General features: G+C 43.2%; 1 protein-coding gene across 6 annotated transcripts; it reads left to right on the forward strand.

Annotated features, from left to right (window-relative positions):
* The first annotated feature begins 1,620 nt into the window (after positions 1–1,620).
* Positions 1,621–53,722, forward strand: FGF1 (fibroblast growth factor 1). Of its 6 annotated transcripts, none has more exons than XM_079968016.1 (5): positions 1,621–1,711; positions 7,297–7,469; positions 40,363–40,564; positions 49,820–49,923; positions 51,448–53,722. In XM_079968016.1, exons 3-5 carry the CDS (start codon positions 40,396–40,398, stop codon positions 51,640–51,642), a joined length of 468 nt encoding a protein of 155 aa, XP_079824142.1. In that variant the 5' UTR covers positions 1,621–1,711; positions 7,297–7,469; positions 40,363–40,395; the 3' UTR covers positions 51,643–53,722. The 6 variants fall into 6 exon arrangements, with proteins under 6 accessions (XP_079824142.1, XP_079824143.1, XP_079824145.1 ...); XM_079968017.1 differs by having other exon boundaries at positions 1,652–1,715; positions 7,315–7,469; XM_079968019.1 differs by lacking the exon at positions 1,621–1,711 and adding an exon at positions 14,201–14,258 and having other exon boundaries at positions 7,008–7,469; positions 40,349–40,564.
* The last annotated feature ends 51,434 nt before the right edge of the window (positions 53,723–105,156 follow it).

Genomic DNA, 105,156 nt, shown 5'->3' on the forward strand with positions numbered 1-105,156 from the left:
GGTCCACCAAAGGTGGAAGAAGGTACCTTCAGTCTCTTTACATTTCCAACATTTATTATTGGGCAGATGATAAATCTTCGCAAGCTTGACTGGAGTCATGTACCACCTGTAAATCATTTTCATAATGTTTTCTCTTAAGGCATTGCATGCCGTAAATTTAATACCTGTGGTCCATAACTGCTCCCAGTCAGCAAACATAATGTCATGACCTATGTCTTGTGCCCGGGATTTACTGACCTTTGGGACCTGGACCTGGGTCAGGAGGAGATTGGAGTTGTGGGGACTTTCAGATTTGGAGGGATTTTGAAACACGTCCTGAAATATCTTTTGGATTTTAGTTTTAATTACGGAGATTTGGCTGACCTGTCGAGAAGGAATAAAAACATTGCTAGGTCGGAGCTTCCCCGAGATCTACTCTTCAGCATCAAAGGAAGGAAATTAAGAACAAGATCAGCAGAAGACAAAGTAAAGTGCATGTATAAATATGAAGAAGACCTGCAGAAGGGACTTGGAAAAGAGTTAAGAGCCTCGGACAGAAGATCACCAGGTTGATGAACTATATGGAATTAACGGAAATGACTGGCAGAATCCGAGACCAGGGAGAAGAGACGGTGGAAGAAGACTGGAAAAAGTTTAAAGTTTATTTATAGAAATACTGTAAAATTAATGAGTGTCAGAAAAATGTTGGAATGAAATTATAAGGCTTTAGTAGAAATGTTATAAGGAGTTAAGCATAAATAAGTATTATAGTATTAATGGAAAATAAGGTTAAAATAAGTTAAGATAATTATATGACAGAAAATATAGAAAGATGGAAAGGAATTGCTGAAACAATTAATAGAAGTGGAATACAAAAAGAGAGGTGAGAGGAGGTCGATGAAACAAGGGAATGAAAGATAAGGCATTGAAATGGTATGATGTATGTTTTTAAATTGTTTTTGCTTTGTTTTGTTTAGTCTAATGTGTTAATGTTGCATTGTGTACTGTTTATATATTGTATCGTATTGTTTTTTTCTTTCTTTTGCTTCTTTTTTCCCTTTCTTTTTCTTCTTTATTGTAAGGTTTAAAAGTAATAAATATTATTTTTTTAAAAAATGTAATAGTAATCCCTGAGTCTAAATTTGCCTGACTGTACCACTGGTTCTTTCACAGCATAGCATGGTTAGTTATTATGTGTTCAGCTGCACTTCTTCCATGTAAACAAGAGGGAGTGTGCACAACAAAATGCTCTGTGACTGACAAGGCTGGATGGCTTGCCTCTCTTACTCTAATGTTGTGAGAACGGCAAAAGTTCAAAATGAAACCTCTAACTTCAGCAAGGCATTTTGGACAGAGGGATTTTATGGTCCACTGGTAGATAATGAAGAGGAATGGAATCTGTAAAAGGCTGGGCCACACTTATTAGGGAAGCCTTGTCTCAAGCTTTTTCAGCTACATATCCAAAGACAGGCATTTATCACTCTCAAGAACTCCTTGTGTATATGTGAAGGAGGCAAACCAGATGAAATCTTTGTCCTTTCACCTGGGCTTCAGGCCAGCCTTAAAATATCTCTTGTACCACATCCAAAAACAAGGGGGGGGGGAATAGAAATGCCAATGATTGCTCTTATTTTCTTAGCTCGTTGAAAGTGGATGTCATTGCAGTGACTTGTGCTTTCAGAAAGACGTTTGTTTCAAGGTCTCCATCTCATCCTGCAAACTTTTGATCCTGGTAAGTGATGCTGAATTTTTACTAGGGCTTCTATTCTATTTAATGTGTTAAATTTATTATTTATTAGATTTAAATCATGTAGAAAGTTGGGGGGGGGAATCTGCCCTACTTCCCATTCTATTTTCCATAGTCTCTCTTATTTCTAACTGCACCAATATGTGAAAAGAGGAATGAACCACACATACAACCCTCAACAAATTAATTCCCTGTTTAGCAGTTTGAAGCAAGTCCCTTCCTTCAGGAGCGCCATCTCAGTTTCTGAACTTCTAGCATCCTTTCTTGCATAGACTAGCCAGCCCCCAAATTCCTCAGAGTTTAAAATAATGAGGAACTTTTGCACTTCTCTATTCTTCACTGTGGTCTTTCAAATTTTGCAGAATACTTCTAATTTTTCCTCTTGACTTCCTGCAGTTGAAGGAAGCCTCATAGTGGCTTTTCCATTTGTTTTCCCCACCTCCATCTCAAACAATCTGCAATATGTCTGTGGTTATTAAAGATCACAGCATGGTATACAGATTCAGTTTGGGTGTGTTTGGCAGCCTTCTCTCTCTAACCCATGTGCGTCAAGCTTTGAAGCAGACTTCCTCCAGCAAAATGAGGGGGCAACCTAATCTTTATAAGGCAATAGCTCTGCTTCATATTGGATTATTTGATACCAGATGGAATTTAACTTAATTACACTGTCTGAGCAATGAGAACACAGAACTTTGTGAGTCCCTTTTTGAAAGCTGTGAGAACTGGACTTCAGGCCTTTTATTATTATATATATATCTTCTTTTTTTCTCATTTGGGATGTAAATTAGAGTTGGGGAGAAGAGCAGACTCTCCAGGTGTCCCTACCTTCCAGGGATGTCCCTGATTTAGAGAAGCCATCCCGGTTTCTGATTTGATCCCAGAATGTCCCACTTTACCTTAGGATGTCCGTATTTTCATTGGAGAAATGTTGGAAGGTATGGAGTTATCCGATCCCTAAGCCGTCTGAAGGCAATCCTGTATAGGGAAGTTTTAAAATGTTTAATGTTTATTATTATATTATATATATATTGGAAGTTGCCCAGAGTGGCTGGGGCAACCCAGTAAGATGTGTGTGGTATAAATAGCAAAATTATCATTATGGAATGGGACATCCGTAATTTCATCAGGGAAATGTTGGAGGGTACAGGAGAGAAGGGATTCACAGAATTCTGTGAGAATCTCACAAAGGTTTGGCAGCAAAACTAAAAGCTCAGGTTCTTTGACTGATTTTGTCTCCTACGATTTGAGCAAAGAGAAAATTTATCTTCTCTCAAAATGAAGTCACCATTCCAAAGCAAAAAAGATTTCATGGGACTTGAATCCCAAGACCCTGTTCTCCTTCCTTTAGCCTCCTTGCCTCTCTGTAGCTCACATTCCTATTCCACATGGTTTCCACAAGATGAAAAGTGATGGCTTGTTCCCCCTCACCAATCAAAGTCCTTATTCTTTCCAAAGCCACTGACACAATGAAGGGCATTTCGACGCCTATACAGGGATATCTACTGTAGCTTCACAATCACAGCTTTTTCTTCACAGGAGAGCACCTACAAGCTCCTTGTGATGCTGGGAAAATATTTACACTGGAACCTACTTGTGAGTCAGACAGAAGGGGGCGTCAAACCGCACCCAGATTTTTAGCAACTCATCAATAGACACAACAGCTACTAATCCTCCCTGGGCTTTAATTTTTACCTTGAGAATAGCTTACGGAGCAGTATGATGAACAAAAAGTATTATGTGGGAGAAACCCTGTGACTCTTAAGAAGGGAAGATGGTAGTAAAAGTGCTGAGAGCAGAAGCCAGCGAACTACTGGGTGGTGAGATGCATATATAGGATGTATTAATCCTCGTAAGCACATTAGCCTGGAAGTGGGTTAAACCACAGAGCCCAGGACTTGCTGATCAGAAGGTCGGCGGTTTGAATTCCTGTGACGGGGTGCGCTCCTGTTGCTCAGTCCCTGCTCCTGCCAACCTAGCAGTTGGAAAGTATGTCAAAGTGCAAGTAGAGAAATAGGTACCGCTCTGGCAGGAAGGTAAACAGCGTTTCCGTGTGCTGCTCTGGTTCGCCAGAAGCGGCTTAGTCATGCTGGCCACATGACCCGGAAGCTGTATGCCGGTTCCCTTGGCCAAAAAAGCGAGATGAACGCTGCAACCCCAGAGTCGGCCATGACTGGACCTAATGGTCAGGGGTCCCTTTACCTTTAGTTCCCACTGAAGTCAGTGGGGCTTATTTCTGAGTAGATATGCATGAGGTCACATTACTACTCATCATGTAGTAATAGTGAGCTCCAAAATGCAGCAGGGTTGGATTATCACATTTTGAAGTAAACAAAGAGCAACCCCGCCCAATAAGACCATTAAATCCAGAGTCTGCCCTCTTAACAGCAAACTAGAATAACCTTTTTAAAAAAAAAAATTGGGGAAATTTTGAACTAGGCTCATTTGCATTGGAAAATTTTCAGTTTTCATCAAAGAAAAATTCTCATATGCTAGAGAGTATGGTTATTTTACTTGCATTTAATAAGTGTTAGAAAGTTAAAAACTTCCCAAGCTTTACCAATAATGCATTTGTGCTAGGCCTTCTTTCACTGTTATCAATGAACTTATGATGTGGAAATATTTCCATGGAAAAATAAAGCCCTAGTAAAACCTACCACCCCATATCAGTGATGCATGCTCACGCACAATCTTGGATTTTTCCGCCTCCTCCCCAATCCCATTCCTAACACTTACAGCAGCCTTCTCCAATTTGTTGCCTCTCAGATCTTTGGGGCTACAACTCCCATCAGCCATGCTGGCTGAGGCTAATGGGAGTTGTAGTCCAAAACATGAATACAGCACCAGGTTAGCAAAGGCTAACTTACTGTGAGGACCCTGATGAATGGAATAGAGAACATTCATTTGGAAAGCATTGAAGTAGCATTTCTGCTTTGCCCACCTTATTTCTGATTGCTAGCTGCTTTTTGCAAGTCTGTTCAGCATGTTCTCCACTCCCGAAGTGCTGTACACCACTGCCAATGTACTGGGAAGCAACAGCCCATGTTTTCTGCTCTGTGGGCAAGCACTGCATTTAAGGAAGATAGGGAAAAAAGCTAGCTCTTTATATCGCATACTGGCAAAAGATATCCATGCTACTGAATAAATGGAAAATGTATTCCAGGACAGATTCAAAAACCTAAAATCTTATTTTTCATCAGGCCATTTGAGGACCAGAAAAAACAGATTGTTTCTGGACCTAGGGTTTTTCATTTGCTAACCTGAAAACATTCCTGTGGCTTCTCCCTGATAAAGAGGCAGAATGGGGTTATGAACTGTGGAGTTGAAAGGAAACCAGGACAAGGAGAGGGAGATCCTGGGACACAAGTTCAGTGGAATCTTCTTGGAATGGCGTTTCATCTTGAGGGAAGCTTCATTCTAGATTCAAAATGGTGCCCAACTGTATCCAAACAGATAAAAACCTCAGAAACCATTGTACCATTTTGGGTAACTTCAGTAAAGTTTTGAAGGATTCAGTCCACCATCTTGATTCAAAATGTCACCCAGTTGTATCCAAACATGGACAAAAAGCTGCTCTTTGCCATCAGTAATTATAATGCAAAATCTGGTTATGGTACGTTAAAGGGTGTTCAATTGCATGGCAGAAAAACAACTTTCCAAAATATATAGAAGAAGATACTGGCAGTCTCAAATCACCATATCCTTTCTAACAAGATTTCCATTCATTCTCAGCAACCACTCCCAGTCCCTGCCACCACTGCTCCTTCAGTTCTTTTTCTTTCCCCTCTACTCCTGGCTGGGTTTGCTGCTTCGTCCCTCCACCCAACCCATAATCCCTGGCGATTCCAGATGTGGCCTACAGCCTTGGGGCTGTTAGGCAGCAATGGCCACTGCACAAAATCATTATTCTAATCCATTTCTTTTCCTTGAAATATGTTTTCTCCAAACTTCCAATTTAGTACCATAGGTGCTCAAGATGACCCATTTATGGAGCATTCATTCTGATTTTCTTGCACAAAACATATGTGGTGGTTAGACTAAGTCCGCTCTTTATTGAGCATTTGTTTTGATTTGTTTATGGTGCACTTATAGGACAATAAGCACTGTGGTTTTTGGGAGGCTCTTCCTTTTAACAGACACCATAAATAGTTAGTGTTTCCAGGACAGCATTTCATGTTAATTCCTACATCAAATTCTGCTCTGACTACTCCCCCCCCCCAATATATTCTGCATGCATTTCTTTTTCCTTTTCTTCTGTTGTACCTTGTCTCTCACTCTTTCGTAAGCTGCTTGTGAGCACATAGCTCTGAAAAGTAGCTTTCAATATTTTGAAAAGGCAAATAAACTGGATGAGACAGCTGAAAAACCTGCCTGTTATAAATGAGGATCTGCTCCAATCATGGGCAGGTTCCATTTTAACAGGGCCAAATCAGCATCACCAGGTACCTGCCAAAGTCCAAAACCTCTTCAGGGCCCCCACTTCCAGCCCCACAGAACCCATTGGCCTTGCTGCAGCTTTCATTTGTCAATGTCTTCTTGTAACCCTCTGTGGCCCTGGGGCCCAGAGGGAAGGGAAGTGAAAGGCCAGGCTTTCTCTCTATGTGGAGATCGGGATTGGGATGTGAGGGAAAGACTGACTGAGTGAAAGGGGTTGTTGAGGTGGAGAGGGAGTCACTGAGGGCATTTTCTCCCAAGGGGTTCCCCAGAAACTGAAGCCAGTAATGTTACTTTTTCCTCAGCTGAGTATATCAGCACCTGGTGGGCAAAATGAGGTGGGGAGTGTCTTCAAGAGAAGGAAGGGCAGCAGGTGGCAAGGGGTATCCGGTGTGCCCCCACCATCAAACAACCCTTTTCAAAACCAGCCACCACACCAATGCTCCACTTTACATGAGCGTGTCCAGCCTTGGGTGTTTTAAAGAGATGGGTCTGTCACCATCATGTCCAGTTTTGCCTTTATGCCATGAAAAGTAAAGAAGAAGAAGAAGAAGAAGAAGAAGAAGAAGAAGAAGAAGAAGAAGGGGAAATATTTGCCTTCCGCTTGCAAATTTTTACGATCCCACTCTAGTGCAGTCCACCCTTTCCTTAGCAATGGAAGACTCAAAATAAATACAGATCTCTCTCCGGCTCAGTCGAGTGGGTCCATCTAGTTTAATCATCTGTCTAGAGAGGAAACCCATTAGAAGCATGATTTACTTAAGGGCTGTGTTGTTGCTGCTGCTGCCGCTGCTGCTGCTGCAGTGCCTCCTGCCCGCCAATGACTGTGCTAGCGGATCAGATGAGCCTGTTGTTCTTCTTTACCGGTCCTGCTTTCTGTCAGACGATTGTCTTGGGTTTCCTCCACCCTCCCTCTTCTCCTGCCAGTGTCAACTTGTGGCTTTAGATTTAAGGGGTTTGTCTGCCACCACTCCATCAAACAAGGTCTCTGAGGCAGCTGGAGAGAGCCGGACAGCAGCCAGCACTGAACAGAGCTTTCCCCCCTCTCTGGTAGCAGCACCCTGTTCTGGACGCTGTTTTTGGAAGGCTTGCAATGACCTGATCTGCATGCTGTGACCTGTCACTTCTGTTCTCTGCAGTCACCGAAGGAAGAGGAGGAAAGCTATATAGCACCCAAGAGAAACTGTACAGGAATCCTGTGGGAGACGAAAACCCGCAGGCATACTGAGCTGGCACACCTCCCTCCCTGTTGTCCAGATTGCTACAGGCAAGGATTCTGCTTCCTGGCAAAAGCTCCCACAGCCGTCAGCAGGTAAGAGGAAAACCATCCGGTGTGAACCTGGGATAAGGATACAAGCCAAGAAGGGACTGAGTGAGAGAGGGAAGATAAACGAGGGGAAGCAGCAACTCCAGAAGGAGTTTGTGGTTCTTGCAATGCAGAGGATGCTTCCTGGCTCTAGAAAAGACAGCAGTTGCCAAGATTGTCCTGCATGTTGACATTAAGGCAGTGAATTGGGGCTCTTGGCTGAGCAAGACTTTTATGTGCAAATAGCATGGCCCACAGGTTGGAGGGTGTCAGGGAGTAAGAGTCTTCGGAGGCCAGGAAGTAAAGGCTCCCCTTCCCGTAGCATCAGTTGCGGCAGTGGAAATGATAGGAACTGTACGCTGTATATTTGCCTAAGAAAAAGAGGGCTTGCTGGATGAGTTTGGCTTGGATGCTAATTGTCTGCTTAGTGCTTTCCATCGTAGCAGCAGTAGCAATGTAGTTCCCTAGTTGTGTATTTATTTAATTTATTTGAGTAATGCATTTAATAAATATACATTGTTTATTTAGTTCCCTTTGCCCCCATATCACTCTAACTTTTAAGGATACAGATTCTTCCAAGGTAGCTTACAAGTGAAATCAAAACACATTTTTTAAAATGAGCAGACAATACCAAAACATAAAAATCCATCCGGCTTCTTCCCACAGGGCAGTTGGTGTCAGTTGGCCCTATGGAGAATGGAGATGGGGTGGGGATGGGGAATCATCCAGCAGAAGCAGGAGAAGACTTGTAACATTACCTTAGCCTGGTCCTCTTTTTCCCATGGGTCAGTTGGTGGTAGGTGGCCCTGTGGGATAGAAGCAACAGTTTAGCTGAAGGAGGCTGGGATGTCTTCACCACCTGCCTCCCACCATCATTCATGCCTCTTCTTTCCTTTCTGCTTGTGACATGCCACTATCTGAGAGTGCTTCCAGACAGGTGTTTATTGTGGGATTGGTGCTGCCCATACATGCAATTTTTTTAAGCACCCAGAAAGCATCATTGGCAGCCTATATCCTCCCTTAACCATTGATTTACCCTTTCTGTGAAAAATCTGGTAAGTTAAAAAGCAAACGAACCTGTTGCCAGTGACCCATTTCTGATATCTGTTTGACCCTTTTGCAATATTAAGCCCTGGTCTGGAAGCACCCTGAGAGATGGGGCTCTAAAGGAGCCTTACGTGTGCTGTTTATGTACTCAGCATATCTCCTAAAGCATTGTCTATTTATTTACTTACACAATTTATATAGCACTTAACTACAATAATCTCTACAGGGACGCGGGTGGCCCTGTGGGTTAAACCACAGAGCCTAGGACTTGCCGATCAGAAGGTCGGCGGTTTGAATCCCCGCGACGAGGTGAGCTCCCGTTGCTCGGTCCCTGCTCTTGCTAACCTAGCAGTTCGAAAGCACGTCAAAGTGCAAGTAGATAAATACCTTCCAGCGGGAAGGTAAACGGCGTTTCCGTGTGCTGCTCTGGTTTGCCAGAAGCGGCTTAGTCATACTGGCCACATGACCCGGAAGCTGTACGCCGGCTCCCTTAGCCAATAAAGCGAGATGAGCACCGCAACCCCAGAGTCGGCCACGACTGGACCTAATGGTCAGGGGTCCCTTTACCTTTACCTTACAATCATCTCTAGTGCTGTACAAGAAATATTGGATGAGGTGAAGAATTGGGGGGGGGGGTTGTTGTTACCACACTATTTATTGCAGATTCTGGAGTGATTTTATCTGGTCCCCGGTGGCTCTCCATGTTTTAATTGCTGTGTGGTAAAATGTTCGCTCACAGCTTTACACATATATATAAAAGAGAATGATCTTTCTGGTGTTGTGTGTTTGTGAAGGAAGACCCAACATTTTAATGTTAACTCTCAGTTGGCATTTTTAAAACCAAGACTTACAGCTGTTTGGAGGGTGACGGTGGTGGTGATACCACCTAACGTATGTGCTTCCAAACTGTAAAGCTCTTTACTTCAGAAATGTGCCTATTTTATTATAGTGCCTGTCGTCTCATTAGCTTGTTGGCTTGAAAAGCAAAGTGCAATTCTGTCCCCAAGACCATTGCCTGGAAAACATTGCCACTCTGTTGCATCTGACCACATGAGATACAAATGGCTATAGGACCGGGATGTGGAAGCAGATATTTGCCTGACTGCCTGTCTCTCCATCTGCTTGTTTGCTTTGCTTGTTTGAGATATGATAGCTCCATGATGTGAATTTCCCACATTCACACACACTTGGGGTGGGAGTGGGGAGGATAGATAACTACCATTCCAACCTACAGAGTACTATACTGTTACAGTCATGATCTTTGATAGACCTTTCTTGCCTTCATATTGCAATCCCGTCACATGCCTATTGTGATGCTCCCCACACTTCACCAACAGAGAGGAGCTCTAAGGGTGTGGTGCTTTGGTTTCCTTTGGAAGGAGGACACTGAAGGCCTATTGGCATTGTGTAATATTTGCACTTCTTTACAAACACACAGGTCAAGCATAGGTGGAGGCTTGTGTTAAAAATTTCAGCAGGCAGCCAAGGTCCATTGCTCCACAGAGGCGGCCAGCACCCTGAGATGTTTACGGAGACCAAACTCAGCTCTCTCTGGGTGCTTCCAGATGATCTCTTTTTAAAAAGAGATTAACCCTCTTCTGAGCAAATATCCAATTTTACAACAATAAACTTTCACTCAGATTTATGGTGCTATAGCAGAGACGAACTGCTGCAGGTTTTGCTAGTGCGTTTTCACACATTAACGTATTTCAGACACATCATGCAAATCCAGAGATCAAGTACCCGAATTTGGAACTTCCCTGCTTAGATATTGAAGTGAAAGCTATCTGAAATGGAATGCTGTTTAATATGCCATTGGTAGGCCAAAACTAATATTTGATTAAATTGAAATTGACACACCAAGCAGTACTATTGAGTTCAAGGTAAAGGAGCACAGTACGGTCTCTAAAATCTTCTGCCACTATACACCTCAACGTTTTGTAGTTTATTAAAATAACACCTGTTGAGCTAGTGACTTATAGGTAGGCAAACATGTTCTACTTGAGGAGGTCTACAAATGTTTCAGATTTCACACTGATCCAGTAAAAATGGTCACATGTACAGCAAGATTTAAAGTGCTGAATATGGACATGTCTCCTCTTTTTATTCCAATTTTTGAACAACCATACCATATATTGCTTTGCTATTTTGGTAAAAACCACTGATATGCTTGATTCAGGCTTATCAGGGAAAGCAATCATTCATTGGCCTGGTGAGGTTCTGAACATGTGGACGGAAGAACTGAAAACTGCCCTGTGCTCTCTTGATGAAAACTGAAAACTGCCCTGTGCTCTCTTGATGAAGGGCAATAAAAAAAATTTAATTCATAATAATAACTACAGCCTGCGGGAATAAGACTTGGCCTTATATTAGTTTCTCCTAACTCGTTCTCCGAAGTAACAGCGCTATGTGAAGGGGGATAATTTTCAGTGCCATTGTGATGGCATTCTCCTGGGCCTTTTGGTTGTCAGTGATGTATTCTCATGGCAAATTGCTCTATGAATTAGTTATCACTGAGAGAAGAATTGGCATAGTTCCTACTAGGAAGTGTTTGGGAGCCCCCAACAGGGTCTTCCAAGCCCCCTCTAGGTGACTGTCTGACTCATGAAGATACTTAAGTTTGGACATATTGAGGTAAATGGTTATTTGGTGCTTGACATCATTCGTGTCTTAATGTCTAGTAAACTTAGTTGAAGGACTGGGTGGTTTTTCCTGAACTTTGGCCCTGTTGTAGTTCTAGTTGTTTCTGCTGAATGGATCTAGTTGCCGGGTGTATGGATGGAGGCTCACTCACAATGGCAGATGCATCTATCAATTTTAGTAGAGTCCAAATATGTGATATAAACACGCAATAGAAAACAAGCTCAGAAACTACTGACACAATAAATATTTTTTTGCCATTGAAAGCACTATTTTTAAAGGATTAGATCAGTTGTCACTAATGGTATTTGTCAGTGTGAAAGAGGGTGTATTTATCGCCCTGCCATCTGACTACATTTGTATCTTTGTTTGAAATCCCTGGGAGTTAAACTGCTTGCTGAAGTAATGCGGTAATGTTTTGGGTGTCTCAATGCAGCTAAAACCAAGTCCTCTTTCCAGCTCTGCTGAAATCACATTGCTAAAGCCCCCATGGGCATTGCTGCGCTTCCAGTAATGAGTATCATTAGGTAACACGTCAAGGTGCTTGATTACAGGATATGATCCATCCTATCTGGGAGCTGCCAGACACTGCATACACACTAGATCTTTAAACTGTATCCTTCAAAGCATAGTCCTCTCTTATAGAATCCTGGGGAACTGTAGTTTGTTGAGGGTGCTGAGAATTGTAGCTCAGTGGGGGTTAAGCTACAGTTCGTAGGATTCTTTGGTGAGGAGGAGAAATGTGCTTGTGTTCACAGTGAAGAAGTGCGCTTTGATACATGTGTCAGGCAGGACAACAGGAACTGAAAAGCGCAGTCATAATAGATGTAGTGTGATAGACATGTATACACTTCCTTCACTCTTTTTCTTAGAGGAAAAGCAATTTCAGCTGCAACCAGGAGCAGAGAAACAGTGGAAGGACCAGCTGCGAAAACCTTTCTTCTCCATCTGCTTTCCTGCTCAAAATCAAGCTCTCTCTTCCACCTCCTGGGGGAAATGGGTGGATTGTTTTTGTGTGGGTGGAGAAGCAACTGGGAAGCCATTTTGAGTGTGTGTGATTGGGAAGGAATAGTCGCAGGGGACTTAAGCAGCTTCTCCCCCTGCTGCCATTTCTTCACTCCCCATTGTAGCCTTTAGGGCTGTTGTTGTTTAGTCGTGTCCGACTCTTCGTGACCCCATGGACCAGAGCACGCCTTTAGGGCTACTTATAGTTTAATACAACAACTGTGAAACTGTTATATGTGTCTACCTTCTAACACCCAGTTTGGCCCTGAGTGGTTCTGTGACTTGTGATAGGGTGGAGGCAAGGCCTCTCCTCTTCCAGGAGGGGAGGGGTTGTGAGTGGGAGCAGCTTCCTGCAGCAGCAGGGAGGTGTATTCGGCTCCCTGCTTCTGATTTGCCCCGCTGCCGCGACCAAGCCCTTCAGCCGTCCAATAGGGCTGGCTGGTGGGCAGGGTTATCTGCATTTAAGTAGCTGTGGCAGCGCTGTGAACTGATGGGAACTATATCTCAAAATAGCTAGAGGTACCAGGCTGGCAAAAGCTGCTTCAGGCACACACACACATCCTGATATTCAAGGTACCTTCCTCATCACCTTTTGTGTTTCCAGAGCCCATTTTGAGCAGTCTGATGATTTCTCCAGAAGGCTTCCAGGTGCAGACTCACGCACGAGATTGCTTTGTCCCTTCTGTGAATGGGGGCAAGCTCAGAAAAGTACAGGGGAGATCACATTTGAGTTGTTTGCTTCCACATTACTCGGCTCACGAGAGTAGAAAGTTCATGTGAGTAATTATTTCTGGATGCGAGCAGCTGGCTGATTATTAACATAGACTCACAGAGAAATGTCCGTGCTACCATTCATGCATTATGAGGTAATGCTGCACCCCTCTGACACATAGATTAGTCTTCATTTGAGGTAAGGCAGGATGGGGGGGGGGGAGAACACATGAGAAGTGACCATGTATGGATATGTAGATTCCATATGTTGATCTAATGAACAGATTGCCTAAATTTGGAGGAGTATTCAGGACATGGGGTATATAGAAGTGAGCCAATATTGGCTGAATCATGAAAGGAAAAGTAATAAGAATCTCAGGTGATTGAAAAGTTGTTTGTATTACAGCATGGAATTAATTTGCAAACTTGAAATCTATGGTATATGTATGTAAGTGTAGTCTTGGGGAAAGGTTTCCTCATTTTACGTGCATGGCTCATTATATTTCCCCAAGATTCTTCCAGGGAGTGTGGTTGAGGAGCTGCAAGATGTTGTGGACCTTTCTCTCCATGGACAGAGGGGGAGTTCTTGGGGTAGAGCCTAGGCCTCAATAGTACTGTACAGTGCCAGAAACCTCCATGGCTAGTGCAGCAGGGGCAGAAATGAGGCATGTTGGGGGCAGATGTCCTGATGTAGCCCAGGAGAAGATAAAAAAACCAGCCAGCCCTGGTCATCTAATCCAAACCCCTCCAGTGCAGGAATCATTTGCTCAACGTGAGGCTCAAACAGCCCATGAGCCTGAGATTAAAAGTCTCATGCTCTACCAACTGAGCCATCTGCCTGCTAGCTTCTAAAACATTATCTGTATGTGTCTCACATGGAGACCAGAACACTGGGCCTGCCCAGTCTCCTGTTCATTCAACCAGTCCAAATACTGAGCTCTAAGTACAGATTGGAGCACATTATTGCCTTCAATAATATGTGTGAAGGAATGATGCTTCTTGTATGTGTGTGGCATTCACCTAGGTGTGTCATTTCATAGATGCTTAGTTAGTAAGTAACAATGCAAACAATTTTGGATTGACGTGACTCATAATTTTTCCAACATAAAATAATAGGTGATTTATATACTGGTTTTCTTAAGACATTGGTTGGTTTACTAATCTCATGAGACTCTGCTAATCTTATTTTGTGAATAACCAATGTTATATGATCACAGACTCACTGAGTGAATAAGTGCAGTTTAAAAAATTGTGGAAAAACTAACTGTTCATGTCCCTGCTTTATTATAAGCATCTTATTTTTTAGCTTAAATAGTAAAATTCATTCTTTACAGCTGAACCCATTGTTTGATCTGATCTCTTTGCAAGCCGGGAATTAGCTACATTGAAAGGGTAGGTATTAGTCTTTTTTGTACTTCATGACAATTCAAGCAATTTCCCCTTAAGTACCTTGTATTTGTGAGCTTGAATCTGGCCCAACATGCTTCATGTTGAATGCCTTGCCTACTTGCAGGTGTTAAAGTGGAACTGCTCTTAATGATAGCTTAGAGGTTTCGGCCAGCAACGAATGCGTCAGCCTGCCTCCCCATAGGAGTGAGTCACTGGAAGCTTATTATGTCAGTACTTCATCATCTGCATTGTCTCCTATTGTCTTCCTGGCACAATTCAAAGTTTGAAAAAGAAGGAGGAGGAAAGCCATAGATCCCTTAAAGCCTTTGATCCAAAATATCTAAGGGACCACCAACTCTCCATGATGGTCTGGAAAGAGCCATTTTGAACTGGCCATTCACATGGTAGGGCCAGATCGCATCTCTGTGCATTATTCCCGATGCCATGCCCCAACTGCAGGCCCACATGCTGCCTTCCTATAGCACCTCCTGTCTTTTGTACATGTATTGTCCAAGTGGCCCTAATCATGGTTCAGCATTCCAGTGGCACCCATCTAAACAATGGCTAACACTAGCCAGAGTTTTATGTTTTAAGGTTAGAGCTAACCATGGTTAAGATGAATGCCAGTGAAAATGGTACCCAATTTTAAAAGGCAGGGAGAGTGTGAGGGAAATTTGTGTGCAAGAACAGAGAAACTTTGAGGAGGGAATGTACATAGGGCATGTACACACTGCATGATAGCGTGCATTCAGTGCTGAAGGCAGGTGCCTTTTTGTGGTGCTCTAAACATGATGTCACCCCCATCCCACACTATCTGTCAATCTAAAAATGCATCCTTCTGAAAAGTTTAATGTGTACACAGAGGGCACTTTTTCAGGTCACTTCCCATTGGGCAGACCTTCTGACATTGCAGGGCTGTTGTGCTCTGCCTCGCCATGTTTAAATGGTTTATGAATAAAATAGGCAAAATAGGAGGTGACTGAGCTGCCTCTGTGTACTGATTTACAGTGGTACCTCGGGTTAAGTACTTAATTCGTTCTGGAGGTCTGTTCTTAACCTGAAACTGTTTTTAACCTGAAGCACCACGTTAGCTAATGGGGCCTCCTGCTGCCGCTGCACCGCCACCACACAATTTCTGTTCTCATCCTGAAGCAAAGTTCTTAACCCGAGGTAATATTTCTGGGTTAGTAGAGTCTGTAACCTGAAGCGTATGTAACCTGAAGCGTATGTAACCCGAGGTACCACTGTATATCCTCTGTACACCAGTATATCCACACACTCATTTCAAGCCCCTCTTTTGAAAGACTACAGTTTTTAAAAAGACCTGTGGAAACACTAGTTGAGGGGAAGGGAACAGAAAAGACGACTGTGTACTAGTCTGAAATTTTGCCCACCTGTGTATACAGACAACAGGGATAGCAGTTGCAACTTTAAATGACATCATCATGAGAAGGAGTGTACAATTGCAAACTGCTATGTACAAAGTGCACTGTGGAAAAAATGGCTCCATGTGTACAAGCATAGTCTGTTCCCGATACCGTAATAATTGTTAAAATGTTTTTCAGAGAATTAAATCTGCCCAGGCCCTCAATAGCAGTAGCATAAGTATAGAACCTCCTTCCCATGTGGCAGAGATAGCCACTGTGTTGCTCTCCAGAGGTTTGACTACATTGCCCATCATCCCTGAGGGCTGATGGGACTTGTAGTCCAACATGTGGAAGGCCGCAGGTTCCCCACCTTGCACTACAGAGTGTGTAGATGGCTTTAAAATTAATTTCTTCTATACAGTACACACACATATACAGTGCCTTAATGAACAGTAACCTTGATGCAAATCTCAAAGCAGAGCATTTTTCTTTTAGGATGTAAGCAATCCAATTGCACGTCTCCTCAAATGGACATGTTGGTGCAAGCTCACTCTACTCACCAGAAGAGATGCTTCATTCAGAATAGTTTCCTACAAGGAAATAACTTTCTTAGGATGTCATATACTCATCACTCGAGGCAGTGCAAACGTAGTTTTCCAACAGTATAAAAAAGTGATGTTCCTACATAAAATGATATTCTTGTAAGAAATATAAATGTGTGCTGTCGCCCCACGGTTCAAATTTTGACACAAGCTGAAGCTCTCCTTATGCTGGTTGATAAAGTGCCTGTACACCACTTGTCTGTTGTACGCCTTTTGACCAGCATCTGGAAGTCCAAACTGACTTCGCTTAAAAGCATTGGGTTTAAGGTGTGAGGAGAAATACCTGCCATGGCCCATTCATACGTAGAAGGCATCAACTGGCTTGCAGTTATCAAGGGACGAATAAGTAGGGGGTTGTTCCTGGCCTTAGCTATTGCTAAGCATGATGAAAGGTGCACTTTTCCCTCTCTTTTATGCAATCATCTGGACACACATAGTACAAGCAGAATCCAAATACTGGTCGTTTTGTTCATTTTCATGGTGCTTCTCCTGACTAAGTTGTGGGTTCTCTTTTGCAAATAGAAGAGGAAGGGCAAAACAGCAAAGAAGTTGTTCTTACCCTGTTTATAGTCTGGCTAGAAATAGCAGGTATCTTGTTTGAGAGTCTGCCCTACATTTATTTACATTCTCTATCCAGCAGTGAAAAATGGCGCCACATCTATTTACATCACTTAAGGGTCTCACTCTCTGGAGCAGCAGATTGTTTGAGTCTCTCTTTTAGGCGCTTTTCAGAAGTCCAATAAGCTGAATGAGTTTGGTATTTCACTGGTTCAAGTTTAGGCAAGGGCACGAAGAAAAAAATGTGTTCTGCATGGTTAGGAAAATTCTACAAATATGTCTTTTCCACTGGATTTTCAACCACTTGAGGTAAAACACCGACACCTTGACTTTCTAGTCTACTGCAAGACCTCCAGATCCAAGTGATAATCAACCAGCCAAAAACACCCTGGGTCTGAAGTAATTTGGGTGTACAATATTGCAATGATAATACAGTATAGAAACAGGAAACTTCCAAGAAGGTCAACACCCATCACTACTTCAGGCCCAGATTCGAAATGTGAACAAGCTGTGCACCTAACTGCAGGAAAGACCATGGGGCATCTCTTCTTCCTCACCTTCCAGAGATTGTCCTAGGTAATTGTTAGTTAAACCAGTGACAATAAATAATGAAGTCTACTGACAACTGGTCCTGCATAGGTCCTCTTGAAATGAATTCCAAAGGTAGGAGTTTTGTGAATTGCACCTATGTAATAAGAAGAACACTCTAGATCAAACTTCCTAATGTTTAGTCGGAATCTCCTTTCTTGTAATTTGAATCCATTGGTTCAGGTCCTAGCCTCTGAAGCAGAAATAAAAAAGCTTGTTCCATCTTCCATGTGACAGCCCTTCAGATATCTGAAGATGGCTATCATTAGCGTTGGAATAATAGGCATGCATTTCAAGCAAATATAGACTCTTCTTTAGCATTGCTTCATAAGGCCTGTTTTTGTACTTTTCATATACTACTTACCTCTTCATATACTACTTACCTAAGTCCTAAGAGCATCATCAGAGGCCCTTCTCTGAGCTTCCCAGCAAGCTGTGATGCAGCAGGTGGTCAAATGAGAAAGGACCTTCTTTGTACTGGCCCTTGGTTGTTGAATGCTCTATCCAGAGAGGCTTGCCTGGCACCTACTTTATTATTATTATTATTATTATTATTATTATTATTATTATTATTTTGCACCAAAGATCTTTGATCTGCTCAGGCCTTTTAAACTCTGTACTTGTCTTATGTTGTATTATGTTGTGGTCATTATAATTCTGTGGAGTTCATAAGTTTTTTTTGTTTTGTTTTTTTGTATATTTTAGAGATTGCTATGATTTTTAGACTCCCTGATTTAAAAATAATTGTATTTCCTTTTACCATGTTTTAAGTGCTGTTGTGGAGAATTTTCTTTCTCTGGAATTTGCATTATTTTTATATGCCACCCAGAGAATAGTTGTTATTGGGCAACTAAGAAATAGAATAAACACAACAGGCTACAGCACACACATGCTGCTGAGCCAAAATGCTGGTTCACACAGTCCGGCTCAATCTACTCTGACTGCAGCAGCGACATTAGCAGCATTCCAGGGCAAAAGTCCTACCCCAACTCTGCTACGGGAAATTATGTTAACTGGGAATGGAATGGAATGAGATTGAATCATGCAAAAAATGTAGGGTGTATAATTGAGTTTGGGCCCCTCCCAAAAAGGTGCAGTCCTCTTTTCCTTGGTTTCTCATACTCACTGTGCAAATTTATTTTTTATGGCTTCCTTCTTCATTTCCCTATATGTGAGTCAGTCCTGGGAAAGAATCAGCTTTTTTCTCACATGCATCTTAAAGGGAGAAGCAGTCAAATGCACATGCATGGCACATTTTTGACATAGCACATAAATTTACAAAAACAAACAACACCAGGTGACATCAGGTGTGGGGCAGGTAGAGGGGCAGCTACCAATGCATGATGGGATGCCCTAAAGTCAGTTTGCCCAGTCATCTGATGTCACTGGGACTTCGGGTGAAGTTGGCCCACAAGACTACTGATAATGATCTGGCACACAGAGCCAAAAGGGCTTTCCACCCACATTCATTAGGGTAACGTACTATAACAAATGGGAGGTGGGACATAATTAAATAAATCAATTTAAACTGCAAAAAGGTGTGGAAAGGGCTAAAATGGTGTGAAAAGAGCGGGAAATCAGCTAGCAATCCTGGGAGCCTTTGCAACAACCTTTGAGGAATGTGGAGAGCTGGACTGAGAGCCTCCATCGCCACTATTCATGCCAGTCTGGTAAGTGCTGCTGGCTTTTTTAAAGGTTTTTTTAAAGGTTTTAGAGGGTGTTGACAGGCTTTTTAGCTGGTGTTCCCCAGTAAATGCAATTTCACATATACGCTCGGGACCCGGGAAATAACTGCCCTTCACCTGAGGATTACACAGCGGTTTACGGTATAAAAACACAAAAATACATAATGTAATAACAAACAAAACAATACCCTACCACAGCTGAAAAGACCATAGATTTTTTTAATTAGCTGAAGACCTGGGAGAAGAGGAATGTTTTTGCCTGGTGCCTGCATATATGCAACGAAGGCACCAGGTGAGCCTCCCTGGGGAGAGCATTCTGCAAATGGGAAGCCACCACACAGAAAAGGCACCTGTAATGTTTAATAAAAGAAACACATAATGTGACATCATCGGATCCACCATTTTCCTACCCTCACTCAGATTCATTGAATGCACGCTTGCAGGGAGAGAAGTGCTGACTACAATCATGCTGTGCGGTGCCATTTCTGTTATAGCCCAACACCCTAATATGAACTACAGTGGTACCTCGGGTTAAGTACTTAATTCGTTCCGGAGGTCCGTTCTTAACCTTAAACTGTTCTTAACCTGAAGCACCACTTTAGCTAATGGGGCCTCCCGCTGCTGCCATGCCACCAGAGCACGATTTCTGTTCTCATCCTGAAGCAAAGTTCTTAACCCGAGGTACTATTTCTGGGTTAGCGGAGTCTGTAACCTGAAGTGTATGTATCCCGAGGTACCCCTGTACATCAGAGATATGTCATGAAGATGTGTGTACTCATATATTGAACGTGCTAAGGAGACGGGGGAGTGGTGAGGATCAGCGGCTTCCACCATATGTCTCTATACATGAAGGCCCCTTTAGAAAGATTGTCCTATCTGGTGAAACTTCAGTTGTTTTGGACTACAACTGCCTTCTGCCCCTGTTGCAGCCCCAAACATCTGGAGGGCACCAGGATGGCGGAGGCTACTGTAGAGCCTACAAAATCACAATATCAAACAAATCATTACTTAGAAAATGTAATTTTTATGTGGAAGAAATTCACAGAGAACATACATGTTGTAGCAGCTGTGATGACAGTATACTTTCCACTGGGTGGGAAGCAAGCATATCAAGAGGGGAAAAACATCTCCTGGGTCTGTTGTTTCTCTGGCCTGCTATACGTTGTGATATCTTAGGGGTGCTGGAAAGGGTTTTCAGAGAGTGTCCATTTATACCAGATGTAACCACTCCTTAAAGAGACATAAATAGATGAGATATACACCCCGAGGCCTGACTCTTTCATCACACATTATAGGGCAGATGGGTGTTAGTTCATTGAGAGTTCTGGCTTGTAGCATAGATTTGTTTAGTTACCATTTTTGACCTCTGCACCATCACTGGAACAAATGGCTTTCTGTAGGCTGATTCTCATGTTACTCCTTAAAGATATTAGCATAGTGTCATAGACTCAGAGGGCACACTCCGGTGTGAAGGTATGTGAGAACCAAGAGTGAGAAGTGCCAAGAGGCAAGCCTGTCTCTGACAGCTGTTGCAAGCATTAATACTTTGGGCTTACTGGACATTTAATTATTCGCACAAGTGGTCTGTTCAGGTCTGTTCACATGAACAGGGGAATATGTTATAGCAGGGGCGCCAGGGTGGTGCTGTCTGTATGGACCCTAATCAGCTGCAGCCAGCATGGTCAATATTCAGGGATGGTGAGATGCTTACTCCTAGGTAAGTGTGTACAATGGGTTGCACAATCGCCATCCTTGAAGACAAAAGCTGCATGCCTGTGTATACTTAAGCTCTGTTAGACTTAAGAACAAACATTTAAAGGATTAAGCTCTTAGGAACCAAAGGAAGTTGTTTTGCATCAAGTTAGATCATTGCTTGATTGAGCTCAGTATTGCCTACACTGACTGACAGAAGCTCCTTCTGGTTTCAGGCCGTGGTCTTTCCCTGTCCTACCAGAAGGGCCAGGGATTGATCCTGGGGTCTTCTGAATGCGCAAAGTGTTCTCTGCCACTGATCTACTGTTCTGCAAGCAGTTGTGAGAAGTTCCCACATAGAGAGAGAACCACAGGCTATGCTAAATGCTCCTTAAATGCATATCTCCTTGGTAGTAAGCTACCATAATAACTATCCCTACATAGAAATGATTATCTTAGGGCAATTTGTGTTTACTTGGAACCTTCTTCCTTTAGATATAGGAACATATAGGAAAGGGTTCGTCAACTGGTGGCCTGGAGATAGACAGTTCCAATTGCACGGCATAAAGCGTCTCCTTCTGAATGTCAGAAGGAGCGACATTTGAGACTTCATTAGTTTCCTTCATTGGTATGTCCTGCGCCTGATAATTAGGGCTGAAGATCTGAACCTCCCCTGGCAGCCTTGGAGAAGTTGCTTGGGAACAGCAGCTTACCGGAAAGCAACATAAGCCTTCCAATATATAAATAGCTTGGGGGCAGCCCTTCTCTGACACACTGTTGACCCGATTCTGCCAACTGTTTTCTCATCTCGGAGAAATTGCTGATTTACGTTATTAAACCAGTTCTCTGGATGCCTCTATCTGCATACTCATCTAGGACTATTGTAGGTTATGGGTTTTAACGGACATTTTTATTTTGATAACCTTGTGGTCAGTGTTATTCATCATCTATGCATTCAGCATAGAATCTGTTTCTGGAATCTTAAAAATCTAGGTGAGCCTTATCAAAATAATTCCTTCTAACCCTCCCTGGCCCTTAGGACTAGCCAGCACTTTCTGTAATAAACATAAGTAAATAAAAAAACAACCCCATGTGTTCTTAGCCTTGCCAGCTTTCCCAAATGTTTATAACTGGAATAGATAATGCAGGTCAAACATTTGTGCCTATTTTTTTATTTACATGATTTATTCCAAGCACAGAATTTGGAGTTCCCAAGCAGGCATTTGATTTGCTTATTTCCACCTACCCCACCGCATTGTTCAAGCCAGTTTAAATGTGATGAAAGACTGAATTTGGAGACTCACTTCTGCTGAGTTGGCATCATTAGACACCTGCTGAGTCCCATGCCTCAGTAGGGGCCCACTGCCAATCCTGGGTGTCTCCTGTCCCCATGGTCCTCCCTACTTGCTGCTGTCACCTTGTCCATCTACTCCCTCCAAGGGAACAGAGAGAGGAACAAAAAGAAGCATCACTCACCTCATTCTGCCCTGTCCTCTCCCTTTGGGAGGTGTTGCCTGTGAAGCTCAGAGAAAGGCAAGTGAATGGGCACAGGCAAATTGCAATGGTGGCCTAGCATGGGTTGCCAGCACCCGGAGTTAAACAGAGGGGTGGGTGGGAGAGAAACAGAGAGAGTACACATGTACATTCAATTGCCTAACAGCGTCCAGGTCACCCAGGAGATTGCAGCCGCAAAGATAAGAAAAGAAGAGTCCTTCTGTTGTCTGGAGAGGTCACTTTCTGGTTCGCATGGAGAAGCAGTTTTCAATGGAACCCAGCAACAGAAGCTGTATTAAGGCAGTACTGGGTGCTGAAATTTTGCACCTGGGGCAACCTGCTCTGTGGTCCCCATGCTACGCCACTCAATGGTGGCAAGAAGATGGAGGAGGGGGTCCCATTCAGGAAGCGGGGGGAGGGGACGATTAAGAGCCCCTCACCCAAAAAGCCTCCTGTTTCCAAATCTGCTAGTTGTTTCTACGCACTTGTTCTTTTATGTGTTCTGGTGAAAAAGCTAGTGTTGGGAAATTGGCCATACTGCTCTTGGAGTCTTTACATGAGACAACTGGGCACAAAAGTAGATGCATGGGCTTTGGTAGACTTGCTTACTTTTGTGAGGGGGTTGGGGTGGGGTGGAATCCAGCACTGACTGTGAGCCAGAGTCTTAAGATCTGACTTTTACTACTGGGAAAGTGAAAGATTCATGAAGGGTAAGTGGTTACACGCAAAGTAGTCATGTTCTTGCCTCAAGTGAGCTAGAGGTGGGCAGGAAAATACAGGAGGCAGAGAGAAAGTGAATCACAGTGCTTACTTATCCCGGGTGGAAATAGAATGGATGCTCTGAAGCCAAGCCTTTGGAGTTTCTTCTGCAACTGGCAGGTGCACTGTCATGACTAGGTTTAGAGGCAGCGCTCCCTACCCCCATACATTTTGCAACCTGAGGTAAAGGACAAGAAGGTTACGTCCACCAATTGGACATACAAATGCCAACCAGTCAGATACTTGACTCTTACTTGTGCCTTCCACAGTACCTGAGAGCTACCTTAGAGAGGACAAGGTGGACCACGTGGCACACATAGCTCTGTTTGCTCTGTCTCGTTCCCCGTCCCACCCAGTATCTATCTGCTGTCTGAAAATGTCAGGCAAGCCATAAAGGTGACTTTGGAGCAGTAACTCTTTCAGCCAAGCTTACCTCACAGGGTTGTTATAAGGACAAAATGCAGGCACAGGAACCATATATGTATGATGTCTTGAGCTTTATTGGAGGAAAGGTGGCTTATGCATTCAGTAACAAATTGAAACAAAATAAGAATCCAAAGAACTGAAGGGTTTACCAAGAAAGATATGAAGAAAACTCTGATTTAAGAGCTGATACTATTTAACACAGTAACTCCTCATACCAGGCAGACTGTGCCAAAGTCAGTAAATTCCAGCAATATCAAGTGAATGCTATAGCCGTTCCTCATCCTTTCTTCCCATGGTGCCTAAACACGGTGAAAAGCTGGGTGGATTCTTATCAGTGCAGCTGGGTATTTGGAATTGTTATACCAACAAACCTTTCCTTCAGCTTCACCTCGAGCACCCTCTGCTGGAGAGCTGTTCATTTTCTGTCAATCAACCGAAGCCCATGCTTCTTTTTGGAATGATACAGTCTCAGCATTCTGTCTTCCTCCACTTCTCAGCTGGCCTATGTGCATAGAAACATTATTTCACTAAAGCTGTTTGTTGTGTCTGTTTAGCTCAGTGCCTATCCAACCTTTTCTGATCCACAAACAATGTGATGCAGTGGCGTAGCGTGGGTTGTCAGCACCCGGGGCAAGGCAAGTAATTTGCACCCCCTAACCCGTGGATTTGCGCCCCCTAACCCTAACCCCCAGATGTTGCGGCCGGTGCGGCCGGCCCCCCCTGCACCCCCCACGCTACGCCACTGATGTGATGTCAAGCTGGCTATGCATATGGTGGGAATACCATGCTGTGTATATGAAGTGAAATAAAGAACTCATTCAGATATGCATGTCTATTGCTTGAAGAATGCAATATTGAGTGATGACCTGCATGTGTGAATGAGCAATCACGGATCAGACAAAGCTGTTGTATCACCTGACCTCATTCAAATGGCCAATAGCCAGGTGCAAAATGTGAATTTCAAATGCCATAATCAGGATGAATGCTCAATAAGCAGGTCATCTAGAAGTGCCATGTATTGTTGTTTTAAGCACTGATCATAAGGGAAGAAACTCTTAGGGCCAGTTTTCCGTGTTTACTAACATCAGGTGCAAAATGTACTCAAATTAACATATCAAACCACATACAAACACAAATTGAAGTGGCGGAAAATCATGAAACACATACATTTTAAATAGATGGGCAGGTTTCACTGCAAAACACACAGGAGCAGCAATCAAGTTTAATTTCCATGTGAAATCCAGCCATTTAAATGTTCATGGTGCTCACTGTGCATATATATCTTACCAGTTAAAAATGGGTCCCTTTTACATTTGAAGTGTGACTTGTCCCTTAAATGCTGTGGGAAGGGCAGGGGTATGAGTCAAGTCAGATAGGGATGGGGAGACCCAGCTTTCAGAAATACATATAGGCAATTTTAGTCACCAGGAGTTTGCCACATCATTTGGTATATCTGGCTTCTTGACAAAACCCTCTTGATTGTGACCTTTTGCTGGGATTAAGATAAGTAGGCATGGCACACTGGAGCAGTGTAATATTTTGAGTCTACTTTATATATATATATGAAATAGCTTGAGTTTGGCACATACAGACATTTCCGTTGCTATAGTATACTGAAGGAAGAACATACTGGGTTACTTAGTTAAATTGATAGTCAACTCTGAAACATAGCTGTCAATGTTTCCCTTTTTTTAAGGGAAATTTCCTTATTCCGAACAGGATTCCTCTCAAGAAAAGGGAAAAGTTGACAGCTATGCTCTGAAATATCCCTGATGAGTCTCCCAGGATCCAGTTTTACAAGCTCTCAAATGTTCCAGATTCCCCTCAAATAATCTAAAGGCTCATGGAGACAATTCTACAATTGTACAATGCAAGGTTCGGGAGAACTTGGATTTCTTTAGGAAGAGGGCATATTGCACTGGAGAGAGAGAGAAGGGCAATTGAATGTGATCATATTGGCCACCGTAAAAGAAGACGTGGTGGTCTGTGGTTTTAAGTTCACATAGCTTCACACATGTAGCTTAACATGTATCTTTCTTTCCACTAGTAAGTAGAAACTTATGGCCTTGCTGCATATTCCATGAAAACATAAATAGATCCCCTTTTAAAAGGGGAAAAACACTTTGAGGGAATATTCTAAACAGAAAAAGGGCACAGAAAGAGTACTTAATATTTTCCTTACTAACTATTTCTGTTTTCGTTTTTATCATTATGACACCCCTCTGTGTGTTTGTGCAGGATAGCTTGAGTATGAGGGAATATAGCACTGTATGTAGTCATGGGACCAGATTTCTATTCCCAGTAAAGTTTCTTTCACAACAGAAAAAGTGCATCTATTCACAGGTTTCAATTACAAAAGCACCCAGACTACTTTTTTATTTTTATTTTATTTTTTGCAGAAAGGCCTGGGCTAAAAGTACTGGCGACTCAAGCTTATAATTTTGTCCGGTGTTATAGCACTGAAAACCCTTCATTTACTCCTTTGCTTTTTTGTGAGAATTTTTTGTGCTTTGTTTTGTTTTTGTCAAGAGGATCAGGGAAGACCAAGAGGGTCACTTAGGCGTCTAGAGGGGGGAAGCAAAACCACCAGCAGAGTGGTTTCAAGCAGAGTGGCTCTCAGGTGCTGTGGAGGATATAAGTGAGATTCAACTATGTGTCCAATTGCCTTCTGTATGTAGAATTGTGTGTGTGTGTATACAGTCTTGTCCTTTGCCTCAAACAGCAAAATGTCTTGGGTTGGCCCTGCCTCTAAGCCTGGCCCTAGCCATTAGGTGCACCTGCTGGTTACAGTGAAAACCAGCACATTTTTAATGGGGGTATTCAAGGGTATGCAGTACCAGGACCCCCTTTTTTTTCTAAATCTGTGTCAGAAATGGACTCCAGGGCTGGATGCTGCATTAGTTTGACTTTGCCTCTCATGGTAGTGTTCAAGGGAAACCAATTGTTTTCAGTTGCCTAAATCTGGACTATTACACAAATAGCGTCATCTCTCAGGTTGTTTTTATGGTGGCTTTATGCTGCTTTTTGTGCTGGTCTGTTTCTGTTTTTCTCTTTGTTCTTCTTTTTTGGAATCGATTGGTTTTTGTGGCATTAATGCCATAAACTGACATAGTGGACTTTATGATAAAGAAATGCCATAAATAAACGAAACATAACGCCTTCTCCTTGGATGGAGCCTATATGTGCACGCATGACAGCAAAATCCACAAGATGGAGCATGTCCCATATTACGTCAACTCCTGGGGTCAGCGGATAGGGCCTAGCTGTGAGTGGCCGGCCTGCTGACCACAAACAACTGGCCATTTATATTTTCGGACCCCAAAGACACAAATAAAGAGACAGAGGAAAAGGGATAGAATGGTGTCTATAAATGGCATGGTGAAATAAACGTATTAAAGGCCTCGCCTTAGTCCAGGGGAGATTGCTCTGTTTTTCTGAAATACAGAGGAGGAAATGGCTAACTACCTCTGTAGGAGGTGGTTCAGGACAGGATCTTTCTGCTAAGGAAGCCACACCTGCAGCAAGACACCAAACAAACCTCAGCAGTATTGTTTTTGTGGTCTGACATTTAGGCCTGTGTCATACAGAAAAAAGAATGAGGAGGTGGAGAAGGGGAAGGTGGGGTGAATATCTGGCCCCATTTAACCTCACAAGGTTGTCAATAAGGAATAAAGTATTTTGTTTTTCTACAATGGTTTTTATTCAAAAATATCAACCTTTCTCAATGGTTAAACCTGGATCTCAAAATGTATCCAAATCACTTTAACACAGCTTCCGTGTGACATTTGCTGTATCATTTAAAAAAAAAAAACTAGCAAGAGAAGGTTATTATGCATTATTCTGCTACCAAAGTAGTAAAGAGAAGAAGAAGAGGAGGAGAAGGAGTTTGGATTTGATATCCCGCTTTATCACTACCCAAAGGAGTCTCAAAGCGGCTAACATTCTCCTTTTCCTTCCTCCCCCACAACAAACACTCTGTGAGGTGAGTGGGGCTGAGAGACTTCAGAGAAGTGTGACTGGCCCAAGGTCACCCAGCAGCGCGAACCTGGTTCCCCAGATTACGAGTCTACCGCTCTTAACCACTACACCACATTGGCTGGGAAGATCAGTGAATCTCAACACAAACAGCTGAAGTCCTAGCCAAACTCTTTTCAGTGATGTGAGGCAACTTGAGGCTGCATTCTGTAAACTGATATTACCACACCTCAGCAGCCGCAATCCCCTCAGATGAATTCATAGGATAAGCAAGACACGTTAATTATTTTTACATTGATTGGGGTTGAGTGGGATCATTTTGCGACTGTGGTTGAAGATACCCTGGACACTTTACAGGGGAGATACAATACAAGGGTACCACATTGCAAAGACTGGAGAGGCACAGAAGTGGCATGGAGAACAAGGGATGAATGTGAGCACATAATACAGCCATGCATACTTGGGTCTTGTTTCAGTAGTGGTTGGTTGAGGTTGTGGGATGGTTGAAACCAATTATTTGGTTTCTTCCCCACCCTTTCTCCAAAGAACTCAACATGGCATATATTGTGTGTCTCCTCACAACAACCCTGCAAGTCTAAGGGATAGTGATGAGCCTAAGGTTACAGTCACCCACTTTTCTTTCTCCTCAATTTAAGTCCAGCCTTCTAAGCACTATCTCTTTGAGCTGGCTTAAGCTGGCTCCTTTGAGTGTCAACATTTCTGAATTTTCTTTGGAACGATCAAAACTGATCAATAACAATCCAAGTGACACCTTCTTCATGTTCTCAGGTGCAGAAGCTGTAGTGTGTGTGTTTGTGTGTATTTGTGGGTGGGTGTGTTAGAAGAATGGGGTGATTACTTTTGTTGTGGTGTATGGCCTCTGCCTGCATGCTTGATGCCTTCTGTTGACCACGATGACTAATGACACTTTCCATTTTAAACCAAAGAGACTCAAGCAAAGATTATATTGTTTGATGTGGACACAAGATTACTCAGAAAACAGTGAAATGAAGCCAACATTCTTTTGCCTCTGCTTAATAAGCCGTAATTTATTTTTCTTCTGGAGTCTACAGATAATGTAAACTTCTCTCCACTAGAACTACTAAATGTTCCCAGTTACTGTATCATGATTAAGTTACTCACCAAACACGAACACCACAGAGACCAGTCGGCCTGCCTTAGGATTTCTTTTTGTTGTCCACGTAGAAGGAAATGGTCAGGCAGCCTTAAGGTTACGCCCCACTGATACATACAGACAGAACTCTGAAGCAAAAGGTGCACATGGGTCTGATGTTTTCTCTTGATCAACAAATGAATCAATGGATTCATATGACGGTTGCTAGTTCAGCAGGTTGATTGTGAGAGCCTTACCTGTAAAATGCTAAACTCCAGCAGAGAATTTCTTTCTGGGAGACCATTGTCACCAGGTGAGCAAATATTTTTTCATGATTTGTGGGATAGATTCTTTGGTTTGATTCCACAGAAGGAGTTCATAGTGGATTAAATACTCATAGCATGTTTTCACCTAACAAAGGCTAAGAACATTTTAGTTAACTCCTAATACAGAAGCTAGTTCTCAATGATCATTAACACAGCATGAATTACCTGTACAGATTTGCATCTTTTTATAGCAGAGAGGAAGAGAAGCACATGGAATTAACTGCTCTCTTGACTGCACTCTCTTAAGGTAGCATTAGGAACAAAGGAAGGAATAAGCTAGGGATATATGAATTATTCCTGAAGCATACAGATGTGCAAACTGTTTCAAAGTACTTTTGCTTAGCTCTAAATCAGGGATGGCTAACCTGTGGATTTCGACTTTCATCAGCCCTAGTCAGCATGGCTAATGGCCAGGGATTATGGGAGTTGTAGTTAAACAATATCTGGAGGGACACAGATCCATCAATTCCTGTTCTAAATAGGCAGGGCAATATATATATATATATATATATATATATATATATGTATATGTATATGTATATGTATATGTATATGTATATATATATATATATATACAGTGGTACCTCAGGTTAAGTACTAAATTCGTTCCGGAGGTCCGTTCTTAATCTGAAACTGTTCTTAACCTGAAGCACCACTTCAGCTAATGGGGCCTCCTGCTGCCGCCGCTCCACCGCCACGCGATTTCTGTTCTCATCCTGAAGCAAAGTTCTTAACCTGAGGTAATATTTCTGGTTTAGCGGAGTGTGTAACCTGAAGCGTATGTAACCTGAAGTGTATGTAACCCGAGATACCTGTGTGTGTGTGTGTGTGTGTGTGTGTGTCTCACACACATACATACACGGGGCACGGGGATCAGTCTGGATGATACGTATGGATCCCTTCCAAACCTGTGATCCTGTATATGTGAGGCTAGAGTCCCTGAGAGAAAGCTTGCTGAACCGGTCAGACTAGCCTTTCTGTTAAGGTAATGGCCTCAGCTGTTCAATTAAGTACCTCCATTTACATGCCCAAAGAGATTTCCATAGAGACAAATGGGTGGGCCTTTTACTGCCTCACCTCGCTAGATGCCACCTCATCCTAGGATGGTGAACAATAGGCCAAGAAAGGAGCTGTGTGAGAGAGTGAAGTTTGGCTGATGTTGGAAGCTGGAGGACAAAGGCATCTCTGCTCTGACCTGGTCCCAAGTCTGTGACTTGGGGCTTCCCTGGAACCCTAATGGGGAAGCAAGGTCTGTTGGGATGGTGATGCTTTGAGGCTCTACATGATCTGTTCAAGTTGTATAGAAGTGTAAATAATGTGCATGCACTCTTATTTTCCAATATAGATGGATTTTAGGACAGGAGCAGCAGATATTCTGAAACTCCTGTCTACCATAGCAGTAAAATGTCTCTTTCTCATTTTTGCAATCTTGTTTATCTTCCATGGGATAAAATCCTAACAATATAAAAATTTATAATGTTTTATTTAAGACTGATACAATGTTAGGCTTCAAGGGTGGAAACACTTTTCCTTTCCTCCCTTTTATTTATTTCCAGTATGCTATGCTGGTTCCAATAATAGAGAATACATTTTAGGCAACAATTCCTTTGTAATCTTAAAGCTTCTGTGATTGTTTTAAACTTAGATACTTTTTTAAAGGAGTGTTTCTTAAGATGGTTATTATAAAAATCCCTTCACTGGAAATACATTGGTCATTTTTTTATTTTTATGTCTTAGATTATTCAGACCTAAACACTATTCACCTCGCATCACTTCTTTGCATCCCTTTATGCCATAAGTAATCCAGTAATCTACAGTATTTTGATTTTACACATAAAGGAAGTGAGCAAGGACACTGCAGAACTTAAGGGCCTTCTTAGTTTATCATAGACAGTTAATGCCAACATATTATAGCCAAAATCTTAAAGCAAGCAGAGGGGTCTTTAGGAAGCTGTAAGGAGCAGTGCCAAGGAAGTTACCTTCAGATTGTCAGTATTCTGTGTCAGGACTTCAGATGCTTATTGGAAAATTACATTTGCACAATTAAAGTGGATTAAAGCACTCTGTGACAGAGGACGAGATGGTTGGACGGTGTTCTCGAAGCTACAAACATGAGTTTGACCAAACTGCGGGAGACAGTGGAAGACAGGAGTGCCTGGCGTGCTCTGGTCCATGGGGTCACGAAGAGTCGGACGCGACTAAACGACTAAACAACAACAAAGCACTCTGTTGCCTTAGTGCAACAATTTCACCTAAAAAGGGAAAGATTTTTAATTTTCAAAACTTTATTGAAAAGTTAAATGCTTAATAAACCTGAATAAAAGATCCAGGAGTTAATATACAGTCACTGCTATGAAAATGTGGCTTGGGGGGCAATTTAATTTGCATCACTTGATATAAGGTTTAAGATTGGTCCGGGGGGGGGGGGGGAGAAGCCTTTACATGCTTGAAATACAAGTAAATTTTTAACTTGTTGAGTATTGGCACTACAATAAAGAGCAAGCAACATTAATGCAGATGTTTTAGAATTGCTCTGTATTTGGCAAAAGGTACCATAAGTATTGTGATTTCCTTTTGAGTATAATTCAAACATAGTTTGAATACGGATTGGTTTGCATTTTTGCCTCTAATCATGAGAGTCTTTCTAGCCGTTTGGGGATTAATCAGAGAACAGTAATTGTAGTTAGATCACACATTTTTAATTGCAAAAAAGAAATATTTCATATCCTCTTCTATGAATAAAATAGATTATGGCATGAGACTCTTAATCTCAGGGTCAGGGTTCGAGCCTCACCTTGGGAAAAGATTCCTGCATTGTAGGGGGCTGTGCTAGATAAACCTCGTAGTCCCTTCCAGCTCTGCAAGTCTATGATTCTATGTTGGCAATGCTAGAAAAGCAGCTTGCCTTAGGCAGAGAAAACAAGAAGTATGTTTTTAATGCAAAACATTTCTCCTCTGTATAGATGTCAGAACTGTCTCTCTGCAATGAACAATTTTCTTACTTGAATATGAATGCAAAAGTAATTCAGAACATAAGGAGAACCCGGCTGGATCAGGCCACAAGCCCATCTCATCCAGCACCCTGTGCCTGTGGGACATAGCTGTCAACCTTCCCTTTTTTGTGGTAAATTCCCTTATTCCAGCGCCGTTTCCCGCTGCTTCCTGCTGCTATCCCAGATTGTTAGATATCCCGTAGACTGTCCCTGGGACAGGTGAGGCTGCTGATCCCTTATTTTTGAGGCTGCTGATCTCTTATTTTCAAATCTGAAAGTTGACAGCTATGCTGTGGGAAACCTGAAAGCTGGACATGGGTGCAGCAGCACTCGGCCTACCTGTGATTCCCAGCAAATGATATTCAGACGCTTGATGACTCTGACAGTGGAGGTAGACCATAGGCATTGTGACTATTAATAAAAATAATAATGTAATAATAATAAAAAATTGTTATTTCTACCGTGCCCATCTGGCTGGATTTCCCAGCCACTCTGGGCGGCTTTCAACAGAACATTAAAAACAGAATAAAACATCAAACATTAAAAACTTCCCTAAACAGGGCTGCCTTCAGATGTCTTCTAAAAGTTGGATAGTTGTTTATTTCCTTGACATCTGATGGGAGGGCATTCCACAGGGCAGGCGCCACTACCAAGAAGGACCTCTGCCTGATTCCCTGTAGCTTCACTTCTCGCAGTGAGGGAACCACAAGTAGCCACTGATAGTCTTATTCTCCATGAATTTGTCTCATCCTCTTTTAAAGCCATCCTGATGTGGAGCTTTATCCCCCTCCCCACACTTCTTCCTGATGTAGCTCTTCCCTCATCCCTTCCTTCCTGACTGAGGGAGGATGTCATTTTGTGGTTTGCCTCAGGCGCCGAAATGTCTTTGGTCAGCCTTGCCCATTGGGGAGTGAGGGGATGGGACTTCAACTCACTAGTGGGAGGGGCTGAGCAGGCAGAGGAGGGGTCAAAGGGGCAGGACCCAGGCTCATCACCAGGAGCCAGGTGTCACCTCTGTAGGTGGGATCAGACACACCTACCCAGGCAGAGTGCACATTTGAATACGTAGCGATCTTGGATGTTGAGAGAATCTCATGGCAGCTCATCTTTAAAAGCTTGGGAGCGGGGGCCGTTGGGACATCTCTGATGCTTGCACTCAATCCTGCATCTCTTGCAGAGGAGCCAACTCCTAGGGGCCATGGGGGCTTGGTCCCCCACAATAAGATATTTGAGGTGGCCGGGACCCCACAAAGTTGATGGGCATTCCTATTCAAATGGTGTGTGCGCATTGCGTCATGTGATTGATTATGTGGGGCGGGGCTTACCTGGGCCCCCACAACATTTTATTCAAGTTGGTACCCCTGATCTCTTGCCTTGCTCATGTACTGAGCCCATGCTGTTATGAGCCTGAATAAAGTTCTCTTCCTTACTTGCAATTCATAGTGTTTTGGGGCAGAAGTGCGACAGGTTGCTGAAACACGGCTTTCTCTTCTAAGTTCACAAAGAGGAGATTTTATATATATAATATAGTGTGTGAAAAAGGTAAAGGTAAAGGGACCCCTGACCATTAGGTCCAGTGGTGGCTGACTCTGGGGTTGCAGCGCTCATCTCGCTGTACTGGCCGAGGGAGCCGGCGTACAGCTTCCGGGTCATGTGGCCAGCATGACTAAACAGGTTCTGGTGAACCAGAGCAGTGCACAGAAACTCCGTTTACCTTCCCGCTGGAGTGGTACCTATTTATCTACCTGCACTTTGAAGTGCTTTCGAACTGCTAGGTTGGCAGGAGCAGGGACCGAGCAGCGGGAGCTTACCCCGTTGAAGGGATTCGTACCGCCAACCTTCTGATCGGCAAGTCCTAGGCTCCGTGGTTTAATCCACAGTGCCACCCGCGTCCCAATATAGTGTGTTATGATGCACTTAATTTAGTTTGCTGTTGTGAACAGATGTGGAATTATAAATAGGTAACAGGATGCTTCTGGTACTGGGATTTTGCATTTGCAATGGTTTGATATTTGTGATAGCTGTGAGATATACCGTAAATGATATCCATTGTTATCCAAGTCACAGTCAGAGCAGAGCTGTTAAAATCAATGAACTGGAGTTGCTTATGTCCACAGATTTCAAAGGGTCACGTGCTATGTAAAGAAATACTTTCTTATGTCTGTCCAGAATCTTTCAAAATTCAGCTTCGTCGACTTTTCATATTATGAGGGGGCGGGTAATCCCTCTCTACCAGCTTTCTCCGTATCTTGCATAATTTCAAACACCTCTATCATGCCCTTTCTTTCTTGCCTTTCTTTGTAAACGAAAAAGCCTCAAATATTGTCACTTTTCCTCTGAGGGGAGATGCTCCAGCCCTTGAAAAAGTTGCACTTTTCCTCAAATTGCATCTGAGATGATAATAAATAGTAGAAGACACTGCAATGAAGTTTTTAATTCCCATCCCCCCCAAAAATATAACTTTGATATTTTGTTAAATCCAAGTGGTGCAATGATGAGCTTGCTCATCCTTTTTTTTTTTTTTTTTTTTGGTCTTCAAAGCCAGATGTGGCAAAATCAAAATTTAACTCCAAGGCCTATGACACTTTTGTTCAATAGGGAGGGCATGGCCTCAACACAGGGATAGGGAACTTGTGACCCTCCAGACATTGCTATACTACACCTCCGATCACCCCTGGACATGGGTCAAACTGGCTCCTGGGGTTGATATTGAGTCCTGCAATATCTGAAGGGCGGCACTTAACTAAGTACAGTAGGAGGTTTTTTCAAGGGAAGAGAGTGAAGCCACACCAAACATATCCACCAGGTGTCACTCTTGCAAGCCAATTTTCAGTTGTATTCAAGGGACATGCCAAAACTAAGCGAACCAGTTGTTGATAAAACAAAATAAAAAAATTCCTTCCAGTAGCACCTTAAAGACCAACTAAGTTAGTTCTTGGTATGAGCTTTCGTGTGCATGCACACTTCTTCAGATACACTGAAACAGAAGTCACCAGGAATTTTTTTATTTTGTTTTGACTATGGCAGACCAACACGGCTACCTATCTGTAACCAGTTGTTGATAAATACAGTGAAGCTGAATTCAAATAACACATGGAACTGGCTCCTCAAATTGTTGCAATGACATCACCAAACAGGCAGAAAGCCCATTTATTTTTCAATTATACTTAGGTTCATTTTTGTTGCCCCTAACTCCACTCCAAGAGGGGCTAAACATCACAACATAAACTAAACAGGCACAAAGATAAAAAGCTCAGTTTTCAGCTGGAAGGTGAAGGTGGTTTTAAGTTCTTACTGTCAACTATTTTACTACAAAGGAAGCCATTGGTTGTGTAGCTGGGCACTATAGAGAGATGTTGTGATAGGGTAATTCCATGTCAGGTGATCCAGGGACTTTTATCTTACTATTTTATATTGCTTTCATCTTCAGTGTAAGAGAAGGTCCCAAATCTCAGCTTTTAATTTTTTATCTCATCCAGTTTTTGAGTTATGAAGGTTTGAAATTTCAAAAAATTGACAATTTTGCCCTTGACTACACAAAAACCTTAAAAGCTCAGACCAGAATTAATATATTTCAGAACTAAAAAACCCCCAATCTCTTCAGAACTTCATGGGCTCTAATATGATATGGCACATGATAGACTTACTTTAAATCTTAAAGTTAATTTGCATTTTTTAAAAAAAAAAATATTAAGTGATTAAAAAAAACTAAAATGCTTTAAAAATTCAAAAAAAAATGTATTGATTATTTTATATTTCTAAGAGCTTCCTGCAATTTTTCATCTTGGGATCTCAATGGGATCACTTAAAAAAATTGTACATACATGTTAACCTTATTGGGTTCTATTTAGGATGAATGGGTCTTCCTGGAGTAAAATATAACAGAATAAACAAGACTTCAAACCATAATATCAGTTACTTCAAGTGTTTCCTCAAAATTAAAGGGTTTCTGAAAAACTAGTTGGGCTTTCCTTTTAAGCCAGTAGTAGTGCCACTACTGGTTGCAGCTGCTATTTACATTTTCTAAAAGTGTTTAATTCACTTCACATCTGGTTTGGGCCCAAGGCAAGGGAGAAGAGTTAACTTGGACTCTCTAGCGGCCAACCATATATTTTGTACAAATTATACAAAATATAAATAAAACATGTTTTATTTACAAACAAAACACTTACCATAAATAGCTACCTTTCTACAGGTAGGACGGTGCGGGGGGGGGGGAGCATGGACGTAGCCAGGATTTTTGTTAGGGGGTAGAACCTCTGATTTGTATTGATTTTTACTTATGGAGGGCAGCTGCCCCCCCTGCCCCCCCAACTACACCTATGAGCAGGGCCACAGGAAGGAAACGAGGTCAGAAGGGGGCCACAGTTCGAAAAAGGTTGGGAAACACTGATCTAGAAGAAGCAAGTTAGGTGGAAGGAGAGGAAAGGAATAGACAAATATGAAATATGAAATAATTTGCTATTAAAGCATATAGACAAAATTTTCTCCCCGCCCCTAGCTTGTTCTTCCAGCCCACTAGATTTACAATGTACTTTTCATTTCTTTCCGATGTGTTCTCTTGATGCAGAATGAGATGAGTATAAAGAAATCCATCAGATTTTATGATCCCTTTGTATTAAATATTGATAACCTGACAGAATGTCTGAGGCAGCTCTCTGCTTGGCAAGAGGAATCGCTCAGCCACATAAACCAAGGAGTCTGTACATAAGCAATTACTTAAATGTTACTGTAATGGGCAGGATAGACACAAAAGTATTGTTTTTACAAGACAACTGAAAGTGGGGGAGAGTGAGGGGGTGGTGTTGTTTTTAAGGAAGAACAAGAAAAATATTTCTTTAAAAGTTCCCTCAGGTTTATACCTCACCCCCCCCCCCAAAAGAAGATTTAAAACAGATGAAGAGTGAAATTCAGTGTAGATAAATATGAGGAAACAAGTCTCAGTGGTTTTTAAAATACTATTTATTTAACTAACAAACAAGAAAAACACATATTTAAATCCACAGTACAGTGATACCTCAGGTTAAGAACTTAATCCGTTCTGGAGGTCCATTCTTAACCTGAAACTGTTTTTAACCTGAAGCACCACTTTAGCTAATGGGGCCTCCTGCCGCTGCTGCTGCGCCGCAGGAGCACGATTTCTGTTCTCATCTTGAAGCAAAGTTCTTAACCTGAAGCAATATTTCTGGGTTAGCGGAGTCTGTAACCTGAAGCGTAAGCAACCTGAAGCATATGTAACTTAAGGTATCACTGTATTTGATTATTTAAATTACACGAATATAATTTATTATACAAGTGGATTATTTGTAACCATCTCTACATGCTGTACAGTGGTACCTTGGGTTACATACGCTTCAGGTTACATACGCTTCAGGTAACAGACTCTGCTAACCCAGAAATAGTACCTCAGGTTAAGAACTTTGCTTTAGGATCAGAACAGAAATCGTGCTCCGGCGGTGCAGCAGCAGCAGAAGGCCCCATTAGCTAAAGTGGTGCTTCAGGTTAAGAACAGTTTCAGGTTAAGAACGGACCTCCGGAATGAATTAAGTACTTAACCTGAGGTACCACTGTAACAAAGGACTGAAATTAAATTTGGGGTCAGATCCAAAGTATGCTGTTTGCTCTGATTGAGTACTAAAGAGCGGTTCTCTCCAGTGTGGAGAAGCCCTAAGTTTGCACATTAATTCAGCTATGCCTTCTGCAAGGGGTCTTCTTTGTAATCTGACAAGTTCTGCCTAGAGGTTCAAGCTTATTCAGCTAGCCACAGCCAGGGCCAGAACCCTCCAATAAAGTCTGAAAATAGAAAGAGCTCTCCTTGTGGGAATTGACTAGGGCTTTCCTGCAAAGGTCCTGAATAACCTGAAAGAAAGAGAGAGAGAATCAGAAGCAGGGAAATGAGAACAGGAGTCAACGGTACAGGGACCAGCTCAGAAAAAAGATGTCCTACTCTAATCTGTATCCAGGGGGGAGAGGCAAACTTTGAAATAAGTTATGTGGATCAGGCTGGAGAGTGTCAGACCCAAGAGAATGAACATTTTGGGGACAGGTGCCTAGTTATAGGAAGGAGACTTTCTGACTGGCCTGGGCTCAGAAACAAAGGATTATCATGTGAAGGACATTTATCATGTGAAGGATTATCACGTGAAAGACATTGCCATGGAAGGCAATGATTAGTCAGTCAGGAAAAGGTGGAGGACTTTTGCAGGAAATGTAAATTTCGGTTTAATCTAATTACCTGGGGTTGATAGAAGTTGTTGCTTGATAGAAACTGCTCCTTGATAACTGTCAAGAATTAATTAATGCTAAATAAGGATTTCTATTTGCACTAGATATGGCAGAGATTCCAGGGGACTAGGCCTGTATTTAAATAGTTCATTATGCATATCAGTCACCATGGGGAAATTCTCCTATCTTTTTGGCTGGAAGACCTCAGCTTCTCTTGATGGGGGTGTACCCAAGTCTGATTACCTCTAAATACACAGTATTGACTCCTGTGCAAAGGCATCACACTCATTGTTTGAAGCAAAGAGAAAACAAGCGCATCATTTCAGGGCATGTAGAGAGTTCCCCAAAGGCACACCCTTCCATTGTCTCCCAAGACAAAGGGATGCCAACCAACCAAGGAGAGTTCCAGTGGAACTGAGCTACTGAAGGCTACTGAGCTCAGTGCAAATTATTTCCAGGTAAACATTGTGCTGAATGCCTACCTACAAATGAGACAGTCCACAATGGTTCATTGATGTCTGTTTTTAAACTTTTTATATGGCTTTATGGCATATTTTATGCATTATTGCTGTGAAGCCCTTGGATGGTTTTTCTTTTTTTCTTTTAATGATATAACAGTATGTAATTATTTTTCAAACAAATAAATAAAACTGAAGCTGGGTGCAAGTGACTAAAATCAGTAGACAAAACTCCTTCCCAAATTGCCTGAGATGCCTACGCTTTTATGCTGCCATTCATTACTTCCCTGGCCAAGCCAAGGCCAAAAGCCTTTCCTTACAGGGTGTCTTAGTCTGGACTATTCCCCCTTTGCTGCAAAGTGCTGAAGGGAGATGTCATCTTGGATGAAGCCTCCTGGCCCTCTCCAAGCTTTTTAATCATTAAGCGGGTTAGGCCTCTAACCAGAAAAATCAGGCCCCTTATGTTGTCTTTGGTTTGCCTCCTCTCCCTCTTGCGTGCGCGCGCACACACACACACTTTCATTCCCGTAAAACCCAACCTCTCCCTGCCAAAAGTATAATAGCGAGCCCATGAGGAGAGCTGTGTGCAGAATACCAACGACACGGTCATAAAAGTATGAGAACAGCGTTCACGTCTAGCACAGCGGGACAATGGGGGTGGAAAATAGTATTCATTCAACTTCTCTTGTGGAGTCAAAGGCTGCTGGCAAGCAAGGATGGGTTCTAAAAATAGTGCCGAATCTTAAAAGGAGAGAAGCAACGTGGAATTAACTAAATCATTTCCAAATGTCTCATAGAGCTGTTCTGCTAGAACAATCTGGAGAAGCACTTGGGTCCTTAGACCACTGTATATACAGGAAGGAAGCATCATGGTCAAGCCCTCCTTGTTTTAACAAATAAAACAAATGGGTCTGAGCTGGTTTTCTATTTTATTTGTACTAGACGATGGCATATTAGAAAAGAAGCTGCAAGGAGCTTCTAGGTTATCTTCTATGACCTGCAATCAGTAGACCATCTGCTTTGACACAAGAGTTTAAATGGGTCATACAAGAGCTGGAACTGGACCTGTCAATATCTGTCCTACTTTTTGTTTTATATTTTTGTGTCCATTCAGCAGAGGTCCCTAAGATCAGGCAGTTCGGGACAGAAAGAAAATAAATAAAAAGAAACTAAACAGTTTTGCTACTCAGTTGAATTGTGGGCTTTCGGCTGGATAGCTGCCTCCAGCCCAGCAGTATAAGAGGGTATCTCATCCACTGGGTGAGAAGGAGACTCAAACCCAGTGTTGGCTGCAGCGCTGGCTACTGCTCTTCCATGTGCCCCCCCCAAAAAAAAAAATCAGAGAAGTTTTTCAGCAGCACTTGGCTTGAGGAACACCCTCTGGGTTGCCTCAAGCTGTTCATTTCCTATACCTTGAAAGTAGAACTTCTGTTTAGAAACAGCTTTGTGTCTAACCCAGATCATTCTTCAGAGATGAAAAGGATTCCCGTCCCTCACTTTCTTTTAACCATCCCCTTGATTTGTGATTGCTTTGGCAGTAGGTGCTGCTATTCAAAAACCTCATCAAAAACAGCAGGCAGCAGAGCACACACACACACACACCCGGCCACTGTTTGTTTTGCAGGAGTATCTCAGAAGCAGCAATGAAAACATTTCCCCGTATCCCCTCTGCTTCTGGTATCTTCTCATAAGGCAGTGGTGGGCAACCTGTGACCCTTGGTCTCTCATTTCATGCAGGTGAGAAAGGTGGGTGGAAGCAATAGAGGAATGTTGAGAGGGTGAGGGAGAAAATGGGGGGGAGGGACAATTGCTATTATCTATGGGCCTGTAGAAATTCTCTTTCAGGACTGAAACCCAGACACCCAGACGGTTCAAGAAATGGCTGAAGGGGAAATCACGACATTCACAGCTCTGACAGAGAAGTTTGATCTCCCGATGGGGAATTACAAGAAGCCCAAACTCCTTTACTGCAGCAACGGGGGGCATTTCTTGAGGATACTTCCTGATGGCAAAGTGGATGGTACAATGGATCGAAATGACCAACACAGTAAGCTTTTACTTGCTTTTTATCAGTGGGTCTCAAACTGAAAGAAACCCTTATTGTGGTGGCCTATTAGGGTGGTCTTTGGTAATATGGTGCCCTGAGCGAGGCCCGCAAATGTATCTTCTCAATTATGAATCTTCTCTGTTTTGCACCCCCTGGACTTTGTTCTCTGTGCAGGGGAACCACTCACACCACCCTATATCCAGCACTGGACCTCTCCACTATGGAACCTTTGATCATTTGCCATGGAACTTGACTGTTTGGCAAAGGATCCTGGTGGCACATTCTAGAGTGCACTGTTGTGGGGGCTTTCTGCTTGACCAATGAGAGCTGAGTGTAGCCTAGGACATGCCGAACACCAAATCTCTTTCTCCTCTGCATGACAATGTAGCAAGCACTGATGTTTAAAGCATGCCAAAGGCTTCCCACACATATGCGTGTGTTTTTAATGTTTGTGTCTGTGATAATTCAACATTAAATATGTACCGATGTGTAAGTTAAACCATTAAATATAAACCACCACCCCTAAAACACAAATCATAGCCGCAACCACAGACACAGGTAGCTGAAAACCAAAAAGAACTGCAAGCCAGGAGATAATGGTTCGATTTGTGTGATCAACGGACATGTGTGCAGGACGTCTGAACAGAGTCCCTGCAATGCGCAGAATGATCCTTCCAGGCGACAGGGAATCTTACACTTGGAGATAGAGGCCGCTGGGGGTCCAGCCAGAGGCTTCATCCTGCTGCATTTCCCTTACGTGTGTTCACTGATCCCACAGCCTGAATGCCTGAGATTCAACAAGATAAAGACTGCAGCTGGTTAGGAGGATGTCTGCATTGTGCATCACACTCTGTAGGGCATCCCCTGGCTCTTTCCATAGACCTCAGTCAGAAGCTAGTGTCCTGCATGTTGCTCTGTAACAACCATTCAACATCTCTCCCCTCCATTCTCCCAGACAGTATCTAGTCAGAGAAATGTGTGGAGTGAGATCTCCTTGTACAGCATTTCCCAACCCACTGCAAGTGGAGAAATTTTGACGGGATACTGTTACACTGAACATGCCTTTTACAAGAAATTTTACTAGGCGAGGTGCAGATCTATGGCAGCGATATGTCCCTTATAAAGTCGAGCTCAGCCCTTAGCATGCTTCAGCCAGCAGCATTACCATAGCAATCTCCTGCATGTACTGTTGGTCTTGATTGTATAGCGTTATCCCTGCTCATTTTAATCAAACCTATTGAATAATTGCCCTCATTGGCCCTGTGTATGTTATTACATATAAATTCCAAAGCACAGGGAACATGGTGCTCTAAACCTCGGAAAAAATGATGCCCTGTATCCCAGAACACCGAGGAAATCAGGCTCAAAATCATTAATTAGCATGAGTGATGGAATATGTTTTTTTTTTTAAAAAAATAATTTTTATTAGTTTTCCAATTTTAAAACAAAACAACCACAACAACATAAAAACATCGACAAATACAAACAAACACACAAATATAAGTTCTTAACTTCATTTTCATAAGCCTCCTTTCTCGGGCTTCCCCATACCTCACCCTTTTTACATCCTTGTTTTACAATTTTTCAGCAACCATTTTAGCCAATTAAATTTAAATTTGTTATCTTTCTCAATTTCACCTTAAATCATCAAACATTTTCGGCTGTAATTCTGCATCTTCCTTCCCCTTGACATTTTAACACTCATCAATATTGTAACAGTTCTTAAGATAAGCTTTGAATTTCTTCCAATCTTCCTCCACCGTCTCTTTCTCTTGGTCGCGGATTCTGCCAGTCATTTCTGCCATGAGTGATGGAATATGGGAAAGAATAAATAAAAGTGTCTCTGATCATGTACAGACTGCCTTCAACGCGTTCTCCCCCAGCCCCCAAAACTAAATATATACACTCTTAGAATTACAGAGGAGTACTTTAGAGTCGTTCACGACTGGACGTAACTGTCAGGGGTCCTTTACCTTTACCTTTTACTTTACGCATAGAAGCCAGCACCCTTGCCCAGTTTTCAGCTGACTGGCTTTGCAAGAGGTTCAATTACGTGACTCCGTGTGATCCCTTCCAACTCTACAATTCTATGATTTGATGACCTTCAGGATGGGTCAAGCACAGTGATGAAAAGCAGCAGTCCTGGCACTGGTGCCAACAATATTATAAAACACTTAAATCCTACCTGCCCATATTTCCTACTTGACCATATCAATTAACTTTCCATGTTTGGGGACCGTATGCAGTACCCTACAGTAACTGAAGGTCCTATGGATAAGGAATGTGTTTTATCGCTGTTTTGTATAGGATGTGTTCTCAACACAAGATCCATTTTCCTCTCCCCCTACACAGCACTTCATAATGGATTCCTGAGGGAACAGAATCTGCTGAAATGCTTATTCTGTGCTTTAACATGATGGAGAGAGGAAGTGGGAAGGACGAAGAATGCATGGGAGCCAATAGTTTCCTCCTTAGCACAAGAACACTTTATTCCCTTACTGGGATTCAGTGCTTGCTCCTTGCGTTGTGTGTTCTGAAGAATGTCCTAAACTGACTAAACGGGGCTTTAAGAGAGACTTTATCCTTGATCAGTTAAGAGCAGCAGTTTCCCAAACTTTTGCCTTTCATGCATGTCTAAACTACAATGTTAGGAGCAAATGCATTGCTTCCAGTTTCATCGTGGACGGTGTCACATGACTATTTCATAAAGTACTTGTTTCCTACCCATAACACTGCAAAGCAGGAAAAAAATGGGTCTTGCCAGTGCTTTTTTTCTGGGGGTACTCAAGGGTACACAGTGCCAGCACCATTTTTTTCCTAGAAGAAAAGCACTGGGTGTTGCCCTGTAATGTGAATCAGTTTTCCCATGCTGCCTGATGAATATGGCCTAGTGTTTAGCATCCTTCCTCAGCATCAGGGGTCAGCAAACTTACTGCGCCTCGGACCAGTTTCTCCAGCACCAATTGCACGGTGGGCCAGAGGGCAGGGGAGCGTGTGCCCATACGCGTGCGCACACACTATTTCTGGTGCACTTCCGGGTTGGAGGAGCACCAGGAATAGCTTGTGTGCATGTGCACAGGCCTCCTCTGACCCGGATGTGCACCGGAAATAACACTTGCGCATGCGCGCAAGCTATTTCCAGTGCTCCTCCAACCCGGAAGTGGGCAGCCGCGCAGCGCAGCGCAGTGGGAGGCAGCACAGGCCAGATACAGTGGTGCCTCGCAAGACGAAATTAATTCGTTCCGCAAGTTTTTTCTTCTTGCGAGTTTTTCGTCTTGCGAAGCACAGTTTCCCATAGGAATACATTGAAAATCAATTAATGCATTCCTATGGAGACCGCTTGCCAGGCTGGCGGTGCGGAGAAGGGCTTTTCTCCCCACCGCAAGCCTTCAGGACAGGTACGTGAACAGAGGGGAAGGCGCGCAGCGCTTCTCCTCTGTTCCCGGGGCTTGCGGTGGGAGGATGGTTTTTCCTCCCCACGCCAACATTCAGAACAGCATTCTGAAAGTTGGCGGTGGGAAGGAAAACCCTCCTCCCACCGCAAGTCTTCAGGACAGCCATCCGAAGGCTGGCGCAGAGAGCAGGTCTCTCCGCCCCACCACCAGCCTTCGGAGCAGCCATCCCAAGGCTGGCGGCGGGAGGAGGTCTCTCCGCCCTACTGCCAGCCTTCGGAGGAGGTCCGGGGACAGTGGGGAAGACGCGCTGCGCTTCCCCGCTGTCCCGGAGATTTCCCTATGGGCTTTCGTCTTGCGAAGGAAGCCCATAGGGAAATTCGTTTTGCGAAGCGCCTCCAAAATGGAAAACCCTTTCGTCTAGCGGGTTTTCCATCTTGCGAGGCGTTCGTCTTGCGGGGCACCACTGTAAACGAGTCCCTCGGGCCTTATCCAGCCCGCGGGCCTTAGTTGGGCACCCCTGCTCAACATGATGCCTTTCAGATCTTTTGACCTACAACGCCCTTCAGACGTGTGTCTGTCATGGTGAAGATGCTGGACTAGGACCTGCCAGACCGGGATTCAAATCCTTCCAGAGTCACTGGGTGACCTTGGGACAGTCACAGTCTCTCAGCTTAAGCTACTTCACAGGGTTGTTGTGAGGATAAAAACTGGGGAGGGGTGAGAACTGTGTACATCATCTTGTGCTGCTCAGAGGAGAAATGGGATAGAAATGTAATAAATGAATGAATAAAACTGCCAACCACTCACTGTGCTGGTTGGGACTGATGGAAGTTGTAGTCCAAATCATCTGGCAGATGCCAGGTTGGGGAAGAGGTGTGTGTGGGTAGCTCAGAGTGTGATTTGCAGGTACAATCCCTGTATGGGACAGCTGCATATTCCTGCATTGTAGGGGGTTGGACTAGATCAGTGGTTCCCAACCTTTTTTTGGCCATGCCCCACCTAAGCATCTCTAAAATCCTGATGCCCCACCCCACTCTGTGACATATAACTCCTATTACTCAAAAAGTGAAATCCTTTTCACGTGGAGGAAGCCTAAAAGGTCTGACTCATTCCCGAATTGCCCCCCTTAAAAATCAAATTGCCCTCCTGTGGGGCGTGTGCCCCACATTGGGAACCACGGGACTAGATGACCCTCAGGGTCCCTTCCAACTCTACAATTCTACGATCTAAGGCAGCTGTGGAACTCTACCTGTATCTATGTCATTAAGAAATGGCTCTTTTCTTTACAAAATCATACATACAGATGTATGGCTTACGGCTCCACCCATGCGAATCTGCGTTTTGAAGTTCCAACGCTATTACAGTCACAAAATGCTTGGGAGGCTTGTTGAACTCCTTTGTCCCAGGAAGCTGGCGGCTGAGATTGGCAGCTTGATACTGGAAGATGAGACAGGACAATAAGCTCAACTGTTGTGATGGTCCAGCAGCTCTGACATGCATCGTGCTCCACTGTGCACTGGAACACACACTTGCAACGCACTGATTTCACAGGAGGAGCCTCTTCCTGCCCTGTGTGTGTACTCTGTGCTGCTGTGCACTTACTGGAATACAGCTGGGCTCCCTGCTGCAGGATGTGCTGACAGGAGGCAGTCAGACGCGCTCTCCAAATTCTAAGAAAAGCACCTTCTTCTTTTTTAAAGGAAAGCCACAGGAATATGTGGTTTCCCTCCCCTGCCCCAACTTTGCTCTCTGGTTTGTTTCTGAAGTCAGTTTATGGCAGAGGTTTAATTATAAATGCCATTTACACACTCACACTCTCACACACACGCTCAACAGTGGACTGAGCGAAGATGATCTCACCCTGAATAAACATAGCAAAGGACAGACGGGAAGTCTCTAACCCAGAGTAAACTGGCATGCAACCTTTCAGAAACCCTGTTCAAGCAATGGAGGTAGGAAAGCAAACAAGGAGGGAAATCTGCAGAAGGCACACAAGCCTGCCTGCAGTTTGCAAGGAACAAGCTGGGCAAGATGCAGGAGGAGAGACATGCTCTGAAACACAGAGGCCCACCCCTCCCGACAAGTGTATTTGCTAACACCTCTCTCTTCTGTAATACATAGGCAGCACCAGCTCTAGAGCTATGTTTTTTGGGAGGGGGCGTCAGGCAAGATGCCCTTTCTGAGTGGCCCCACTGCACTGCCATCATCACTGAACGGCCCCTGCCTGATGTCCACTGATGTTGACCTTTGGTGTCAGCCCTGTGTAGCTAGCTCAGCATGCAGTATGGGGTCTGGGCTTGCACTGTTTGAAAAGAGAGCCCCCTCATCCCACAGGGAATCCTTAAGGTCAACCAGTTCCAACTCCCTGCTCAGAACATGGTCTTCATAAGGGCATAACGTCTTCCAAACTTAGCACTCAGAAGCAGTTACATGGCACAGGGGAAATATGTTTTGTTGTTCAAAGTAAAGCCATCAGTCAGTCCCACTGCCTTCAGGGAGTTCTGTGGACCTCAGAAAAGGTTTGCTTTTCACAGCAGAACATAAAGAATCTGGCAGGAACTCCTCTACCATTAATTGCAGAGATATCAAGAACAGGCTCCAGAGGGGATGCAGTGCTAGTCAAATTTCTTATGTTGAGAGCTCAATACATCAGATGCATTGAATGCCATCCTGAGTTGGCAAGTATACACACATAGATAGATAAATATTTTAAGCTGAGATCTTCCCCACTTCACAACAATATTGTTTTTATGCACTGGAACACACACTCATAATGCATTGATTTCACAGATTGGTGTGTGTGTAGAGACATTGTTCAGAACAAAGAAAATCAGAATCCACTCCAGGCTTATGTGTTTTACAAGAACTCCAAGAGTTGCTGTGGAAGCAGGTGCAAAAGACCTGTACTTAGATTTTAAGAACATGGTGCTGACAATATTCTGTCCCAGTGAGTAGTACAGCCACCGCATTTTCCACTAGCTGCAGCTTCCTGACCTACCACAAGGGCAGCCACACATGGAGTGCATTGCAGTAGTCCAATTAGCTACCAGCCCATAGTCAGTCTACTGTGGTCCAGAAATGGCTTTACCTATCTTATGTACCCTAGCTGGTAGAATGCATTCCTAGCCACTGAGATCACTTGGGTCTCTAGCAACAAAGATGGATATAGAGGCACCCCCAGTCAACAAACATTGTTTTTCAGAGGAAATACAACCCTATGAAAAGCAAGCAATTGATAAATTATCTGGACTTGGGAACCACCCACCCACAGTGCCTCTGTCTTGCCAAGATTCAGAGTCAGTTTATTGGTCCTCATCTAGCACACCGCCAAGACTAAATTGTGCACAGCCTCTCCTGATTCAGATGTTAAAGAGAAGGAGAGTTGGGTATCATCAGCATACTCCTAACACCTTGCTCTAAATCTCCTGATGACTGTTCCCAACTTCATATAGATGTTAAACAGCATTGGGGACCAGATGATACCCTATGATACCCCACAGCACAACTGCCAGTGGGCCAAAAGTCAACCACCCAATGCTGTTCTCTGAAACTGACCCTGAAGATAGAGTCAGCTGGCAGTGTTTATTTTTCTCTTGCTTTCTATTATATTGGCAAATATTTTTTTTAAAAAAAAATGGAGTGGGGAGAAAAGTGGGGCCTTATTCTATTACAGTGGTGAGAAACTTGTGGTCCTACAGATGTTGTTCAGCTCCAATCAGCTCTGACCATTGGCCATGCTGGCTGGGGCTGATGGAAGCTGGAGTCCCGCAACATCTGGAGGGCCAAAGGTTCCCTGCTCTATTGTGTATTCTGATCATCTGGTATTGAGGGGGATGCTGCTTATGTACACAGATGTCCCATTTAGCCACCACCACCAGATGCTGGAGGTCCTCTCCTCCATGAATTTGTCTAATCCTTTTGAAAAGGCCATATAACACAGTAGCCATTGCTTCATTTTTGTGGTAGCAAAAGATTTTCCAGGCCTTCCCAGTGTCCAGCTGTGTTGTAACAAGGATGGATTCCTACTCCCTAATAGGTCAGCAAGCTGTAAGAGGAAGAACAGCTATGAGCTAGGAAAAGCATTAGCTCCATGTGAAAACACACACACACACACACACACACACACACACACCCCTCCCTCCATGCATCACTGGCGCACTATAGTCTTCTCAATGATTTCTCCCCCCCCCTCGGAAAAATGTTGCGTGTAGCCAGTGTTGCTTTCTAAAGGGTGTATGTTTGCTAGCCTGTGCCAGAAATGAGCTTAGCGTAAATGAGCTATTAAACTTGGACATCCTGATGAAAAAATATTTACAGAGGAAACTCCTTAAACGGGTATGTGCCAGCGGAATAACCCTAGTTACAGAGGACAAGTCTTGGGCTGACGACGTAAGTAAACTTGGGTGGTGCCCTCACTTTCCACAACCTATTGAACTAATCTTTGTAATGACATTTGTACAGGGCCAGAGCCCTGACTCTGTTGAAGTGAACAGAGCCCATTTACATGGAAGGATGTGTACAAACAGAAATCTCCTTTCTTTTAGTGATAAGCAATCCATCCTCTCACTCACACCACAAAACAGCCACAAAAGTAGGAAGAGGTCTTCTTTAATTAGGCATGGGTTGCTTCTAGGGGAAATATAATCTTCTCTTTCACCCCTTCCTCTCATGCACTCTCTCTCTCTCCCTCTGTATGTCTGTGTTTGCACACATGCAAATCCTGAACACACTTGCCTCAGAAAAAGTCAGGCTGAATTGAATGGGCAGACATGAACAGGGCTGCTGTACAGGGTGGTGGATTGGGACCAGTGGCACCACTGCCAGATTGTTGCTAAGTGTCCCTTCAAAAGCAAAGTAAAGAAAAAATGAGAGACAGAGAAAGGAAGTAAGAAGATCATGGGAGACAGAGAGAGAAGGTGGCAAATGGATATCCAAGGCAAAAAAAGCCACACCTCATTGTTACTGACCCCAAATTACCCACTGGAGTTTATTATATAAAATAAAGGATTGGTTTAACAATTGTAATATAAATAAAGTCAGTTTTCCCCTGGCTATATTATGTAATTTCCTCTCTCTTTCTCTGTTTGGTGTTTGTTATGAGTTGTCCATGAGCAGCCAACTTTTTCTCAAAGACAAAGTCATTAGAGGATTCAGCACCATCTTTTATCTTGCAAGATCACATTTCTTAAAACAACAACAGCAACATGAATATGAATTAAGAATCGTTGCCCCAACCTCCCATAGGAAGCAGTTCTTGTTTTCATAAATGGCTGTTGGCTGCAATTTTCACATCTACTTGTAGCTGTGCATTCAGAGCTACTGCAGAGCCCAAGTGATCCTGGAGGGTTGTCAAGTTCTCCTTCAGCAGGGAATGGTTCATCTGATTGAGTCATCTGAATGTGACTTAACAAAATAATTCCCTGCCACTGGAAGAACCTCTGGCATGGGTGCATATTCCCCTTCATAACTTTTGTCCTGGCACACTGGGCTAGTCATTCTAATTTACTTTTTTCTGTGAGATGGTTCATATTTAAGGGGAGGCATTAAATGCTGATGACTGGTCCAGAAAGGTGAAAGGAGTCATACCAAAAGACTAAATGATCCCCTCAGATTTGGATTTTATGCAACCATGGAGAAGAAGGAAACAGAGATATTTGTAATGAATGACTTTACAAAAGACTGGAAAGCTGAGCAAGGAACAGCCCACACACCACAATATTTTGCTGCAGGTCTCAATTGCTACACCCATGCCACATTTTTTCCCTCCAAAGAGCTTAGAGAAGCTAGCACATCCTTTCCTACATCTCTGGCCACTGCTTTACCTTCCTGCTGCTGTTCTTACTATTATTTTCTATTGCAGTTCAACTGCTGCTAAGCGCAGAAAATTTGGGTGAGGTGTACATAAAGAGCACAGAGTCTGGGCACTACTTGGCCATGGATGCCAATGGCCGTTTATATGGCTCGGTAAGTATGAGGTTTCTGTGGGACTGGGACTGGGGGAGGTTTTGAGGTTTGCAGATATATTGTAGCCCACAAGCAGCAAATAGACATTGTTTGTTGTTTTTGCAGCTGGGTTGCCACATTTTGCCCAGCTTTATTTCTGGAAAAATAAATAAAATAATGAGAAGCGATGTTCCAAAATACTTCCAGATACTGGATTTCGTATTTGGAAGGAGCAATGCTGCTTCTTCCTCCAGCTGCCAAATCACAGAGGGTGATGCCATTAGGGACACTGAGCCAAATTTAACCCTAGGATAAACAAGCGTCAGAGATGTTGTATGTGCTGTTCACTCAGCAGGCTGGAGTGGTGGAAGGATAGAGAAGGGCTGAAAAGAAACAACCCTGCAGAACAACAGATAGGTGGAGCCAAAAAGTTAGTGCTGCCTTCTTGGCTGTTGCTCAGTGGCAGAGCATCATAGTGGCAGGCAGAAGGTTCAAAGTTCAATCTCAGCATCTCCAGTTAGGGCTAGGCTGACAAAATCCTGGAGCACCACTGCAAGACAGCCTAGATGGACCAACACTGAGCTAGATGGACCAATGGTCTGATTTCCTATAAGGCAGCTTCCTATGTTCCATCGAGGTTTCCCAAACACATGGATCAACACAAAATCACAGAATTGTAGAGTTGGAAGGGACCCTGAGGGTCATCTAGTCCAGCCCCCTGCAATGCAGGAATCTCAGCTAAAGCATCCATGACAGATGGCCATCCAATCTATGCTTAGAAACCTCAAAGGAAGGAGAGTCCGCAACATTCTGAGGGAGTCTGTCCTGCTGTTGGACAGCTCTTACCATCAGAAAGTTTAGTTGGAATCTCCTTTCTTGCAACTTGAAGTGACTGGTTTGGATGCTACCCTCTGGAGCAGGAGAAAACAAGCTTGTTCCCTCTTCCATATGACAACCCGTTAGATATCTGAATATGGCTGTCATGCCTCCTCTCAGTCTCCTCTTTTCCAGGAGAAACATTCCCAGCTCCTTCAAGCTCTCCTCATAAGGCTTAGTTTCCAGACCCTTGGTCATCTTGGTTGCCCTCCTCTATACACATTCCAGCTTGTCAACTTCCTTATTAAATTGCAGCGCCCAGAACTGGACACAGTATTCCAGGTGTGATCTGACCAAGACAGAATAGAGCAGTACTATTACTTCCCTTGATTAGGACACTATACTTCTGTTGATGCAGCCTAGAATAGCATTAGCTTCTTTTGCTGCTGCACCACACTGTTGACTCAGAAGGGCACTTCCAGACTCTCACTATCTCTGGGTGGGATTCAGTCACACTGCAGCAAATGTAGGCTGCACAATTAACACACCTGTTTCCCCCAAAGACCAGACTTTTCCCAATGAAAAAAGTGATGGGGAAATGCACCAAAAAGTGTGAGATAGCACTTGCTTGATACAGAAGCCAACACCATCCTTCATTGCTGACGGAGAACTCAGCTGCTTCATTTGCTTCCCATTATGAATGCACCTCTCTCTTTCTCTTTTCTTCAGCAGTTGCCAACGGAAGAGTGTTTGTTCCTGGAGAGAATGGAAGAAAACCATTACAATACCTACACATCAAAGATGCACGCAGATAAAAACTGGTTTGTTGGCTTGAAGAAGAATGGGAAAAGCAAACTGGGACCGCGGACTCATTATGGCCAAAAGGCAATCCTCTTCCTCCCCCTGCCAGTTTCACCCGATTAGATAGTTTCCCCACGTAGCAAAATATGTTCCTTAGAACGAAGCAGCCAGTAGACTTTTCCCTTTCCTTTCCTTTCCTTCGATTCTCCCTCCTGCTGGGGAACATGAAAAAGATGTGGGAGATGGGGGAAAATGCAAAGCAATTCCATAAAACATGCATGTATACAAGCAGAGTGCACAGGCATCTCAGACGCACTGCCTCCAAAATGAACCAGGTCACTTAATAGTCATACAACAGAACGTACCTTGGTGTTCAGCTTCTACGGTCATACATGTAGCAAAGCGCCCCTTTTTCTGAAACCCGCATTTAAACAATATGATCTAACTTCCAGACAGCTTTTTCATAATCCTTGTGTATCACATGGAATCATAACCAACAATGCTGAAGCTATCCTATTATTTAAAACAAATTTAACTGTGTGCTTATAGTACCAGGATCCTTGCTTCTTAAAAAGTAACATTGCTCTGGTTCTTGGTAATATTTCTGTAATATATATTTATTTATTAATAAGACTGTATACAATCTACATTGTTAGGCCATTTTAACTGTAGACAATCAATATTGTGTATATTACATAAGACCAGTGCTTTTTTTCTGGGAGGGACGCAGGGGTACGCATACCCCTAAACATTTTGTGAATCTAAGTTTGGCCTCGTTGAGGGGCAGTATTTCAATATGAGCAGGAAAATGAAAGTACCCCTAAACGTTTTTTTTAGAAAAAAAGCACTGCATAAGACAAGATCTTGAATACTTTGGGCAAGGAAAATGAGAAAACACAGAACAAATATAAAAAACACAGTGGATCATTTATATACAAATGTAACTCCAGTTGGAAGCAATGAAAGTTTAACCATCAGCCAAAATCCTGCTGATTTCAATGTGGCATTAAAGATGTGGTCTGCACTGTGCTGATGGTGACACTTAACCCCACCTCTCAAGACCAGCGGAGTCTGTTGAGCCCCAGAAAACCCCAGGCAAACCAGAGATCTGGAGCTGGCAAGGCCCACAGGCCATGTGATAAAGGCCAGCACTGCTTATGGGTAGGTGCAGCCATCATAACAGCGCCCAGTTAGGACGAGTGTTGCAGCTAGGTTTGGTGCTCCAGGCTGATGGGGCTTTATTCCACCAGTCACCTATGATGATCAGCTATGTCAGAACCAATGAACCACGTGCTCTCTGGTTGCCTGATGTTTTGGGGGAGTGGTGGGGGCAAGGAGCTCTGGTAGAAAGCAGATTTCCCTAGGGAACAGACTTAGAGAAGTGTGATAGGAATTCATTGTTCATCTGTAATAATATTTTGCCACATATTTCATATTTCATTTACTTGCCGCAGACATAAAAACAACCAGCTTAACTGTATACCATGACTGTGTGGTTAAATAATCGAATTTCCAACGACCTTCGAAGAGAACTTGTACTTTTCTCTATCCTTGCAAGATACATGGAACCTTGTTGTGATTTGCAGGTCATATCCCAGGTTTCTCAACCTCTTTAAATTCCATTGATTTCCATGATTTTGAAGGAGGATGGGCCTGTTTGCGTGCCATTACTCTAGAATCTAGATCATTATAGGGGCTGCAGAGATGCTGCATTCAATGTTGACTAAACACACAAAAGTGGGAGCAAATAACGCACTTTGGCCCTGACCTAACCTCCCCCCCCCCTCCACCATCCCCAGCTACATGCATTCAGCATCATTTCTCAAAAGAGCCTATTTATCTGCCTACAATACAGGCATAAGCTCTATGCTGAAGGAGAGGACAAGACTAATAGACATAACATCTGAATGTAACATCTGCACATTCTAGAGTGGTTTGGGGATACAATTGCAAATTGACCAGTTGCAAAATGACAGATGAATCACTTTCTTCCCTAGGTATTAGTAATCTGTATTATTTTACTGAATTTCAAAAGCTGCTTGATCAGCCATATATTTGGCATGCCACAGTTTTTAGTTCCAAGGGAGGCAAACTATTCTATCTTGCTGTTCTTATTTCCGGATTTCCCAGTGTGTTTTCCACAGCAGCAAAGCATGCAGATTAACTTCTGATTAAACATTCTGCCTTTCCTGAGTTTTATTTTTATCATTACTAATTACATTAATTGTCGCTTACTACAAATATGTCTCAAAGTGGCATGCAGTTATAAAAGCATACAATAGAAAATTTAAAGTGCATCAAAAAACAAAAATCAATTGGCTAAAAGTGCTCAAATCAAAGCTTTTGTGATACACTAATTTGCTGGCAATCTGTTTTCTGTTGTACCTCAACATATCTGGCACTACCAAAGGACACCTTCAGTCCTTCCCCACTGTCAGTTCCTACATCTCACACCAGTAAGGGTTGTTCATGTTATTACTTGAGTGTTTCCAAAAAGTCACACTTGGTTCCAGAACAAACCCAAACATAGGACACTCTGTGTTACCCATTGGACCATCTGCTCCTAAACCATCACTGCAGGTTTCTGAAATCCTTTAGGCCCACTTGCTAATAACATTCCTCAATAGATGAAATAGTGGCCTTTTTGCAGGGATGCGTTCTTGTGTCTCATTATTTTCTTGCTTTGGTTTGGGACAGGCCTGGGATCCTATAACAACCATAGGTGCAAGGGGTGGAGAGAGATAGCCAGATTTGGCTTAGACAAATGCATAGAGGGCAGGTCTATCCCTCAGCCGCTTGTTGTTGTTTAGTCGTTTAGTCGTGTCCGACTCTTTGTGACCCCATGGACCAGAGCACGCCAGGCACTCCTGTCTTCCACTGCCTCCCGCAGTTTGGTCAAACTCATGCTGGTAGCTTCAAGAACACCATCTCGTCCTCTGTCGTCCCCTTCTCCTTGTGCCCTCAGAGGTACCACAACATTCAGTGCCAAGGTGCTGGAGAAAAAAACAGAGAACCGTCTTCCATTGCAATACTCACATTTTTAATGGGAGGAAAGTGACAGCCACCTGTGCCAATAAGCCCACCCAAAACAACTTAGAATCATTGCCCCAGTCCTGGGTCCCTCGCATTCCAAGCACTGGCTCCAGGTGTCGCAAGGCTAAGCTGCATGCGACAAGGAAAAGCTTCCCAGCATCACTAGCCTGGTATTTGTGAACAGGAAGGATTTCAGATCAGACTATGGTGATCATAGTCTGGGCCATGGCTCAGTGGTGATCTGCTCTGCATGCAGAAAGTCCCAGGCTCAATCCCCAGGCAGGGCTGGGAGAGATTTCCTGCCCAAAACCCTGGAGAGCTTCTGCCAATCTGGTTCTCAACCTGTGGGTCCCCAGGTGTTGTTGGACTACAACTCCCATCATCCCTGAGCTCTGGCCTTGCTAGCTAGGGGTGATGGGAGTTGTACTTTAACAACATCTGGGGACCCACAGGTTGAGGAAGGCTGGTTTAGACAGCCCTGAACAAGATGGGTCAGGGGTCTGACTGAGCATAAGGCAGTTCCCTGTGTTCCTATCCTGAGCTTGAGCAAAGCCTACCCACCAAGTATTTCCAAAAGGGGAAAAAACAAAACGTGTCAGGGTGCAAGTCCAGTTTACCTAACATCCTGTCTCTAGTCCTAGCATGTGGGAGGTATTTCCAGGATAGGAAGGGTATGTTGTTATTTCTTGGACAGAGGACAATTCAGGAAATCCGTTCCTGTCCCAAGATAGAAACTTTTCCTCAGCAAAGGAACAGAGTTCCACAGAACCAGAGTCTGCAAGAAATATGCCTCTGATTCACAAGGCGCTTTTCTTATTTGCTGGAAACGTCTTTTCTCCAGTGTGTGTTTGCAGGGTTTTCTTTCTTTTCTATAAGATACAATTCAACAGTACTACATTGCAGCAAGCACTTCGTTTGTCAAATGAGATCAGTGTTTCTTTCCCACCATTCTGTTTTTCTTCTGTTTGTAAACTCCTGCCAAATTTTCTTCTCGCTTACTCCTTCTCTATAAGACCCCCTCCCTGTTCCCAGTCATCATCCTCTCCGGGGATTAAGCGTTTCTGTTGAAATGCCCAGCTGTCTTTTCTATTTATGTGCATTTGCTCCACCTGGCCTGTTGGAGACTCTCATCTGATGTAATCCAACCAAGAGGAGCTTCCCTGCTCTGTTTATGCTCCTCCATACAGTCTTATACAAACTGCTGGGACAGGAACTGACCATGAGCTTGTCCGTGTTTCCACTTGTGGACTGCCTAGAAAACGCGGATCCGAGCAATTTTCTCCTTGTCCTGCTCCTTTCCGAGGGAAAACCTGCTCTTTTGCGATAGATTGGAACAAATGGCAACCCCAAATCAACAGTGTTGTACTATAATTATGCAATAAAACAGTGTTGTACTATAATTATACAAAAAAATTATACAATATTTATACAATAAAAGGATGGGGAACCTCTGGCTACAGATGAAAACTTCCCTATGACAATACATCCTTAAACAAAGAAAATGGTTTGTCAGGAGAAGGCTAGATAAGAACCCTTGCCCCTGACCTCTACTTTTCTGTATGCCCATTTTTGCTTTGTTTATGTAGAGGAATAGTCAATAAAACCCATGGTTTGAAATGGTGCAGAATGCATCCTACAACCTGATCTGTGCCTTCCATGAGCTGAGACTTTATTCTGAGTAGATCAAAGCAATACATGTATGCAGACTGTAGGCATGTTTTGAAAATGCTTAAGCAGCAAAACCATGGATCACGTCATTCAACAGTGCAGGTTTTTTTTGGCTAGAAGACTTACATCAGGACACTTGTGATTGTATGAATATGCACCTGTCAGTTCTGCAGTGCAGTTAGAAAGCAGGTATCCAAATATCTTAGCCCTCTTGGATATGAGCCATCCTTCACATAAATGACTTAGCATTTAACTCCATAATTCATTCACCTTGATAAGGTTCATGTCCATTAACCTGATGCCGGAACAGCTTAATTTTGATGGATAATAGCTGGAAGCCCTGGGATTAAAAGAAGTGCAAGGACACAGCGGCAGCAACTTTCGCAAAGGACCAAAACTGTGCACTAAAATGCAAATGGAACTCTTGGTGCCACAGGGAAAAGGCAAAGGAAAGTGCAAGGAAGTCTTTATGAAAGGAAGATACAGTAGTAGTACAGAGGTTAACAGATTTGGAACACGGCACGAGAAACTTCTAGAACTAGTTTATGGGCCATCTACAGCTAACCAGCATATATAGTCAGGTTTTGCTACCATCACACACACACACACACACACACCTCTTTCAAAGAACCAGGTTGCCAATTGGGTGCAAACAGAAATGTCTGTGTGCACAGGTGATTGGAACTTCTAATTAAATCCGAAAGCTGGAAAACGGTAATATCGGATTTAGTTCTGCTGTTTCCCAGCACCTCATTAACCTCAGGGCATTCCTTTCGTTAGACATCTGAAGCCTGGCTATTGCTAACCTCACGTGTATACTTGACACCCAACTGGGGGGAAATGTCAACACTCCTGCCTGAAAAATAATCCCCAGTAATTGCTCCAGATGGATGAACAGGAGAGAACAGCACTGCCAGCTAAAGCTATAGGCCACAAATTATCCAAAACGGACTTAAGCCTGCCTAAGCCCATCAATTTCAATGGGTTTAAGGCTGCTTAAATCTGCGCTGGAATATGGCCATACACGGTTTTAAGGAGTTTATCCCTCCTCCAGCTCAGATGAAGAGATGAAAGATGACAAAACCTTCCTTTTAAAAAATTGATTTAATAGATTATCGGAACTAAATATCTTAACGATGGAAAATGGGGGTGTGGGGGGCAGGATAGTTCTCAAGCTGCTGGGCTGAAGGGGAAGGTAAGAAAGTGAGTATATTTTGTATGAATGGGGCACAGGAGGAGGGTGTTGGAGGGTAGAGGATCTTCAAGCACCTGAAGGGAAAAAACTGAACAGGACTGCAGCAGCACAGGATGTTTGGAATGTAAAAGCTCTTGCAGAGAGGTTAACACATCCTCCCACAGCCCCAGGATAGAGAGGGCCCCTTGGTGTAATAAAGAAAAAGCTGGCTGGACGTATAAATTGCAGCTCTAAAGCCCATGACAAGCTGGTAACTGAATAATGAGGATGAAGAAACAATCTGTAGAAAAGGAACACAGAGACAGAATTACTGGGTCCTATACACAGAGAACTTCAAGCAGATTGGCATGCCCTGCATAGAGGGGGGGAGGGGGGATTTCTTACAGGTCAGCTTTCTGCAGTTGGATGCACACAAAACATCCACATAAATGGAGCTGGTCCAGATATCTGTTCAGCCTATATATGGGACGCTATCTAGGGGCAATTAAAAAAGAGGCCTCTTTTTCTCCAACTAAGCCTTAGGAGTTACATTAACCCTAAGCTTGGAATGGGTGTGTTTCCCTTACCTGCCCTTGAGGTAAGGTTACCAGACATCCCCGTTTCCTGGGCACAGTCCTCAGATTTACAAATCAGTCCACTGACAAAATCATATCATTCCAACTTATTTCAATGACGTGTTCCCAGATTAATTGAAAGAAATCTGGTAATCTTACCTTGAGGACCAGTTGCAATGAAAGATACGGGTTGCTGACTTTTTTCTTTCAGGGCTCCCATGCCTTTAGCAGCTGCTTGGCAAACAGAAAACCAGTACCTGAACCCCCCCTCCTCCCCCCACTGGAAACTGTAGCAGCTGAATTGTTCTGTGTCTCGTGTACCTGTTAAAGGCACAGGAGCCATTTTAGAAAACAGCTGGCAACTCACAGGACTACTCAGTGAATGTGCACATAGGAAAACTGAATTACCTTCACATGCTATGCCTAGGTAGCCAAGTGTTTGAACTCATGTGGATGTGTAATGAGTCGTCCTGCTCTTGTGAAAGTGCCTAACATGTGTACATGCATAGGTTCCTTTTCGCAAGAGTAAAAAAGCATGAATGGGTGGGTGCATTCATTCTGAAGGGGCAATCCATGAATGTACTTGTCCCTTACATGTGTAAACATATATTGAACTAATCATGGTTTCACAAGCAAGTTACCAACTAATTTATGCCTTTAAGCACATATTTTGCCACGATAAAGTACAATAATAATAGTTGCATCTCAACCGATGACAGCATTAATTATTTCCTACGTTGAAAAATTCCACGTTACCTTTTCATTCTTAGCAAATCAGACCTTCAAATAGTCCACAAATAATTCCGGTGGTCTGTCAAGAGAAAATTTTGTCAGGTGATGTATGCCAGCTAATAGACAAGCAGGTGAAGAGAAAATGTATTTTAAGCTTCCCGATAAAACGTTTTGAGGGTGGGAAAGAGATATGACTGATCATTACTGGTGACAACACCTCCACCTACAAGGTGATTCTCAGTTCAAGGAAGACACAATCTGAGGTATGGTGGTCCACATATTACAGTCGCTACACTGAGATGCTGCCTGCACAGTGGCTATTCCATTACAGTGGGTTACATACGCTTCAGGATACATACGCTTCAGGTTACAGACTCCACTAACCCAGAAATAGTACCTCGGGTTAAGAACTTTGCTTCAGGATGAGAACAGAAATTGTGCGGCGGCACGGCAGCAGCGGCAGGCCCCATTAGCTAAAGTGGTGCTTCAGGTTAATAACAGTTTCAGGTTAAGAACGGACCTCCGGAACAAATTAAGTATGTAACCAGAGGTACCACCGTATGTGGAAAGCATCAAGCAGTGCATGCAACAACTGTAACACCCAGGTCAGTTCCAGGAGGAACTAGAAGGGGCTCCCTCTACTTTCCCTAGAGAAGCCCTCTATGGTTTTTTTGGGGAAATGAAGGGGAGTTCCTCATTCAATTCCAAAGCTTCTGTTTTCTGTCACACACAATAGAAAGCTGAGGAGCTAGCAAGAGTCCACTCCCACCCACTTCATCACACCTTTTTACATTCACAGCCTACTGCCTCCCCAAAGCAGGAAGCAAGAATCTCCACATTTCTTTTTCAAGTCTTCCAGGTTATAAGCAGACTTTGGAAGGGATGGAAACCAGTATACAGTCTCAGCTGTCAGGAGGAAAGAAAATTAAACAGGCCCAAAGACCACATGCAGAAAATCTTGGGAGGAGACAGAGTGTTGGGTCAGTGCTTGCATTCATTTTTCCTTCACACACATTTCCTGTGGCTTGTAATATTCCCCTAATGCTACTTCTACCAGCCCAGCAATCTCCTACCACAATCTCCCAGGTTTCCTCTCATAATATCCACACTCTCCTCCCAGTACTTTTCTCAATGCCTGTCAACCTTATCCCTCCAATCTGTCTTTTCTACCTGGACTCCCATGAGCTTCTTTCACTCCATCCTTCCCAACCCATCTCGTTTCCCCCCAGCCTCCCTTCTCCTCGGGGGCCTTTGCCTAAGATCCTGTTGCTCTTGCATCTGTTGATAGTCAGACCTTTATTTTCAGCCTTCCCTTCTCCATATCCATGCCTCTCCAGTGGGAACAGGCTGCAATCTGATAAAGGTAAAGGTAAAGGTACCCCTGCCCGTACGGGCCAGTCTTGACAGACTCTGGGGTTGTGCGCCCATCTCACTTAAGAGGCCAGGGGCCAGCGCTGTCCGGAGACACTTCCGGGTCACGTGGCCAGCGTGACATCGCTGCTCTGGCGAGCCAGAGCCGCACACGGAAACGCCGTTTACCTTCCCGCCGGTAAGCGGTCCCTATTTATCTACTTGCACCCGGAGGTGCTTTCGAACTGCTAGGTTGGCAGGCGCTGGGACCGAGCAGCGGGAGCGCACCCCGCCGCAGGGATTCGAACCGCCGACCTTTCGATCGGCAAGCCCTAGGCGCTGAGGCTTTAATCCACAGCGCCACCTGCGTCCCCTAGCAATCTGATAAGCAACACCCAAATTGTTTCAATGTAGGGTACCACACCACCAGAAAAACAGAAAGTATCTTCCAGATCTGAAAATAAAAGCAGTGATGAGCTTCGGGTTAGAGCAATGGAGGCTGGCTGGAGGGCTATGCATCAAATACACAAAATGTAATTCCCCACATCAAATAAGGACCTATGGTTCTTTTCTAATATTTCTTGATTTCTTGATTTTAGTTTTATTGTTGTTATTGTTATTTGGATGCTCTGCCACTAAGCTACAGCTCTTCTCCTGCTAGTATAGAATCCTCTCTCTCTCTCTCTCTCTCTCGCTCTCTAAAGATCACAATTCCTCTCCCAGTCTTTGCTGAAGGTGGTCCAGTCACCATTCCACTTGCAGGACAGATAGATTCATAAGAATATGGTGAAGGCAAGCATTACATTAATCAAACAAACATGTTGTGACCCCTTTTTATATACCAAATCTAAACAAGGAGCCTAACATAGAAAGAGGTTTTTAAGACAGCTATAGGATTTCAGTTCTTTGGAGAACTAAATCTATGTTGCTGGATTGAGTTAGTTGATCATCTAGGAGCAGAGGCTGACTTGGGCATTATGGTACCCTGTGTGATCCCAAAACTTGGCATGCGCCCCCCAGTCCCAGCTCTTGCACTGCCTTCCCTGAAGGCAGGTAAGGAGGCCCCTGGCTTCGGGAAGGAGATATGAGGGCTCTAGGACCCTGTCAGAGCTCCTTCCCAAAGCCCAGCACCCTCTGCTCAGTGCCCAGTGCATGCACACCTATCACACAGCCCTAAATCTGTCCCTACTAGGAGGATGGCCATGTTTTCTACTTTACAGAGGACAGTCCTCTGTTTGAAGTTGTCCCCTATCTGAAGGTCTGCTCTATTTAAGGAAGCCTTCTATTTTAAGGACTGTCTGCTTCAGTTTAAAGATAAAGAACCACAAGAAAGGAGGGCAGCAGCCTTGACGTTGCTCACCCAGTTAGCAACTGGGCAGGTGACTAAACAGCCACACAAGTCATCTCTACTCTTACCCACTATGGTGAGATGTATTGTATTTCTGTTTAAATTATAGGAATTATTTCTCTTGTTTGGTGAGACATTTCCTCTCTTTTTTTGCAATGTGTAATTGACCAGCTGTCCTCTGATCTGAGGAAGAACACACAACTTATTCCCCTCTCCCACCCTAATCATGAAGAACTTTTCATTGTGTTTGTGTGTGTGTGTGTGTGTACATATGAGTGTTTGTGTACATATAACACTCTCCAATATGTGTATGTGTGTGTGTATGTGCGCATGTGTTTTTACACAAATGCTGCCGCTAGTTAGAGAAGAATGTAAATTTGGAGATAATAGCTTCCATGTGCCCATGTTACCGATATACAGGGAATGACATGTTGAATAGTAGACTGCAGATCAACTTCTTTGGATTCACAGCTTTTGCCATGACATGGTTTCTGCAAAGGGAGCGATCCCTGGATGCCACAACGTTGCTCTAACAAATGCATCCCTTGTTGTGGGTAGATGAAGGTCTCTCAGGATTCGACCTACAAAACTGAACTGATAGATTTTGCAGTCCCTCCATATTAGCTTCTCTGTGCTGCATGGAAAGTGGTCAGGGGAGTGTTGCGGACATAATCATCATCATAATTTTATTATTTGTACCCCGCCCATCTGACTGGGTTGCCCCAGCCACTCTTGGTTGATGCTGATGATTTCATTATGGCAAGTAAAAAAAGCTATGAAATTTAGCAACCTGTAACCACCCACCAACTCTCTCTTCTCTCTCTCTCTCTCTCTCTCTCTCTCTCTCTCTGTGTGTGTGTGTGTGTGTGTGTGTGTGTGAGAGTGCCTGAAGCAGCTTCTTTGATTCTTACTGGGGTGGGGGGAGCTGAAACACAGACCCATCACAGCATTAAAACTGGACTGGCGTCCGCTGGCAAAAGGACTCCATGCAACAACAATAACAACAACACAGAGACACATTCAAATCCCTCATCACCATAAACTCCCTAACAAAACATAAGACCCTTGTCAAAAGCAAAGCAAATGTTGCAAGGAGCTGGTGGCAAGTGGGGGGAGGGGGGAGGAAAGGAAAGTAGTTTGTTCAGCAGATAAAATAGTATGATTGTCTCTGGACTGGGTTTATTTGACCTTCTAACTTTCAGCCAAACAACATTTTCCTATTAAAGCCTTCCTGCTCAGCAGGATTAGGGGGCCCTGAAGCCCACCCTCAGTGCCAGGGCTTGAAATCAATTCAAAGTGATTTAGGAAGCTGCTGCTGCTGCCTGAGGCTGCCATCAGGGGCAGGAAAGGGCCTATTAAGCGCAAGGGAGGTAAGAATTGCTTCCTCTCAAATGAGAACACTGAGAGGCAGGGCAGGAATGCAAGCAGGATGCTACTTAACAAAGCCAGCTGATGGGCCTGTGTCAGTCTGACAAGGGCATGGGAGTGACACCGCTCCTTCCTATTGCAGAGGAAGAAGCCTGTGATCCTGCAATTGATTATCTCAAATGGTTCCGGCAAACCAAAGCAGGAAGCTGCCTTTCTCTTTCTAGTCATTATGCTTTATTCACGGCTCTCCTTGCTGGGAATCCCATACGCAGCAATGGGGGGCAAAGGGAGATCTAAATCTTAAACAGATCAAGCTAGAGTAGACCAAGCTGTGTGTTGCTTGTGTGCATGTGTTGTATGTTCTTTTGCTTTGTAGTTCAGAATATTAGGAAATATAGGAATCCTAGGAAGCTACCTTGTACCACAGTTAACACCTTGGTCCATCTAGCTCAGAATTGTCTGCTCTGACTTGGCAGCTGCTCTCCAGGATTTGAGAAAGGGGTTTCTTCCTAGTCCTGCCTGGAGACACCAGAGATTGAACCTTCTGCATGCAAAGCAGATGCTCTACCTCTGAGCTATGCCTCCCCCTGCCCCCCGCCGTCTGCCTCTATACTTCCAGAAAGACTGTGATAAACAGGTAATAAACTCTCTGACCAGATTAGGGAGAAAATTGGTTTGTAGGCAGCTCAGAAAGAAGGTTTCCGAAAAGCTGAGGAGAAAGGAGTTTTGGACCTCCCCAAGGGAAGAAGAAACAGAAGACTCTAAGGTTGCCATGTGTTCTGTACAGTGGTACCTTGGGATGCAAAAATGGGATCTGTTCTGGAGCCCCGTTTGCATCCAGAAGCAAACGCAACCCATGTCTGTGCGTGTGTGCGTGCACAGGTTACGATTCGGCGCTTCGGCGCATGACGTCATTTTGACCGTCTGTGCATGCACAAGTGGCGAAACCCGGAAGTAATGTGCTCTGTTACTTCCGGGTTGCTGCAGCACACAACCCAAAAACACTTATCCCGAAGCTACTTCAACCCGAGGTATGACTGTATAATGCAGGATTGTCCCGTATTTCAATGTCAAGTGCTACATCCTGTATGGATAACAGTTTTGTCCTGGCTTTCAGGTCTTCTCTCTCCCCCTCCCCAGTTAGGGACACCCTGTTAGGCTGCAATAGATTGTAATGGATTGCTTTGAAGTCACTTCGGCACCAGATGAAGAAGAGGAAAATCTGGTATTAGTACTGGTGTGGCTTTTCTTGTGAGATCTTACCCTTCTCTCACAGTTTGCATAACTGGAGTGATGTGGGATGCCTAGCACCATCTCCCATGAGCATGAGAAATGAAATGGGATGTTAACAGCATACTCATGGTACCTTAGCCCAAATCCCCATGACCTCATCCAGCAGTTTCAAGGGAAGAAAATAGGACCCTGCGCAAACTCCATGGCACAAAGGTTAAGACGCAGAGCGGCAGTCCCTAAGCAGGACCTTTTGGGGCCAGCTGCCAGAGCACAGTGCCTCCAGTTCCCATTCCAGGCCAGTGGCCCAGAAGGATGGTCAGTAGTGAAGAAAGGCGCTGAGAGACACAGGGGAATTAGCAGGATTGCACTCCCTCCTATCCTTCTCCTAGTTAGAGTGACCAAGGTGGTTTCAGTGACGGACTCAGACATAAAGCCAGATTAAAACTAATCCAGATACCAATGCCAGTTAAGAATGTCTGGACTTGTATTTATTTATTTATTTATTTATTTATTTATTTTGTCCAGTAGCACCTTAGAGACCAACTAAGTTTGTTCTGGGTATAAGCTTTCGTGTGCATGCACCCTTCAATCGCTCACTTGAACACCGGCTCAACAACAGAAGATTTCCAAAAGATAAGATGGCAAAACGAGTCTCCAACACACATCCAGAGTCAGTTTGCAAATGCAAACAACTTTTCTGAATGAAACGAAGCTGGTTGTGTTTGACCATGTAGTTCTAGCTGTGTATATTTCATAATGCAACATAATATCATTGATTGAGATAGTGTTAACATCCATTAATATTTGATATGCTCTCTTTGTGAGGACTCTATTTTCGATAGTATTATTATCACTTTACAAGAGGCCTGCAGTCAAATGCATGCATTTTGTGCATTAGCAACATCATCATCATTGCATATTATATTTTACTAGAGTCCCACAGAAGAAACCAGCTTATTTCAGCTCAGCATGTGACTATCCCATCTCAACTCTGCCATTCCTAACTCTATATGCCCTTCTTGCACTTTTCCTCCCCCTCTCAGACATCTAACTCTTGACCTTCATTTCTCCCTTTCATTCTTCTGATCAAGTTCTTTTCCTTCCCACACTTCCCACTTTCCCTGGCCTACTAACTTCTTAGAATGGTGAGTCCCGTCCCCCAATTCTCAAGTCTGAATGGGTTTGTAGCAAAACCCTGGCAGACCCACAATTCACAATCCAGGACCCTGTGAGCTGCAGAGCATTTTGATGTGCCACAATCCAATGATGTAGCATTGCTCTGAGGTAGGCATAGCCAAAGCAGTGTTCTCTGGGTGTGGATGGACTCCAACTCCCATCAGCCCCAGCCAGCATGGCCAATGTCCAGGGATGATAGGAAGTGTGCTCCAATGGCATCTGGAGGACACTACTTTGACTATCCCTGCTCTGGTGCTTTTTTGGGAATGCCAGAATTGCAGCTTCCTACCTAACCACGGAAAGGGACGCAGGTGGCGCTGTGGGTTAAAGCCTCAGCGCCTAGGGCTTGCCGATCGAAAGGTCGGCGGTTCGAATCCCTGCGGCGGGGTGCGCTCCCGCTGCTCGATCCCAGCGCCTGCCAACCTAGCAGTTCGAAAGCACCTCCGGGTGCAAGTAGATAAATAGGGACCGCTTACCAGCGGGAAGGTAAACGGTGTTTCCGTGTGCGGCTCTGGCTCTGGCTCTGGCTCTGGCCAGAGCAGCGATGTCACGCTGGCCACGTGACCCGGAAGTGTCTCCGGACAGCGCTGGCCCCTGGCCTCTTAAGTGAGATGGGCGCACAACCCCAGAGTCTGTCAAGACTGGCCCGTACGGGCAGGGGTACCTTTACCTTTACCTTTACCTAACCACGGAGGGACGTGGGTGGCGCTGTGGGTTAAACCACAGAGCCTAGGACTTGCTGATCAGAAGGTCCGCGGTTCAAATCCCTGCGACGGGGTGATCTCCCGTTGCTCAGTCCCTGCTCCTACCAACCTAGCAGTTCGAAAGCACGTCAAAGTGCAAGTAGATAAATAGGTACCACAATGGCGGAAAGGTAAACGGCATTTCCGTGCTCTGCTCTGGTTCGCCAGAAGCGGCTTATTCATGCTGGCCACATGACCCGGAAGCTGTAGGCCGGCTCCCTTGGCCAATAAAGCGAGATGAGCACCGCAACCCCAGAGTCGGTCATGACTGGACCTAATGGTCAGGGGTCCCTTTACCCTTTACCTTTTACCTAACCACGGTAGCTGTTCCTCAGTTTATTTGAGCCATGGACACCGGCTGCTGCAGTTCCTTTCCTGGTGGGATGGGGACGGGTTCATTATTGATGTCCTCTTTTTCTTTTGAAAGTACTATTTTGCTATTGCTGGAGTTAAATTTTGCCATTAAAACGGGGGGGGGGGGGAGAGAGAACAAACAATGAAGCTAAAGTCAGTAGTTAAAGCTTCCCCCCACCCACTCAGCAACACAGGAAGAGAAAATGACACGGGGCAATTTAGAGAGGCCATTCAAGGGCCAAACTGGGGTGGGGAATTCATCACTATTTCCCCAGCTGGATCCACACAAAAAAGAAGAAAGTACTAAGCAGCAGCTGGATTTATAAACAGGAGGCTTGGCATTAAGAAGGACATTGGCTGAACTGGACTTACGTATGAGTAGACCTTACTGAAAGACGCACCCATGGGGGAAGGACATTGCGGTGTGCTATTAAGTCATGTGCAGGACATCCACTTTTTTCATTCCGCTTCCAGCTAAATGGAGAAAAGCAATGTCTCAGCAGCACTAAATGGATTCTGCCCTGGAATTGCCCTAGGGCAACATAGCCAGAGGCTCAATTACTACCATTAGGATGAATTCCCACAGTACATTGATGCATAAGCCCTTTTTTGGGCAATGGGAACTGCTCCCAACTTCGAGTGCATCCAAATAATATATCTGTAAGCCTAGGGCTTGCCGATCAGAAGGTCGGCAGTTCGAATCCCTGCGACGGGGTGAGTTCCCATTGTACGGTCCCAGTTCCTGCCAACCTAGCAGTTCAAAAGCACGCCAAACTGCAAGTAGATAAATAGGTGGGAAGGTAAACGGCGTTTCCGTGCACTGCTCTGGTTCACCAGAAGCGGCTTAGTCATGCTGGTCACATGACCCGGAAGCTGTACGCCGGCTCCCTTGGCCAATAAAGCGAGATGAGCGCCGCAACCCAAGAGTTGTCCGCAACTGGACCTAACAGTCAGGGGTCCCTTTACCTTTACCTTTAAGCACACATCAATAATGGTGGTAATGTACATTTTTACATGTACACATGAAACATTTTAAAGGCCTACCTTTATGTTGTAAGGTGCAAAGGGACACAGAGTCACAGTAGCTTCCTAGCATTTGCTGGAGTGGAAAATAATTTATATTTTTGAAGTAAAGCAAGGATGAAGATCCAGAAGGGGGCAGTACAGAGGCAGTCACCAGCCTTGAAAAAGACATTTAGATTTTTTAAATATATATATATTTTTGGTACTGTCATGCTTAACATCTCAGTAAGTCAGAAGCCTTTGGATTAAGCCCAGAAGAGGGTGCTGCCGACCTCTAAGATGTTACAGCAGGGGAAAATTTATACGCTGTAAGGTTTACCACCTGCAGTACAGCTAGCTGGTACATAAATAGAAAGCTTCCTTCTCAACACCCTTTCTAAAGGAAATGCTCCACGCCCCCAGGCAAACAGCAAATCCACTAAGCAAATCTCACCAGCAAGGAAGCTAAACAGTTCTCCCATCCGATTTGGACGGCAAAGACGCAGCCCGGGAGAACTGGAAGAGGAAATGACACATGTACTTACATTTGCTGTGACAGCTTTTGCTGTAGCCTGGATGCAAACAAATCACAAGAAAAGCCACGTTTAAAAATAGCCAGCATGGGATGCCATCGCAATCAAAAGATGCTAGGTGACAGTTACTGGAAATGGACAAATAAAGCAGATGGGGGACACCTAAGCGGGGGGGGGGGGAGTGGAAAACAGAAGTGGGAGTCAGTGCCAGTGGAAGACAGAGTAGAAAAACTCTACCCATAATTCTGAGTTAGGGGCAACCATGAGACTGAGGAGGAGGAGGAAGAAGAAAACTCTAAGTAAGAAGCAGGTAGGTGGGGGCTGATAATATTGATAATATCGATCAATGATATTATGTTGCATTATGAAATATACACAGCTAGAACTACATGGTCAAACACAACCAGCTTCGTTTCATTCAGAAAAGTTGTTTGCATTTGCAAACTGACTCTGGATGTGTGTTGGAGACTCGTTTTGCCATCTTATCTTTTGGAAATCTTCTGTTGTTGAGCCGGTGTTCAAGTGAGCGAATGGTCAGGAACCACAAGACATTTCCAAGACAGGGATGAGAAGGATGAAAAGCCGGTAGCCTTGCAGAGAACAGAGTTTCCTCTCTGCCACCGGCAGCAAATCAATACACTGGAGAAAATCAAAGGCATGTTGCACACTATTTCAAAAACAGCATGTTCTCCCGTTTCCCAAACGATGAGCCACACATGACTGTAGCTTTATACTTCAGTAAAGGTAAAAGGTAAAGGTACCCCTGCCCGTACGGGCCAGTCTTGACAGACTCTGGGGTTGTGCGCCCATCTCACTTAAGAGGCCAGGGGCCAGCGCTGTCCGGAGACACTTCCGGGTCACGTGGCCAGCGTGACATCGCTGCTCTGGCGAGCCAGAGCCGCACACGGAAACGACGTTTACCTTCCCGCTGGTAAGCGGTCCCTATTTATCTACTTGCACCCGGAGGTGCTTTCGAGCTGCTTTATACTTCAGTAGTCCCAGTCAAATCTGCCCCTTCTTCCCAGTCCACTGTGCTTCTGTAACGATAAGGGCAATGGCAAGAAGCATACCCTTCTCTGACACAGCAGAAACCTCATTTCTCTGGGACTTTTTATTGACGCACACTGTTTTGTCAGGACTGTGAGGGCCTCTCAGTGGCTTAGTCCCAAGTACATGTGCATAGCTATATTGATCAGTTGCTTCAGCGGATGAAATGGAAGGGGGAATTTTTTAGAGTTCCAGAGGAGAGCTCACAATGACAGGAACCAGCCTTGTGCCCAGTCTAGCTTGCTCAGTGCTACTGTAGGCTCTACTTTGACTGGCAATGGGTTTCTCCAAAGTTTCAGGCAGGGGATGTTCCCAGGCTTCCCTGGAGATGCCAGGTGTTCTACTGCCACTGTCAGAGGCATGATGCCACTAGATACCATTTGCTGGGAATCACAGTTGGGCAGAGTGCTCTTGTCCTCAGGTTGCAGGTTCGAGCTCCGTAAGGAACAACTGCATATTCCTGCATTGTAGGGGGTTACACTAGATGATCCTCAGGGTCCCTTTCAATTCTATGATTCTATGATTTAAAGCATATGTTCTGCCTCGGAGTGCTAAACCTTTGTTTATGAAACAATACGCCCTTTCACGCTTCCTTCAACAACAGCACAAACTTATGCAAGTCTTCAAAAGCATGAGTACAATGAGAATTATTCCCATGTAACTGGTTATAGGAGTGTAGCCCATGGATGATTTACTGCGGGAATGGGCAAATTTATTTAAGTGCAAATTAACAAAGATGGTTAAAAAGATAAAGGACCCCTGACAGTTAAGTCCAGTTGCAAAAGACTCTGGGGTTGTGGTGCTCATCTCGCTTCACTAGCCGAGGGAGCTGGCATTTGTCTGCAGACAGTTTTTCCGGGTCATGTGGCCAGCATGACTAAGTCGCTTCTGGTGAAACCAGAGTAGCGCACAGAAATGCCATTTACCTTACTGCCGGAATGGTACCTATTTATCTACTTGCACTTTGACGTGCTTTCGAACTGCTAGGTTGGCAGGAGCTAGGACCAAACAACGGGAACTCACCCCGTTGTGGGGATTCGAACCGCCAACCTTCTGATCGGCAAGCCCAAGGCTCTGTGGTTTAGACCACAGCGCCACCCACGTCCCAGTAATGTAGATGGTTAGTCAGTTATAATTAATCAGCTGTCAACTCTTACAAACTATCTGCTTCATTTCAGCAAGAGGGTGAGTAGACTTCTGAACTTAATAGGTATGTCCCCACAACTTAGAAGGTTGGGGGCACATGCACACTCAAACACAGAGACACACGTCAAAATGTGTCATTGGCCCAGCTGATTTGCCCCCTTCTCCTACACATCATTTTTTCATAAAACATATCCAGTTCTCAGTCCAACTTCTTCTCATAAGAGCAGTGGGGTTGTGTGAACAATGTATTTATTTCCTTGTTTGTTCCATTAATTAGCTGTTCTTCATCAGCCAGGATTGGAGAATGACATACTACATCTAAAACAACATTTTTTGGGGGGCGGGATCCTGATCCCTATGAATATCTCAGTTAGGCTGCAATCCCATATACAGCTGTGAAAAATCCCCACCGAATTCAGCGAGGTATTGCTTCTCAGTAGCCACACGTAAGATTCTGCTGTGAATGTCTAATTCAGAAACACCACCAGCTTATATTCTCTTTTATTTTAATAAGACATTTCAATTGTGCCTCATGGTCTACAGCAAATCTTCCTATAATACCTTTTCTGTTCGTAGCTAGATATTATCTGTCTTAAACTCCACAGGCCAAAGTTTTCCTGAATGTCTTCAATCCCAAACATTTCCCATTTTGGTAATCCTTAGTTACACTGCTCAGGATATTATTCAACACAATGAGAGTCTCACAGGTGTGTCATTCCAGCTATGATTGATAATTACAGATGTAAAATTTTGCAAAACTTGTTTTCAGCTGAATTTGATTTATTTGAATGCAGCTACATACCAGGGAGAGAAAATAAATGTCAAACCTCAAGTTGCTAAGATCTGAGATATGAGGCAGACCTTACATTACATCTGTGTAGCACCAGACTCTGTGAGAAATATATAGCACCGAATCTCTCAGGAGTCAGTTGGACTTTGGATGTTTTCTCTAACAAATGTCACTGGCAAAGGAATGTCCCACTCCACCTGGAATATTAAAATGTGTGACTAAAGAGAGGAAGGTCTCATTCAAACCAAACACAAAACCATAGTTTAGCATTATGGGAATGAGAATGAATGAGCCTTGGGTTTATGCATTCTCCCTTCCCCTCTCTCCAGTACAGTTGCGAAGAGGAATCTAGAGGCATTTGCTCCCCAAAACTAACTTGGGACAAATTGTAGATAGCTTTTAAAACTGTGGTCCAATGTCAAACCATGATTTACAGTCCTGGTTTGTTTGGGTAAATTATCATTAAAACAAACTAAGGTCCCTGGGGTGGTATTCAGCTACGTTTTACTCACAACATAGTCATATTCATTCATTTCAACGTTTCTACTCTCAATAAAACCTAGTTGGAAATAATTACAAACTGCAGGTAGTTGAAAACAGAATTAGATACTTTCAATTTCCTTCTGACAGCTGTGCTGGAAAAAGAGATGGTATGAGGAGCATGCAAGACCAAGGTTCACCCAGGCCTGCTCCCATAGCAGGAAATTTTGATTTAATGTTATGATTAAACTCAGCCTAAATGGCTGGCTTGTGTTTTTGTACAGTATGCACTAGAGAGACAGCTAGCAAAAACCAGTGCTACTCAAAGTGGAGAACCAAGGACCAAGGTGCTGGTCCACAAGCCATTAGCTGTGAGTCCACAGCAACTTCACCAGGACCAAATATGGTTCTGTTCCCTGGCACATTGGGGAAAGTGAATTGCTGGGCCACCACATCAGATAGTTTGAGAAGCACTGGCATAAATGATAACACTTCTGTATTGGTTCTAATTGTTCAGGGTGTGAGGAGGAAGAATCCTGCGACAACTACATGTTCATCTGGCCTTTCCAGCCCTCAGGGGAGATGCCATACAAGCAGACGAACTGCCAGTCACAGCCATTACTCTCCTCAAAAGAAACTTGGGGTAAAGCAAGAGAGAGCAACTGCCCACGTAATCCCAACAGAGTGGGGTGGCTTTATATAATGAGTTTACCTGCTTATGACTTAATGACCGTTCCTGCGGCTCTCACTGCTTAGGGGTTTTTGTGACAGCTTGTGACAGGAAATCCTGTTTTCCACATTAGTTGGGATATATATATACAAATAAGACATACATGCACACACTTATATGGTACCAAACACCCCAAGCATTATACACTGGAATTTCCAAGGATATGAATCTTCTGATAGCCACATCCTCTCTGACTGTGTTTCCTGATTGGGAATCTATGCAACTGGTACTCTGGGAACAGGGCATTGACCTTCTTTCCTCCCCTCACCCTGGCTTCTCTGTAGACATCCCATGCCCATCACTGTCCAAGGAAGCAATCCACATTGGCATTCTTTGCACATACTTGCCCTAAGCCCCATTTTAAAAAATACAGTTTTAAATCATCGTCACCATCCATATTTACATAATATTTAGAAGGCATATGGAGAGCCCAGCTGGATCAGACCAAAGCCCAGATCCATGCTCTTGGGACATGAAGGCAATAACACTCTCCTATTGTTTCCCTCCCCATGCCCTGCCCCACTGAATACCTCCAAAACTTGGGGGGAAACCACCAGAACATAGGGAGCATCTAGCTCAAAAAGAATAATATAATGGTGAATCTGTACACCCCTGAACCTGGGGCAATTTGAGGAAATGCTTCATATACATTACATTGTTGAAATCCTTAAAACAATTGTGTAAGGTTGTAAGTATTAACGTTTTAAGTATTATCGGCTGATGGAGGGAATAGGATGCAGAGATTGAGAGAAAGCAGTTGGCCTATGGTCACCAGGTGAGATCAAAACAGATGCATTCAATATCTCAACTGGGAACCTCCTGATTTATAACACAATCTCATAGTCACTGAGTTACAGCCATGCTTGAAAGACACTCTTGTGTCTAAAAAATGTAACACAGGAAGGATTCGGTCTCAATTAATCAATGAATTTTTAGCTGATCAGCCATCTGCCTTTAAACTGATTACCGTAATTCATCCATCAATTAACTTTAATTAAATGTGTATATTACCAAAACTTCAGCATGGGTGACTTTTTGAGATTTTAGAAAAATATAACTTTATCATTTAATAAACAAAATCTACCACTCTTTTTTAGGAGGAAAAGTCATTATTACTATTTTAAACTTTACATCCAGGTTTTCTGAACACGCGAGGGCAACATTAGCCTCAAAAATAAGTGAGGGGACCTTTAACATGCATGCTCTCCAATTAAAAATGCCCCCAAGCTTTAGGTGACTCATCTATCGATTGAACTGATAAAAGCTTGCAGCCCTGCCTGCCTTGCTTGTAGACATCCATCCTTTTAAGCCAACACAGAAAATTGGATGCAGAAAATCGGAACTAGTTCCAAAAACCCAGCCAGGCTTTTCTTGTCTGGCTCCTTTTGTTATGTACTATGGTTATTATTAAAACATATTTTATTTGTAAGCTTTATATAACGCCCTTCAGCAAAGCTTCCGGGGCAGCACACCAAAAAGATAAAATGCATAGATGAAATACAATAAATGGCAGCATATTTTTAGAAATAAAGGATTGGACAAATCTGGGAAGGGGAAGGCTGTCAGTGCTTACTAATCCTGATGCCTATGTTCTACCTCCACTGTCAAGAGGCAAAATGCCTCTGAGTACCAGTTGCTCGAAATCACCAGGGTTGTGTGTGAGAGAGAATGCTGCTGCTCTCAGGTCTTGCCTGTGGGCTTCCCATTAGTATCTGGTTGGCCAGTGAGAGAACAGGATGTTGGACTAGATGGGCCACTAGCCTGATACAACAGGCTTTTCTTACCTACTTATATACCGTATTTTTCCGTGTATAAGACTAGGGTTGTTCCTAAAAAATAATGTCAAAAATTTGGGGGCATCTTATACACGGATACATCACTCCCCCCATTTTCTTAAATCGGGGTCCCAAAAAATAGGGGGTGTCTTATACATGGGGACGACTTATAGACGGGGAAATACAGTAATTTACTATGTTAAAAGCATCTTTGCTTAGTGCTGAAAGGATAGCAATGCTGGTGCCAGGCAGATCTCTTTGGGGACAGAATTCTGCAAATGGGGTACCACTACTGAGGAAACACACACTCTCACTCTCTCTGCTTGCCACTAATCTCAAATGGTTTGGTGCTTGAGTACCTCAAAGAGGGCAGGTTGGTATGGGAGCTCTCAGGTGGCTTATGGTATAGGGCTTTAAAGCCAAGAACTAGTGCTTTAAATTAGCTTTGGAAACAGACTAGAAGCCAGTGAAATTATTTAAATACCAATGAGGTATGTTTCCACTGACTAGTTCCTGTAAGCAAGTCCCGTGGCTGAAGTTTGAACTAACTGCGTTTTCTAAACACTGCTCAGCTTTGTACAAAGTGTTAACAATAGCCAGCCCTAAATGTAACCAGAACATAAATAACTGTAATTGCCCTTAGATGCATTTGATTCTGGTTGGAGCACTCCTATGCCTTAAAAGCAAATGGTTTTCAGACCGTCTACCATCAGGGAATTCTCCAAACATCCACAGGTCTGTGGAGGAGCTCCCTCAACTTTGTGGTGGACACATTGAGGAGGGCAGATTCTTAGGCCTCACCATCACCCAGCATTGAAGTAGACGGTACATTTGCCAAACTCTGTTAAATGTACCAAGAAGAACAAGCTGTGCCAATATACTTTTTGAATTCAGGCTTCCAGGCCTCACAAGTCCCCTTTCCTCTCCCCTCCGCCTGCCTTTCTCCCATTTTGATTTACAGCGCAGAAAACTCAGCATTTTCAGACTAGCAAAGTTAGTCCCATTTCCTTTCTTTTGCGGGTAAGGGGGAGGGGGAAGTCATATATCCCCAGATACCCAAGCAGTGTAAGAGGGAGGCCGCTTCTAAAAGCAGGCTCATAAATAAAACAGGATTTCAAATCCAGATCAAATTAGTGAGCTCTGTGCAAACATAAGAGGTAGTGGCTCTGTCAAATCGCTCCTAGTGCATGCAAGCTGTCATTCCCCAGTGCAACAGCCTGCCGGGCCTCTGCACTGCCTCCCTTCCAAGTTTTCATAGGAAGCACTACTCCCACCACAGCGTTTTGTATTTCAGACATATCCGAGGTCTCTTGGGGATCACAGCACTAGAGCTCTCCTCCAATTTGCCCTTCCTAAACCACTTGAATCTCATTTATCCTGCAACTGATTTAGGGTTGGGGGGGTGGGGAGCTAACAATTTCTGTGGATCCATCTGGATATTATTAAAAATATGTTTTCAATGCACTGAGGCTGCTGGCAAGAGACTCGCTCCTCACTTCCTCTGTCCTGGACATCTGAGGCTTAGGAGCTGACTCTCGCAAGGAATTTGGAATATTAGTTTATTTTTCAAAAGCAACAGTCAGTATTTTTCAGGTGTTGAGGCCTTGTGGGTTCTGTTCATCTGCCCTCCAAGGACTTCACATTTGGAGTTGCCATCTCCTGTTCTTTACCTTGCTTGGGCAGACAGCCATCTGTAACATACGCGGGTCACTAAGAACAAACGGCTACATGACACAAGGCCTAATTTGTTGCACAGGGCCATTCATTACATTCAAGTGTGTTCTTGCGGTGGCCATTTACGCATTGCCAATAAAAGAGGAAGAGCACCACCACCACCCAAAATGGATGCATAAAATCTGCAGGTGCCAACTGATATGTATAGGTGCAAATTTAGAAATAATTGTTGTAACTGAAATAGAAATAAAATCCATCTCATCACAGCAGGAAAGACTGGGAGCAGGCAACCTATGGACCTCCCCCTAGTCTGCTAACTGTGGATGAAACGCAACAAAAACTGAGACCCTCCAAAGGAACTAGAAGTAGGAACAAAAAGCAGTGGGGTAGACAAAAGGGATATTGATTATTCTAACACGTTTCAGACTCTACCGGTCCTTCAACAGGGACATTCAGAGAAATAAGGACTGAACATTTAAATATGTTCGCTCTCTTCTTTTCTTAGGTTGTGGATGGGCAGCTTCAAGCCCCTCACCCCAACTCTCCCTTCTTGTTTTTCTTTCTTTTTGAACAACACAAGATCAGGTGGACCACCCTTCATATTATAGAGGATGCTGTCAAATAGAAGAGGGTCCTTCAAATAGAGGACGTCCCTCTGCAAAAGGAGCTCCACACATGACCACCCTGTGTATTCTCTTCCCACCCTTTGAAATTAACTAGTAGCAACCATTGTCCTTAGTGAGCAGGCCCCAAATGTCTTAACAGGGTGTGGTGGAAGTAAGAGAACTGTGGAGATGATGGAAGCTCTGAAGTGGTTATCTAGTTTCTTCCCCATTCCTGCCTTTCTGTCAATGGAAGTCGGGCTCTTGCATGTCAAGCTTCTTGGAATCATGTCTTTCCATTGAGATGTCCAATTGCATTTATCTGGAAGGATAAGACAAACACATACACAAACCAGCACACAAATATTTAACTCTTTTGCACCTTGGCTGCCTAACCAATTGCTTATACATTTCACTTACTATATTCATCACCACTACAGAAAACGGCTTGAGGCATCTGGGTTTGCTTTTAGTGAATAGATGGATTATTTGCACAATAGGCATTTCTGACACTACACCTTGAACGTCCCTGCTCTCATTGCATGACCTGAACACTACACTCTGCATGACAGTCATAGGCATTATCCTGTTATTTGGCTTAATGGTTTTGGTGCTGATGGTCTTGCCTAGGTTTAGATGTCTGGGTGCAAGGTAGCTTTCAGATCCCCTCCATTTCCACATTATGTGATCCATATGGAAACAATATCTTCAGTCTTCAAAGAATAAGCTTGCTAGCTGCCTTTTGCTGAATCAGAGGCCTTCAAAGTTGCAAGTTTCCTGCAACGTGACTGTATGCACACCAAGGGAAAACACACACTTTGCTCTGCTCTCCTTCAAAATGACTACATGGGGGGGGGGGGCTTTTCTTTATATCCTTTGTCATGTGGACTACTCACACAAAGAGGAAATTACACTTTTTATGACGGGCAGGAAGACTTTTATTATTAGTTCAGATAATAACTTCTTCCTCCACTCATGCTCACTTCTACGTTCACTTAACTCAATAGATGTCCTTTCCTTCTCCACCTTCTCTGTACAATGATTTGCAGCAACCATCAGGATAATAGAATAGAATCGCTCCACCCCAGGCAGCTTTCAAAGATTTTAACCTCTTCTACTTATCCAATGCATCTAACTCCTAAGTAAGGCCAACAGATACATAAAATATTTTAAACTCAATGCCAGATCTGTTTGTTTTTATATTATGGATTTTTAACTAGCTTAAAAATATCCGCTACTCATCTCTTGAGTTTGCTTCGGATCTGCAAAAACTGTAACATCATTTAATTTCTTTAAGGATTGCCAGATCCACAGTTCCTTATATCTGGGATCTCCAATTTTTTACTTTTTCTTTTTTTAGGCAATGTTCTGGGGAGGGACTACTAATCTCCCAGCATCCATGACTGCTGCCCTTGCTGGCTATGGACGATGAGAGTTTTAGTCTAACAACATCTGGGAACCCAGGATTGAGAAAAAGGCTGCTTTATAATAATCTTTGTTCCATCCAGCAATGAGAGTTTCACCATGAAAGATCACATACATTCAGGCATAGCAGTGGTGTTATATAAAAGCAGCAAAGAGAAAGGTTTTGTGCTATAGTTTGGATTAATATCCCTTACAAGACTTACTTTCCTTCTGAGTAAAATTTCTATTACCTCTTCATTAACATTTGGTAGAGCTACCAGAGGTTAGATAAAATGGTTTGGAAAATCAGAATCACCTTGCAGGCCACATTGTTACATTCACCTGCCCTGGATTCTGCTTCTCCACTAATACATAGGCAGTTAACATTTGTCCAGTTCTTCAGGTTGATTATTATTAATTGGTAAGGAAAACTTTCCATAAATTCCTAACAGTACTCAGTATCAGATCATGTGGGCTTGAACTGATTGAGAGGAACCAATATTCTTTCCCCAGTTCACTTCCAATGGCTTCCCATTCTTTCTTTGTGTTAAACTTTGCTCATCACCTGCTCACAGTTCACAACCAATGCAGACAAAATCACTGAACAATTCTTTTCATTGTGTGCTCTGCGAGTAATGCAACCACCCGACTGACTGTCAATCCTGCAATTGCCTTTTCCTTTCTTTTCTTTCTGACATACAAGTAAAGGTAAAGGTAAAGGTACCCCTGCCCATATGGGCCAGTCTTGACAGACTCTGGGGTTGTGCGCCCATCTCACTCAAGAGGCATGGGGCCAGCGCTGTCTGGAGACACTTCCGGGTCACGTGGCCAGCGTGACATCGCTGCTCTGGCGAGCCAGAGCCGCACACGGAAACGCCGTTTACCTTCCCGCTGGTAAGCGGTCCCTATTTATCTACTTGCACCCGGAGGTGCTTTCGAACTGCTAGGTTGGCAGGCACTGGGACCGAGCAGCGGGAGCGCACCCCGCCGCAGGGATTCGAACCGCCGGCCTTTCGATCGGCAAGCCCTAGGCGCTGAGGCTTTAACCTTTAGCGCCACCTGCGTCCCCTGACATACAAGTAGGGCTCCCTTATTGTTACTAGCATCTTTTGATAGATATATAACTCACTCTTTGGCTTTTGAATTTTCTTCCTCTAATATATGACATATCCTTCCCTGCAACATCTCCTGTATGATTTTCCTTTTTTCTTTAGAACACTGAAAGACTTCTTTGCCTTGCATCTCCACTTTTTTTGTCTTCTCCTGATGTTAGTCTGCAAGGTTGTATAATCTATACAAAACTGTCATCGCTTGTAGATCCATCCTTCTTGTAATCTCATATCCCAGGGACCTTATCCCCAAATTAACTTCAAACTGACATCTAAGCCTGTTCACCATCCTGTCAACAGTATAACTATCTCAACATATAGCCTTTTTATTTATGTATCTTATTATATGTACATATTCCATCTTTTTCTCCCTATCAAGGGATTTAAGGCTTTGTTTCTCACAGATCTTAAGGATCCCAAAATCTTATAGAGTCATAAAAAATGCTCAAGGCAGAAATGTTTAAAGCAGCTTGGGAAAATAAAAAAGATATTTACCTGGTGTGGCATTAAAGAAACCAGATCATAGATGTCAGATGAATCTCTCTGGGGAGGGCATTCCATAACCAGGGATTAGCAACTCACTGCAACTCATTTGGTGGGGGCACCCTTATTGGCAAGACTAGAAAGAGCATGGCTGGCCCAAGGAATTTTGTAGCCTGAAGCAGAGCAGCAAACAATGCCCCTAAACATGTCCCAAACTACAACCAGTCCAGTTATTTTGGCACCTAAAGAAGAAATTCCCACAAGAACCTCTCTCTTCCTGGCAGGGGAAAAAATGCAATAATAATAAATTACCGTATCTTTCGCTCAATAAGGTGCACCAGACCATAAGGCGCACCTAGTTTTTAGAGGGGGAAATCAAGGGAAAAAATATGTGCCTGATACATATAAACCACTCTTATACAACTTTAAAGTCACGGCTCTCCAAAAGAATCCTGGGAACTGCAATTTGTTAAGGGTATTGGAAACTGTAGGTCCGTTAGGGGTCTCCTAACAATTCTCAACTCAATCCCCATGATTCTTTGAGGGAAGCCATGATTGTTAAAGTGGTATAAGACTGCTTTAAATGTATGGTGTCCATATGACCTGAGGCAGTCATCTCACTGCCTAATGGTAGGATTGGCAGAAAGTATATAGAACTTCTGTCTCATTCTTTCTTCTTCTTCTTTTAAAGGAAGGTAGCTGGTCCCTGTTTTAAATGCCTGCATTATGCATTGGCATTGCAGATTCAAGAATACTCCACTCTTACAAATGCTTTGAGGGGGCTGTGATTCAGAAAAGAGTTTATTGCTGTATCCAGAGCACAACATCTGAAAGGTTAACAATCCACTTTGTTGTTATCTGTGCTCTGCGAAAGGCAGACTCCGTGTTGTCAACGCCATGTAAACAATCCAAATGGCATTTTCAAAGGAGATTAATCAGAAGGGAAATGCACTTGCCATCATGTCCACATCCACGTGCACAGGCTCACTGTCGCTAGCAAAAAGACCACATTTGAAAAGTAATCCTTTAAAATGGCCCCATTGTATCCAAAGCAGAAGAAAATAATGAATTGTTAAAAAGCAACGCATTATTGAAGGGCCATAGCTCTGTAGTAGAGCATCCACTTTACATGCGTAAGGTCTCAGGTTCAATCCCTGGCGTCTCCAGATAGGGCTCTGAAAGACTCTTATCTGAAACCCTGGAAAGCCACTCTCAGGGATGGAGAAACCTGGCATGCTCCTGATGGTCCCAGGGTATGGTTTGAAGGCACATGAAGCAAAACCTTGCTGAAGCTAAGCAGATTTGGATCTGGTGCCTGAATAGGGGACCATCTGAGAATCACATGTACACTACTTTAGGTTCCTTGACTGAAGAAAAGTGGAATCATAAATGTAAGGAAATAAAGCAATGCAACTCCCATCGTCCCTGACCACTGGTCAGGCTGGCTGGGGCTGATGAGAGTTAGTTGGGAATCCACGTTATCCAACAAAATCTGGAGGGTCCCAATTACCCACCGCTGCTCCATGCTAAGGTTGGCCTTGGCAATGAATGTTAAAATACTAGTCTCCACTTCCCCAACTACCAAGATCTGAGTTGGGGAAATTCCAAAAGAAACTAACAGTTCATCTTGGAGGTCCTTATTGAGTGATATGAATGATTTCAAAAAGGGGAGGAGATGGACTGGGGGATTTAGGCTCTGACATCACCTGTGTTGTTCTTGGCCACTGCTTTATAAACCATTGCTTCCTGCTCTGCACTTTATTTATCCCATATGTTTATCTTCCAATACACTTTATCCTGAAGGATGTTAATATGCATTTCTTTCCAGGCTGTTACATCCCATTGGGATAAACCCTAAATATATCAACTATTGTTGCGTGTTTCTGACTTTAAAAAAATGTACTGGCTTCTTTGGCCTATGCAAGAATAAAATACATGAATCAAATGCATGAGGCAGTCTACTAACTTCTGAGTTTTGTTATCTGCTGAATTCTTCAATCCGGATTCTCTTTTTATAATTCTTCAATGGAAAAGTAGCTTGGAATCCGTTCAGGTAGTGTTTTTCAAACAACTCATGGAAAATCCTAAGGTTCCTTTGAAGCATATCAGCAATTTCTCTGGGACAAGATCAGTAATGGTGGACTAGATTAGAGGAACGACCATAGGCTGCTGATAGCACATCCACTTTGCACGCAGAAGGTTCCCCTGGCACCTTCATGCAGGACTGGGGAAGGCCTCATTCAGATCCGCACCACTAGCTGCAAGAACTTCAAAAGAAACAATTTGGATGAAGGAATGCACATATTTCGAGGAAGGACTGCTAACAGAAGAGATCTCTGATAAAACAAGACGAGTCGGGGGAACAAGAGAAATCATGAGAAGATACGCCAAGACTCGGTATGGCAAATGACTGATGGGGGAGGGGGGGGAACTTTCCTTTCTTTCCTTATCTGATTAAACAAGAATCCCCTCCCCTCACGAGTCAGAAATGTCGTTTTAAGGACTTAAGCTGTGGATTTAAGGCTGTGTGGAGATAAACTTTCGAACCAAAGCATGTTTTAAGAAGAGCGTGGAATGTATAAGAGCTTTGGAATGATGCAGTTAAAAATGCCGTTGCCATATTGGGAAGTTCTGCCGGAGGACTTAAGTCTGAGAGGAGAAATAGAGAAATAGTGCTGTTTTTATATTGTGGGTGAAACTCCTCAGTGGGACTTAAGAGTGACAGTTTTGTGAGATTAATGATGGAAAGAGCGATGTTATCTATGAAGGCGATGATATATGGAAACCATCTCGATTTGAGGATTGGAAGAACGGAAAAATTCACACAGGATTATTATTGGTGTTTATCGGCTTAAGGAGACTATCAGAAGAGATCATAAAGAAAAAAGAGAAAATATATGAACAAGATGTGATGTGGAAACAGCAAGATAAGACTGGATAGAATTATGAACTCTGATTGGACTGATTTGAACTGATTTGGACATTAACGCAGTAGCAAGAAGATGATCAGAATCCGCCTTCGGATCTTGAAATATGGGTCCCCCCAACAAAATTTAAAATTTGGCTTTGTAATTCGGAATTTATGTGATGTGATTTAATTTGATTTGATTGGCCAGTTAATAAAAATTGTTTTTTTAAAAAATATTTTTGTCTAAATTACAGATTGCAGCCTAAATTACAGAGTCACCATGGCTCAGGGAACACAACATTGGACTGGGGAAGCAGGGTTCAAATCCCCACTCAGTTATGAAGTTCCCTTGGCCTGTCGTTCTTTCTCTGTTCAGCCTACCTCACAGGGTTCCTGTTATGATAGAATACATGGGGGAGTGAACTGCACATAATGCTCCTCATAACAAGAAACAGGCTGACAGTGTCATTAATTTAACAGTTGCAGACCTAATCATATTTATGAGAAAGTTACTTTCGCTGGAGTCAGTGGGACTTACAAGTAAACATGCTTAGGCGCAGATTGTAAAGCATGCCTTGAGACTGACATCAAATAAGGGATTATTCAGAAATGATGTTAGAAGCTCAAAGAGTAAATTTCCCTTGGAAGCTAGATTACACCGTATATCCAAGGGCTGTATACTAATCCCAGGGGAGGCCACTCTCCCTTTGGTTTTCCCCTTTGTTGACATTATAGCAATAACTCCTCGTTCTTTGGAAGCAGTGACCAAGAGTGCCCTGTAATGCATTCCGAGTCCCACTTGACCCTCTGGAGGCCCCACAGGCCCATATTTCAGCCAGGCCTCATTCTGCATGCGATCCAACAAATGTAGAGCCATGGGTCTGCAGCAACACTTCCTATGAGCCATAGTACATTGCCCAGAAACTCAAAAAGAAACTAAAGCTTTGATTTTTTTTTCCTTTAACTGAACAAAAATTGATCTCATGAGCTTGAAAACCACAGACATAAATTTGGGTTTGGCTAGAGTCTGTGTTTCCTTTGGGCTCTTCAGCATCCCATATGAAACAAGTTTTAAAACCATTTGCAAGGCTAGTCCGGCATATTACAAGGAGTGGCATGCGTCAGGCAGTTCAGCAAGCACATTGCTGAGATAGCTGTTCTATTCCCACTTCCACCCACCAATTGACATGTGCTTACACACCTTGCAGTTCCAGGAATGGATGCCTTATATATATTGTGGAGCTTGTCTGGAGTGCTTGTTACTCTCCAGGAACTAAAGTGCTAGCGTGTGGCACGTGCCAGTGTTAGGTTTATCAAGAGCATAGAATCATAGAATCATAGAATCATAGAATCATAGAGTTGGAAGAGACCACAAGGGCCATCGAGTCCAACCCCCTGCCAAGCAGGAAACACCATCAGAGCACTCCTGACATATGCTTGTCAAGCCTCTGCTTAAAGACCTCCAAAGAAGGAGACTCCACCACACTCCTTGGCAGCAAATTCCACTGTCGAACAGTTCTTACTGTCAGGAAGTTCTTCCTAATGTTTAGGTGGAATCTTCTTTCTTGTAGTTTGGATCCATTGTTCCATGTCCGCTTCTCTGGAGCAGCAGAAAACAACCTTTCTCCCTCCTCTATGTGACATCCTTTTATATATTTGAACATGGCTATCATATCACCCCTTAACCTCCTCTTCTCCAGGCTAAACATGCCCAGCTCCCTTAGCCGTTCCTCATAAGGCATCGGTTCCAGGCCTTTGACCATTTTGGTTGCCCTCCTCTGGACACCTTCCAGTTTGTCAGTGTCCTTCTTGAACTGTGGTGCCCAGAACTGGACACAGTACTCCAGGTGAGGTCTGACCAGAGCAGAATACAGTGGCACTATTACTTCCCTTGATCTAGATGCTATACTCCTATTGATGCAGCCCAGAATTGCATTGGCTTTTTTAGCTGCCGCGTCACACTGTTGGCTCATGTCAAGTTTGTGGTCAACCAAGACTCCTACATCCTTTTCACATGTACTGCTCTCAAGCCAGGTGTCACCCATCTTGTATTTCTGCCTCTCGTTTTTTTTTCCCCCAAGTGCAATACTTTACATTTCTCCCTGTTAAAATTCATCTTGTTTGTTTTGGCCCAGCTCTCTAATCTGTCAAGGTCATTTTGAAGTGTGATCCTGTCTTCTGGGGTGTTAGCCACCCCTCCCAGTTTGGTGTCATCTGCAAATTTGATCAGGATGCCCTTGAGTCCATCATCCAAGTCGTTGATAAAGATGTTGAATAAGACCGGGCCCAAGACAGAACCCTGTGGCACCCCACTAGTCACTCTTCTCCAGGATGAAGAGGAACCATTGATGAGCACTCTTTGGGTTCGGTCAGTCAGCCAGTTACAAATCCACTGAGTGGTAGCATAGTCAAGACCGCATTTTACCAGCTTCTTTACAAGAATATCATGGGGCACCTTGTCAAATGCCTTGCTGAAATCAAGGTAGGCTACATCCACTGCGTTCCCTTCATCTACCAGGGTTGTAATTCTGTCAAAAAACAAGATCAGGTTAGTCTGACATGACTTATTTTTCAGAAATCCATGCTGACTATTGGTGATCACAGCATTCCTTTCTAGGTGCTCACAGACTGTTTGCTTAATGATCTGCTCCAGAATCTTCCCTGGTATTGATGTCAGACTGACTGGGCGGTAATTATTTGGGTCCTCTCTTTCCCCCTTTTTGAAAATAGGGACAACATTTGCCCTCCTCCAGTCTGCCGGGACTTCGCCTGTTCTCCAGGAATTCTCAAAGATGACTGCCAGTGGTTCTGAGATCACATCTGCCAGTTCTTTTAATACTCTTGGATGCAGTTCATCTGGCCCTGGAGACTTGAATACATCTAAACTAGCCAAGTATTCTTGTACTATCTCCTTAGTTATTCTGGGCTGTGTTTCCTCTGCTGAATCATTTGCTCCAAATTCTTCAGGTCGGGCATTGTTTTCTTTATCGGAGAAGACTGAGGCAAAGAAGGCATTGAGGAGTTCAGCCCTTTCTGTGTCCCCTGTTTGCATTTCACCATCTTCTCCTCTGAGTGACCCCACTGTTTCTTTGTTCTTCCAAGACCCACTTTTTCTGTGTCCAAGACTCATAAAAAAGTAACACAGCTCTACCTGAGTGCTGGTAAAATCTTCTTTGGTGCGTCCTCCATCCAGTTTTGGATAGCACAAACCATGGAGGATGTATCAAAATGAAACTAACTCGAAAAAGATCTGTAAGGATGCTGTTGCCATTGAGATGAAATTTCACAGTTGGCTAAGTTGAAAAGGGAAGAAGCGATGACTAAGGACAGACGTCGTTGCCATTTAAAATACTTAAAAGCAAGAAGAAAACAGAGATCAATTACAAGTGGTCCAGAATGAGGCAACCTACATTGTTAAATACAATAGACTTCATGCTGGCTTTCTCCATTGGCTTCAGTCAGTGACGTGCGGTGAAATTTTTCATAGGGGAACAGTTAGGGCCAGAGGTGCCAGCTTGCGAGGGCAATTGCAGGAATGATGTTGCATGTGTGACATCTCGATGTCTCGACGTTGCACTCATGAGCATTGTGCCTCCCTCCCTAAGCTGGGCAGAAGCTTCCCAGGCTTCCCAGGGAAGGATGCCCCAGGCTTTAATACTTTAATACTCTAATTTACAAGGAGCATTTAGAGGACTAGCCTGGTCCCCCTAGTCCACGGACCGCACACCACAGGCTTCAGTAGGTTTCTAGACCTAACTCAAAGCTCTGGTTTTGAACTTTAAAGCCTAAATGATCTAGGCTCAAGATACATCTCATATGAACCTATTAATACATTCAGATGTTCTTCAGGGTCCCTGCACTGTGTTTCCCCACCATCTGAATTAAACAAGTTTTTTACTCAGTAGATAGGACTGTCTCAGTAGCAGCACTGGGATTATGAAGTCCATTCTCCAGGGCGTTCACTCAGCTCCATCTTTGTTGTCTGTTAGACAGCAGACACCAGGCAAAAGCCATTTTATCCAAGAGATCTTTGAGAGGTATTTGACAGAAATAATGGCTCTGTTAGCTTCTTATGTTTAACTGCTATGTTTTGTTTGCATTGTTTTTGTTTCATTTTAGAATTATGAGTTTGACCAAACTGCGGGAGGCAATGGAAGACAGGAGTGCCTGGTGGGCTCTGGTCCATGGGGTCACGAAGCGTCAGACACGACTAAATGACTAAACAACAACAATTATCATTGAGTATTTTACAATTCGTGTTAGCTTCCTTGGGTGTTTTAATGATCAGGTGGGACATATATTTTGGGTAGGATTCACCTCACCAGCCCCCCCCTCCCCAGCAGCATAAATCCTGCCCAAGGATTCTGTTCGTGCAGCAGGGTTTTCCTCCCCCCCTCCTCTCCTCCCCCCACCCATCAAAACTGGCTCGGGGGTGGGGTTTCGGGAGTACCACCAAGACAACACACAGAGGAGAAGGCAGATTATTCCATCCAGCAAGCTGCAAAGCTTGCGCAGACAGAACAACTGGATGAGTGCAATGTTGAATTTCACCCATTATAAATATTCACCAGACCTGCTGAGACAGAATAACAGCTTCAAAATTTGGAAAGCTTCATAATTCTGAAACCTGTTCAGCTTTAGAATGACTCTTCATTCTTGCGAGCTTTGAAGGAATGGCCAGAGCCTTACATTTGGAGATGCTTTAAAATATTCTGCCTTGAGGAAAAAATTGAGCTATTTCTGCATCACAAACAGGTTAAGCAGGTTAATGGACATTCCTATTCCACAATTCTGTGAAAGGAACACTGGGTTTGCAGCACTGAAGAATCCAGGGCAATTAAATTGGTATAAATCTAATGTGTTGTTTGTATAGCATAAATATGTTCTTGGTGGTTTCTTCCATGACATATGTTGGGTCACAGCAGATACCTTTTCTTGTCTGAAAGGACACTGCTATACCATTTATGTCCAATAAATGCAACATTCTATTTTTTTAAAAAAAGAGGAAAGGTCTGTCACATGTAGAACACATGCTTTGAATGCAGAAGGTTGCAAGTTCAAGGCCACACACACACACCCCAGTCCCCAGATAGAGCTGGGAAAGACCCTGTCTGAAGACCCTGGGCTGCAAGTCAGTGTCAACAATTCTGAGCTGGATGAACTAATGGTCTGAATCAGTGTAAGGCAATTTCCTATATTCCTAGAAGGGTGGATAGGTGTCAGTAACTTGGAAGGTATATGAAAAACATACCAAGATGTTTTAACTGTTTGTCACAAAAGGAAAAACTGCTAATCCCCCCATTTTTTCTTTTAAAGAATATGTCTGCCATTTCTTTCTCCACAGCCCTGGTGGCCAATCAGCCATATGGACTGATAAACAGCTCAAGGTAGAATTTAGGTGATCATCCATTTGGGGATTGTGTGTGTGTACATGTTTTCTTCAACGCTCCCTCCCTCTAAGTTGTTCCCAGGGGATTTCCATCATTCCCTTGAAGAGGCAGCTGGCTATCATTTTACGAGGCAGGAAGCAGCAGAGGAGGAAAGAACGCAGACAAATTACCAAAGGACAAGGCAAATTAGGTGCTGTGAATACATGTGGCACTTTAAAGTGTCTCCTCTGGTTTGAGCCGTTCTTTGTGTGTAGCTTTCAGTGGAGGCACAGCCTGGGATTGCAGATGTGTGTCCAGTTATGTATATAACAAACAAACAAAAAGGTCATTTTATGCATAGTTCCAAGAAAATGTGGGGCACCTCTTCTCCAAATTCCCTAGGACTCTTCCAGATGATGGGAAAGGGCAAAAGTCTGTCAGCGATAAAGACAGAGCTAAGGCAGACCTAGGCAAGCACAGGCCATCTCTCCCATGCTGGATGTGAATTGGGATACCCTCAGTTCATTTGCAGGGAGGACTGCTGTACAGTGGTACCTCGGGTTAGGAACTTAATTCATTTTGGAGGTCCGTTCTTAACCTGAAACTGTTCTTAACCTGAGGTACCACATTAGCTAATGGGGCCTCCCGCTACCGCCGCGCGATTTCTGTTCTCATCCTGAAGCAAAGTTCTTAACCCGAGGTACTATTTCTGGATTAGCGAAGTCTGTAACCTGAAGCATCTGTAACCTGAGGTACCACTGTACTCAAAGGAGATCAGCTCCTCTCCCCTCACTCCCAATTTAAAGAGCTGTGTTTTCATTTTTAAACCGTGTAGTGTTCTTGCTGGAATACTCTACTGGTCAGAAGCTGGCCTCAAAGAAAGAGAGAGAGAAACGAACAAAAACAAAATATCCTTTCTCATTTGTAGATCACTTTTTCACTTGAAGTTCTACTAAGCAGTGCATAAATTTTAAAACTAAATAAATAAATGCAAAACAATGCAAATGATAAGATCAGAACAATACAATAATGGATCAAAATGGCATCGGCAAGTGTTACTGGGGACCATTGATATCACTGGCAGTAGCCAATACCTGCTTTTGACACACACTGCCCAACACACAGAGCTGCTGTCTGTATAGCACTCCGAGTGTGGTACTGCTAGCAGAGAGGGGGGAATCTTATTTTCCAGGTGACAGCAATTTGCAGTTTGAGTGCCGGCAGCCTCCAGTTTGGCTCTTCCTGTAAAGGACTCTGCATTTCCTGTGCAATTAGCCATATGTCTAAAGAGGCTTCTCTCAAATGTGGAATGAGTGATGGGAAAACCAGCAAACAGCTGACACTGCTCTTCACTGTGTAGGTTTGACAATGCTTTATATTCATATAGGTGAAAGGAGCCTTCCGGTAAGAGTCTCAGTTGAAGACAGGGTTTGCAGGACTCATCATGGCTTTGATGTCATAGCTTTGAGGGCTTTTTCTTACAATCAAGTGGTATATAAATGTTACGAAATAAAATAAATAAGTAGCTTAGATGAAGAAGAAGAGAAGAAGAAGAGTTTGGATTTGATATCTCGCTTTATCACTACCCTAAGGAGTCTCAAAGCGGCTAACATTCTCCTTTCCCTTCCTCCCCCACAACAAATACTCTGTGAGGTGAGTGGGGCTGAGAGACTTCAGAGAAGTGTGACTAGCCCAAGGTCACCCAGCAGCTGCATGTGGAGGAGCAGGGAATCGAACCCGGTTCACCAGATTACGAGTCCACTGCTCTTAACCACTACACCACGCTGGCTCCAGAACAAGGCACGGCTAGTTTTATGGGGTCAGGGTGGGTGGATAGTTCAGTGGCCAGAAGGACACACACTTTCCATACATCCAGTCCCAAATACATCTTGGCATTTCTCCTTAAAGGATCTGAGAGGTTCAGACTGAAATCCTCTGCCTAAGAACCTTGAAAGTTGCAGTTAGTCATAACAGAAGTACCAACCCAGATGGACTAATAGTCCATACATCTACCCAACAGCTCCTAAGCTTCAGAAGGAGTTTTTGTACATTTTGTTTAAGTTTTTAACCTTTGTCTGATAGATGTTTCTTACTCTTTGCTTCTCCTCACATTTCAGTTAAGTCAGCATTGCCAACAGCACATGCTTAAAATATGCAAAAGCCATCAGTACTGCTGGGTATTCTTTTCTTTTTTTAATTCTGAGAAGAAATGTTTGCACGAGGCACATTTTACAGTGAGTGAAAATTTCTTTCTTAAGTTCCTGTTCCAGACTTGCCTGCCTAAGCTACAGCCCAGGAGGGAGACGATCCAGCCAAGTGGTTTGTTCAGCTACCAGGGGGAACATTTCCAAGAGGATAAAGCTACTGGACGGAAGAAGAGGAAGGAAAGGCGGCAGAGGATCTGCTTGATGTCAAGAGATCCAGCTGGAATTGGAAATGGGCGCCACTGGCTAATTCTGGGGAGAGAAATCGCAGGCCTACAGCAGCAGACTTCCTGAAGCTCCTTTGCCCGATCTCTACTAGTGCAAGAGAGGAAACAGGGACATCAAGCAGGAGTGGGCAAACTTGGCCTAATTTCAAAAGACCTCTGCAAGCCATCAGTTCAAATCTCTAGCAAGATCAAATCACTGGCAGCATGCTGGGTAGAAAGGTTGGGAGGGAGCGACAGTCGTTCTATACTTTAAAAGTATATCCAATGCACATGACTTTCCCCAAAGAATCCTGGTGACTGCAGTTTGTAAAGGGTGCTAGGAATTTAGTCTCTACTACAGTTCCCAAGGGTGGGACGTGGGTGGCGCTGTGGGTTAAACCACAGAGCCTAGGACTTGTCGATCAGAAGGTCGGCAGTTCAAATCCCCACGACGGGTGAGCTCCCGTTGCTCGGTCCCTGCTCCTGTCAACCTAGCAGTTCGAAAGCATGTCAAAGTGCAAGTAGATAAAGAGGGACTGCTCCAGCAGGAAGGTAAACGGCATTTCCGTGCGCTGCTCTGGTTCGCCAGAAGCGGCTTAGTCCTGCTGGCCACTTGACCTGGAAGCTGTATGCCAGCTCCCTTGGCCAATAAAGCGAGATGAGCGCCTCAACCCCAGAGTCGGTCATGACTGGACCTAATGGTCAGGGGTCCTTTTACCTTTACAGTTCCCAAGATTTATTTTTGTTTTTTGGAGGAAGTCATCTGCAGAAAGACATAGATAAGGGGATGTCCCTGTCCAGTTTTGGTTTTGGCCACCGCCAGCATGCAGCTCCCACCAGCTGCTCAAAAAGATTGCAACTCTTAACGGGGGGGGGGGGGGGAAGGTTGCCTGATCCTCTTCCAAGTGTTCCTATGTGCAGTTTTCACAATACATATGGGCAAGATTCGCAGCTGCTGTTGCATCTATCAGGTTATCTGTAAGCTCTACACCAAGAGAGCAATCTGAGTGTCTGAACCTTTTTGCTGATCTGCAGGAATATGGCTAAAAAAAACCACCTTCACCTTCATTCACAAGCACCAGATTCATTCATATATATATATATATATATATATATATATATATATCCTCAAAGATTTAGTGACTAGCAACGTGAACTCTCGGAAATAGAGTATTAACTCTAGGAAATCAAGAGCTGAATGAGTTATATCTCGCATGGAAATGAGTTGGATTAAAGAGGCAGGCTTGCTGCAGCTTGGTGATTGCAGCCCAAATCCTTCAATATCCTGCCGTTCATTGGTAAGGACTAGAACATCTCAGCAAAGCCAGATCTTTATAAGGTGACAAATCTGAACCGGGAGGTGCCTGGTGACAAGAGGAATAAAAGAAAAGCAAGCTAGCAAAATAGGAGACTTCGGGGGGGGGGGGGAGGATTTCCTTTCCAAGCAATGCAGCAGCATGCGAGAAAAACATGGGTATCTTGAAAAAGGAAGCAGCAATTCCCACTGTCTACTGCCATGACTTCTTTCTTATTACATTTTGGAAATCCCCAAAATGGTATTGTGTGCTGTGTAACATGCCAATATATCTTCATTTATTATCAGTTCTGTCATCCTAGCATTACAATGTAGAATGTGAAGCCCACTGTTGTTGTTGCAATCTTATATGTGTCTGCTAGGAAGTAAAGCCCCATTGAGTTCAATGGAACTTGCTCCCAAGATAAGGGTCCCGTCATCCCTGAACACTGGTCCTCCTAACTAGGGATCATGGGAGTTGTAGGCCAAAAACATCTGGAGGGCCAAGGCTGAGGAAGCCTGGCCTATAGGCCCGTACCCTACAACACTGGTCCTGTTTGCAGGCAGCTCATATTTTTTTGAAGCAGCCAACAAATCCCAGTTGAGAAACTGGCGAAAATGTGGGTAAAGATTTGAGACCATTGCAGATATTCCTCATATTGTCCAACTTTTTCAGATAAAAAAAACAGGATATGTGTCTTCTGGGATGTGCTCCCATGTGAGTCACGTGACCTGCACCACAATCTCGCCCTGATAAAACACTTTTTGGGGATGAGATTGTGGGTGAGATTGCAGCACCCAATATGGCCACCACGATATTGGGCAACAAAACAGGATGTCCCATTTTTTTCTGGACATTTGGTGGGTACGTCTTCCTTTGATTAGATTGACTTCACGTTTATTAATCTGGCCTAGTTTCTGAGTTGAGTTGGCTGCCGCAATGCTGTATGAAGTGGACCTAACAATAAATCAAAATATGTTAATTTCTCACCTCTTATTCAATTTCAGTGGCTTTTAATATCCGTCAACTTATTTGATGAAGCCAGAAATAATGTATGTATTTTTAAAATACATTTTGGCACTGTGGTTCCCATTTATTTCCTGTCTGGAAGTCCTTCAAGCTTCTGATCAGATTCCAATCAAATACAGGTGCCTATATTTTTTCCTGACTATAATGTAAATGCCATGTTTAACTTATATTATATATTTAGGGGAAATTTCCTTATGCTGTTTCACTCTAGCTGTTCCAATGCTAAGAATTGTGATAAGTGAGTTTCTTTATTGCTTTACTGGTCTTATATTGTTGTGCGTGTGTTTTCTTGCCTGAAATCAAAGCAACATACAAAAATAAACTTTAAAGTGAATATAAAATAATAATAAAAACAACCTAAAATGTTCATAATAATATGCATAATAGAGCAGCTACAACTCTACCCCAACTCTACTAACAATATGTGGAAACTAAGGTCCAAGGCCTATACAGTTACCTGGGAGTAGTGATGGAAGGATTTGTCCATTTTGGTTCTCTAACTTGTTCTATTTTTCAACCTTAAATATTGTTCTCTGCATTTCTACAGCATTTTTTCCCAAAAGTCCTTAGGAAAATTCATTGGCATTTTAGTGCAAACTCTCCTAATACACACATTTTTGAATGCAGAATTTTTATTACGATATGTGGGTGCTATGAAAAATGCAGGTATGTAACAATACTGATTCTACAATAAATTCTCAACTGACAGCACAAGTACTTGCTGAGCCATAAAGGTCACTGGGTATGGGGATGGTTTTATAGCTTAGTTCCTGGGTGACACTGGACTTAGTTGTATCTGAATGGAGGCAGGAGTTTTCTGTTGTTGCTCTGCTCTTGTTTAACAGGCAACAAAGTTCTGACTTTGTGCTTTTTTCTGACCGGTTCTTTTATTCGGGGAGGGGGTACTCAAGGATACACAGTACTGGCAAATATTTTTGTTGTTGTTAAAAAGTGTAGCACTTATTGTAACAACTTCATGGGGAGTACTGGCACCTATTTTTCTAAAAAAAAAAAAGCACTAACCCTGACTGATGTGTCCTCTAAACTTTCCATGACACGAAGTGTCCAGTCACTTCACAGCATCCTCACAATGTCATCCTCATCAAATGCCATCCCACTTTCTCTCCCATTTCATCCTGATTTGCCATTACTACAGGTTTTTTGTTTTGTTACCTAGTGGATTTTCCTTGGAAATATTCCCCCCAGATTAAATGGGAAAATAATGTGGAACAGCATTTTGGTGGTGGCTGTGCATGAGATGCACAAAGTCAACAATAAAACTGCCATGTAAAAGCGCCCTCAGTCTCTCATACTACTTCACATACTGTAGTTCTAAATAAGTATTTTAAAAGCCTTTACAGGGAGGGTAAGAAATTTAGAAAATGTTGGGTAAAATGTCCATAACAGAACACTGATGAATGACAACCTTTTCCCAACTGCGCTCCCTTTTTGAAAATGACATTCAGGACCATATCCTTCCCAATATCTCTTTGACAACACCTCTAGGCAAGAAAAATCTGCCATGCAACTCTCCTAAATATGTAAAGAAGAGAAAGGCACCACAGGTTTTTCCACACAGGCAGATAGTGATTTAAAGAGCAGACATGATTGTCAACATTGCAATCATTGCTTGTAGTCTATAATCCTGTAAAAGAAAACTTTGCTGCAGAACCAAAAACCAAGGTTTGCCTGGGGTTGTTGAAGCTTATGCTCCCTAAAGTATCATTTAAGTTCCTCTCCATAAAGGATATTATGAGTAATAAGAGTAACTGCAGCTGTGGCTTTAGAAAGTGTTTTTACCAGCCAGTGCTAGAAAGGATATTTTAGAGGTTGTGTTGCTTAACTTGTGGTTTGCTGCCTTGGCTAGCTGGTATATAGTAAGTGCATTTTTGTTGGCATCTGGCTTCAACTCCCCATTTTAATTTATAAAAATTGAAAAAAACGTATATACCTGGAAGAATTCCACAGACTACAAAAAAAAAAAAAATGTTCCTCTTGAAAACTAGTTACCAGTTAATGATAATTCCACTTTGGGCAGGAAGGAAGGGTTTAGACTTGATGTCCCAGGGTAAATCAGGAGAATGTTAATCACAGACATTTCTCTGTTACTCAAGACCAGTTTACAATGGCTTCCTATAGGAAACACTCAAATTCCATGAGAATGTTTAAGAATATTTCCTTAGAAGAATGACACATTTATTTCAGATATGTTTTAAAGTATTTTAAATGTTTTGCGGGCAAGGAAAGAGATTCATTCTGCTAAATTCCTTTAAAATAAAGTTTAATTTGTTACATTGAAATATCCTGAAGGGTGAAAGACAGCTCTTGCAAAGACAGATTATACCTCCTGATGGCTTCACACACATTATGGAGATGCAGAAGCTACTCTGCAAAAGCAAAATGTTGAGCAGTCCTGATATAGCTTTACAAAGTAAATACAAACATTACAACACAGAATATGTTCAAAATGTAACTGCTTTTCTCCATGTCATGTACAATTCAGAGTTTTGTGTTGCATTAAACAAAGGCCAAGTACCAGTTACAATAGTAGCAATAGCACTTGGGGAGCTCTGCGTAAAAACAGCATACTAGCATAGGTGCAGAGTGCAGACCTAGGTCCAAAGGTATTATTTCCAAATCAGAGCCATTAGGTAATGCTACTTTCTGACTGCTGTTTATTGTGGGTTTGGTTGGTCCTCATGCATTCAAGTGTTTTTGCAGTGTCCACGTTCTTCAGCCCATATTTCTCACTTAATCTGCAACCTGTCTGCAATATTAAGGCCCACCTGGAAGCATCCCAAACCCAGAAACATAGGATCATCCTGGTTTCCCTGCGAAATATGTCTCCAACAATATGACAGCAAACTCTGAAGATCTGTTCCATCTCCAAGGTTGTTGTGATAATAACAGCTAAGGGAAATCTATTTTCCTTCCCTGCCTGATGCTAAAAAACTGACTTTATAGTTCATAGATTGTGATCCTTGTTAATCATGGCAAAACAATGTTAGTATTGCCAGTCATGGGGGTGGCACCGTGGGTTAAACCACAGAGCCTAGGACTTGCCGATCAGAAGGTCGGCGGTTCGAATCCCCGCGATGGGGTGAGCTCCCGTTCCTCGGTCCCTGCTCCTGCCAACCTAGCAGTTTAAAAGCACATCAAAGTGCAAGTAGATATATAGGTACTACTCCGGCGGAAAGGTAAATGGCGTTTCCGTGCGCTGCTCTGGTTCGCCAGAAGCGGCTTAGTCATGCTGGCCACATGACCCAGAAGCTGTACACCAGTTCCCTCAGCCAATAAAGCGAGATGAGCGCCGTAACCCCAGAGTTGTCCGCGACTGGACCTAATGGTCCAGGGTCCCTTTATCTTTACCTTTACTGCCAGTCATGCACTCCAAGAAACCATCTCCCTTCTACCTGAGAAACAGGGGAAACAAGTTGATAGCAATAAAGCCAGCTAACTGGCCGCCTTTCTGAAGGCATTTAGGCTTAGTTCAGATGTAATGGCCAACCAGATTGCCACTGTGTTTTCATGACTTGAGCTGCAATGAACCTTGGCGTTGTGCCCTCCCTCTTTCCATTACTTTCACCTTTGTGTGTGAAGGGGAGAGATGAGATGTTTCTGTCAGTGTGTAGTGCTGCTTTGTTTGAATAAGTGAAGCTATTAGCTCACAAACCAGGGTATCAAATCAGAAAGTGCCAGTTGATACGAAACCAGAGTTTGCTCACAAAATAGGATCTGATCCTGGTTTGATACCCTGTGACAAAACAAGAGTTTGTACAAGTCACAATTCCACATATTCAGGCAAAACAGGAAAGTGGTTTGTTGCAAGCCAGAAGCATCTCATTTCCCCCTTTGCACATGAAAAAAGTGCAATTCCAAGGCTTGCCATGGTTTAGCATTGCATCTAAAAGAGGCTTGTTCATTTATTCTCCTCTTCATAGCTGGTGAAATCTTGCTTACATCTGGTTCATGTTATAATTCCAAAAATCATGCTCTTCACTTAAAAGAAGATCTCAAAATCATGGTAGGATTGTACAGTCTCTTGTGACATAGTAGCACTAGTGCTGTTTGAACACTTACAGTAATTTCTCCTACCACCATAGGACAGTTTCTGTTCCTCAGAAATGTTTTGATAGCAGAGCAGTGATGTAAAATCCAGTACTGTATTACTAAATAAAACTTTATTGCTATGAAATATTGATAATGTAATGTAATGTTATGTAATATATATGATATGCCAATATTTAAAGGTTTAAATGATTGCTTTTCCTTGAACAGACCAAAACAAAGTATAGCAATGCAGGAGCCAACATCTGTGTTTGGTTACTATCTAACTGGCATTTTTACACACTAATTGATCTAAATTCATCAAGTCTTGGTAAATGTGGAGTGTTATGTGCAGACTTGTATGTGCATGTATGCGTGTTTAAGTGACAGGTCCTGATGGGTGGAGATTGATGGCCAACGTGAAGAAGAAGAAGGAGAGAAAAACCAAAACCTGTATAATTTCTATAATAACCAGGGCAGCTCAAACACCCTGAGAATTTAACTGATAATAATCGCAGGGGTTAGCATACTAATTTTTAAAGTTTAGCAATCCAATCCAGTAAAACGGGCAGGTGATACTGTAAAAAAATGGATGAGATAGGAAAACCAGGAAGTAAGATAATAAAATGTAAATAAGCGGGAAATTATAAAATGCATAAAGCTGCACTCCCTAAGGGAACAGCTGTGTATGCTAATCCCTCCTGGGCTGCTCCTTTTGGATCTCCCTTCCTTCCTTCCTCCGGCCCTCTCTAATAGCTCCCTTGTTCCTCATGGACAAAACTAGCCCTTTGTGGCTCCTCTCAGAACAACATTAAAAACAGGAATAGGGAAATTGTAAACAGGAGGCTTTTGGCCTAGAGGCCAAGGCACACACAGGCCTCTGAGGCCTACTTCATGCTAAGCAAAGAAACAGATCTTTGTTGCTAAAGGGATTAGGGCTGCAGGGTTTCTGAGGCACTGTTAAGGCATTCAGCTGGCCTGAAGTAGGGGCTTTGTAAAGAGATACCTCCATTATATATCTGTGAGCGGAAATCATTCGTACTCTTTATACAATCTGAGTCATGTGATATTGCTGGACTATTGAACGGCTCTGCTGTGGCAGGGTCCCCTATCTGCTGAAACGGTACATGTTTGATCAGCTAAATGGATGGCTGTATAATTAGTTGAAGTAACTTTATTTCTTTTTTATAAAAAAAGGAGGAAAGAAATAGGAGCCTCCCATTAGTTCTTCACCGATGCACTAAAGAGCAGCTTACATAGAGATAACACGGCAAACTAAATCACGGGTGTTAGAAAAGTTAAGATACGGGCAGAAGACTTAATTAAAATTCATGGTACGATCTACAACAATTTTTTAATCACCGTCACAAAATTTGCTGTCCAGGAACAGTACAGGACAACCAATGAACCATGCAATTATTGGGCTCCCAGGTCTTCCTGGAGTTTGATGGAGATTGCAAGGCTGCAAAATAGAGGGGAACATAAAAACAGCGGATGGCTTTTGTGGATCATTCTCATAGACTCTGTACCTGAAGTGCATTGCTAAAACATTTCCACCAATTCATTTAGTGGTTTTTTGTTTTTTTATGCTGGAATTTGATGTGCTCTGCTTTTTGTTCTGTTATTGATATTTACTCCTTTATTTATTGTTATTATCTTTGTAAGCCACACTATAGCTTGGGCTAATAAGAGGGCTGGGGAACCTGTGATCCCCAAACCCGGGAGGGGGGGTGAGGCTGCGATTGAAGGGCGCATGGTGTCCTTACTTCTCATGCTGCCCTCCCTGAGCTGCTTCGCAAAGCCATGCAGGGCTGACTCAGGGAGTGTGGCATCCCACTGGAGCCAATCCACAAATATCAAAACCCCAAACAACCTTCTCTTTTATTGGTTAGAAAAGTGACGGTTGCGGATTTGTGTTCAGAATCCAGGCAAAAGTTACATACTTTTAATTCTTTTCGGTGATATGCAATGTTAGTCATACTCAGAGCAGATCAGACAAAACCAATTGACTTCAGTCTGGACATGACTAATGTTGGATATCACTCATTGATTTCAGTGTGACACATGTAAGAATGCAAGAGTTAACTTTGACTGGAAGAGTTCATAGATTCTAAAATTTAAAATCTTAATCTATATTATTGTTATGGAAGAGAATATAAACTGAACAGGAAAACATTAAACCTCATTATTATTGAGCTATATGTTTCTTAACAGGAAATTTATTGCTTCAATGATTATAATGGATGTAAGTTGGTGGCATTCTTATTTTCAGAAAAATGTGTTTCACTTGTAGCATTGATATTAGGAAGGGTAGACAAATCTGCCGCTTAGAGATTCCAGTTACCGTATTTTTCGCTCTATAACACGCTCCCAACCATAACACACACGTAGTTTTTAGAGGAGGAAAATCCGTAGGCATGTCACCCGTAGGCATTCCCTCCATAACACGCACAGACATTTCCCCTTACTTTCTAGGAGGAAAAAAGTGAGTGTTATGGTGCAAAAAATACGGTAAGTCTGTGGTACCAGTACTCAATTTTACTTTTTAAATGAATTACTGTAATCAATCCTTTATTTCAAACAGACTTTTGGACAACTTTCTATACTGGGAGTAAGTTTATTTGCAGTTTATTAGGATTTTTGTCCCCCAAGACCTCTCAGCATCCTACTCCATTCCTGTTCTTGGACTGCAAAAAAAGAAATCCCTTCCGAGGAACATGTTTGCAAAAATAATTTTCTATAATTAGAAAACATTTCACTCAGAACACATTGTTGGAAACTGCTGAGTTAGTAAGACTCCAGGATATTTTATTCTTCTGCATTTACTGGTAATCTTGACAGCCAAGTGATTTCCACATTTATATTAGGGATGAGTGGTAAAACCTGACCAAGCATCTGAGCAAGCCAGATATTATTAGTTTAAGTAGGTGATATATCCTCTGTTGGGGAAACTACATCCTTTACTTGCAAGGAAAAGGACTCCCTGACCTTAATATATTGCATTTTCTTTACTTAATGTTTTAAGCACCTGTGAATCATTGGATCAATCCTCCTAAGGACTTTTTTTTTTTAATTAAGCAGAAAAAACCCAAACCCACAATTAATAATCTCCTATCTGTGTACAGCCCTTCCAGAAGTAGGGAAGCATTGTTAGAAGGTTAAAAAAATATGGAGGCCTTTTGGGGGAGTGGGGTGGCATAAAGGTACATATCCAAGTCCAATGTTTTGTTGTTTAAATTATACAGTATTTTAGAAATGAATTCAAAAGCAAATTGCTGGAGGATAGGGAGGGAGATGAAACCAGAGGACATTTGGTGTGGTCCTGCTCAAAACTACCCTATTCATATGGGGCAATTTGATTACAAATCAACAAAAGTATAGTGTCCAGATCAAGGGAATTAATAGTACCACCCTATTCTGTCTTCCTCAGACAACACCTGGAATACTGCATCCAATGCTGGGCACCACAATTAAAGAAGGATGTTGGATGCTTTAGCTGAGATTCCTGCATTGCAAGGGGTTGGACTAGATGACCCTTGGGGTCCCTTCCAACTCTACAATTCTATGAAATGGTAGGGGACACCTGGGATGATGGGCCGCTGACTGACTCCAGCTACAAAAGCTGAGGCTGCTGAATAGACTCTTTGGCTGGAATACTGTTTAAGGGGTATTGTTTTATTTTGGGGGAGGGTGTTATTTTTGTTACTGATTTTTGTTTGCTTTTAAAAAAAAACAGATCTCATGATTTACATGGAAATTGTTCAGTTTGGTTGTGTATTCTCTTGGTGTTTTATTTATCGTTTATGACTACTTTTGCTATGTTGTAATTATGTATTTTTTCACCTTGAGCATGGTTTGAACTATGGGGGTGGTATACAAGTAAAATTATGTATGTATGTATGTATGTATGTTAATAATAATAATAATAATAATAATAATAATAATAATAATAATTTATTATTTATACCCAGCCCATCTGGCTGTATGCATGTTTAGTACTGTGTAGGATGGTAGGGCAAAGTGAAGGGAAGAATATTATGGCTCTATAGCAAAAGCTGTGCTTCAGATCACAGACATGTCTAAGCAACAAAAGGAATGGCAAAACAACTAATATATGCAATAAGCAAAGAAAAATTATTAATTAGTAAGGCTGATCAATTAAAGAAGTTCTTGGCTGCAGTCCTATATACACACTCACATGGCAGTACATTCCATGGAATGCCATGAGGCTTACTTCTAAGCAAACATATATAGGATTGCACTATTAAATCACTAAAAAGGTGCTCTGATTAATTGGGCAGCAGATTCTTTAAACCTGCAGTTTTTATAAGCTTATATAGTAAAAGCATTTTTAAAATTTAAACAAGTCCCATTTTTCAATAAATGATTGTTTTGTATTAAAAAAATAAAAACTGCAGGTGGCAATGGTCACCTTGAAAGAGACATTATCCTATCATACACAGGAGTTGGATGCCTGCTGTATAGCATGTGTGCATAATCTTCTTTCCCATGTGCAAGTTTATGCAAATTTAATAGGCAGATGCAGTAAATTAATTGGCTAAAACTCAAATGATTAAAGAAACTAATGTTTGTTTAATTGCAGCCTTTGTCACTCTCATGCCCTCTACATCTGTGCTGTCTAGGGCTGATAGGAATTGCAGTCCCAAACATCTGGAGGGTTGATGAAGCTGTATAACCCTGCAAAGCCAATTTTATGGGTATGGGGGCATGCAGGGGGGAAGAAAGAAGAACAAGTTTTGCTGTGTTATGCAGGGCTCGCACTGATAAGGCTCATTTGGAAAAAGGCTGGCACTAAATGAATATGTAATACTGCAGATTATCAGCTGACCTGCCAAAGGCAGAATAGAAATGTATTAAATAAGTTTTATGCTCACTATCTCCCTCCCATGTAAATCAAGTCTGGGACCTTCACAGTCTCTCCCATATATTATAAATGGATCAGTTAGTTAAGTATTTCTATAGTTTTACTTGATGGAGGGGGTAGCTGCCCCACTGCCTCCCCTCATTGGCTACGCCTATGCCTGTTGCCAGTTAGCTGAAACATCATGGAGTTGGCTTGCCTGCCCCCTGTATTGAAATCTCTACATGCAAAAAAACCCCAGTTGGGGTGGGAGGACGAGAGAGAGAAAGCAACCCTGTTTTCCTTGCATTGATTATACATGAACAGAAAGCCCTTTGCTGTGAACACTTTTGATTTTTGGCATTGAAAGTGTTACAGAAAACACACCATCAAGATCCTTTGAGGCTTTAATTTTCTTTTCTTCCTCCCCATCTTCCTTTGATTTTTTTTCATCCCCTCCTTTCTTAATGTCCTTTGAACTTTTAAAAAGGCACTTTGAAGACATGTCATAAAACAGTTTTTAAATTCATGATCTTCCCTTTGATGATCTTTCTATTTCATCTGAACTGCAACCTCAACAGGATGTGAAAACCAGAAGAGCTGAAAGCTGATACCAACAGAAGAGGAAGAAAAAGGACAAAAACAATAATAATAAAAATCTTGACCACCTTATTTGTCAATAAGGAGCTTACAACCCTTATTTTTTCTCTCTCCAGCTTTTGGGGGAACAGAATTTGCACGGCCTTTTTCTGATCACAAAAGTTATCTTATGATAAATCGGGCCGTGACAGTCCACTATTGCCTTCTCCCTCTGGGGTCTCAAGCAGAGGGCCTCCCCAGCCTTACATAATATCTTTTTAATTGGAGATTAAACCTAGGACCTTTCACACAAAACATGCATTTAATCACCACTAAGCTCTGCTCAGAAGCTCCACACATAGGACCTAAAAAATGTGAAGGACCTAACATATAGGATTGAAAATGTTTCTCTGAAGCAGGTAGGTGGGTGTGGGAGATTACTAACATGATGACATATGAAGTAACTGCATGTGACAGTAAGAGCTGTAACTGGATCTCTTGCTTTCTTTTAAAGAAGTTTAATGACAGAAGGGCAAGAAGAGGAAATATCAGAACCACAGCACTAGAGAAAGGGGGTTTAATTTTTATCAGTAAACTTAAGTGTGGGAAGGCTTGATCTCTCTCTTTTTCTGTACCATGACCCAACTGGATTTGCTCTCCTTTCATCCACCCACCCACCCCCACCACAGCTGCAATTAAGTTTTTGAAATTAATCCAATGATATATATTTGCGTGTTCAGACCCAGAAACCTCCCCGCTAAATAAATTCTCACTTGACTCGAATTTTGGTTTGGTTTTTGGCAGAATTTAGGCCACAACTTTATTGATTACAGAAAGTGACTGGGTGCATAGGCTCTGGTTTGACTAGCTCCCCGCCATGCAGGTAGCACTGACCAGGGCACCAGCATAGGTCAGCCAAGGGTGAACACCTGGATAAGCGGAAAGCCGGGCATGGGCTCAGTCCGCCACCCAAATATCCCCCTGGATTCAGGCACGGGCACAACCCCCTCACAGTGGTTGACCAAACCATTGAGTCCCTGGATTCCTGTAATGGAATACCCTTCACATAGGGATGGCGAGAGCATTCTCCCATTCCTATCACCTGAACCAGAGCCTATCTGCAACCTTACAAGTTGTGACAATTTGCTACGCGGCAGGTGAAACCCAAATGGCAACAGCCAATCAGCCAAGTGGGGGAAATTCCTTCCATGCCCCTGTCCCAACGACAGACGACACACAATGGCATAGCAAAGGCAAGCGCAACAAAAGTAGGGAGAGGTGGGCGGGTGTTTCGAATGCACGCGCCGAAAGGGGAAGCTCTGGGTCACTTGAATGAGCATAAATAGGTCCCTCAAACTGTTTGGACTGCTTCCCATTGGCCAGATTGTACCCAGCTTTGAGGGACCTACCAATCAGGTGTTGTGGCTTACCGAATGTACCCACCCACAACACAGGGTGTTGGTCATCCAGGTCTCACCGCAATACGTGCTCCCTTTAAGGGAGGACCCGATATCCCACTGTCACATTTTCTTTGGTCCAAAGAACCAGTATGGTATAGTGGTTAGAATATGGGTCAAGATGTGAGAGAACAGGGTTCAAATCTCCCCACTCAGCCATGAAACTCAAAGGGTTCCCTTGGGCCAGTCACTCTCTCTCAGCTAACCTACTTACCTGGGTTGTTGTGGGGATTAAATGACCAAGGGGAAAAACATCACCAGCTTGAGCCTCTTGAAGGAAAGGTGGGATATGAATGCAATAAATAAATATCCTACCAAAATATGGCTATTCTAGGATAACCAGTTTGACTGGTACTGTTCATGTGTTTAGAATTTCCATTGCCTTCAGAACAGGTAGAAATTCAGCCAATGAAGCTTTCTCCAGCATGGAGATGGTAGTTTGAGTGGGAAAACTTCATTTCTTAAACTTTCTTGCCTGTCATTCAGTTTTGACCCAGCTTTTAAAAGAGAAGAAGCAGGTGGGGGAACATACGAGATCATCTATTCTACATACTCTAGTCTGGAGCACACCATTTCATAGAGTCTTTAATTTATTAAATTCTGGAGGAGGAGCTTAAATATTCGCCACATGCACTTACTTAAAGAAATGTGTACTTCACTAGCATGACTATATTATGTTGGTAATTGGTACACAGAGAAAACTGGTGCACATTAGCCAGCCCAGCAGATAAGTGGCAGATGTTATGCAGGTTAAAATGCTTGAGAAATGTTTATGTGTTTTCCCAGTGTTTGCACATTCAGGGACCAGAAGATGAATTCTTGGACCTTTAATTGTTGTGTATACCCAGTCCAAAGCACTGCCTGCCAAAGCCTTCTCCTCAGTCTCAGCCTATTGATTCCATGGGTCTACTCTTGAGTACAGAAGACCCTTTCTATCTTTTATTTTATGACCGGAGTGGGAAACTCAGTAACAACAGCAGCAAAACCAGAGAACAATTTTAAAAGCTCATGAATTATTCTGCTAGATAACTGCTAGGTAAGCAAAAGTTCATGTACCTTCAACTCCATGTTATAAATCAGATTTATAAAAGTATGAGCTAAATTGAAAGCCTGATATTAAAAAATAATTATACTTTTGGATGACATCAGAGTTGTTGGGTTTTTTTCCTTTTCTTTTTGTCCTTTAATTTATGAAGCACTGACATCCTAGATACAAGATGTTCTGAAAAATCATGAACACTAGCAACTTTTTCAAGATTTACATCTGGGTCCTATGAGCAGTAAAAGTGGGTGGGGGCTCATTTTCCTGTGCCTTTTTGGAACTCATGTTCAGCACATGGTATTTGTGCTATGGTAGTTGTGCACAGATCTATCTTGTGCCCCATGCCTTTAACATTTACATAAAGCTGCTAAGAGAGGTCATTCAAGGATGTGGGGCGAAATATCATCAGGATGCTGACAGCACCCACCTCTATCTCTCTTCTAGGATTCGGGTGAGGCCGAGGAAGTGCTGACCTGGTCAGCACCTGGAATTGGCAATGAGCTGGGTTACCAAAGGTTGCACCACTGTGGCCAAGCTATCCTTGTTCAGAAACGTACACATCTGGCATACAAGCCAAAGCTGGGAAAAAGCACTGCCTTCAGTGAGTGATGCAGCTAAGAGTCCTCCCAAGCTACAAAGACCAAACCAGGGGTATGCTGTGCTCTATACACTGAGCAGTTGGACAGTAAGGAGAGTAGTACACCAACAGCATCCCCATTCAATGTCCCAGCAACATATGCATGTCCTTCCAGGCCCATCCCCAAGACAAAGGTGCTTCCAGGTGAGTAAGATTGTCATCCTATGAACCACCATGCCTTGCCCTGTGTCCCCAGCCCATGTTGATGCTGCATGGAGTACTCTGAGGGGCAAATCTAGGTCAGACCTACTCTGCCCAGCCTGCCTCTTCCTTGAGCAGGAAAAGATCAATGATAGTATCAATTAGCAAAATGAAGAATCAGAGTCACTCATAAGCAGGAGAACACCAAAGAGCGTCACATGAATAGCACCTCATCAAGCACCCAGGTGCCCCACCCCATCTCTTACTTAGGGTAGTGTGGGCATCACACACACACACACATACACACACTTAAAATGTTATTCTGTTTTATTT

Source organism: Podarcis cretensis (genome assembly GCF_951804945.1).
Source record: "Podarcis cretensis genome assembly, chromosome: 2".
Taxonomy (NCBI): domain Eukaryota; kingdom Metazoa; phylum Chordata; class Lepidosauria; order Squamata; family Lacertidae; genus Podarcis; species Podarcis cretensis.

Bases quoted from the DNA above. Each gene is read 5' to 3' on its own strand.
- FGF1 (XM_079968016.1), top strand. From the start codon at position 40,396: ATGGCTGAAGGGGAAATCACGACATTCACAGCTCTGACAGAGAAGTTT. The intron at 40,565-49,819 runs GTAAGCTTTTAC...TTTCTATTGCAG, and splicing joins GGATCGAAATGACCAACACA to TTCAACTGCTGCTAAGCGCA. The intron at 49,924-51,447 runs GTAAGTATGAGG...TCTTTTCTTCAG, and splicing joins ATGGCCGTTTATATGGCTCG to CAGTTGCCAACGGAAGAGTG.